This window comes from Doryrhamphus excisus, chromosome 12 (genome assembly GCF_030265055.1).
Source record: "Doryrhamphus excisus isolate RoL2022-K1 chromosome 12, RoL_Dexc_1.0, whole genome shotgun sequence".
NCBI classification, from domain to species: Eukaryota; Metazoa; Chordata; class Actinopteri; order Syngnathiformes; family Syngnathidae; genus Doryrhamphus; species Doryrhamphus excisus.
The window spans coordinates 7057972-7167500 of record NC_080477.1 but is presented as its reverse complement, the minus strand read 5'-3'; the positions used below and the strand labels follow the sequence as shown (position 1 = coordinate 7167500).

The 109529-nt window shown below is 39.6% G+C and overlaps 6 protein-coding genes across 9 annotated transcripts; 3 read left to right on the top strand and 3 right to left on the bottom strand.

Annotated features, from left to right (window-relative positions):
- Positions 1 to 11793: 11793 nt before the first annotated feature.
- On the bottom strand, positions 11794 to 25456 carry nsun3 (NOP2/Sun RNA methyltransferase 3). Of its 3 annotated transcripts, XR_009132289.1 has the most exons (8): positions 25207 to 25456; positions 24447 to 24541; positions 23865 to 24364; positions 22841 to 22995; positions 21535 to 21656; positions 18609 to 20822; positions 15297 to 15425; positions 11796 to 14127 (listed from the first exon to the last, which is right to left on the bottom strand). XR_009132289.1 is itself a non-coding variant. In XM_058089523.1 (6 exons), exons 1-6 carry the CDS (start codon positions 25351 to 25353, stop codon positions 20483 to 20485), a joined length of 1359 nt encoding a protein of 452 aa, XP_057945506.1. In that variant the 5' UTR covers positions 25354 to 25456; the 3' UTR covers positions 15452 to 20482. The 3 variants fall into 3 exon arrangements, 1 of the variants encoding a protein (XP_057945506.1); XR_009132288.1 differs by having other exon boundaries at positions 11794 to 15425; XM_058089523.1 differs by lacking the exons at positions 11796 to 14127; positions 15297 to 15425 and having other exon boundaries at positions 15452 to 20822.
- A 541-nt stretch (positions 25457 to 25997) lies between these two features.
- Positions 25998 to 27726, bottom strand: LOC131139423 (ATP synthase F(0) complex subunit C3, mitochondrial-like). Of its 2 annotated transcripts, none has more exons than XM_058089051.1 (5): positions 27650 to 27726; positions 27285 to 27376; positions 26709 to 26780; positions 26442 to 26641; positions 25998 to 26369 (listed from the first exon to the last, which is right to left on the bottom strand). In XM_058089051.1, the coding sequence occupies exons 2-5, from the start codon at positions 27321 to 27323 to the stop codon at positions 26255 to 26257; spliced, it is 426 nt and encodes a 141-aa protein (XP_057945034.1). In that variant the 5' UTR covers positions 27324 to 27376; positions 27650 to 27726; the 3' UTR covers positions 25998 to 26254. The 2 variants fall into 2 exon arrangements, with proteins under 2 accessions (XP_057945034.1, XP_057945035.1); XM_058089052.1 differs by having other exon boundaries at positions 27568 to 27654.
- Positions 27727 to 29257: 1531 nt separating this feature from the next.
- Positions 29258 to 31945, top strand: rrad (Ras-related associated with diabetes). Its single transcript, XM_058089185.1, has 5 exons — positions 29258 to 29331; positions 29439 to 29832; positions 30560 to 30633; positions 30736 to 30940; positions 31040 to 31945. The coding sequence occupies exons 2-5, from the start codon at positions 29460 to 29462 to the stop codon at positions 31315 to 31317; spliced, it is 930 nt and encodes a 309-aa protein (XP_057945168.1). The 5' UTR covers positions 29258 to 29331; positions 29439 to 29459; the 3' UTR covers positions 31318 to 31945.
- Positions 31946 to 32218: 273 nt separating this feature from the next.
- Positions 32219 to 68475, top strand: cdh16 (cadherin 16, KSP-cadherin). Its single transcript, XM_058089181.1, has 18 exons — positions 32219 to 32248; positions 32468 to 32514; positions 32610 to 32705; positions 33440 to 33574; positions 35165 to 35294; positions 37686 to 37844; positions 39563 to 39759; positions 46522 to 46647; positions 48850 to 49000; positions 50699 to 50911; positions 52715 to 52791; positions 56967 to 57158; positions 60770 to 61011; positions 61095 to 61225; positions 62199 to 62438; positions 65444 to 65560; positions 66570 to 66686; positions 66830 to 68475. The coding sequence occupies exons 2-18, from the start codon at positions 32470 to 32472 to the stop codon at positions 66928 to 66930; spliced, it is 2469 nt and encodes an 822-aa protein (XP_057945164.1). The 5' UTR covers positions 32219 to 32248; positions 32468 to 32469; the 3' UTR covers positions 66931 to 68475.
- Positions 68476 to 81714: 13239 nt separating this feature from the next.
- Positions 81715 to 93325, bottom strand: ca7 (carbonic anhydrase VII). Its single transcript, XM_058089337.1, has 7 exons — positions 93002 to 93325; positions 91591 to 91788; positions 88966 to 89084; positions 88727 to 88822; positions 86776 to 86838; positions 86523 to 86678; positions 81715 to 82679 (listed from the first exon to the last, which is right to left on the bottom strand). The coding sequence occupies exons 1-7, from the start codon at positions 93036 to 93038 to the stop codon at positions 82560 to 82562; spliced, it is 789 nt and encodes a 262-aa protein (XP_057945320.1). The 5' UTR covers positions 93039 to 93325; the 3' UTR covers positions 81715 to 82559.
- A 349-nt stretch (positions 93326 to 93674) lies between these two features.
- Positions 93675 to 105566, top strand: nae1 (nedd8 activating enzyme E1 subunit 1). Its single transcript, XM_058089335.1, has 20 exons — positions 93675 to 93813; positions 94172 to 94275; positions 94354 to 94414; positions 94494 to 94524; positions 94605 to 94676; positions 94816 to 94895; positions 94994 to 95103; positions 95197 to 95306; positions 95393 to 95455; positions 95535 to 95598; positions 95679 to 95770; positions 95869 to 95928; positions 96025 to 96158; positions 96468 to 96543; positions 99911 to 99950; positions 100160 to 100246; positions 100351 to 100443; positions 100523 to 100637; positions 100736 to 100785; positions 100867 to 105566. The coding sequence occupies exons 1-20, from the start codon at positions 93764 to 93766 to the stop codon at positions 100974 to 100976; spliced, it is 1602 nt and encodes a 533-aa protein (XP_057945318.1). The 5' UTR covers positions 93675 to 93763; the 3' UTR covers positions 100977 to 105566.
- Positions 105567 to 109529: the final 3963 nt, after the last annotated feature.

Below are 109529 nucleotides of genomic sequence, written 5' to 3'. Positions count from 1 at the left end.
AGTCAGTGGCTATAGAAGTACGATTTTTGGTACCCATGCTTGGCATCCAATTTAAAAAGTAAACCAAAACCATTCATGCGATTGCCTTTCAATTGACATTCATGCAATTGACTGTGAGGGTTGCTGTGAGGGTTCCCCCTCACAGGGGAAAAAGAAGAAAGTGAGAAAAAGTAGAATTTAAACAAGCAGCATTGTTTGTGTAGGTAAAATCTGTCTTTGTTTCATTATGGAACAACATCTGAGTTATGATTCGCCATTTGCACTTCATCTTGTTGCATATGTTATGATTGAGAGACATAAAAAATATATAAATAAAAGTAAGTCATATGTTGAGTTTCATATCCATATAAGGATCTTGCTGCCCTTTTGAAAGCCTGTAAATGTTGATTAATATACCTCCCCCCAGGATGGTATTTCACTTTTGTTCCAAACAAAAAGGTCACAATTAACATTTTTGTAAATGTTTTTTTGTTTTGTTTTGCGATCTCATTCATGTGTCAATCAACGTGGCGGATTGTGTTCCTGAATAGGAAATCAACTAAACCAGTGAAAATGTTGTATAGTCAAAGGAATTTATTCTTATCCATGCTATTATTGTTTGTAAATCATTCTTCGAATGGGCAGAGGACATTTTCGGTATTCAACCTTCATCTACAGTAAAGTGGCAAGGTGACACATGAGACCTTTTGGAGGACGTCATATGTTGTGTGATCCTCCCTCTTTATGTCCCACTGAGCTGATTGCCTTTGTTCTGAAGCCCAGAGAGGCTTTCAGTCGATGTGCGACCAGATCTGAACACCTGTTGTTTGAACATTGATCTTGGTTGCAGGAGGCGAAGGCAAGATTTGTGGTTTACGCATCTGACTGACGCTGTGTCCAACAGGCCCAGTAGGTTGGTAAATTCTCCCTGTGATTATAGGATGTGAAAGGCTGAATGCCCTTCAAAAGTTGAACACACACTAGTCTTCCACAGGCATTATGAGCAATGATTTTGGTGCAAAAAAAGAGAAAAGGTTGTGATTTGTACAGTATATATCATCTCGGTAGCATAAATCGATGATTGCCAACCATTGTGGTGTGGCACAATACAGGTGGTCTTCAGATTATGAGCGAGTTCCATTCCTAGACTTTTATTTTCATGTGGCTCTTTGTGCAGCGGCTTTGAGTGTCTTGAAAAGTGTGTAAGTCGGAACTTATACCTATTGTAAAGGATACCTAAATGAACCCCTAAGTTACTCACACTATAAACAGAACACATGAAAGACATATCAAATACAGTAATAAAAATATTCAAGACAAGAATTTAATGCATATTCTGGCCATATCACCATTTTAGAAGTGAAAACTAATAATTATTGTACATAGTGCATGACGCACATTGTGGTGTGCCTCTGATGTGCAGTCCAGTGGGCCCTGCGTATTTAGGCAAGGCAATGAGAGGCATTCATTGGATTGGTTAAGATTATACTCGGCTTTGTTAAACCCTCTCCTCCCTCTTTGCCACTTGGGAGGGACGGAGGCATGGGTGCGCGGCGCTGCGCAGGATTGGCTGCTCACGAAAACTGACATGTCTCAGAAAGAGGAAGCAGTGCTTGGTACAAACTGTTTACTGTGGGGACGAAGGCCTGCTGACCTTGACTGAGGATATTGTCGGACGGTGGAAGGAATACTTTGAGACCACTCTCAATCCCACTAACATGGTCCTGAGTTTTTGGATGATGACATTGTGTCGAGAAAAGTCTCTATGGTCACAAAACACTAGACCAGCAAGGGAACTGCCGGGCACATGAGAGTTTGCCCAGTGGGTCTACATGTGGACTTTGTGGACTTGAAAAAGTCATTTGGCTATGTCACTCCTGGTATCCTGGACTGGTGGCCAGCCAATCACAGGGCACATATAGACAAACAACCATTCACACTCACATTCATACCTATTGTGACAATTTGGAGTCACCAATTAACCTAGCATGTTTTTGGAATGTGGGAGGAAACCGGAGTACCCGGAGAAAACCCACGCATGCACGGGGAGAACATACAAACTCCACACAGAGATGGCCGAGGGTGGAATTGAACCCTGGTCTCCTAGCTGTGAGGTCTGCGCGCTAACCACTCAACCGCCATGCAGCCCTAGAGTAGACATAATAACAGAAAATAAGATGTATTAGACATTAAAATTGGTCCATGTTGTTGTTATCAATGGACAAAGAATACAGTCCAAAGACTACACCAAAATGGTGTACACTGTTACACCAAAAAGTGTTGGTTTTGGCACCTACAGGAAGTGAAAATGAAAGAAAATATGAAGTTTTACTTTTCACGACATTTGGCAGTATGTTTAAGGGAATTTTTGCCAAAGGTCACTGATCTTAGACTACGGTTTATTCTCCACTTAGACCACGAACTGTCGAAAATGTATTGATATTCAAAAGAATTAAGATTCAGAACCCATATCAATAGGCGGCATGGCGGTCAAGTGGTTAGCGCGCAGACCTCACAGACCCTAGGAGACCAGGGTTCTATTCCACCCTCGGCCATCTCTGTGTGGAGTTTGCATGTTCTCCCCGTGCATGCGTGGGTTTTCTCCGGGTACTCCGGTTTCCTCCCACATTCCAAAAACATGCTAGGTTAATTGGCCACTCCAAATTGTCCATAGGTATGAATGTGAGTGTGAATGGTTGTTTGTCTATATGTGCCCTGTGATTGGCTGGCGACCAGTCCAGGGTGTACCCTGCCTCTCGCCTGAAGACAGCTGAGATAGGCTCCAGCACCCCCCGCGACCCTCGTGAGGATAAGTGGTAGAAAATGGATGAATGAATGAGTTCTCCTCCTATTTTGTGTGGAAGTGGTAACTTTTTGGCTTCTTATTTTGTCTTTCCGCACCCTCGGTCATCTCTGTGTGGAGTTTGCATGTTCCCCCCGTGCATGCGTGGGTTTTCTCCGGGTACTCCGTTTTCCTCCCACATTCCAAAAACATGCTAGGTTAATTGGCCACTCCAAATTGTCCATAGGTATGAATGTGAGTGTGAATGGTTGTTTGTCTATATGTGCCCTGTGATTGGCTGGCCACCAGTCCAGGGTGTACCCCGCTTTTCGCCCGAAGACAGCTGGGATAGGCTCCAGCACCCCCGCGACCCTTGTGGTAGAAAATGAATGAATGAATGAACCCATATCAAGCCCAACCTGTAATTTACAAATGGTTCAAAACCCTATATAATGTAGGTCAGTGGCAGAATTCTTGTATAAAATGATGTATTTGTGGTGATCTCTGTAACCTCCAGGATGCTATTGTTACCTTCCACAATAAGTCTATTTATTCCATGCCTGAATGCAGGCTTGTCCATTCTGTAAGCTCCCCTGCCAGCTGTCTTTCTTTTTTTTTCCCTCCCTCCCGAAGCAATGTGTTGTGATGAAGATTAAGCTGTAGCCTCAGTTTGATAAAGAAGAGTCAGTGAGAGCTGTGTATCCGTCCTCCGGGGGAGCACTTTAAAAGGTGGCAGCAGGATCCTGCCCTCTTGTTGACCACAAAGAGAGCCGACACAGCAACTCTCAGCAAGCTCCTACCTGTCCGGCTAGAGTCAAGCTGTTTATTTTTGCAAGTAATTTCACACAATATTGAACATCTTTATGCAAGCAAAGTACAGTATTATTGGTAGTGACCATCAAATGCAGGACACCATCCATCCCTGTTGGCCAGTCAACTGTTTGTACTGCATGTTTCAAAGTGACAATGCTGGACAACTCGCCAGAACAGATGCCGGTTTTATTCCTAAGCACTGCCAAGGTGCTCTTGTGCAATCCCTCAAATTTCCAACTGCTGAAAGGTTGATTTTTCTCCCTGATATTTATTCATATTAGTCTGGTTGCAAGTGGATGAGTAACTATCATGATAACATTTTTCTTCTTTTCATATTTCACCACTTTGTTAAAACAATGACAATAATACATGTGCAGTGAGGTTCATGGCTGGTGCTGGTAATGTAATGGTAATGGTAATGGTAATGGTTTTATTTCATTTGAACATGCATCAGATTACATTTGAGTGCATCACATAATCAGTTCACAGTTCCACATGTCCAAAAGGAGTAGGAAGAAGCAAAGCTTATTAAATCCTACCCCTCCATCTGGTATTTTTACAATCAGTAACTGTTACATTTGTTCACTTCCTGCTTTCTATAATACAGTTTAAGGTTTTTTAAATATTTTTTTTAATAATGCACCTCGTACCGAAGTACAAGGTGATATGAGCATCCAATGACATAATGTGTACCATAGTAAGTGTCAATATAGTGATATATATAGCACATCATGACTGGTTCAAGACTCTTCATCCTTGTATTTAGCAAACATCAACTGCTTGTATTGTTTCTTGAATTGGCTCATCGTTGTGCATTGTTTGAGGTCCTTACTCAATCCATTCCATAGTTTGATTCCACATACTGAAATGCTATGGCTTTTTAACGTAGTCCTAGCATAGAAGTGTTTCAAATGTAGTTCTTCCCTGAGATCATATTTCTCCTCTCTTGTAGAGAAGTATTGGATGACATTTTTAGCTAATTGGTTGTTTTTAGCCTTATGTGTTATTTTAGCTGTTTGAAGATGAACTATATCAGCAAGTTGAAGTATTTGTGATTTTAGAAATAAGGAGTTAGTATGTTCTCTGTAGGCGGCATTATGAATTATCCTTACTGACCTTTTTTGCAGTACATTTAGCGAGTGAAGATTGCTTTTATAGTTATTAGCCCATATTTCCACACAATAAGTAAGATATGGTAGAACCAGAGAGCAATAAAGAGTGTGGAGTAATTTCTGATTGAGCAAAAAGCAGTGATATCATCTGCAAATGTTTTGGTAATGGTAATGGTTTTATTTCATTTGAACATGCATCAGATTACAATTGAATGCATCACATAATCAGTTGGGCGGCACGGCGGTCGAGTGGTTAGCGCGCAGACCTCACAGCTAGGAGACCAGGGTTCAATTCCACCCTCGGCCATCTCTGTGTGGAGTTTGCATGTTCTCCCCGTGCACGTGTGGGTTTTCTCCGGGTACTCCGGTTTCCTCCCACATTCCAAAAACATGCTAGGTTAATTAGCGACTCCAAATTGTCCATAGGTATGAATGTGAGTGTGAATGGTTGTTTGTCTATATGTGCCCTGTGATTGGCTGGCGACCAGTCCAGGGTGTACCCCGCCTCTCGCCCGAAGACAGCTGAGATAGGCTCCAGCACCCCCCGCGACCCTCGTGTGGAAAAAGCGGTAGAAAATGAATGAATGAATGAACATAATCAGTTCACAGTTCCACATGTCCAAAAGGAGTAGGAAGAAGCAAAGCTTATTAAATCCTACTCCTGTTATGGGTTAATGTTAGACACGATTGAAATCATCCAGAAAATACATACGTACATATCACAGCTCAATATACAAATATTAATATTAGTTTTATGTTATTATTAATAGTTTTTTGTTGTTTTTTGTTTGAAAGCACATCACTGCATGTGCTCCATTGTGAATCTTATGTTAGTCCCTTGCCTGATATACATTACTGTCCTGTCAGTAGATCAACCTCCTTATTTTCCCGACAATACACACATCATTGGTTGTCCGTGCAACAGGTGAAACGTTTTGAGAAGCTGACACAGATTGTGACTGTGAGAATAATTATACACCGCCTAAGTGTGTCACTAAAATCTCCAAGCACCTTTTGATTATACATTTATTATTCATGATGATAACTGGAGTACTTGTGTAGATCCATTAATTCATATGCATTATTCATATAAGCGAGCCACGCTTGATGAATGTGGCAAATCAGCAGCAACTCTAAAGAAATGTCTGTTTATGTTTTCACACCCATTCTTTTGATTACAGAGCTCCCCCAAGGTGCTGCTTTTTTTCTGGCTTAGATGGCTGATATAGTTTCTTCACGCAAATTAAAACATAAAAACTGTTTTATATTACATGGGCCTTTTTGCTGTTTCGCCTTTGGTTTGCTTTTCCAATGTATATGTGTCCAATAACATACAGTATACTCACCAGATATATTACGTACACTTTAAAGTGGACCAATTATGCTAATTTTTGTCCCTTTGTATTGAGTTGTGGACTCCTATAGAGCTGCTACACACAATAACCTGCATAGAAAGCTTTGCAGATCTTCCAGAGTCTGCACCTAACCCAGCTGTATTTACAGATGGGTGACAGGGGATCATGCAGGAACACGAATGATTATACATGATGTTATTGTGCCCCTCACATGTACACAGGGACTTTAGTGTATTTATGCAACTCTTCAGACTGGAGTCATCCTCCCTTCCTCCTTAGTCTTTCTCCTCTGGGTGCATGGCCTGAAAATGTATGTTATGGGTCTTGAGTGCTGAGTGCACTTGTGAGTTTCACAAGAACATCAAAACACAATCAAGTTGCGTGGATCCCTGAGGCTCGCGGCCGGGAGCCAGCACTTAGGGAAAGAGAGGATTGGATGAGGAGGGTGAGGACTTGAAGGGATTAGGGCAAAAAGGGGAGTATGTGCTGTTTGGAAATGGATGAATAAAAAATGGTGTTCATGATGGATGCACGTGTTGGAACCTGAGGTGCAATTTAAGAACTTACATTACATGACATAAAAGTAAAGACTTCCTAAGTATTTATTATTTGAGTAACTTTTGACGCATACATTTTAACCCATAAAGCCAGTACTTTCTTATAATCGCTTTTGACACGTATGCAGAATAGCTGGAATTGCCTGCAGTTCCACTTAACACATAACCAGATAGCCGCTTTCTCCCTTTTTTCCTTTTGGTTACCAAATTCAATACATTTTAGAATAACATCAGTAAATACCAATACAATTTGTATTAAATCAGTACTTAACCCATCTTCAATATTTCAAGAGCAACAGAACACCGGCTCTTTGTGATGTCACAGTGTGCTGACAGTGAGTACAAGCACAAGTGGAGATGTACTTTTTAAGAAAGTCCAATTGTAGTTTTAATAATGCTTTAATAATGCTGCAGGATGCCTGTGCTATCATAACCCTGGACTCCCAATTATACAGTATGTATATTATAAATGTTTAAATTGTAATTTGTTAATTGTGTTATTCATTGATACGTTCATTCATTCATTCATTTTCTACCGCTTATCCTCACTAGGGTCGCAGGGGTGCTGGAGCCTATCCCAGCTATCTTCGGGATAGGCTTCGAGAGGCGGGGTACACCCTAGACTAGTCGCCAGCCAATCACAGCGCACATATAGACAAACAACCATTCACACTCACATTCATACCTATGGACAATTTGGAGTCGCCAATTAACCTAGCATGTTTTTGGAATGTGGGAGGAAACCGGAGTACCGGGAGAACACCCACGCATGCACGGGGAGAGCATGCAAACTCCACACAGAGATGGCCGAGGGTGGAATTGAACCCTGGTCTCCTAGCTGTGAGGTCTGCACGCTAACCACACGCCCGCCGTGCCGCCACCTAGAAATAATCATTAACGCAATTATATTCACATTCACATGATTGTTAGTCATGACAGTCTTAAAGGGGATCTATTATTCTCATTTTTTGGCCCTTGTAATGAGTTGTGGACTCCTATAGAGCATCTACACACAATAACACAATAAGAGTCTTGAACCAGTCATGATGTGCTATATATATATCACTATATTGACACTTACTATGGTACCCATACGAGGTGCATTATCAAAAAAAAAACAACCTTAAACTGTATTATGGAAAGCAGGAAGTGAACAAATGTAACAGTTACTGATTGTAAAAGTACCAGATGGAGGGGTAGGATTTAATAAGCTTTGCTTCTTCCTACTCCTTTTGGACATGTGGAACTGTGAACTGATTATGTGATGCATTCAATTGTAATCTGATGCATGTTCAAATGAAATAAAACCATTACCATTACCATAACCTGCACAGAAAGCTTTCTAGATCTTCCAGAATCTGGGCCTGTTCCTGCTGTATTTCTTTGGCTTTCCAAAAATGGGTAGTTTTAATTCCTTAATTTATTTACACTCCTGAGGACGAACCACACTGTCTAATTAAAAAAAAACAAACAAAAAAAACAAAACATTGCTAATAGTGTGTTTATAGTATATATGTGATGGGGCCCGCACTCTTGATTCTGAAGGCTCTGGGCAGATTACGTTGATATTGTGACAAATAGAAATCTGATTGGACAAATAAATCTAACATGCACATTCATGACTGGAAGCTGTCACGGTGCGGCTTGTGAGTTTTTCGGTTCGACCCCAGGATGCAGACATAGACGTAGACTTTCTTGATTGTCATTGCACAATAACACAGCAGTAAAATTGCCAACGAAATGCAGTTGCCTGGCTCCCGTGTAATAATAAATAATGTGGAGAATAAATAGATGACATCAAATATGAACAGTGTACAGCGTAAACAGTCATTTGTACAAATAATTTAAATAATTTAGAATAAATAACAATAATTTAAAGTTGATTTAAAGATGAGGACCCAGATGCAGGTAAAAATATATTTATTTTGGCTATGCAGCAGAATGACACGCTAGCAAGTCCACTCAACACAAGACAATGAACCGACAAAGGAAGGAGTGCATACCTGAACTAAATAGGCAACACAAAATAGGAAACAGGTGCGGGAGATAATTGAAAGGAACGGAAAACAGAACAGAGCAACAGAGGAAGTGAATACAAAATAAGGGCACGAACGAGATAGAAGGCTATCACGAGGGGGTGAAGCCCGATCATGATAGAAGCAGTGCAGCCAAGAAACAAACTATTAAATGAAGATAATAGATTGTTGGGAATAAACTACTGTAATTTCCGCATTATAAGGCTCACTTAAAAGCTTTTACTTAAAAAAAAAAAAAAAACATGATGCGCCTTATGTGAGCACTGAATTCCAAAATGTGTAAAAATGTTGTTTTGCTACTTTGTTAAGCGTTCCGCTTAATATGTACAGTGCGTACGCTTAACGTCCACCACGCCTCCGGGGCTGCAAACCAACATTGCACCCATCTCTCCAATACTGTGAAAAACCAAGTGAAGCCATCATTCCAAGAGGATTAACAAAATAATTCAAACCGCTGGCCACTGGTATAAACAGGCTGTGCAAAGTGACGTTGCAGACGGCGTGACAGTGATGGTTGAAAGACGGCCACCATATGTGAATGGATTGTGGATGCTGGGGCTAAGGTATCTGCTTTAACTGTTGTCCGAGCTTTAGCGAAAGCTGGCATCATTGCTGAACAGCCACCTGACAATGAGACTGACTCTGACAATGATAAGAGGGAACCTGGCATTTTTGATGTTGAAGTGAATAAAGTAAATGACTTTTATGGATTTGTGGGAGAAGATTAATGAAAAATTATGGTGAGTGTATTGTTAAATAGTGGATTAAAGTTTGACTTTACTTCCGTTGACTTTTTTTTTTCATGAATTCACCCCGGAACTATCAAAATTGAGGGTGTTGCCCTAGTAAATGACATTGTGCCTTATAATTACACCATAATTATGTTGTGGAAAATACAGTAATCCAAATATATGGAACAAATATTACAATTTAAGTTAAGTTAAGAAATTGGCCCTGATTGCTCACCACTGTTATTTTATCGTGCATGTTGTTCAAATAAGGTAAATGACTCCCTCAAGGGCCAAATAAAGCACCTCTTTTTAAATCATATGATTGTAACAAGGAAAAATACTTTATTACTTTGTTTCACTCCGCTGCTTTTCGACTGTAGAATAAATTAAAGAGATATGTGACATTTATTCAGGTGTGTCTTGTACCTAAGAATACGTTGCTTGATTCTTCATCACTGCAAATGAAAAAAAAAAACATAAAAAAAAACTTATTGACAAAAGTGTTATACATCTCTTCTAATAAATGTAATCTTGATAAACCCCCTCGCCTAATTCCAATACCTCAAACTCTCTAACACAAAACATATTATTTTGTGTGCACCACTTGTAGTGTGCAGCTAAAAAAAAGTGTGCTGTATATCCCCCGTGGAAACTAGACGTGGCTGGGTGTGTTTGTTGTTGATAAGGACAATCAAGAGTTTTGCTGTCACCATATTTATTTTAGCGTGTATGAATTTCAGACCTTTTCTCCTCACCTCATTTAAATTTACCTGGCTCTTCCGACGCACCCACACACATAATAAAGACACATCGGGGGGGTGTCATTAAGCAGTGGAGGATGGGGGAAGTGATGTCTTAGTGTATGCTGCACCACAAGGCAGGGCAAGACTTAAGACATTAATAAGCAGAGAAAAGCCATGCAGCATCACTGTCTGCCTCCATGCAAGGACCTGGAAGATCAGAGCGTTTGTATGAGCCAGACGAGGGGGGGGTGGGGGGGTTGGGATAGAAGAAGACACAGACAGAAGTAGGAAAAGAAAAAGTTATCCGGTGACAAGGAGACAGAGGGAGAAGCACAGAAGGACCCGGAGGAAGGTAAAGAAAACACTGACAGGGAGGGAGGATAAATAGAAGACATGTTCCTTCTGCCACTTGCCTTTGCTGACTCCAGATTATGCGCTTCATTGGCCTCGTGTCACCTTGTGTACGTCTTGTGAAAAACATTGCAAAAGCCAGCCACTGAATGCATATGGCCAGCGCACTGACAACTGAGTCGGACAAAACTTTCTGTAACGTATACGAATGAAAAAAAAAACAAAACAAGAACTAAGAAACTTTGTTATGTTTGCTGTACTGGTCCACTGTGCATCGGGATAGAGCCATTTACATGATTAATGAGGCACAGACCTTCAGTGTAATTCTAATGTAATGTAATGTAAAGGCACTGTAGTGCATAAGAAGGCTAACTGAGATATTCCGTAATTATATTTAAATATGACCAGGAAGATCACAATTTGGCAGATTCAAACATAAGGAAGCATGACGTCAATCAAAGGCTTTATAAGGAAGAGAGTAAGGTCAAAGGTTAAGCGAAGGTTCCTTTTAGCAGACTTACAATTTAACTTTTACGACTACGTTTTACGCTTGAAATTTTGCGGTTTCACTCATCACGGTTTTATAATATAATATATTAATGAATAAATCAGTGCCGTTTTTCCATCATCAGCCAAATATGCATACTTAAGCAAAGTTTAGGTCATTTGTACATATTTCCGGCCTAAATGAAGCATTTTGGAGCATAAAATTTGTGTATTGTTGTATTATTGATGGTTAGCGTGTGATGTGATAGCGGTGGTTATTAAGAGGTGGCTCGCTTAAGTCCCCACTGAATGCCCAAGCACAAAATGCACCTCCCGCCTATTTTCTATACTTAAAACAAAAAAATCAGTAAGCGCATTACCTTTTACATTACCTAATATTGTGGCGGTTATACATGTATATTATAAATAACAGGTCATATAGTATAAGGCAGGGGTCTCAAACTCAATTTACCTGGGGGCCACTGGAGCTAGGGTCTGGGCAAGGCTGGGCCGCATCAGGTTTTCAAAAAAAAAAAAAAAAACGCATTTATTAAAAACAGAAAAATATACAAATTTTTCAGTGCTTTGGTTCCAATTTTCTACAATAAAAGCTCTGATAAAACATTCCACTGTTCTCAAATATCTTAATTTTCATTTTTCTGCACAAAATAAAATAAATAAACAAAAAAATAAATAATAAATAAACAAATCAAGAATAAAGAAAATCAATCAATCAGTAATAAATAAATCTAATAATAATAATAATAAAACGGCAAATAATAAAAACTTAAGAAACCACATATAGTTGGTGGGTAGACAAATTATTTTTTTCAGATTAAAATGAACAAAGCATTATTAGAGCCCTGTAGACATGACAAAACACGACTATAGTCACATTTATACTCTTTTTATTTACAACATATTGCGCAACTGCAGGGTCTTGAGACACATGCTAACTCGCAAACCAGAGAGCTAGTGACCTAAACGGTAGCCTTCAAGTTATTTCCTTTAAACTTAAATAGCCAAAAACTTACCACTTCCACACGGATAGGGAGGATAACTATTAACAGTTATTTAACCTTTAACATGAACATTAATCAAACGTAATAATTTTTTCCGGGTACATGATACCATACAGCATCCATATCAAACTTGCGCGGGCCGCACTAACATTAAACTTTCATATCAAGGCGGGGGCCTCAAACTAGTGTCCTGCGGGCCACATTTGGCCCGCGGGCCGTGTGTTTGAGACCCTTGGTATAAAGTCAAATCAAAAACATTGTTAATGACTCCTAACCATGTGAATTATACCCCCTGACAACTGGATGTTATATACCAGTGACTTTTGGATGAAGAAGTTAACGCTCATACTTTCCCCTCACACCAGGAAGGCTCACTCCAAAAATGTTTGAAGTCTGCAAGTATGACGTAAATCAGTTTTTTTCAAAGTGAGATGAGGGAGCTCATTCTGCGAACATCATTTCTGGGTGAAGACTTCATTTGAGGGCCTGTGTATGCTGAAGGAACCGAGGGTGCAAAACAGAAATCCTTATGTGGACCTTATCGGATCAGATCCACATCATGGCCCGCCGCAAAGAGAGGGGTGCATTATTTAAATGATATAAAAGGGAGATGAACTAAACCTGCATTATTATTACTATTTTCCATTTCAATGATATATTTGATATCATTAGAGCGTGTCTTTAGTTCTATGAGCTATTATTACGTTTGAGATGGTGACACTGCACACTTTCATGCTGACAATGAAAACGTAATGACATTTAATTATCAGTATGATATTTTTTAAGCAAAATCTTAATTCAATATGCAGACTTACTTACTGCAGATCCCTGCTTTGCATGGCTTTACGTTACGGGACCACAAGCAAATGGAAAACAATTAGTGTGTGATTGGTAACCCATAAAAATGACTACTTTTGACATAAGGCTCGCTCCCACCCCAAACTTGATGCTGATGTTCTCTTCTGGTCCTCACAAGAGTCACAGTTATGCTGGAGCTTAAGACAGCTGTTTTTGGACGAGAGGCAGGGCCTTGGAGAGTCACCAAACTTAATAAAATAAATAAAATGAAATAAAAACTAACAAGAACATAAAACAAATAGTAATATTTGTCCTTGAACTGTATTTTAAATGTATTTTTTTACAAGTCCAATAATTTCTAACATATTAAGTAAAAAGGGCTAAATTTGTGAGGCATGCTTGCCTGAGTTGGATCATGGCGCCTGCCAGTTTCTGTTTGTCAGTTTCTGTTCCTGCGATAATCTTGCCATTACCATTACCATGACATTTTACAGCCCATGTAGTCTCTTTAATGTAAGGGTGATTTTATTCATTCATTCATTTTCTGCCGCTTTTTTTCACGAGGGTTGCAGGGGTGCTGGAGCCTATCCCAGCTGTCTTCAGGCGAGAGGCGGGGTACACCCTGGACTGGTCGCCAGCCAATCACAGGGCACATATAGACAAACAACCATTCACACTCACATTCATACCTATGGACAATTTGGAGTCGCCAATAAACCTAGCATGTTTTTGGAATGTGGGAGGAAACCGGAGTACCCGGAGAAAACCCACGCATGCACGGGGAGAACATGCAAACTCCACACAGAGATGGCTGAGGGTGGAATTGAACCCTGGTCTCCTAGCTGTGAGGTCTGCGCGCTAACCACTAGACCGCCGTGCCACCCTGGTAATCATTAATTTTGATAATCAGACAATAATATATAGTTATATGAGAGATGGTACAGCTGCACCCTGAAAGGGTTAGTGTCACACCACGGGATAGGTTGGACCCCAAAGGATGCACACAGCTTTTTTGCTCTTCATCTTTACCAAACGAGCAATAGTGGCAACAACAACAAACTATGGTGTGGCAAGAAAAACACAAAAGGCACCACAAAACAATGCTAGCAAGGTTACACAAGCTCAGGTAAGGCTAAAGGGGGCTATGAGCAGGGAGCAGCTACCTAACTGGCAGGAAGGAGTCGAGCGGAGGAAGAATAACACAGCGGCAGCAGAAAGGGTGAACATGCATGTGACGTTGGTCCACAAGGAACAATAGAACAACAAACTCCTGCTGCCATAGGTGTGCCTAAATGGGAGACGTGGCAATGCAAAACACCTGTGGCTGGCCTGGTAGCTCCTCCTATCAGGGGGGACCAGGGTCTGAGGGGAGAGAGAGACCAAGGAGCTGCTCACCTGGAGTGAGAAGGTGGTGTCACAGCAGAGCATGTCAGGTTAGGTATGCGTGAGCTAGAAGGTGATTGTCACTGCCGTTCTTCCATACAGAAAAAGACCAGTGTTTTTTTGTTGTTGTTATTTTTATACCAGCAGCAAGAGCTAGAAAAAGTCAAATGCATTCAAGATATTTTGATGCTCTGCTGAATGAATGAAGGAATTTGACTGCCAAGATGGAGGATTCATACCCAAGCTCACTAGGACGTGATCAGACTATTGCAACATAGTATCAGAACCTGGATTTTCCTATAAAAGCAAAGTCTGCATGTTTTTTCTTTAATTAAAAATGTAATAAATGGGACTAATGAAAAAATAAATAAATAAATAAATAAAAATAAATAAAAATAAATAAAAAAAATAAAACATGTAAAAATGTAAAAATGTAAAAATTTAAAAATTAAACAAATACAAAAATAAAATAAGTAAAACAATTTAAAAAAATAAAAAAAAATTAAAAATTCAAAAAATAAAAAACATAAAATAAAATACAACAATAAAACAATAAAAAAAATAATTAAAAAAATTTAAAACAATGATCCAAAAGAGTCAGTGGCTGAGCAGCCATGAACCGCAAAGCACTGACAGAATCAGCACACGGGACACAGCTATGCATTCAAGGAGAGCTGACCACTATTATTAGTGAAGTGTCAGGACATAAACATGTAAAACAGGTGTGATCCTCTAAGAATAGTACATGTATGCTGCATATTGTCTTGTATTATCAAGTATTTAAAAATGACCAATTAAAGTGAATGTGAACCACAACTCTCCAAATTTCCGGGGTCATGATTCCTGAATCGCAAATGTGTGGGGATCTACTGTATATTTCATTGGTTTGGTCTAAACTAGATTGTTTATTTACGCTTTCAAGACTGTATGTGAAAGTTTTAACATCATAACGTGTCATCGTAAAGTCATGTTTTCAGAGCTCTTGAGGTTGAAGTTCATTGTTCATTTCAAAGGTTTTGTCTGTTCAACTTAGAACCGTATCAAATCAAACGACTCACCTGAGAATGAGAAAACATCTGAGCGTTTGTTCAAGGCTAACTGCAGAGTGCTATGTGATAAAGTGTGCTGAGAGACTTGTGTAATAATACCCTGAACTGTACGTCCTTTGGAACTGCGAGAAAGTGGTAGCATCCATAAAAGCTGCATGAGAAGACAAAGCGCACACTCTGCAGACTGAAGGCAGGACAGATTACCCCGGCGCAGACTTTCATCCATCACTGAGGAAACAAAATTGATTGGAAAAAATAAAAATAAGCTCTACTGATGTTTTTTTGTTTTTTTTGTATTAAGCAACAGACCATCATCTCTCACTAGAAATGAAATGCAAAGTACAGCATAAGATGAGTAAACGTAGGCAAGAATTATGCTAATTTGCAATACAGACTCACACTCAAAACCACTCCAATTTATCAATGACTTCTAAGCACTTATGGGATCCCATTCAGGTTCAGGGGGCTATCACTATTCTGAGTCTTATTAGAATATTTTAGTGCCTGAGATGTCATTCATTTAGTTATGTAAAGACCCAACTGGCTATTATGGTGTGTGGTTCACTGTCGGCTACAGCAGGTCAATCAGATGAGTGGTTTAGTTTCTGCCGGTATTTTATTTCTGTGCTTTTATTTTGAAGGCCTCACTTTAGTGGCTGTAAAATGTGGACTGGAAGGTTTTTTTTTTTAAATTATGAAAGTTAAACTATGGGAAACAATTCAAATGGGTGGCTTGACAGGTATGATTTATGTTTGTGAGGTGTTGTTTAGTATCATGAGATATTTTTGTCAAATTGGGCCCCACAGTTCTAATATTATTTTAATATTTTGTGTGCCTATATTGAAACAGAGCGTAATAAATGTGTGTTTTTAAAATATATTTCAAAAAAGTGCATCCTGTGTATGCGGTGTGTTTTTTTTTATCTGACAGATATCAACTGGGACGGGTGGGGGGGTGTCTTTTCATTTCCTTGAACTTGAAGTTGCATCAGTAACTTTCTCCCTCCATCCATTAATTTTCCTCTGGCGTTGCCTGTCACTGCTGACATTGATGGTACTGATGTCTCAATAATGAAACTCAAGAGGAATGTTTTCTTCCACATTGAGGAAAACAGTCTACCCAATGCAGGATTAATCAGAAATGCTATTATGCATATTTGTCAACACCAAATGAGAGATGGTTCGGACTACTTTGGTAGTCGTGGAACAGCTGATTGTTTATTATAGCTCTGTTGGACTAGAGGTGCCAGTATCATGGTTCCCTAGTGGTCTTTGACAAAGAAACTGCAAATAACGCTAACATGTGTAATGTCTTTTGCAATGAACGCAGCCTAATGAATAGTACTGGCCCAAAGTCAAATGTGGTGTGACTGGAGCTGTATCTGTATTGATCCTCCCCCTGTTTCTACCCTCTGAGGTTCGTCATGTAACAATCAATCAGGTGCAGCAATCCCTGTCTCTCACATCCACTGATGGAATATTGACAAATTATGACATTTGAAAAGAATGATGGGTGCCCTGAAATGTTGTAAATCTATGGGGCCACTTGTTAACTGTCCAGCACCTCAAGCATTTTTCACTGGCTAGAAAAATGTTGGATTGACGGATAAATAAAAGAAACTTGAAACTTCCTCACACCATGTTCTTCACGGAAAAATCCAAAACCAAAACAAAGTTCATTCATTTATTTTAGACTTTTTAGGACTACTAATCTGTTGCTGAGCTTCCCAATTAGCACCTCAATGCCAAATTCACAGTCATTCAGGTTAGATTAGAACAAGTTTCATCATAATTCATCCATTCATCAATTGTTTATACTGGTCATGAGACGTGGGGGACACCCTAGATTTGTCACTAGTCAAACACAGAACAAATACAGTCATGTGAAAAAGTGTTTGCCCCCTTCCTGATTTGAAAAGGTGATTTCTCCCGCTGTTATAACAACCTAACTGAGATTAATTGAGCTCTATGAGTCTGTAAAAGGCATATAGCCATGGCAAAAACACGGAACAGTAGTGAACCTTCCCAACAATGGCCGGCCAACCAAAATTGCACAGGGATGACTCATTTAAGAGGTCACAAAAGACCCCACAACTACGTCCAAAGAACTGAAGGCCTCTCTTGCCTCAGTTAAGGTCAGTGTTCATGACTCCACCAGATTTCCAAAACCAAACCCACAGTAAGGTACCCAAAAATACAGTACCGAGGAACTAATGAAAAACTAATGAGGAACTAATGACTAAGGCACATAAATTTAAAGTAGATACTGAGGAACTAATAAAGGGCTAATGAGGACCTAATGAGTAGTGCTTAGGATTAGGGTTAGGTAGGTTTGTTCATTAACTAATGTAATTTTGTGTCCCTTATTGGCAAGTTTTACCAAAACCACTACCGAACAAAAAAGAACATTAAGGCTCGTGTCGGTTTTGCCAGAAAAAAATTTTGATGATCTCCAAAATCATCCCATTAGATGCTGCATTTCAGAAAAAGTACATCATACCAACAGTAAAATATGGTGGTGGTAGTATGATGGTCTGGGGCTGTTTTGCTGCTTTAGGACCTTGCTGTGTTAAATGGAATCATGAATTCTGCTGTCTACCATGAAATCCTGTAGGGGAATTCTGGCCATCTATTAGTGACCCTAATAGTAAACCAACTTGGGTTCTGCAGCAGGACAAAGAACCAAGACACACCTGCCAGTCAACCTCTGAATGGTTGAAAAAAAACAAAATGAAGACTTTGGAGTGGCCTAGTCAAAGTCCTGACCTGAATCCTATGCTGGAAAACCCTCCAATGTGGCTGAAGTACAACAATTCCGAATAAATGAATAGGCCAAAATTCCTCCACAGTGCTGTCAGAGACTCATTGCAAGTTATAACTTGATTGCAGTTGTTGCTGCTAAGGGTGGCCCAACCAGTTATTATGTATAAGGGGCAACCACTTTTTCACAAAGTGCCATGTAGGTTTTTGTTTTTTTTCCTTTTAATAATAAAAAAAATCATTAAAAAATGTGCTTTGTGTCATCAATGTTTAATATTTAAATTTGTTTGATGATCTGAAACATTTGAGTGTGAGAAATCAGGAAACAGAGACAATGCGCTTTTTAAAAATGGTGATAAATGCATATAAAGCAGCACTTCCTTGGCAGAGGTAAGAACCTTTAATTAGGGAATACAATACCCCATACAATATCACAAACTATCAATATGAAGGGATAAAAGCAATACAAATTAACTCCATTGGCAGACCAATCCAATCATGGTAGCGCTCTCCTTATTCACTCACACTACATTTCCTGCTCTAATTTCCCCTCCTCCTCTCTCATTATTGTCGATGACTGGGGTTTTAATGATTGCATCTGGCGGTGCCACAAATTAATTCCTGCCTCTCTGGCAAAAATCTGTTCCCCACCTGATTATGCAAAGCAGGCCTATATTCTCCCTCTTTGAAGTGGAGGGAAAGCTGCTTAGAGATTCTCCCCTCGAGGAACCGCTGCAACATGGGGAACATCAACAAACCAGAGTTCATTCAGAGGTCAGCAAAATGGTTGGCCATTTTGTACCCCCACTTCATCGGCCCATATTATCTCCACGTATCTTTTTATGTTGCCTTTCCGTATGAGCACGCTTGTGATGATATGTGGTGGTTACATTTCAAAAGGCGGTCAAAAAAAGTAGAGCAGTCAATAAAAAAAAAAAAGTGTGTTCACCCAGTGAAGGAGGATGAAACAGACTTGGGGTTATGGCAGGTTTCCCGATTTCAGCAATGGTATCCTTCGCAATGTAATGTCTTGCTTATCACTTATCACTTATTTGTAAGGAAAATGTCAGTCTACAAAATAAATCATTGTATTCATTATAAATTGCTCCAAGAAATTTTACATATTTTTTTTCAAAACAAACATTGTCCTTAATACTTATTATAATATTATTATTAAATGCAGCAATTTAGATTGGCTGTCAAATTTGTATTACACAAGCCCTCTAATGTAAAACACTACAGATCATTTGCATCTTTGAATGCATCTTCTGAATGCCTTTGTATTTTTGTTTATTTCTTGTTTGGAAATGCTTCATTTAGGTAAAAGAACAGTTGTTTAAATATATATATGTTTTGCATAGATAAACAGCATGATTTATTAATTACTGTATTTTATTTTATTTAAAAAAACACGATAAAGTGAAGCAGCAAATTTCAAAACACAAAGAGTGGCAAGCGGCGACTGTATACTGCATGAATCTTAATGGTACAACTCTGGCATATGCAGGAAGTGTGTATGTTAATTAAGGTGTGCTGTTTGGTGCATATCCAAATTAGGATTGTTGGGCCTTGGCATAAATCTGTGCTCTCCTGAGTGCTAAAAAAAAAAGTTAAATGCAAGGATACGTTCATAACATTTCAAGCATAACCACTCTGGCACGGCAGGTGTCATGAAATGACCAACCGGGGGTGACAGAACTTAAGAGAATGACTTGTTAAAGTGTGTAAAATTTGAGCTAATGGGAGTGTATACTCGACACAGAGATGGCCGAGGGTGGAATCGAACTTGCAGTGTGGCCTGCGCGCTAATCACTCGTGCAGCCCCAGCACAGAACAGCAGCGCTCTAAATTGTTGATGTGATTACTGCTCTTATCTTGACAGACAAAAACACATTTTTAGAAAAGACAAAAAGATGACCAATGATGACAATAACATGAATTGCAGCAGAAACTTGAAGCATTGCAATCATGCTGAGTTTCTAAATGTAAGCTTGCAATCAGAAGCACTCTAAAAAGAGTTTAACATATCTAGTCAATCGTAGTCAAGTTAAATTCAATATCAGTCATTTAGGTTTAATAGTCTAGAACAGGGGTGGGCAAACTTTTTGACTCATGGGCCACGTTGAGTTAACAAAATTGTGCGGGGGGCCAGAACATATATTTAACACACACACACACAATTTTACACTCTAATTTTTTTTTTTACTGAATAAGACATCATGTTAAAAGTTGAAATACTCTGAAAGTAACTGGCGGGCCGGATTCAAACGCTTGGTGGGCCGCATGTGGCCCCCGGGCCGTAGTTTGCCCACCCCTGGTCTAGAATGACAACAAAGATACAGCTTAATTGACAGTCTGGATGGGTCTTAGTGTTTTAATTGAGCAAAAATGGCATACGCAGCATCTCTAAACTACTAATTTACCTACGCATGGCAAAGAATTTTCAACTATGAGGAAAAATTTACATTTTTAAAGAAACTGAGTAAGCATATTTATTAAATTCAGATGTGTATTACATTCACATGTCATCTCTTCCTCTTTCGAAGCCGAGACAAAAACATTGGTCCCCAAGTTTTGCATGGCTGTGGAAGTACTAGAATTCCCAGTTTGTGGTCATATGAGGCTGCACGGCTACACTGTGGCTGCAGGGATTGTGTGTGGGTTACCAGTCCGCTAACACGGTGAGCAGGACGAAATGTGAAGTAGTTCGATAAGGGAAGAGCAATTTCCTCCCAAAGGTCCTCGGGTTCAGCTTCAGGACAATCTCCGAGCACTGCCTCCACCACGGCAAAGTTTTCCGCGGTGGACAGGGTGCATGTAGAATAGACCACAACGCCCCCTGGACGCACTGCTGACAGTGCAGATCTGCACGGATCAGACAGACGTCACACTTCATTCTAAATGTGTCTGACAACAATTTTTTTTTACTATATTTTCTCCTCTTTCAAGTGACATTTAACTTTAAATTAAAGTGACTATATTTCTCAGCGGTATCAAAGGGTAACTGTGCTTTTTGGGGAATTTTGCCCATCATTCACAATCCTTAACATGAAACATGAACACATATTTTTTTCCCTTTGTGTGCATTCTAGCGCAAGAAGAGTTTAAATCAGCTTGCTAGCGACAGGCGTCATGGGAAATACCTATTCTGATGCTAAAGCCAAACAAAAAAAAAACTACAAAAAAAACGGCAACAGTGTTTAATTTACATACCTGACTTGTATATTAACCAAGCTACAGCGGTATTGTTATTGTAGCAGCTGCTCATTTTCTTATGTTATAATGCACAGAAGAGGGAAAGAAATACATGTTCATGTTTCATTTAAGGATTGTGAGCTGTTTTAGCATATTGATAAATATATAAAATATCTCAGTAACACTAACTATGTCAACCTGAAATCAGCAATAACAAATAAATTGATAAAATGATGCCCTTTCTGACAGTAGTTCCAACTAATTTGTTATTGTTTACAGTTTATGGTTTTGTAAATCAATCAGTGACCTAAATGGTGATATGTTTATCAGAAAGTGTAACTCTGAACAAATCTTAAGAGACTCTTCTGACAATTGGACTTGCCGTAGTAGTTGGACCTGGAGCCGTGGCAGTGTGCTTCTCTCCTTTAACCTCTGTTCCACCTGCTGGTCAGCAGATGAGAACAGCCAGCTCCTGTCATTGGAGCACGGAGCATCAACCAGGACCTGTCACACACACGGCGACATGTGCAAGTGAGATGTTGCTCGCGCTCTGCTGCGAAATCCAGCTTTGCTATTGGTTTTCACGGAACCACGCTCTGCTTTGACACCATGAACAGATATGAAGCCAAGCGCCCAATCAGAACCCTCGCAGCAGCTTTCTCCGAAAATTGACCCCCCCCCCCCTTTTCACTCTGATCTTTATCCTAAAGAAAATGTCTTACCCTCCAGCCATTGCAATCTCATGCAACACCCTGATATTTGATTTATCGCAGCAAGACCTGCGCCATCAAAGAATTTCTAACAGATGTTGAAGTAAAAATATGGTTTTAATAGGTAACATTAATTAATCAAGTGTATAACATTAAGCAAGTTATTACTAGTAATTCCTTTTTTTTTTGTTCCCTTCCATACATAGCATAATATTAAGGTAAACTTGGAAAATTTAATGCAGTACATTTTTGATAATGTGATGGAAACATTTATATAACAATATATTTATTAGTATTTAATTATTTGCAAAAATACACTGTATCAAGCTGAAAAACGTATCAAATGTAGCAAAACAAGGTACCCAAAAATACAAACCAGTGCCGCACAGAACCACACAATGCACTACAAATTATTAGAATGATTATAATCACTTCATTCATTTCAATTTACATGTCTGAGTCTGCCAATTAAATATGAAAATGATAGTATCTAAAGAAGAAAAAAAAACATATTCATGTTGTATTATTAGCACTGAAAGATGACTCTTTAGTTGATCTTCTCCTTTTGGAATAAAATGCATGTTAACACAAATTTGCAGAGCTATCCATTAGTAAAGTGATTCAATTTTTTTGTTTGTTTTTTTAAAATATGATTTGCCAAGTGGAATATAAAAATACATACAATCTTAGGTGTCTTCTCCCACTGTCAAAAATTACACATCCGGTATACAAAGGCTACCCTGTGTAAAATGGTTGGTTATTTCTCTAATTATTTTTAAAAAATGAACTAGTGCTGCTCACTATAAATGCACATATATTACTTATATTAAAATAGCAATGTTTGGTGAGAAATAATTGGCTGTACAAGGGTGGGTTTAGAGAATTATGAAATGTGACTGGGAAAGGGTTGATAACAACTGCTCAAACATAACTAAAGATTAATTACATGCATATTTTGTAAAGCGTTTTGTTGCTTACCTTGTCATAATTCCCTGCTTCCTTTTGCCCAAAGGACCGTCCATCCTGGGCCGACACAACCACTCGGCTGCTCATTGAATGCGGCAGGAAAGACTCCAATGTTTTAGCCAGCCTGTCCCGTCTGTGAGAGTCGGGCTCATTACAGCAGAGGAATGCTGGAAAAAACAATGCACAAGAGGTTAGTGGGTACAATCACTGCAAAGCCACAATAAAAGCAGAAGATTGACAAAAAAAGAACATTTTATTCTGTTAAAAGGTCATTTGATGTACTGCCAATTGAATCATCGTCATTGTTGAGAGTAGGGATGCTCTGATCAGGGTTTTATGCTGCCCATTCAGATATCGATCACATGGATTAATTATACATTTTTCTAGGGGTGCCTTATAAAGGGGAAAAGTCAGGACAATTCCAAGGTCCCTTGACTCCCAGGGAGCCCCAAAAATAGATAATTACTAAAATAAGCAATTATTTATTACACAAACATTATTACAAAAACATATTTCACTTACTTTTTCAAGAGAACATATATCATATATTATATACCGTTTGACTGATGAGCACACTGTAAGCCTTGAAAACTCACCACTCTCATTCAGTCTTTGTTCATCAAATGCTATGTTAAATTACAGCTTTTTAAGGTTTTCTGACATGTTTGGCAGGTAAGTTCCACCTAGCAGACATTGGATTGGTTTTGTGAGTGTGAAGGAAAGTCAAATATGATTTTTCAGGAAAATCTGTGATACTAATCGGTGGCCGATTGATCAGAGCATCCCTATTTGGAAGTACAGTAACAACAAACTAAAAGGTCTAGCAAGGAAAATCAATCCATACAGTAGTAATTGAAAGAGAAAAGAAAAATGCTTGGAGAGACTAAATGATCCGGACGGTTTCTCTTTGGCGGACCAGGTACCATATGTGTGTTATGCATCTCAAATTATATTGAGCAAACTGTAACAACTTAAAGTGGTGCATCACTTTTTGAGGATTAATTCTTAAAAGACTGCTTAAGCAAAGCGGCGTCACCTGGGGTTGCACACTGCATTATAGCTAAAGCTTTGCCCCCGGGAGCAGAGCACAGATCCAAAACTTTATCTTCATTTCTAACTTGCAAAGCAAGTACTGGAAGCAAGGAGGCGGCGTTTAGGAGGTAGTACTGCTTCAGCTGTCCGGGCCTGTGAGGCTGTGATGGAAAACGCAATGGATACGGGTGGATGTAACACTGCAACGACAAAGAGGGCAGAATGGGGCATCGTTCTGATTCGGGCTGCTGAACGACTGCATGAGAGCTGTTCTGAAACTGCAGATGGGAGTCATCCTTGGGACATTTGGCATGAGAGTTTTTGGATGTTTGACAGTCGGCATTGAACACGGTGGGCACAACACTAGGCAATGTCAGGGCTTCTTTTTGAGGCAGTAGTGTGGAAAAGCCTTGTGACAAGAGGACACGCTTGATGTCTGTCACCACAGTGAAGCGGTTCAGCAACACGCCGTACTGCCAGGAATGAGGGTTGAGGAGCACAGATCTGTGGAACAGAAGCAAAGCAGCACCAGTGGGCAAACACTATGCAATAAAAATGATGCAGTTACATTCTCAACTGTACTGACCTCACTGATGTCCACAAATCCCCTAGCTCTTCACTGTACTGCTTGTCAAAATGGTCCAGAATAGGTTGACACTCTTTTTTGCTTATTCTATTTACCTGAAATGCACAGAATAAAGCATTGAGATATATGATGGCCCTACTTGTCGACTGGCGACATCCAATAGGATACAGCACTTCAATGTTTATACAGGGATGAGTCATCTATCTTTGGAACCTCATTTGATTCCCTACCAGGATATCATTTTAAGAACATTAATAACATTCCCCAAAGTTCAATGAAGAACCTTATCTACCAAAATATTTGCAACCCCTCACTGTGATACAGAACAGAATCACACATCAGACACCCTAATGGATTTTACAGGAAATCCTGACAGTCATCATTGGAATTAAGGAATGTTGCGTTTTTATGGTATTATTTCCTTCTATAAAAAGCGTAAAAGATGTAATTAGTGTGCAGGTGTATCGAAATGAACAAAAATACACTGCTTGCTTTGTGGCGACACCTGCTGGACAATATGTGAATTACATCCAATGCCAACATTGCATCTACAGTAGTTATAATGGAACTTGTACTGCTTATACTCTACTTTGTTTGATTTGTATGTTGTAATTACCTAATAAATGTACATGTGGTATTAAATTATAGCTCTCAAAGTAGTAACGACAGGTATTGGGAGAAAAAATCATTTCTCCTCTCCAGGCAAATTGAAAATGAAGCTTCAGGAGCAAAGTCACGACAAGAGGGGCGATTGTGTTACCTGGCTAGCGGAATCTTGTTGAGGCTTCTTGGCTTTAAAAACAGCATCGTGACCTGCTTCTCCATTAGACGAACACAGAGGTCTCGGGGTCACCTTCCGAAATATAATGCGCAATGTAGACCGTACATACACTGGAAATTTAAACATTTGTCGTGTCCATAAAAAAATAAAACAAAAATGTTGTAGAAGGGCTAAAACTGATCATTTAACATCCACCTCAGTGTGGGTTGGCTTCTTCTTCTGAATTGAAGGCGGATTGCTAGTATGACCTTAATGATGCATAGCGCCACCTGCTGCACTGGAGTATAAAGCAATGTAAACATATACTGCAATAGTGAGAAAATATCACAGAATTGTCAAGTAATTTAACCAGCTTTTAAATACAAAACCTGGTATTTTAGTGTTTCCTTATTTTTTTGCATATCTATATCACAGTATTACATTTGTAACCTCAACGTTTATCTCCCTTCTCATTACTATCTTAGTGTCATTCCCAACAACACGATTTGTCATCAGTACTCTAATTCATTCACTTTCTCAATCTAATGAAATCCAGATGCTCACCTTTATTTCATCTTATGGTGTTCTCCTGGATGCTTGACTTCCCCTCGGGTACTTATTGCATTATATTGTGAGCATTTGGCTGATTCTGGTCACTTTGACTGTTTGGCGTGGTTAAATAAAAAGGGACTCAGAGTATTCAAAATGCCTCTGACTGAATGTGTTGACAAACTAAATGCCTGTGACAGGAATAATAAATAAAAACCAAAAAATGTAATGTCCACTCAAAGTTCACAAATTAAATGTTTTTACTTTTCTTCTAAGTTCTTTAACAAAAACATTTAATTAAATATACAATATACTAGTAAAATCCATCAAAAATGGTTCGCCAAATTCCACATATCACAGATTTCACAATCATGACAGACATCGATGATGACGACTAAGCACCATGTTTAGATTAAATTTTGGTACCATTCGTGGGCGCCCCGACTGCTCATTCTTGATAATATTATGATGTGTCCCTGGCGGTAGACACCTTAATGGGTTACATTGCAAACAGGATGAGGAACGCAACCATCAGACAGAAGAGACCCATGGCCTCAGATAGAGCAAAGCCCAGGATAGCATAGGAGAACAGCTGCTGCTTCAGTGAAGGGTTCCTGTTCAAAACAGAAACAATTAAGAAAAAAATACACCTTTAAAAATGCCGCAATTGATAAAACACGGTTTACCTGGCATAGCCAATGATGAGGCTACCGAACACGGTCCCAATACCGGCTCCGGACCCGGCCACTCCAACAGTGGCAGCTCCAGCACCAATGAACTTTGCTGCTGTGTCAATGTCACGGCTCACTGCGCTGGTCTGAAACCCACGCAGTGCCACCTGTTGCTGGGAGATGGCGATGGCGTGTGGTGGCAGGAGTGCAGCAGTCTAAAAATGCAAAGTATTCAAACCCTCTGCTGTTGTTGTTGTTGTTTCAGCAACGGTAGCTTCTTACCTCTGCCCTCTTAGCATCTGACATGACAGCTGCGGACAGCGGCCTGTACAGAACCCGAGATCCAGCACGGACCTGTATGACAGGAGAAAATTATTGTGATTATTGTAGCAGTGCTGTAGTAAAATAACCAATTGACAGACTAACAGCCTTCACAATCTTATAAAAGTGGTCTGAATCAGATACCAATCTTGCAAGCCCTATACAACACAGCAACACCCCATATCTCCTGTGTTGCATGCAGTGGGATGTGTGTGAAATGTATATTTAAATAATTTTTAATGCTCATTAAAAGACAGTACAGATTAATGATTAATACAAGGTTAAAACAAGTATGCTAAAAGTACATGTCCCATTTAGTTATAAATGTTGTGTCTCTTGTATTTACTACTGGAACATAGAGAGACGCCCTTGTTCTCACAAGCTAACTCGTTAGCAAAGGGCCATGGGCAGCTACAGAAGCACTGTTAGCAAGTTAGTGTTAACATACCAAATGTATTCCCTAACAGCCTCCATGCTAATTGAAGGCGCTATGTATGTGTGTAGTTTGTCATTTCCATCCACTTGTGTTAGCCTCACCAGGGAGGGCGTTGAGACGAACTTAGCACAAGCATACATCACGACAGGGTGTCCTCGTCAGGTCAACCACGGCAGCTGGAGATGATCAAGGTCTGTTCAATCCCAAATACATTTAAAACATCACAAGGTGAACATCCATTAGGACGCAGAAGGTAGCGTGCTACGAGACAGGAACCATGTCACAAGAGTGGCTGCACACAAATAAGGTCGTTGGTTGCGACCGAAAAGATCGCTGCTAACAACCTACTTAGAACACAAAGGAGGGATGTTTTTTTTGTTTTACCTTTCAATACAATTCATATAGGTGACATAAAGTCAAGTTGTGCTGCAAAGCGTGCAGAATGACAGATGAGATAAACCCTTACCGGTGACGAGTGGAGGTCGAACGCACGAGAAGATTGCGCATGCGTAGCATTGCATTCAGCACGTAACTTCCGGGGTTATTGGAAGTTCTGCCGCCTTCACGCTTGCGCGTTAGCAGCGTCCTTCAACGACAGTTAAATTGAAATTTTGACCTATTAATAGCTAAGCCAACTTTAGTCGCTTTGCACTATAGTGCGAAATATAATCTACGTTTGATTGTGCGCACGTATGCTATGAATTGCGAATATTATTAATAGAAATGTGACCTGAACAATAGGCAATATAAATTCACTTTGGGAGCAACCTGCAATACAACATTTGGTCATCAGATGGCAGCAACATTCAACCAGCAGTGCAAACATGCAATGTATTCATTGTGTGAGGAACTGCCCCAACATTAGGTACACCTGAGTTAGGGCAAGAGGTTTCAAAGTGGGGCACAGTGAGAATATAGTTGGGGCTTCCCTTACTCCCTGAAGCAAAATTTTTGGAATCATCTATTTACTCTCGCTGTAGGAGCTACAAGTAAAATTGTGTTCTTTGTCTTTCTCAAGCTGCTGTACCTAAAGTCTTCATCACTGGTGGTATAGGCTACATGTATAGTGGTACTCCAGAACAACAAAGTAAATAGTAATAATAATAATGCATAACTAACCTAATTTGCACGAGTGGTTAGCGTGCAGGCCTCACAGCAAGGAGACCCCGGGTTTGATTCCTCGCTTGGGTATCTCTGTGTGGAGTTTGCATGTTCTCCCCGTACTCCGGTTTCCTCCCATATTCCAAAAACATACATGTTAGGTTAATTGGAGACTCCAAATTGTCCATAGGTATGAATGTGAGTGTGAATGGTTGTTTGTCTATATGTGCCCTGTGATTGGCTGGGCCTACCTATCGCTCGAAGACAGCTGGGATAGGCTACAGCATTGCCGCTACACTAGTGGGGATAAGAAAATGTATAGAAAATGGATGGACTGATAACCTCATTTTCCTCATATAGTAGGTACGTATAGTGAGTCACATTTTGAGTTGAACTTGAGTCTTGTATTTTCAGTTTGTCCCATTAGATGTCCCCACAACGGATCACGTGTTTCCATCTTGTCAGTGCCACTGCATTTCCTGTTTAATCACACATCTAGAAACCTCCTCTTTGCTCTTACCCTTCTTCTTCTCCCTCATTTAATCTGCTCATTTCTAATCCTGCCTGTCCTCGTCACACCCAATTAAAGCATCTTCAGCTCTACCACCTCCAGCTGTGCCTCCTGTCTGTTTGTCCGTTTGTAAGAATGCATGGACTCGCACATTTTAGTGGTGTAGATTGCCAGAGGATTATGCCTCTCGGAGTTTCTAAATTGAACTCCCAAATTAAATATTCATAGCACTCTAGCTTTTAGTGGGCTTCCCCTTCACAAAGATGCACGTAGGAGGAGGATGCTCCATTTGGCTTTGCGGAAGGGAGATTCCTTCGCTCTTCCAGTCACCTCCCCCCTCCCAACCTCCACCCCCTCCCGCTCTGTGATGTGGCCGTGACGCACCACTATAATAAGCAAGAACCGCGATTCCCTCTGACGTCACAGCCTCTTCTGTATAAATTGCGGTGTGGCTGGAGCAAAGTCACTTTAGAGCTACTACAACCACTGAGGATTACTGGAGCCGACTTCGTTGGATTTTTTTTTTGCAGTACCCAGTAAGTGATTTGATATTCGTATTTTAGTTAAGATTTTATGAAATGATATGAAATCACACTGTGGTGCCAGATCACACCAATAAGACATATGCACCATGTGTCCACAGGTCCTTTGTTTTTTAAGCACAATGACTTTGAACAAGAGCGACAGATTGCGAAGCATGGACAAGAGAAGAGGGAGCACCCCCTTCCCTATGAACATGGCCAACTTGCACAGGAGAAGCATGCCGGTGGACGACCGGGACCTGCACGCCACTACAGTGCCTCAAAGCGGACAAAGCGACGAGCTGTCCAAGCTTCTACGCTGCACCTACTCCCCCGGCGAGCAGCACCGGGGAAGTTGCGCCTCCGAATCCTCGGACTCGGTCATCTCCACCGGCAGCGAGGCTGACTCGCAAGTCTACAAGGTTGTTCTCCTCGGGGAACATGGAGTAGGGAAGTCCAGCCTGGCACGGGTCTTTGGAGGACTGGAGGATGCTGGTCACGATGGCGATGAAGCAGGTAAATGATGGGGATGCAGACGATGAGTCATCATGCATTTCCACAGCATGTGTCACCTTCCAGCACAAAGGTCAATTAGTCATGCTGCATTCATTATCTTATCTTTAATCAAGTACAAAATCTAAAGAAAAAGCCCACACTTTCTTTTTGTAACTATAACAGTTATGGGAATCAGTGATGGATTGGCTTCTTATTGTTGCACGCAAGCGTGTGCATGTATTGATTATTGCTATTTCCATCTCCAGCCAGGCACCAGGGCACAAATCAAACAGCATAAAACTAAGTAAAAATATGTTGTAAAAAAAAGTGATAAAGGATAATAACAATATAATAATATTTTTTATTTGTTTAGCGCTTTTCAAAATACTCAAAGACACTTTACAGAAGAATGAAGTTGAATAAAGCAAGTAAACAGAGTAGAAGACACACCAAAATACAACATTCATTGGTTAATACGCAGTTAAAACATGAGTTAAAAGCGGGGCGGGGCACAGCAGTCAGATATAAAAAGTCCAATGTGTGGCCCAGGGGCCATTTGGAGTCCAAGGTTTATTTTATTGGCCTGTGTGGTGCATTTGGGGAAATCAAATTTAGCAAAAAAAATAAATCCAGCAACGAAATAGTGCAAAAATGCATGATTTTAACATGCCAGCATGATTACTGATGTACACTACAAAAAAAATGATTTATTATTTTTGTGTAACATATTACTTATCCCTCCCTGCAGGAAACACGTATGACAGATCCATTGTGGTGGATGAGGAAGAAGCAGCTATTATGCTGTATGACATCTGGGAACAGGTGAGGTACATTTATATATACGGATTGATATCACATCACATAAATGCATCACATGTTTAATCATGTATGAAGCTAACAATTTGACTATTATTTTCTTTGAAGGATAACAGCCAGTGGCTAAAGGAGCAGTGCATGAGGATGGGCGATGCCTACATCATTGTGTACTCAGTAACAGACAAATCAAGCTTCGAGAAGGCATCAGAGCTGCGGATTCAACTGCGCAGAGCCAGGCAATCCGAAGATATTCCGATAATCCTTGTCGGCAACAAGAGTGACCTGGTGAGGTCCAGAGAAGTGTCAGTAGATGGTAAGTCATTAAGAATCTAGTATTTCAAGCTTTTGTGATGAAATCTGGTTTAAATGTGGAAAAATGTCAGAGAAATAATATTTCCTCCGTTTTCTTCAGAGGGAAGTGCTTGCGCGGTGGTGTTCGACTGCAAGTTCATCGAGACGTCAGCCTCCCTTCACCACAACGTGCAGCACCTGTTTGAGGGCATCGTCAGACAAATCCGCCTGAGGAAGGACAGCAAGGAGGAGAATGCTCGGCGCATGGCTAACTGCAGGCGGCGAGAGAGCATCAGCAAGAAAGCCAAAAGATTTCTGGGCCGCATAGTAGCACGCAAGAACAAGAAGATGGCTTTCAGGCAGAAGTCCAAATCCTGCCATGACCTTACCGTTCTCTGAGAACCAGAAGTGACTCAAAGACTTTTATTCTTTTCTTTGGCCTCTGAAGACCCAACGCTGTGTGTGTGTGTGTGTTTTTTTTTTTTTTTTTTTTTTTCAACACTAACGGACTAATAGAGCTGTACAGATATATATTTTTAATTTTCAGACACCAAAAGTGAAGACTTGATTAATAGAAAACTGACAATGCTTGTCATATCATGTTAATGGTGTTCTCATGCATGAAGTTTTGCATATTTATTAAAATACATTGATTTAATATGATCAGTTGTGCAACAAATCCACAAAAGCATTGCTTTTTTCCTAATATGTTGCAAAGATTGTCTTTCCTTTTTTTTTACTGGAAGGGAGATGTATAAATTATGACATGAATGATGTTGAATGCAACATAAATACATCTCATTATGCTCAAGGACATAAAGCATCACAATACAGTCATGGAGTCACATATACTGTACTTGACAGGCGGTACGCAGGTTCGTTCCTCAGCCAAGTTCAATGAAGCCACAGCTCAAAGAGAATTCAGAATCAGTTGTTTAAAACCTCTAAGTTCAGTTTGTGAAGCAATAAGTTATATTTGTCTTGTAGACATTTTTGATTCTTTTTTTTTGTTTTCATTGTTTCATTTTTTTCAATAAATCTGAAATAATAATACAACAGCTTCTATTGTTTTTACTGGAGAAAGAATCATTTGTTTTGGTTGACAGAAAGCGAGTCCATTGCATGCTGTTGAATATTCATTTGAGGCTATCAGAGGAAATGTGGTGCTCTGGCTTTGGTTTTACAGACAGGAAACATAGTAGTTAAGCATGTTTGGAGGTGTTAACCATTAATCCAGTGAAGGAGTACAAAAACACACTTTTTTTCCCAGCCAATTTAAACTCTGCTCACACCTCGTAAAGGGATCACACTCATCATTTGGAGAAGGTAGGTTAGAACACCTAAGTTCCTTTAGAAATGATACTGCATGCTACTTAAAGTTGTGCGTTTGTTCCAAATGGATTGTTTACGCTTCAAATCAAATTCGTCTCAAGTTCATAAGTTACATATTTGCATCAATTGGAAAGATTTTCATGTTTGTGATTGAGTAACAAGAAGGACATTGTGTTGAGGCCATGTATGTTTGAAATATGTTGATATTCGCAGGTAGTCATGGTTGCTAACAAAGCTGGACCTCTGCTCGTGTTTGTTGTCACAGTAAGATGCTTATCTCAATCATCATGAAGTATTACATGTTATGCCATGTGGTGAGAGGAATATGTGCGGAAAAAAATGTTATATCGCTTTTACAGGTGGTTATGAACATATTTGCATCTTCCTTGGGAGCTAATGTTAAAATAGGTGTTCCGGAGAATTATGATGGCATTTTCCCATGGTATTTAGCCAAGGTAAGACCTTTTTTTTCACAATTATTCAGAAAAAATGCTTTATTATGTTTTGATATGGTGCATGTTAGACCAACAGGTATGCATATGACGGGAATGGTGATTTAAAATGCGCCACTTCAGTCTTATGAACAGTTGAATCAGTGTCCTTGGTCACAGAATATAAGTATAGTTGTATATGAACATTGCGAGAGTTTATAATATATTCTGGCTTCCATCAAATCAAATAATAGTGTACCAGCTATCTTTCTTTCCTCAGTCTGCACTCAAGGTTTAGGATGAGAGCAAATGCTGTCGTCATCCCCTGACTATAATAGGAGCACTCACAATTGCTTTTCAGACGTCAGACTTCTTCATGCAGTCCAGCTGGTCCAGCAGGCAATATTTTCTTCATAACTGTCACTAAAGTGCCTTTTCGATTGGTTGCATTGTGTTTCCTTGACACATAACACATTTTTCACTCACACATTCAGTGTTATTAACGCTTCAAATAGAATGGAGATGTTGGATAACAACACCACTTTGCCTTTTATGTTTTAAATGCATTACGAATAGTGTATATCTTAACATAAATCATGGGTTTTGCCAACACATCTGATTGGTTTTATGTTGTATTCTGCTTTATTCAAAATGACCATCTCATAAAAATGTGAATTTCAATCCACGAAGCAAACATGTGTTATTTTATTTGTTAGCTGCAAGCAGTTTGCTTTTTAAACTAACGTTGTGTTCTGCAGCTTCACAGCCTGACAGGCAATTACAGCGACTTAGTGGTAACAGGGGACGATGAAGGTATATTTGGAGTGGACGCTCAGTTCCTTTATGCTCTGAAACCACTGGACCGAGAGAAGCAGCCGTCCTACTCTCTGCAGGTATACATTTATGCATTCTGTAGCAGTTCTTAGTGAAATATCACACATCATACAACTTAAACTCAAATGATACAGTATCATTATTCAACTCATTTGAATATCTGATGGTAAATCATTTTCACTCTGCTGTATGTGCATTGTGTTGCATGCATAACACTACGTACACAAGGAGAGGTCTAGAACAGAGTGATGACCAAACAGCATTTGCAATTCCCTCAGAAATGTAAAAAAAAGATGACTAAATCAATGGCACAATGTTGATGATTCACACATTACAACATTACACAGCAACAGGTCTGGAAGGAGAGTCGACCACTGAAGGTCAGCATGTGGGAGCTCCAGCATACACGCGACCCTAGTGAGGATAAGCGGCATAGAAAATAGATGGATGGATGGTTGGTTGTTTTTTAAAATCTGGATGTGGGATATTTTATGACAAATTACACTCCACTCCTCCAGGTTGAGGGCTGGACACACAGCTAACAACCAATGGCGTGAACAAAACACTGTTAGGAAAAAAAAAGTGCTGAGGCATGATGTGTGTGACTGTATGCCCGCTTAATATTTCTGTGCATGCATAGAATTGGCCCTGATAAAGATTATGACAGAGAAATATGGGCAAATATAGGTAAATCCTTAACCGGGAACTGCACTTTTTTTGCGAATTTTGCCCATCATTCACAAAAACATATGAAACATAAACACATATGAGGATATGATGGGGCAATTCATACAAAAATCTGCATGCTGGTTCAGACAGTTACATTAAATAGTGGTTGCTATGATTGCTTACTGCATTGAAATATGTCTGACACTTGTGAAGTTTTGGTGGTATGTGTGCACTGCGCACCTGTCAGCCAATTTACCACTGTGCAGAGGGTGCCTGCACCAAGAATACACCAGGTTGGAGCTGGCAGTGTTTCAGGGCACCTTTTGCGTGCTGTTTTGTCATGATATTGTCACTGCGCCAAGCTGAAAATGTGGAAACCTCGGCGCAACCCAGTCTACCAAATTACCAATTGCACAGAGGTGCATGGGGTGTGCCACGCTCTGCCACCTTGCACTGTGGTACTAAATTAGAACCCTCAAAGTTTATTGAATTAAAATGTAGCACAATTTTTTTAAGGAAGTTATTTTATATCACTAACAAAATGTCTTTGTAATATTTATTTACTGGTATTTTTTCGTAATATTTACTCTGCGCTTAAGAATGCATCACGTGGATCTCCATCAAATACATTTGTTTTTCTATTTTTATTATTACATGGTGCTTTTTTGGTCTTAGGCTTGAATCGTGCAAAGTGTGTGCAGCAGAACTGTACTTTAAAAGTGAGCAAAATGTTGGCAGTTTAAAAAAAATTCAAATTTTAAATAAAAGCAGGGTTATTATTTTTGTTTTTGAATTATTTGTATTTAATTTATTTTTTGCAATGAGAATTTCTCAGATCAATAATCTGTCTGTGTCAATCTACCTACCTACCAACTGACCAAAATACCTACCTACCAACCTACCTACCCACCTTAAAGCATACTGTGAAAATGTGCCTTCAATGTTGTTTGATAAGTGTGTGTGTGTGTGTGTCTCACAAGGTATCTTTTAGAACATCAGGGCAACGGCAGAGCTTCACGGTCGAAGTGTGCGTCATTGACAAGAACGACAATGTGCCCACTTTCATTCAGGAGAGCATGAGAGGCAGCGTGCAGCTTGGGCTTCTCAAAGGTAAGTGCGCATCACAAGGTTCATCTGGATCACGGTAAAAATAAACCAAATAACCCTAATGGGAGTAAAATGTTATATAATGTGGATAAGAAATATGTACCAGACTCATTGAAGATATACTTCAACTAGAAAGAGTACATGCGTCAAACAAGTACGTATATAGTGCGATGCTTTTTCCACTACACTGTATGGTGGATGAGGGGTTAGGCCACACAGCTGGGAGACTTGGGTTTGATTCCCCCGAGATCTCTGTGTGGAGTTTGCATGTTTCTTCGGGTACTCCGGTTTCCTCCCACATCCCAAAAACATGCTAGGTTAATTGGCGATTCCAAATTGTCCATAGGTATGAATGTGAGTGTGAATGGTTGTTTGTCTATATGTGCCCTGTGATTGGCTGATGACCAGTCTATGGTGTACCCCGCCTCCTGCCCGAAGACAGCTGTGATAGACTCCAGAACCCCCGCAACCCTGATGAGGATAAGAGATCTAGAAAATGGTAATGTGCATTACAAAGTGGGTGCCACACAAAAGATCCATCCCTGGTTCTGGTGGGTCACTTCTTCGCTTGGGTCCAAAGCGATCAGACTCTATAGGCAGATCCACATCTGAAATGTATTTAAGGGTAGTAGATCTTCCTTGGTCCTCAACAAAGGTTAACAAAATAAAATATCATAATATATCATAATGGGCGGCACAGCGGTCTAGTGGTTAGTGCGCAGACCTCACAGCTAGGAAACCAGGGTTCAATTCCACCCTCGGCCATCTCTGTGTGGAGTTTGCATGTTCTCCCCGTGCATGCGTGGGTTTTCTCCGGGTACTCCGGTTTCCTCCCACATTCCAAAAACATGCTAGGTTAATTGGCGACTCCAAATTGTCCATAGGTATGAATGTGAGTGTGAATGGTTGTTTGTCTACATGTGCCCTATGATTGGCTGGCGACCAGTCCAGGGTGTACCCCGCCTCTCGCCCAAAGACAGCTGGGATAGGCTCCAGCACCCCCGCCACCCTCGTGAGGAAAAAGCGGTAGAAAATGAATGAATGAATATATCATAATGACACCAGTGCTGACACAAACAGTAGTAACCAGACCAGAATAATATAGACCCAGCCACCTGCAACAAGTGCTAGAAAGTGATACTGTTCAAACAATGTCTTGTAAGTAATGTACCGTATTAAAGAGTCCCACAGACTCTGACAGTCTTTTTCAACTTTCTTGCCGACCTTAACATGACAACAGCAGTGCTCAACAGTGCTCAAACTCACACACATGTTACTGCGTCATTGTCCACGCAAGCAAAACAACACTCAACAAACACCAGAATTCTCAACATTAACATCACACATGCATGTAGTTGCATTCACTTAATTTTGTTCAATTAATACATGACTCTTGCATGTAAGATTAATTAGCAAACACCATTGCAATGGTAGTCTACCACAGCCATAATTATGTGTCAATTATCATTTTACTGCTCAAACTGTGCAATTAAACAGTGGAATGTACAGTATACACTTAAAGTACTGTAAAATATTTGAAATTTTTTTTGGTATGGTCCCTGTGTTTTGTATTTCTGATGGTTTTACTGTGATAATTACAATTAGCTGGGGGTGGGGCATGATGGCGAGCGTCTGGAGGCCGGGCTTGCACCCATGCACAGCCAGAAGAGGCAACATGGGTCACCCCTTCTTGTGAGCTCACAACTCATAAAAGGGGTCAACGCTCATGTTGGCAGTTCCAGTGAGAAGAAAGGTGGAAAGGTGTGATTGGGGGGGAATGACCACCCTGACCTGAACCAAAGGGGTGCTTTGTTATTGCACTTGAACACCATTAAGATATGCCTTTATTCGTCCCTCAGTGGGGAAATTTAGGGTGTCTAAGGGTGTCCACATGTGCACATGGGACCAGGACACCATAGGCTGCAGTTTGATGATTAACTTTATTGTTCTGTCATCGGACTTGCATGTTTTGGACACTTGGGTGAAGAGAGGGGCGGAGCTGTCAACCAATCACCACTTGGTGGTGAATTGGCTCCGATGCTGGGGGAGAATGCCGGACCTAGCAGGACCAAACACATTGTAAAGGTCTGCTGGGAATTTCAACTCCCACCTCCAGAAGAGCTTCGGACATTGAATCCGAGTGGGCCACCACTCCATTATAATGTGCCTTCATTATCAAGGCGAAAGTTTGTAACTTGGAATTTGGGGAAGCCAACTTCTGGTAGGCTGTAGAGATTCTGAACCACAATCTGCAATCTCAGGAGGGGGGGAAGAGGTATACTGTCAATACCTTGTATACTGGGGATAGTGGGACGCTGTTGTAAACCGGTGAAAAGAACATCAGAAAATAAATCTTTTTGTCACATCATACCAAGACCCACTGTGTCTTCTCAGGGATTCCCTTCATGCAGGTTGAGGCGCTGGACCGTGATGACCGCAAAACTGCCCATGCTGAGCTACGTTTCCGTCTAATGGAACAGACACCCAGAATCCCCTCCCCACAAATGTTCTTCATTGACTCTATCACTGGAGAGGTTTCCCTCACCGAGGACGGTTAGTCCTGTATTGGCACTGCTTGGATGTTCCCTTTGTTGATCTACTTCTTTCTCTTTCAGCTTTTCCCTTCAAGGGCAGCAAATCAGTTGCTTCCATCCAACCCTGTCTTCTGCATCTGTTTCTCTCTCCTCTTTGGTCTTCCTACACGCATCCGACCTGGCAGCTCTTAACGCAGCATCCTTCTACCAATATGTTCACTATCTCTGCTCTGGACATGTCCCAACCATCTCTCTGACTTTATCTCCAAGGCCTTTAACATGTAACGTCCCTCTGATGTACTTGTTCCTGATCCTATCCATCCTGGTCACTCCCAAAGAGAACCTCAGCATGCTTAAGATTAAGATATGAATAAAGGCATATCTTACACCATATGGCTTAAGATTAAGATATGAATAAAGGCATATCTTAATCTTAAGCATGCTGAGGTTCTCATTGGGAGTGACCACGGTGGATAGGATCAGGAACAAATACATCACAGGGACGTTACATGTTAAAGGCCTTGGAGATAAAGTCAGTGAGATGGTTGGGACATGTCCAGAGCAGATACATGTCCCAACCATCTCTCTGACTTTGCTTATCCCTATCTCCAGTTCTGATTCTTGTCTTTCCTGGAAGTGCCCTTTGTTAATAACAACAAAAAATAGACATGATGGTGTCCATTTTTTTACCCAATCTTCGTCAAAATTGTCTCCTAAAGATGTGTACCTTATGGTGAAATCTCAAGTCAGACCAACCTATGGGGTCAAATTTTGAGTTGTAATTTAAATGCTACCAAGTGGTGTATATGTTAGACAAATAATAGCACAAGCATCACAATATGGTGGCCTCTCACACCAACTACTCTGATATCCTCCTTCACTTCATCCATAAACCTCCTCTTTGGTCTTCCTCTATGCATCCGACCTGACAGCTCTAAACGCAGCATCCTTCTACCAATATATTTACTATCTCTCCTCTGGACATGTCCCAACCATCTCTCTGACTTTATCTCCAAGGCCTCTAACATGTAACGTCCCTCTGATGTATTTGTTCCTGATCCTATCCATCCTGGTCACTCCCAATGAGAACCTCAGCATGCTCATCTCTGCTATCTCCAGATCTGATTCCTGTCTTTCCTGGAAGTGCCCTTTGTTAATAACAACAAAAAATAGACATGATAGTGTCCATTTATTTTACTGAATCTTGCTCAAAATTGTCAGTCTCCTAAACCTTATCGTGAAATCTCAAGTCAGACCAACCAATGGGGTCAAACTTTGAGTTGCTACCAAGTGGTGTATTTGTTAGACAAATAATAGCACAAGCATCACAATATGGTGGCCTATTTTGTACAGCGCTTAGTAGAGTACAACAGTCATCTTACACAAACAAATATATGTTGTATATGTTTATAATGAAAAAAATAGGACATCTGAATGGACACCGTAACGCTGTTACAGTTACAGTTGTAATTACACATTTGTCACACACCAGAGCAGCTTTCCGGGGCCTAGAGAGCAACTGTTAGCTGCTTTATTCAGTGATATTTCAGTGGTGACAATGGATGGGATGCAGGGGGGAGGAGTGTGCGATGGTTCACTTTTCAGTCTCCATCCCTATCCTGGCCACTTTCTTAACATGTCAGTCCCTTATAGTTGCGGTCAAAGGTCAAACTAGTCAATCTATAAATATACTGTCAGGTGTTATAGTGTATTGAAACGTGCTTGTACCCTCACCAGGAGCCTCAACACTGGACCCTGAGATGTGCGGCAGATATAAACTGTCAGTGATGGTGAAGGACATGGCCGGGAAGTCAAATGCATTCTTCACCACAGGAATTGTTACAGTTGAGGTCACCGGGAATACTTGGGCATCGCCTGATCCTGTACGATTGCAGGAGAACCTCCCGGGCCCGTATCCCATCCCAATCTCCCAGGTGAGCCTGTTTACTCTGATACACCGGAAACAGAGAATTTATACTCATTGTGTTCCATCTATGATATTGTGTTACAATGAAACAAACTGTCAATAATCTGAAGAGAATAAAGCGGCATCACATTGCCAGTTGCTGTTTTTAGGGCCCCTCGGGTCCTCCTAAATGACCAAATACTGAATTATTGATACTGTTGAAATGCCATGGAACCTTTCTGGCTACATCCTGGCTGAGTCACTTTAACTCCCATTATCACTCAATTGCCCTCCGACCACTAGTTCCAATGGGTTTTTACAAATTAAAATGTAAATGGAATGTGTACGTCACATTTTACATCATATCATAGCTTGTATAGTTGTTTAGAATTAACATCTGATTGAAGGTTATACTTGTTATTCATGGATTTCAATTGTTGTACCGTATCACCATTCTGTAGCTAATTCCTGACTACATGTATAGATATATATCACACAAGCCCTTACACATAGTGTTGCACTTGGGAGAACTACTGCACGTCATCACCTGAATGGCAAAACACATTCAGAAAATGGCTGAAAAAAAGGAGCTTGTCAGTACGCACCGCAGGTACTGTACATCACAATACCTCCCATCCACCTCCTGCTTTCCCTCTCTTCCCACACACTCGCCCTCCGCCTCTCATCTCTGCTGTTATAACAGCCCCATCCACCCACTGAACATGTGTGGATTCACAAGTGTAGGAGCTTTTGATTGCCTTAGTCGGAAATTATTGCACGTGTAGTTCAGGTTAAATCGGGGTGATGGGGTAATAGACCATGCTCCTTGCTTGTATACTGTAGGCAAAAAGATATACATATATATGTAATGACATTTTCAAACTAATAACATTCTTGCGTCTAATTCAATGCAGTGAAACAGAACCATTTTTTGTTAAAATATTCATAAAATCGGTTAGAAGTAAAAAAAAAAAAAAAAAAAGAAAAGTATGAATCTTACTGGGGAAAGCCTCACTTCGCCCCCACGCTAAATCATTCCTAAATTGTGTTAAGTGGGCGGTCGGACAAACCACTCTTATGACACATCTAGAGGTCGTCATATTCAAGTACTCTCTCTGTGAATCCCACCTACTCGATATTGCCTGGAAATACATAAAGCCACCATGATCACCTCTCGCTTATCACTCTTGTCCAACACGTGTTATTATGATGCTAATCTCTTTTTCAAGTACAATTTTGACAAATTTTCATTCTAAAATTATATTTCAGCTCATACTTGAACATTTCTTGCAAACCTGTTGACTATTTACAATGGCTCATGTTGCAAGATTATAACCAGTTTGCTTTATTAGAACTGCACAATAAGTGCTTTGTGTGTTCAATTCTAACCTACCTGGGTGTTCCCAGCGTCAGTGAGTGTCGTGCGGCTATTTTTGTCATCGTATTTGACCAGCTGCGGAGCCATTTTAGTGTCCAAGCAAAATCTGTAGTAATTCTACATTTGATCAAAACTACTGAATATTTGTCAGATCAAAACACATAGTTGCTCAGACTTTTCTAAACCCTTAATCTGTTTTATTTACACTTGTAACATTTGGTCGCTATATTTTGCGGAAGTGTTTCTTATGTTTCTTATGTCATTCATTTATGGCAGGGACTAGAAACTAGATTCTACCATAAATTTTATGCTATAATGGTAATGGTTTCATTCATTTGAGGCATACATACAGTTTACATCAGGGGTCTCAAACTCAATTTACTTGGGGGCCACTGGAGCTCGGGTCTGGGTGAGACTGGGCCGCATCAGGTTTTCAAAAAAACAAAAAACAAAAACGCATTTATTAAAAACAAAAAAAATTTGAAAAACTTTGCTTTGGTTCCAATTTTCTACAAGAAAAGCTCTGATAAAACATTCCACTGTTCTCAAATATCTTATTTTTAATTTTTCTACACAAAATAAGATGAAATATAAATAAAAAAATCAAAAATAAAGAAAATCAATCAATCAGTAATAAATAAATATAATAAAAAAAAATAATAAAACAGCAAATAATAAAAACTAAAGAAACCACATATAGTTGGTGGGTAGACAAATTATTTTTTCAGATTAAAATGAACAAAGCATTATTAGAGCCCTGTAGACATGACAAAACACGACTATAGTCACATTTATACTCTTTTTATTTACAACATATTGCGCAACTGCAGGGTCTTGAGACACATGCTAACTCGCAAACTAGAAAGCTAGCGACCTAAATGGTAGCCTTCAAGTTATTTCCTTTAAACTTAAATAGCCAAAAACTTACCACTTCCACACGGATAGGGAGGATAACTATTAACAGTTATTTAACCTTTAACATGAACATTAATCAAACGTAATAATTTTTTCTGGGTACATGATACCATACAGCATCCATATCAAACTTGCGCGGGCCGCACTAACATTAAACTTTCATATCAAGGCGGGGGCCTCAAACTAGTAACACATTTGGCCCGCGGGCCGCGTGTTTGAGACCCCTGGTTTACATTGAATGCTTCATGTTGCAATTCACAATTGCACATGTCCGTAAAGGAGTAGGAAGAAGAATTTATTTAATCCTACTCTCGCTCCGTATCCCATCAATTGCTAATGTTCCCTAAACATTGAGGGAACCAAATTACCAAATTTAAAACTACATTTAAATGGACAAAGGAAACCAAATTAGCAAATTTGATTCACATTGTATGGACTTATTTCAGAAGCAAAATGCGAATGAAGGGTTTGAAAAGCGTGCTACCTTTTCATTTTCTTTACTACTTCTCTATTCGTCTTATTTCTAGGTGCATGTGTGAGTGAAATGCTCGCACTGTACAGCCCCGATCCAGATCGTTGATATCTTTTGATATCACTCTTGCTTCTCCTGGACCTCATTTAGTCCTTTGTATCGTTCCCTGCTTCCTCAAGTCTTGTGCTTTCTTGGCGATGTCAGCGTTGCATTTTGTCAGATGCTCATCCATGTAGGCCTTTGGTTGAACTGACAAATCATTAAGTAAATTTTATCAAAGTAGAAACTGTTTAACAATCGTAGACGGTGTGAACACCATTGGTTGGATTGCGAGGTGTGCTTACAGCACTTCCAATAATAACTCGCACGTGCCACTTCCACATTACTGTATTATCATTCATAGTAGCGATATCTTGGTTCACATAAAATACCTTGGATTCTGGCTGCCCTCTTCTCACGATACAGTTTTTCTGCAAACAAAATATCTCGTTTTAATCTTGATGGATCTCAAATGATGAGGTCTCATGACACACTATTAGGTAATTTAATACAAACGATCACCTGACAACAACTCGCTTTCCTGGCGAAACATGCATGGGTCTCCAAAGTGTGGCCCAAGGACCATCTGTGAAAAGTGGCTCATTGAAGAAATAAAATAAACCCAACTTTTTTTGTTATAGTTAGTTTTTTTTCATTGTAAATATCAAATAACAGCTGCAAAGCAGTGACGTAAACAGACAAAGACAAGTAGAAGGCTAATTTCATTCTGTTATCTACCACATGCTTTTGATTGCCTGCCTAAAAGTTTGATTGTGGAAGGTAATCAGTAAAAGCACTTGAGCTCAGTAATGCAATCTACTGAGACTTTGGAGTGGAAGCGAGGTGCCAGTCCCTGTGAATGAGTTAGTCAAGGCTCTTTGCTGCATTGCATGACTTTCAGTACAAATCAGATTTGTTGCATGCAAAGTGTGCGAATTTGTCATGAGCACTTAATCTATGATCTCATCATATTCAAATACATGTGCAGCTAATTGGTTCCTTGAGTGGTACAGCGGAGTGAGCACTAAATTTAATTTAAATGAGTGTCATAAATAAAACAGCGTCACAGAGCTTTTATAGTGGCAACAATGACAGCGGTGCTATGGTGACCCTTGGCAATATTTTGCATGCATACAACATAGCTGAGATAGGAACTGATGTATCCTGATGTCTTGTAGTCAATAACAAAAATGATTTTTTTTGTTGTGTGGAAAATTACACTCAGTGTCAAAAATAGACACCAGTCAACAAGAAAAATAACAACAACAGCGACATCGAGATAGAGATCGTAAGGTAGAATCGGAGACATTTATGTGCAAATCAATATGTCATTGCCAGGGGAGAAAAATGCGTGAGCTCACTGTCAACACTTTTGGTGCATCACTGATAACAATGCCGTTAGCAACTGCAAGGAGGTTGTCACAGAGGGCTTTTTGATTCAGAATCTGTCAAGGTCTATGACGACGGTATCGCTTTTTAAAAAAAATAAACAATTCTATTCTTTGTCCTGCAATTAGTCATTCGTCAGTACAGTGGGGGTGAGCTTCAGAGGCATGTTAGCCCTGCGTCAATTGCCTTTGTCATACAGGAGGCAAAAATCAATATTAAAAAAAAAAAATCAATATATATGTAATCCTATGTTGAATTATCATGCACTCGCAGTGTATGTTTTTTATATTATTAAAATAATGTCATAAAAAATGTATGTTTTTTATATTATTAAAATACTGCAGTGTATGTTTTTTATATTATTAAAATAATATCAAAAAAGTGTATGTTTTTTATATTATTAAAATAATATTAAAAAAACATACACTGCGAGTGTCTGATAATTCATCATAGGATTACATATTGTGATAGTTCGATATATTGATTTTTTATTTTTGATAATATTGATTTTTGATTGATTTTTTGATACACCAGGTATAATTTCACCGCTCCCCCTCAGTGAGTTGTCACTTTTTGTCACCTGGGAGGTGTTCTTCACAAAAGTGGCAAAAAACTGGTCAAAAGTCACAAAAGAAGGAGAAGAAGGGAAAAAAATGCTGCGTTATGCAGTGAAGTTCATTCATTCATTCATTTCTACCGCTTTTCCTCACAAGGGTCGCGGGGGGTGCTGGAGCCTATCCCAGCTGTCTTCGGGCGAAAGGCGGGGTACACCCTGGACTGGTCGCCAGCCAATCACAGGGCACATATAGACAAACAACCATTCACACTCACATTCATACCTATGGACAATTTGGAGTCACCAATTAACCTAGCATGTTTTTGGAATGTGGGAGGAAACCGGAGTACCCGGAGAAAACCCACGCATGCACGGGGAGAACATGCAAACTCCACACAGAGATGGCCGAGGGTGGACTTGAACCGTGGACTCCTAGCTGTGAGGTCTGCGCGCCCTGCAGTGAAGTTAAATTGAAAAATGTAAAGGCATAGTTGAAATAAGTGTGTTCTCACTTTGACTTTTATAGCATGGATGAGACAATACTGTACTTTTGCAGGATCTAAGCAGTGTAGCACAAAAATATGACACACAAACGGCACGGAAAGTCATCTTGTTCGTGGAGAAATGTTGGTTTTTCTATTGAAAAGCTAATTGTTATATGATTCAATCAAGAGACATGTGTTTAGTTTAAGTCGTTTATTGTCACTATTGTGCTCAAACTCTTTTCCACTCATGACATCACTACTACTACTACACTACATTACACTTTTATTTTTGTTGTGCTTCTACTCAATATATTTTATCGACTTGAGAGAGAGAGCCATTTGTCCAACACCTCAAATAAAAACCCTGTTAAGAGTTATGGTTCACTAAAAAATGGTACTGGTTTTATTTCATTTGAACATGCATCAGATTAGAATTGAGTGCATCACATAATCAGTTCACAGTTCCACATGTCCAAAAGGAGTAGGAAGAAGCAAAGCTTATTAAATCCTACCCCTGCATCTGGTACTTTTACAATCAGTAACTGTTACATTTGTTCACTTCCTGCTTTCCAGAATACAGTTTAAGTTGTTTTTTTTTAAATAATGTACCTCGTACCAAAGTACGAGGTGATATGACCATCCAATGACATAATGGTTACCGTAGTAAGTGTCAATATAGTGATATATATAGCACATCATGACTGGTTCAGTGTCAAAACAGTGTTTTTGCCTCTGTGTGATCAAAACTATTATCCCACTTGAGTACTTTAAACTCCCAACATGTCACCTTTATTTATGTCTGTCAGTGACGGATACAAAATATGAATTCAGAATTTGCAATGTTGCATTCATTATCACCGAAATCTAGATTATTTTATGTTCAAACACACTAACACTGAGAGTCAGCTATCCGGGTGATGTTTTGATTTGTATACAAAAGCATGGCGTAATCTCCAAAACAAGGGGAAAGTGTCTGACAGTGGATTGAGGAGATACACGTGCCGCTTGTGCTGGCCTCCACTCCTTGTTGGGTGCTGTTTGATGGCTACTGAGGCTCTTTCAGCCCCACTGCACAATGCTCGGTCAAGGGCTGTAAAGCAGAATGGAAAATCCCCTTCAGCCTGCATAGTTAGTTTTGGCAACACTCTCTGTTCCATTGTTCATTGTCAGTTCAGTTGGCTCTTTCTCATGTAAACAACTGGTAGCGTAGCTTTGCACACAGGACAAGCTTAAATGGCATAAATATTCACCTTTTGTTGCATATGTTCAGCAAATTTGCTATATTTTTTTCTTCTTTTTTTTCAATTAATAATGTAATTCTGAAATACAAAATATGAGTTGTGGCTACCTGTATTTTTGGGCAGGTAAAACAAGCATAGTTGGTTTGTTAGAGTTGAAATAAGCTATGAAAATAACTGTTACAAAAATGTAAATGTAATTTTCATTCTGTAAAAGTAGCTCTCACAAGAAAAAAAACTTTGTTATACTTGCTATGGTTGTATAATACAGTTCCTTGAATTGATAGCACTTCATGTTGAGTGTGGATGTTTATGCAGGTGAAATGGAGTGGAAGTCGAGTAGAGTACAGTCTGGAGGGGGAGTTTCCAGAGATGCTCTTCACCATCAGTAGGGAAGGAGTCATTTATCTCAACGCCCCCCTGGACAGAGAAACACAAGACCAGGTCTGTAAAGCCTGCAAACTAAACATCTCCAGCACCTAACAATGAATGCTCTGCTTATAATTAATGTTGAAAAGTATAAACACGGCCACATTTGCGGTTACACTGCTCTGTATCTACAAGCCCATGTTTCTGCTTTGAAACTTCATTTATTAGCTGTCAAAGACAACTAGTTTTTTTCCCTTTAAGACATCTGTAATATGATACTATTCCAAATTAACGATGTGTTCAGGTACTGATCAGAGTGATGGCCTAGGGGAAGTAACTGAGCGGAGGAGTTTGAACAGTTTGTGTGCATTTAATGGTCCTTTTGGAGTCTCTTCCTGTCCTGTTTGGTTGCAGGTTCCAGTGATGGAATTGCACAGACTGAATGATTGCCGTGTAGAACTGGATCAGCAGACGTTTTTACGTACAATGCACTGAAAAAAATGGTTGTTGAGTGAACATAATTTTATTAAATGGTTGCACGGAATAATTTGATCTGAAACAAAATTTTTGATAATGTTGACTGAACTAGTAATGTTTAAGTATAGTCAAATAATTTATATTACAAAACTCAACCTCAACTATTTTGAGTAGATTTTACACATTTTTAAGTAAGTCAAATAAATGAATCCTATTTCAGCGGACTTCAGGCGAGATACATACGTATGCGCCCTGCAATTGACTCCAGGGACCATAGTACAGTAAACCTCGGATATATCGGACTCGGATATATCGGACTCGGATATATCGGAAATTCGCTCACAACGGACAGATAAAAAAAAAAACAAATTTTCTGTAATGCATTTCCAATAAAAATTCATTGCATATATCGGATTTTTTATAACAGATTTCGCCTATTTCGGACAGTCCCGTTCCAATGCATTTCCATTAAATTTCCCTCGCATATATCGGATGGCCGCATCGTGGCGCTCCGATTCGCCGAATCATGACAGGCCGCTATACGACGTCATTTGCAGCGTTTGCAGCGTCCAGGTACATTGGAAACATAGTCAAGGAAGTGCCTTTTTATAACGGATAAAATCCGATTTACGCATATACTGGATATAAATCCGATATATGCATAAAACGGACATTTTCCGGTTTACGCATATAACGGATTTCGCTTATATTGGACAAAACCAGTGGGAACAATTGAATCCGATATATCCGAGGTTTACTGTGTACGCTGCCTCTCGCCTGAATTCAGCGGGAATTGGCTTTTTTTTTCTTTTTTCTTCAGCTGGAATTGGCTTGACTTATTGAAGTACATAAGGCACATGGGTTTAATTTGCCTTCCTAAAAAATATGAGTAAAATCTACTCAAAAATAGTTGAGATTGAGTTTTGCAATATAATTTATTTCACAATACTTAAAAATTATTAGTTGAGTCAACATAATTAAAATATCTAAATTCAGTTAAAATTAATTCTTCCATCCATTACATCCATCCGTCCAACCATTTTCTATGCCGCTTAAAATGCGGGAATGCTGGGGCCTATCCCAGCTGTCTTTGGGTGAGAGGTGGGGTACACCTTGGATTGGTTGCAACCACTTACAATAATAAAATTATGTTCATTTTTTTATGTTACATTTTTTTCAGTGTTTTTATGTGTGATGACCACTTTAGGTCCTGGGAATTTGTGGTTCCCAGAAACCCTGAAGGTGTCCACATGAGACAATGTGCAGTTAGGGATTATTATTACTGTCATCTCAGCTCCAAATGGTTCTGAGTTCTGAGTTCTAGAGGAGCAAGTTGGTCCACTTCCCATTTGTGTGCAGACTCCGGTCTGTCCCGGATGAGATTGTCATGTTGTCTACAGAAGGGTCTGCTGAGGTGCAATCATTTGTTTTGAGAGAGAAGAGCTGTGGTGAGAGAAGACACCGGTGGGGAGTGCTGGAGTACTGGTGGTATGGAAACTGGATGTGATGCTCCCCAGCCTCACCTCCTGGCTCCTGTCAGCCAAGAAGCTGGTGATCCCCTGACAAGCAGAGGCTGAGACAGTGAGCTAGGAAAGCTCCTGGTTGAGAATCTCATGGATGATGGTGTTAAACGCCAAGCTGAAGTCCACAAACAGGACCTTTGCATATGTCCCTGGAGAGTCGAGGTGTTGCAGGATGTAGTGCAGTCCCATGTTGACTGCATCGCCTACCAACCTATTTGCCCTGGAGACTTGTGGATCACATGTAAATATTAAACAAAATGTCTTTTTGCTGATTCAGTTTGTGATCAGCATCGTGGTGGAGCGTCCAGACGGCCGAGAAATTGCCAAGCCAGTGGAATTAAGAGTGATGGTGGGCGACGCCAATGACAACAGACCCACATTTCCACAGGCACAGTATCACACCGTGGTCAAGGAACTGGCAGCTCGAGGTAACAGAACAGTCACGTCTTGTATAAATATATATACACAGTAATACTGTGCAAACGTTTTGGGGTACAAACAGTATAATAATAAAATACTAGTAAAGACAATGGCATTAATTCACATTTCTATTCCAGGCCTTACCAATACATATATGTTAAGGACATTGTTAACTTATAGTCTTAACGTGCATGCAACCCAACTATAATTATGAACATGACAATAAAACAGCAGCCACAGCAAATAGTGCTCCATATTGCATAGCATTTCAGTATGTGGAATCAAACTATGGAATGGATTGAGTAAGGACCTCAAACAATGCACAACGATGAGCCAATTCAAGAAACAATACAAGCAGTTGATGTTTGCTAAATACAAGGATGAAGAGTCTTGAACCAGTCATGATGTGCTATATATATCACTATATTGACACTTACTATGGTACCCATTATGTCATTGGATGCTCATATCACCTTGTACTTCGGTACGAGGTACATTATTTAAAAAAGAAAAAAAACAACCTTAAACTGTATTATGGAAAGCAGGAAGTGAACAAATGTAACAGTTACTGATTGTAAAAGTACCAGATGGAGGGGTAGGATTTAATAAGCTTTGCTTCTTCCTACTCCTTTTGGACATGTGGAACTGTGAACTGATTATGTGATGCATTCAATTGTAATCTGATGCATGTTCAAATGAAATAAAACCATTACCATTACTACTGCATGGCAGACGAGTTGTGAGTGTGCAGGCCTAACAGCTAGGAGACCCGAGTTCAATTCCACCCTCGGCCATCTCTGTGTGGAGTTTGCATGTTCTCCCCGTGCATGCGTGGGTTTTCTACGGGTACTCCAGTTTCCTCCCACATTCCAAAAACATGCTAGGTTAATTGGCGACTCCAAATTGTCCATAGGTATGAATGTGAGTGTGAATGGTTGTTTGTCTATATGTGCCCTGTGATTGGCTGGCGACCAGTCCAGGATGTAACCCTTGTGAGGATAAGCGGTAGAAAATGAATGAATGAATGAAAGAACAAATGACCTACATTATAGTCATTGCTAAAAATATATATTTTTTTATGTTAATGATGGTTGCCTAGTAAGAGAATAACAAAAAGAAGATAATTTACTTGTTCAAAATACTTCTTTCTGGTCCGTATACGTATAATAAAGACATTTGTAAATTGAAAAATGTTTACTTGTTACTTACTTGTTAAAAGAAGAAAATGTTATAATATATATAATATATATAGATATTATAATACACATTTATCATCATGTGCCACCCCTGGATGCACATCACAGACAACCAATGTAATGATGGTGTAACACTTTTGTACTGTACATTTAGGACACATACTGGACAATACTGGAATAATAACAATATTCTGGTTCACTAAAATGTGTTGAGTTCAGTAAATACTTTTTATTTACAGAGCATTAAAACTTGAGTTGTTGCAAAGCAGGTTTATCCACATTTATTTGAACAATTAATGCCAGATACTATATTAGAAAGACGTATTAGGAAAAGATACGAAAAAACGTTGTCACTCCCTTGTAAAAAGCTTTAAAAGCCTGCTGTGTTGTGACACATCAGGTCTTAGAATAAAAGCTTTTTTGGCCAGGCTTTGACATTTTAATTTCAGGGAAAACTTGTTACAAAGAACAGCGTCTGAAAACTGGCTTTTGTATTTTGTATTTCTGAAGGGACGGAAATCTTGACAGTGCAGGCAGCTGATAATGACGATCCTAAGACAGATAATGTACGGATCTTCTATCGATTGGTTGGACAAATCCCAGAGAGTCCTCGTGCTCTATTCAGAGTGGACCGGGACTCTGGGGTCATCTCAGTCCAAGCAGACAACATGGAGGGAACGGCACCACAGTACACACTCACCATCGCTGCTGAAGATGCTAAAGGTGACTTGTGACCCTTTTCGATAGACTGTTTGCATTTTTGAATAATTATGGCTCACTAAAAGGGTGCATTATCAATGCAATATTATCAATTTGCACCTTGGCATATACGTAACAACAAATGAAGCACAACAATTAAAATACAGTATATAATACTACAATTTCCTTTCATTATTTTTAATTAGAATTATTTGTTTATTGTTCAATTTTCCATTTCTTCACTGATTGGCTGAGAAGACCATATGTTTTTGCTTAATGAGGCATGTGGTGAACATGTCATTGACATATTTGTGTAACAAAAAGAATGAGTACTGTATAAAGTGATGAGATTATGACATGAGACAGAGAATATACAAATACTTGAAAATTATATTGTAATGACATTTAAAAAAAAACATATTTGTTGCATACTGGCCATGACTGTACTGTAATCTAAACAGCCATCACCAAATAGTGAACTTTGGTCAGGATGGCCCTTTACGGACCGACAACCAGCTGAAGTGAATGGAAAATAATAATAACATATAATCATGCTCATGGACCGATCACAGTGGCAGTTTGCGAGCATACTTACTGCATCTATTAGGGTCACTTAAAATAAGCCAATGAAATAGTTTGTTACTTAATGAGAGAAATGAGAGAACCATGGCTTTCTCAAAAGTAACAAAAGTTGATCGAGAAAAACTATTATTTAAAAGTGAATGGACGGACCAATATAGAGTAGTGTGTAAAAGTGTGTGTCCCCTTCCTGATTTCTAACTTTTTTGTCACACTTGAATGTTTCAGATCATCAAACAACACAACTGAACACAAAATGCAGGTTTTAAATGAAACGTTTTTTATTATGAAGGAAGAAAAAAAAATCAAACGACATGGCCCTGTGTGGAAAAAGTGATTTCCCCCCTTTTAAAACTTAATTTTGCCAGGAAACATCTTGATTTATCCCCATGAGATAAAAGTTGAACTTTTTGGAAGGTGTGTGTCCCATGACACCTGGCCGTAAAAGTAACACCGCATTTCAGAAAAAGAACACCGTACCAACAGTAAAATATGGTGGTGGTAGTGTGATGGTCTGGTGCTGTTTTGCTGCGTCAGACCCTGGAAGACTTGCTGTGATAAAAGAAATCTTTCTGCTGTCTACCAAAAACTCCTGAAGAAGAATATCCGACCATCTATTGGTGACTTCAAGCTGAAACCAACTTGGGTTCTGCAGCAGAAAACCACAATGAAGACTTTGGAGTGAATCAAAGTCCCAATCTGAATCCTATTGAGATGCTGTGCCGTGACTTTAAAAAGACGGTTCATGCTGGAAAAACACTCCAATGTGGCTGAATGACAACAATTCTGCAAAGATAAGTGGGCCAAAATTCTTTCACTTGATTGCAGTTGTTGCTGCTACGGGTGGACCAACCAGTTATTAGGTTTAGGGAGGTTTATGGAGGTTTTCTCTCTTAATAATAAAAAGTTTCATTTAAAAATAGCATTTTGTGTTCAGGTGTTTTGTCAATGAGTGAGGACTTTTAGGGCTCTAGTTACGTGGCGCAGCATTGGTGCGCTACGCTGCGCCTGCTCTACAAAATTAGAGCCAAAATTAGAACTCAATTTTAATCGAAGACCCCTGATCTAAAAAATACAAGACCAATAGCCTTGTTGATAAACAGGAAGTATGTGCTTGCATGCTGCATGAGTCATGCATGAGGATGAGATGGAGGCAAGATGAGGTACTCGCTGTTCCTTTCTCATCTTTTATTCGTGAGCTGGCCTGACCTGAGTCACCGACAGAAGGTGTGATCATGTCCCCGGTAGGTCTGAACAGTTCCTGCACGGTAGTGGTGACGGTGCAGGATGAGAACAACAACCCACCAGTCTTCTCCCAACATGAGGTACAGTGAAACACGCTATAATGAACATGATCAATACTCCTTGGAAATAAGGCCAGTCAAATATCTTAGACCAGTATTTGACTGTAGACCATGACTCTGCAAGTCACTGATCTAATTTTCCTGGTGGTGAACTAAATAAAGCATGCCCAGTAATCCCGGGCTCATGGCGATGTCACAGTGTTATCTGACTTTTATTCTGTTCTTTGTGCTGTACATACACAGTGCTCTTAGAGTTTAATCACATTAGCTTCCTTTGGAGAGAAGTTTCCACTGGTGTATTTTTAGAGCAGTGTAACATCATCCCTGCAGCAGATGCATTATCTTGTTAAAAATGACATCAGAAATGATTTCATAATCGGTTCTGTGTCACGTAGTTTAACACTACTTAACACACATTTTTAGCCCAGGCAGGTTGTAAAGAGCTTGTAGTTGTAGAAATACTTTTCAACATATTATGGTATGGTTTATTTGTTTCAGACATGGTTACCATTTAGCATTATGGAACATCATTAAAAAAAAATGAATAGTGACTGATGCGTATTTCAAGGTTCCTCTGACCATGCCTTTTTGTCCTGGCGCCGATGCGTTGTACCGTTTTTGCATCCTTGTTAAAACTTATTGCTTATGCTATTTTTCTTCTGAAAATTAATTTATTATGTAATGGTGCCCTACTTCTACCATCCTTCAGAATGTCCAAAAGACCAACATTTGTGCGATGGTTTAAATCAGGGGTCACAAACTCACGGCCCGTGGGCCAAATGCGGCCCGCGAGACGCTAGTTTGAGGCCCCCACCTTGATACCAAAGTTTAATGTTGAAATGACAGCTTAAAGCTGTGCACACACCGGACACAATTAACATGATTTTGCCCCGCCCACACTGTTACCCTACCCTGTTACCCCGCCCTGTTTTGCTTTGGATTAGCAATGAAGCTAAAGGCTTATGACGCTGGGTACAAATAAATGCAGGAAATGATTTGGAATAAAAGGGAAAATACACGTCAAGATAAAGCATCTCATCAAACATGTTGTTAAAGTTACGACGCTGCTCCCAGATGGAACTGAGTACGACGCTAACTTGCTAATTGGGTACAATTATTAAGTTTCATTAATGTTCATGTTAAAGGTTAAATAACTGTTAATACTGTACATTTGAATCAGGAAAAAATATTTTCTCTACCAACTGTATGTGTTTTTTTACGTTTTTCTTATTTGCTGTTTTATTATTATTTTGCTTATTTATTACTGATTTTTTTTTATCTTATTTTGTGTATAGAAAAATATTTTTTTATGTGGAATGTTTTCTCAGATATTTTGGTGTGGAAAACCGGAACCAAAGTACTGAAAAAGTGTAGCAGAAGCAAAAGCATTGAAGATAGTTTTTTTTATTGATTTTTTTTCCAGTTTTGAATAAATGCGTTTTGGGGTTTTTTTTTGAAAACCTGATGCGGCCCGGCTTCACCCAGACCCTAGCTCCGGTGGCCCCCAGGTAAATTGAGTTTGAGACCCCTGGTTTAAATCTTCCTCTGCCTTTTGGGTGTGACAGCCGGTGACTTGGTCGGTGCGGAATGTTTCGTCGAGATGTGGGTTTTGTCGGAGAGGAATACAGCAATTTCCTTAGCCAATCAGGGCGCAGAACATAATTTGTGTTCCTACACTGTTAAAACAGAACAAAACATGCACAATTGCACTTAAAACAAGGCAACGAAAGGTGACTTGCGATTTAGTGACTGAGTTTTAACGACTGTATATAAAAAAAAGTATCGACTTATGGGACATAGGTACAAACAGCATGTAGTTTAGAACTGCACTGATTTGTACTGAAAGCTGTTTATATCTTCATTCATTCTTTCATTTTCTACCGCTTTTCCTCATGAGGGCACATATAGACAAACAACCATTCACACTCACATTCATACCTATGAACAATTTGGAGTCGCCAATTAACCTAGCATGTTTTTGGAATGTGGGAGGAAACCGGAGTACCCGGAGAAAACCCACGCATGCACAGGGAGAACATGCAAACTCCACACAGAGATGGCCGAGGGTGGAATTGAACCCTGGTCTCCTAGCTGTGAGGTCTACGCACTAACCACTCGACCGCCGTGCAGCCCTGTTTATATCTTTGTTGAGCATTGTAATCTTTATAATAGGTGACTATGGATAGAGTGACCAAAGTCAGCTGGGATAGGCTCCAGCTTACCCCCGAGACCCAAGGATGGGTGTATGGCTGGACTATGGATAAAGCTCATTTGTTGTGCAACTGTACTAATGGTGTCACTCACCTGATTGACTGACTGGCCATCCGAATGGCATGACCCCGCCTCTCACCCAATCTCATCAGCGATAGGCTCCAGTCACCCTGCATAAGATAAGGGTTAGAGATGATGGAGGAAAGTGCCGTTATACTGTATAGAACCATGTCACGGCCGCCCACATGTGCTATATAACATATGAGAGAACAGCCATGAAGGTTGTGAGAAACATGGGGGATACATCATGCTGTGATAATTGCTAGTCATGCCTTAATTTTTTTTTGTGAGACTGTTGTGACACAAAATGGCTGTACCAGCATTAGGACGTATAAAGAAAGAAATAACTCCCCTAAATCAGACTCCTAGAAATGCTTGTTTCGATATGTGTGGGTGTCACATTGTAGGATTAACCCACAAGGCTTTTCAGCGTTCCAGCTGTGACTGCCACTCACATACCCACACACAAGCAATGAGGTGGAAAATGCTCTTGAGCAGGTCACGCCTGAGCAGCGCAGCATTTTCCATGGCCTCGTGAAAGCAGCACCAACCGGGCTGATGTGGGAGGTGAGTGGTGACAGGGCTGGGTTCAGCGACCCTGCTGCTGGGGCAGCTAGATCAGAGGCATGGCTGCTTCAGTGGAGGACACGAGTGAGTGGCAGATTAAAAGGCTGTCTAAACACATAGGGGGTGCGTGAATAAAGGTCAGCTGACACCAGGGGGGCAACAGGGGTTAACATTACATTATATGTACATGCATTGGGGCAAATTCTCATCACAAGAAATTAGTTTAACCCTCCTCTTGTGCTAGGGTCGGCACTGACCCGTTTTACATTTTAATGCATAAAAAGAATCACATAACATTTGTTTATTGCATCAAGGCTTTTTGACTTTGTCAGGAAACTCTATTCCAACAAAATAAAAACAAAAAAACAATTTTTACTAAATTTTAAAATGGTCTGGTAGAAATTATGACCACTATATTGTTAGGGTCGGTTTCGACCCGGTTATAATAATATGACTATAAAGCAGGGGTCTCAAACTCAATTTACCTGGGGGCCACTGGAGCTAGGGTCTGGGCAAGGCTGGGCCGCATCAGGTTTTCCAAAAAAAAAAAATATATTTATTAAAAACAGAAAAATATACAAACTTTTTCAGTGCTTTGGTTCCGATTTTCTATAATAAAAGCTCTGATAAAACATTCCACTGTTCTCAAATATCTTAATTTTTATTTTTCTGCACAAAATAAGATGAAAAATAAATAAACAAATCAAGAATAAAGAAAATCAATCAATCAGTAATAAATAAATATAATAATAATAAAACGGCAAATAATAAAAACTTAAGAAACCACATATAGTTGGTGGGTAGACAAATTATTTTTTTCAGATTAAAATGAACAAAGCATTATTAGAGCCCTGTAGACATGACAAAACACGACTATAGTCACATTTATACTCTTTTTATTTACAACATATTGCGCAACTGCAGGGTCTTGAGACACATGCTAACTCGCAAACTAGAGAGCTAGCGACCTAAACGGTAGCCTTCAAGTTATTTCCTTTAAACTGAAATAGCCAAAAACTTACCACTTCCACACGGATAGGGAGGATAACTATTAACAGTTATTTAACCTTTAACATGAACATTAATCAAACGTAATAATTTTTTCTGGGTACATGATACCATACAGCATCCATATCAAACTTGAGCGGGCCGCACTAACATTAACCTTTCATATCAAGGTGGGGGCCTCAAACTAGTGTCCTGCGGGCCGACCCGTTAACATAAGAGATGATACCAGAAAGCTAACACAAGAGGAAGGTTAAGAGAGTCTTTGTCCATTTAGTCATCATGCAATATCTAGATCTGCTAAGCCTCACTGTGTGCATGCAGTGACACATTTTCTGCTTCTTTCCCCGCAGTATGGACCATTCCACATCCCAGAAGATGCTTCAGTGGGCACCATTGTAACAGCTGTGCTGGCAGGGGATGCTGATGTGCGGGGAGGAGACAGCTGGCAGGTGAATTACCGGTTCGAGTCTGGAAATGAGGAAAATGTCTTCTCATTGACGACAGACGGGCAGACCAATGAGGTCTCACTTGTCCTTTCAAAGGTAAACAGCTTTTCACCCTTAACCATTCCTCTTATTACCCTTTATCTCTTTAAAAAAAAACCTCTTAAGATATCTTGCAGAAGAATTACAGTATTGTACAAAAGTGAGTACATCATTCACATATTAACATTACTACAGATCTCTTGTTACAGCCATTATTGTCTAAATAGCCAGCAAACTTACAGGACAGTATAAATGGTAATGGTAATGGTTTAATTTCATTTGAACATGCATCAGATTACAATTGAGTGCATCACATAATCAGTTCACAGTTCCACATGTCCAAAAGGAGTAGGAAGAAGCAAAGCTTATTAAATCCTACCCCTCCATCTGGTACTTTTACAATCAGTAACTGTTACATTTGTTCACTTCCTGCTTTCCATAATACAGTTCAAGGTTTTTTTTTGTTTTTTTTTTTAAATAATGTGCCTCGTACCGAAGTACAAGGTGATATGAGCATCCAATGACATAATGGGTACCATAGTAAGTGTCAATATAGTGATATATATAGCACATCATGACTGGTTCAAGACTCTTCATCCTTGTATTTAGCAAACATCAACTGCTTGTATTGTTTCTTGAATTGGCTCATCGTTGTGCATTGTTTGAGGTCCTTACTCAATCCATTCCATAGTTTGATTCCACATACTGAAATGCTATGGCTTTTTAACGTAGTCCTAGCATAGAAGTGTTTCAAATGTAGTTCTTTAGTTTAGTTCTTCCCTGAGATCATATTTTTCCTAAAGATATACAGTACATTAATGTCTTGTTTATCGTGATGAATTCCAGTATGAAATCCCCATAAGCAGTGTAGTGCATCAACAGTGATTCAACTTTTTTAGATTAGACAATTAGACTAGAAATTGCACATTTTCCGAAATTTACAATTAATTACAAAAAATTACAATTTCCCATTCAAATTTGATGCACCCTAATATATGTATATATATTAGATATATATATTAGATATATATTATATATTTCAATGTCATTTTTGATTGGATGTCTGCGAGCCATACAGAATGGATCAGTGACCCACTTTTGGTCCAGACCCACCAGTTGAGAATCATCACCATAGGGAGTTGTGTAATTTGTGCAAATAGGCCTTTTAAATATAAGATATTTAAGAAGTTTTAGTGGAAACATTTCTGCAATCTCATCATTAAGGGGTGCTGTGTGTCCTGCAGCCAAACCAAATGAGAACCAATCATCTAGTGTTCATTTTCACTCATAAATCGGTCTGTAAATAATAATAATAATAAATAATGAAACACAATTGCTGAGGAGTAAAAGGTCGGGAAGGAAACAATAATGAAGCTCATGTAGAGTAACTACATGAAATAAAGACAATGATGAAAGCTCTGTCAAAGCTGTCACATATGACACAAGCCTTTTTATAATATCACAATGGCAACATATGAGACACTGACAAAAACAAAGCAGATGTAAATGAATATTGTATCTCATCAATAGGTGTGAACCAGCCTCAGATAAAATGAGTCCTGATGACAATGGAATCTTTTAGCCCGGTAATCTCTCCCTGTCCCTGGGGCACATCACTCTGTGCCTGACTCATGTAATCCAGTGGGGTGTTTTGGAAGATGTGTGTGTGTGTGTGTGTGTGTGTGTGTTTGCTCTAAATGGGTCAGCTACCTTTCTATTAAAGCATCTGAATTTAATAACTGTACTGCTCTGCTCAGAAGTCTAAAAGCAGAAACCTTAACAACCAAACCATACAGCATTGATTAGTTTCAATTACTTGAGACTTCAAGTCCTTGATTTTTAGTACATCCAACTCTTTGTAAGTGTTTCACAAAAGGGCGCTGTTGTTTATTTACTTTAATTAATTTTTAATAAAAATCTTATATCCTTCATAAGTTGAACCCCAGTGGATTAAGACTCACTCTTGCTACTCCTTTAATTCATTTTGTCACCATGTGAGGTCATAGCCGGAAGGAAGACACATTTCATGATTAGAAATCACACAGTGTTCACAGCACTGGAGAATAATCAGATTGAGCGTGCAGACACCAATGGCAGTTAAGCACACGGGCTGGGGCCTGCCGATTAAAGTAGATGTATTACAAGAAAGGAGAAGTGAGCAGTAAATGTGAAATTATATTTGAAATATAAAATATAGGGTGGGCGGTCGAGTGGTCGAGTGGTTAGCGCGCAGACCTCACAGCTAGGAGACCAGGGTTCAATTCCACCCTCGACCATCTCTGTGTGGAGTTTGCATGTTCTCCCCGTGCATGCGTGGGTTTTCTCCGGGTACTCCGGTTTCCTCCCACATTCCAAAAACATGCTAGGTTAATTGGCGACTCCAAATTGTCCATAGGTATGAATGTGAGTGTGAATGGTTGTTTGTCTATATGTGCCCTGTGATTGGCTGGCGACCAGTCCAGGGTGTACCCCGCGTCTCGCCCGAAGACAGCTGGGATAGGCTCCAGCACCCACGCGACCCTCGTGAGGAAAAAGCGGTAGAAAATGAATGAATGAATGAATGAATGAATATAAAATATAGGCCTGAACGGCGGATGGGTGATTCGGGCGCAGGCCACACAGCTAGGAGACCCGAGTTCAATTCCACCCTCGGCTATCTCTGTGTGGAGTTTGCATGTTCTCCCCTGTGCATGCATGGGTTTTTTCTCCGTGATTGGCTGGCCACCAGTCCAGGGTGTACCCTGCGTCTCGCCTGAAGACAGCTGGGATAGGCTCCAGCACCCACGCAACCCTCGTGAGGATAAGCGGTAGAAAATGAATGAATGAATGGATACAAAATAGACAATATGTATACGTCAAAAATGTTAAATATCACTAAAATAATGGAAATTAACCTACATTGTGTGACATAACAAACAGGATTCTCGGGGTGTAACAATACATCTTGAGGTTCAAAATACAAAACACAAAGTTGCTTAGATTTTGTGCAGCTTTAAAAACCTACAAAAACCTACAAAACTGCAAAATGCTCCAATGAATGACATTGGGATCTGCAGTGGAAATACCCAGTGGTATCAGTGGTACAAATCAATCAATACATACCACTTACACAGAGCTGGCACAGACTGTCCACTCTCACATACACATATTGACTTTTAAAAATATTTGACTAAACTAAAATGTATGTTTTCAGACTGTGGGACACAAACACATTGAGCACATGTACTTGCTTAAATGAGTTTATTTACAAGATAGCGTCTGCATGTATTGGTGCTGATGCACGCTGAGTAGCATGATGCGTCACTTCCAGTCACAATTACCCATCACCCCCCCCCTCTAAAGGTCTGTGTTCTTTCACCCTAGCAACAGAGACGCACTCAGCGTGAGCAACCTGATGTCAGACAGCAGGGGTGTGATAATGTCTTGTTTAATGGCAAGTGAGAGCGCTGGAGCACATTTAGAGATAAAAGTCGACATCAAACACTGGCTTTGGACACGATAAAAGTTGACCTCGAAAAGCAATTACTGTCTGTGCTGGAGTTTGAGACATTGTTGCCTCTCTGCACTTAATCCATTAATGTCATCGGGTCACTGGTGTACTGTTCTTATTTCATCATTTTAAACAATAAATGTTTTGTGTATGAGTATATGCTTCATGCTCTGTGCAGGTTCTCGACTTTGAGCGAGAGAGTGAATACATCCTGGTTCTAAGTGCCCAGAACCCGGTAGCTTTGGTCCGGGGCCGCTATGGTCCTTCATCCACGGCAACTGTATCGATCTATGTCGATGATGTAAACGAAGGTCCAGTTTTGTCGCAAAGTCATTACGAGGTGACCGTTAGAGAAGGTGAAGAACCAGGGAGGGTGATTGCCACCATCCGAGGCTACGACCCTGATTCTCACCCAATCAGGTAAAGCTTTCGTTCAATCAATCAGAAACTAAATTAACATCCCTGGAGTTCCACAATACTGCAATAGTTTTTTTTCTGTCCAGATATTCTCTTCAAGGAGACACCAAGAAGTACTTTTCAATAGGAAAATACTCCGGTGAACTAAAGACTGTGCAGGCATTGGACCGAGAGGAGAACAGCACCTACACCATGGAGGTCATTGCAGTTGATGGACGTAAGTTAAATTTCATTCATTCATTCATTCATTTTCTACCGCTTTTTCCTGGAACACACAAGCAAACAAAAATAACATACAGCCCCAAAATATGGTTTCATTCATTCATTTTCTATCGCTTATCCTCACGAGGGTCGCAGAGGGTGCTGGAGCCTATCCCAGCTGTCTTTCGGCGAGAGGCGGTGTACACCCTGGACTGGTCGTCAGCCAATCACAGGGCACATATAGACAAACAACCATTCACACTCACATTCATACCTATTGGAGTCACCAGTTAACCTAGCATGTTTTTGGAATGTGGGAGGAAACCGGAGTACCCGGAGAAAACCCACGCAAGCACGGGGAGAACATGCAAACTCCACACAGAGATGGCCGAGGGTGGAATTGAACCCTGGTCTCTTAGCTGTGAGGTCTGTGCGCTAACCACTAGACCACCGTGCCGCCCATGCGCAGTTCAGTGCTTTGTTTTTAAAGGCAATTTGATTGGTTAGGATTACACCCTGGACTGGTTGCCAGCCAATCACAGGGCACATATAGACAAACAACCATTCACACTCATATTCATACCTATTGGAGTCGCCAATTAACCTAGCATGTTTTTGGAATGTGGGAGGAAATCGGAGTACCCGGAGAAAAACATGCAAACTCCACACAGAGATGGCCGAGGGTGGAATTGAACCCTGGTCTCCTAGCTGTGAGGTCTGCGCGCTAACCACTTAACCGCCGTGCCGCCCTCAATTCATTCATTCATTTTTTACCGCTTTTTCCTCACTAGGTTCGCAGTGGGTGCTGGAGCCTATCCCAATTAAATATACTATTTACCAATTAAATATATTAAATAACTCAAATGTAAGCAAACAATTACAATTGGGACGGGGGCGCACTAAATGGTGGGCCTCCTTATACACCCACCCATACAAATACAAATAATGTTGGTTATTTAATACTTCTTTATTTTTTGTTTTCCTTGAAGGAAACGCTTCCTTATCCGCTTCAACCTTGGTCACGGTCCAAATCCTGGATGTGAATGACAACAGTCCAGTGTTGGTGGGTGACTACTCCTGGAAGTACTTGTGTACACCTCGCTGGGAAGACCAAGCGCTTGTGTTGGCCTCTCGGGACAGCGACGGCCCACAACATGGAGGAAGACTCAACTTCTCCCTACGGAGCGATGCCACAGTCCGACGCAACTGGAAGCTCACACCCATTAATGGTGAGATGGACTCAGTCTAGACACAAGCATGCCTTTACTGTTTGGTATATTTAAAATGGTGCACACACCAAAGCCGGAAATACACCCTGTACAACCACAATGCTATGGGTATGCACAAATAGACATTCGGAACCTTGACACAGCATCTGATGAGATTGTGTTGCACAATATTGTTGTTAGCACCTAGTAGTTTCAAATACTAATATGATTTTGAATTATGTAGTGTATATCAATTTGAATTCATTTTCTTTAGTACTGTCCCTTGAGAGGATATAATACATGGTTGAGGTATACACATTCATTCATTTTCTATACCGCTTATCCTAACCAGGTTCGCAGGCGTGCTGGAGCCTATCCCAGCTGTCTTGGGGCGAGAGGCGGGGTACATGTTTTTTGTATGTGGGAGGAAACCGGAGTATCTGCAAACTCCACACAGAGATGCCCGAGCGGGGAATCGAACCCCGGTCTCCTAGTTGTGTGGACTGCGTCCTAACCACTCAGCATAACATGCATGGAATATGTAGCTTGCAAACTCAAACACAGATGCCCAAATTGAGATTCAAACCCTAGCTTTTCTGAATTTTATGCTAACCCCTCATGTACCGTGCGGCTCTACCAGGAACAAGCATTTTAGCATTCATTCATTCATTTTCTACCGCTTATCCTCACGAGGGTCACGGCGGTGCTAGAGCCTATCCCAGCTGTCTTCCGGCGAGAGGCGGGGTACACCCTGGACTGGTCGCCAGCCAATCATAGGGCACATATAGACAAACAACCATTCACACTCACATTCATACCTATGGACAATTTGGAGTCGCCAATTAACCTAGCATGTTTTTGGAATGTGGGAGGAAACCGGAGTGCATTTTAGCAAAAAAAAAAACTAAATAATAAAAACTTAAGAAACCACATATAGTTGGTGGGTAGATAAATAATTTTTATTATTTTATCAGATTAAAATGAACAAAGCATTTTTAGAGCCCTGTAGACATGACAAAACACGACTATAGTCACATTTATACTTTTTTTATTTACAACATATTGCGCAACTGCAGGGTCTTGAGTCACATGCTAACTCGCAGACTAGAGAGCTAGCAACCTAAACGGTAGCCTTCAAGTTATTTCCTTTAAACTTAAATAGCCAAAAACTTACCACTTCCACACGGATAGGGAGGATAACTATTAACAGTTATTTAACCTTTAACATGAACATTAATCCAACGTAATAATTTTTTCTGGGTACATGATACCATACAGCATCCATATCAAACTTGCGTGGGCCGCACTAACATTAAATTTTTATATCAAGGCGGGGGCCTCAAACTAGTGTCCTGCGGGCCACATTTGGCCCGCGGGCCACGTGTTTGAGACCCCTGCCTTCAAGGTGTGCTTTTCAGTAGAGATATTCCCTAAGAAGTATCTTTTCATTGTATTATTCAATGTGCTTGGAGGAAGCTCCACCTAAATCTCCCTGTAGTATCCTCCAGCAACATACTCGACCTCAACATTGCCTTGTTTCTCTTCATTTGGATCCCATGACAGCATACGCTATCATTATGGTGTGAATGTTACATTGTAAAAACACTTCAAGTAGAGTAGAAATACATTTACTACATAAGCAATAGATTTCTCAGATCTCAACCACCTTGCAGGTGTTCCATGTGCCGCTTCCCGTTCCCTCTTCCTCTTCTCGTTGATTGAGCTCAGCTGTAATTACAGTATAACTTCCAACTGAACTGCGTCATTTGTCTGGCGTCATCAATGATTTCTTGCCAGCTGATGGAGGCTAAAAATAGAATCACCCAGAATGTTTTGCATTCTGCCATCAATGCAGTTTTTGTGCCGTAACCCTGGAACGCAAATGAGACCCCACTTATGCCTAATTGTCCTTTGCAGTAAGTAGACATGATTCATCCGATTCTGTATTTACTGCATTTAATATAATCAACCTTTGTTATTGCAAAAGCATCCAAAACAAACCTACAGAAGTGACAGAAACAAGGCGATGAAAAAAACAATATGTAATCAGTCTCTAAGTGCTACACTGCTTGTGCTGTTTAGACTGGAAAATGGAACATGAAGGGGAATGATGGTAAGGTGCAAGTGTAGGACCCTCAGATAAGGGTTCAAACACTTTGATAAACGCTTCTCTTTACAAGGCTTGGCTCACGTCATACAACCAGGCGTGTATTTTAGACTAATTTGCACAGATAAGATAAAGAGTCACACCTGCCTGGGCTCTTCAGGGGAAACTTCTGACAAAATGTTGCAGAGGCAGAGGTCTAACTCTAACACTGTGTCTTAATGACACTAAAAGAGCGAAACCATTCTAAGTTGGAGTGAGATGAGAGTCGAAACATCTTCTAAGACATCCCTTAACTGCGCAAAAGTGGGTCACAGAGCTGTTTCCAGTGGGATTCGGGTTTATGCCTTGCTCCAAAAATTACACAGTGGTGTGAAAAAGTGTTTTCCCCCTTCCTGATTTCTTTTTTTTTTTTTTTTTTTGCATGTTTGTCACACTTAAGGGGTGGCACTGCGGTCTAGTGGTTAGCATGCAGACCTCACAGCTAGGAGACCAGGGTTCAATTCCACCCTCGGCCATGTCTGTGTGGAGTTTGCATGTTCTCCCCGTGCATGCGTGGGTTTTCTCCGGGTACTCCGGTTTCCTCCCACATTCCAAAAACATGCTAGGTTAATTGGTGACTCCAAATTGTCCATAGGTATGAATGTGAGTGTGAATGGTTGTTTGTCTATATGTGCACTGTGATTGGCTGGCGACCAGTCCAGGGTGTACCCCGCCTCTCGCGCAAAGACAGCTGCGATTTTTGTCTATTTGTATTTGCTGGTCCGTGTCCTTTCTGCTGTTACCAAACAGCATGATTTTAGTTTTACTTAGGTTCAAGGAGGTAAGGTAAATACAACATTAAGTCACAGTCCTTAACATTCAACATTAAGTCATTATAATAAATAAGTCTATTATTTGTGTTTTTTTATTTTTATCTCAGATACTCACACCAACCTGTCCCTAAACACACCATATCTGGCCCCCGAAGTTTACACTGTGCCCTTCACTATCTCGGACAGCAGCTCTCCTCCCAGAAGCACCTTCATAAACCTACCAGGTAATAACCAAGTGTGGAGATGTTGTGAGAACAATGAAAAGAAATCTAGGAATGCACATTATTTTTAAACTGATATCGATACCAATAACTTCCTGTTTCCTGCCCAGGCCCGATACTGATAACTGATAATGTTTTATATTCATTGTTTTTTTTTTAAGTTTTGATTTTTTCTGCAGTTTGTGACTGACAAGAACGATTCAAATCAAGTTGAATTTGACAAACTCTATCTGTACATTTTTCCTAAGCAAATATTATGACATCACTAATTGTTTACAAAACATAGAGAAAAAGTACAAACCATCGCTCTAAGGTGTTTTACGAGTTGACAAAAACTGGTATCCTCAGCGACAGTAAAGGGCAATCGCCATCTAGTACCATTGTACCAGAATGAAATCTCAGGTAAACCTTTCTTACTTTTCAAACTCTGCAGCGATAGGAACAAATCCCAGGCATTTTACTGATGCTGATGTGCTGATGAGCATGTGGCTGATCAGGATTGATGTTTGATATTTTTTCATTAGGTGCAACTTGCACCTGAAACAGTAAGGGGGAACATCACAAACGGGAGAAAAGAGGAGCACTTGATTCGGTCACCAGCACAGTACCAGTAATCTTACCTCATTGGAGTTTTTTAAATTGTTGGTTATTTGAGCTATTTTTTTATGCTTTAAGAATTATCAGTATGATGTCATAAATATATGGATAATATAATATATAAATAAATATAAAATAATATAATAATATTAAAATATAATATAATAATAATAAATAAATAATAAAATAATATAAATAATATAATTATGGATAATTATCATACACCTCTGATTAAAACCAACATGCTGGTTAAGACTAGTTCTGCTCTAGTGATTTAATGTTGCTTTTCATCAGCCAAATAGTTCTCCACCAGGCACTTCCTACTCTTGGCATGTCACTTCTCTTACATAAGTCAAATAGTCATTGCGCTACTGCATGTTATGTGATGAGTGGGTCATTCTTTTTTTTTCTTTAGTGACTGTCTGCCCTTGCAACATCAGGGGCAACTGCAAAATGCCAGCCAAGCAGCTGCAGGGCATGCCAACTATCCAGTCTGCAGTGGGCATTCTACTGGGTACATTTGCTGTCATTGGTCAGTATTGATCACTTTGGCCTTTAAAGGGAATTACTGGGGGATGTTGTCTTCATAAAATAATAATAATCATTACTCATACAGCAGGTGATGTTGTGGTATGGTTTAATAGCTCAATTGTTGTGCTTTTTTGTGTTTCATAGGTATTATCCTTGTTGTTGTGTTTGTGAGGCTGTCTTACCAGAACCCCAAACAACAAGGTAACACGAGCCAGGAGAGAGTTCCTCTGAAAATGTCAATTTAAACATGATGATCACATGATCAGCTACCAATGCCACTTCAATGTCGCTCAGAAAATATAGATTGTGTATCTGTATTTGAAATTCATTAGAGTAGATGTAAAAAAAAAAGTAGGTACACCTGCCTGTGCCTAGGTTATGTGGCTTTGTTACATATTTTGAGTAGTTTTTTACACATTTTTTTTAGTTTTAGTTATTGCTAGTTATATCAGATTAAAATTAATACTACATGTTGATTTCATTTATTGAATTTTAAAGACCAATTTAACAAGCTTTTTATTTCAAACGGACCCAGTGCAGTAATACCTTTATAATATAAAGGTAATACCCACTTTTTTTGAGAAATATATTAATTAATAAATCCTGCTGCTTTGTGGTTGAATACAGCATGTTATTAGTCCAAAAATATGCATATTTCAGCAAATTTTATGTTTATTTTGCCCAAAATAATTTTGCACACAAACACTAGTCGCCAAAACAACATATTTTAATTGCAGGACTGAATTATCTCACAACCGACACAATAATCCATTAACACAGGCTACTGTTGCCACACTAAAACTAAACTCTGAACCCCCGCCGTCACTTCCTGTCTCATCTCCCCAAGCTCCTGAACGCATTAACATAAACACACATAGGCATGAGTCTTATTTATGCTCATAATTGCGTATGTACTCTTATTACGTGTGTGAAGGGGACAATTGGGGTGCTATTTCATGTGTGGAGGGCTCTAATAATGTGAAATCCTACTCCGCTGAAATGCACATATCACAGTAGTGTTTGGAACCAATTTACGAGGGATTACTGTATATTGTCACACTGCTTAGACCAGTGTTTTTCAACCTTTTTTGAGCCACGGCACGTTTTTTTACATTGGAAAAATCTTGTGGCACACCACTAACCAAAAATGTTACAAAATGTCACCATGACCTCACACGTGCATCAATAAGTCTATCGGAGGAACAAGGTAGATGTTGCCACACGGACCAATATTACATTGCTCTGCCAGTCTTTACACCACAGACACTCCACAGTAGCCACGTTTTTACATCACCACTTTTTCTCTTTCCCAATGACCTTTCGGGAAACAATGGTATCCATAGAAAGGAATATTCCAATCTCTTGTCTACATGCGCCGTGAAAATCAACCAGAATAGTCAATAGGGCATGCCCAGTAAAACGTAAACATCAACATCACGTGATACCGGCTTCCCCAAGTTTTTCTTTCACTTGTTGGAATAACTCCGTATTGCCAGTTTTTCGTCTGTCCAGTCTTGAAATTTAGTTTGAATCAAAAACAAACTTTGCTTAGTCCAGTGCCGATTGCTGGCCTCCATTTTTAAAAGTGAAGAACGTCTGGATCTGCGTGTTACGTCATATCTGAGCATGCGCTGAAAGAACGCACCCGGGATAAATTTAAACAGGAAAAGATCAAATTCAATCTTGCTAATATTTTATAATTAAACTCAGGACATGTTTTATATAGATATATATTTTCTTTTTTAATAAAACTGCACTTGTGAATAAAGTATAGAAGGGTTTAGATTCTGTTTCACAGATGGCGGTAATGCACACGAAAGCTGCTTGCCAACCGCCAATAAACAACAGAAGAAGAAAAACACCACAAAGAAGAACGCAGTCTGACAACTTTCCGTTTGAGCGGGTACAAGATACCTCAATCGGATTGGTTAAAGGAATATTCCATCCCTGTTCAATTCTTTCCGTTTGAGCAAATAAACCAAATGCAATTGGAATATTTGGGTCCATGTATACTATTGACATCATGGCTATTGACATAATATTTGCAAATGATGATTAATAAATGTTAATTATAAAAAGTGATATTGGATAATTCCTCACGGCACACCTGACGGTTTCTCAAGGTACACTAGTGGTTGAAAATCACTGGCTTAGACCATCCATTTTGTGTTGAATTTTGCTTATATTTTCCTTCTGTGTTCAGCTCATCATTGCTTTCACCTGTCCTTTACTTCCCTTACATCCTGCTCACTTGTGCATTGCGTCACCAGTGTATTTATTTCCCCATTGTCTTCTGTCATGCCCTGTTTGACAAAGTGCATGTTTTGTTATTCCCTACTTCCTGTATTTTTCATAATAAAATAACCTGAATGATGAAACAACCTTCATTTTCATTCATTTATTCAATTATATAAATATGTGTAATCAAGCGATAGCAGCTCCATTCTGGACATTTTCAATGTGTGATGACTCAGAGAATATTGCTGCTTGTAGACCACACGCAGCCCCCACCCATTTATAATAAACTATTTATATCCTGTGAGGAAAAGGACCCTGAGCGAAATGAGAGGGCAGAGGCGAAGTGGACAGCTTGTGGCTTGGGATCAAGTTTTTGGAGGCCGTGAGCCTTCAACTGTGGCCATGATGTCTTCTAACGACTCCTCTGATGACAGGATGTTGAGCTCAGTGGGGGGGGGGGGGCAAGGCCACAGAGAGGAGGTGAGGGTTCCCAATTATTCCAAGTAGCTTAGAAAAAGAGAGATATAATCCTATTCCTAGGGCTGGACACTGAAGGACAGAGGCGGAATCCATGTTTCCCCAAGTGGCCGGCCCATTTTCCATTACTCATTTTAAGACGTAATCCTCCCTCCTACTAGTTCATGTCCCCTCCATGCCCCAAGTTATTTTGGTCCTTTTTTGGTGAAGTTTCACTTTGCAAACCAGATTTCTTTCAGTCTAAGCAGTGCTTCTCAATTATTTTTATTTTTATTTTATTTATTTTTTTACCTTGTGTTGCCAAAAAGCACTCACCAAGAGTGAGTCTAGCCTGCTTTCTGTTTCTACGTAACAACCCCTTGAACCCTGAAAGGTTAAAAACGTTAGCATTCTCCCTGGGAACACATTCTTTGTTGTTTCAGAATCTTACTCTTTGAGCCAATTATGACTAAATTGCTGGTAATTACATGCACTTAAGGAGGGTCACGGGCAAAGGGGGTTTTTCCCATGTGAACAATAAATGGATGCAGTGACAGGAATGGTGTACCAAAAGAGCACACAACCTACTGGTGCATTAAGTTGCATCATTTGGACTCAAGTGGTGCAGCTGTTCTCTCTTTTACGGGAACAACGTTTATCAGGAGATGCTGGTAATCTAGCAGAAATGTTGTAAATGTTCTTGTTATTGTAAAATACAACATTAAAAGACTAGAATGTTTAGAATGTTTAATATTAGACAGATACACTGTTGATCTGCAAGAGAATTGTTTGTTTGTTTGTCACATTTTGTGGCGCAGCTCAAGTCCAGTGCACCACTGTGCGCAGCCACTTTGGTAAACTGGATTGCACCAAGATGGGTGTGGCGGGGAGGTGTCCACATTCAGCACAGTGGCAATTTTGTGGCAAACGGTGCCCCAAAGGTGTACACACATCACCAAAAACGGGTACGTGGTGCATGACGTGCATTGTGGCCTCTGATGCGCAGTTCAGTCTTTTGGTAATGGTAATGGTTTTATTTCATTTGAACATGCATCAGATTACAATTGAATGCATCACATAATCAGTTCACAGTTCCACATGTCCAAAAGGAGTAGGAAGAAGCAAAGCTTATTAAATCCTACCCCTCCATCTGGTACTTTTACAATCAGTAACTGTTACATTTGTTCACTTCCTGCTTTCCATAATACAGTTTAAGGTTTTTTTTTTTTAATAATGCACCTCGTACCGAAGTACAAGGTGATATGAGCATCCAATGACATAATGGGTACCATAGTAAGTGTCAATATAGTGATATATATAGCACATCATGACTGGTTCAAGACTCTTCATCCTTGTATTTAGCAAACATCAACTGCTTGTATTGTTTCTTGAATTGGCTCATCGTTGTGCATTGTTTGAGGTCCTTACTCAATCCATTCCATAGTTTGATTCCACATACTGAAATGCTATGGCTTTTTAACGTAGTCCTAGCATAGAAGTGTTTCAAATGTAGTTCTTCCCTGAGATCATATTTCTCCTCTCTTGTAGAGAAGTATTGGATGACATTTTTAGCTAATTGGTTGTTTTTAGCCTTATGCATTATTTTAGCTGTTTGAAGATGAACTATATCAGCAAGTTGAAGTATTTGTGATTTTAGAAATAAGGAGTTAGTATGTTCTCTGTAGGCGGCATTATGAATTATCCTTACTGACCTTTTTTGCAGTACATTTAGCGAGTGAAGATTGCTTTTATAGTTATTAGCCCATATTTCCACACAATAAGTAAGATATGGTAGAACTTATTTTTAAAGGCAATGAGAGGCGCTCTTCTGATTGGTTAAGATTACACCCGGCTGTTTTAAACTCTCTCACTCCGCCCTTTTTTGCCACTTGCGTCGGTGGGAGAGACGGGGGTGTGGGTGCGCCACGTTGCGCCTGACTGCGCTGCCTGCCTCCAGGCACGACCATTCCGCTGTGGTTGGTCACACTTGTGTCCAAAGTTAGCTGCAAGTTACGAAAAGATATTACTACAAAGGTAAGTAGCTTAAACCTTTTAGCATTAGGGTTTCTTTTGTTCGATTACAAGGAAGTCCGCCCCTCTGTCACATCACAAAGGTGCAGTTTTACGACACCTTGTCGTTTTGAGCCAACCCAAAGTTCTTTCAGGGCTCACTTCCATATGTGCAAACGTCATTATCTGAAACTTTGGCATTGTTTAACACGAGAATACAACATTCTAACTACATTAATATATAGGTCAGAAAAGTGGAAAAAGCATAATAGGTCCCCTTTAATACAACATTCACCCTATCAAAAGGTAAAATACAAGTTTGTTATGTGCAATATTGTACAATAACTGAAACAATGTATGAGAACCAAGGCAGAATTTTGCCAAAAAAAAAATCTGCAAAAATAAATCATACAAGAACAGTGGCATTCGAAAACCAAGGTTTCACACTATAACACATGGTTGATTAGGATCCATTAGCTTAAAGGCTTTAATTGCAACATTCACATTTCTATGTATTCTATAGGTCGGCTCAACACATATTGTACAAGAACCAAGGGTACACTTAAAGGTATACTGCAACGTCAAAATAAATAGGATGTCATGTCATGCAGCTGCACGGCAAATAGAGATTGTGAGATTAAAAAAAAAATGCGTCCCCTGTGTCCTCGTGTAATTTTGTGTTCCGAAGCGGAAAAGAGCTTTAACTGCTTGTCAAAAGAAACGGACAACTGACACAGTATGTGCGTCACTCGTGCTATTTCAGGCACTTTAGAGCCTGTAATCACTCTTACATTTCAGACTTTCAGACAGGAAACTGGAAATAAACAATTTTGATTCAAGGAACAGGAGGAATAAATGCATGTGAAAGCAAAAGTGGGCTGTAATGTTTCTTTGAGAAAGTGCAGCCCACTCCCTCCAATCAGTGGGCGCTCAGAAGTGACCTTTTTTATATTGTTTTTACTCCTATTTTTCATGAGCTGAACTCAAAATTTTTGCACTTTTTTCTATGTACACTAAAGGCATTCATTCATTCATTCATTCATTTTCTACCACTTGTTTTCCTAACAAGGGTAGCAGGGGGTGCTGGAGCCTATCCCAGCTGTCTTTGGGTACACCCTGGACTGGTCGCCAGCCAATCACAGCACTAAAGGCACGTTTCTCTCAAATATTGTCTAAATGTATTCATGAGCACAGGAGATAATCCATTCACTTCATAGGCATGGCATATCAAGTTGCTGATTAAACAACATGGTTATTGCACAGGTGTGCTTTAGCTTGGCCACAATAAAAGGCCGCTCCAGAGGCCATGCAAGAGGCATGAAGGTTATGTGTGACAGAAATTTCCAACATTTAAAAATGGTCTTTGCACACCGGCACGCAACCTTGCACACTTTACACATACACCACACCGATTTATGCAAATCTACTCAATGCCATGCAAAATTGAAAAAAAAAAACATGCTTTATTTTCCGATCATATTTGAAAAGCAAAGATGCCGGAGAGCTCTTGAGCTCTTGACAAGACGCAGCCTCTATATTTGAAAGGTTGCAATCATTCCATCGCTTTCAGACTGCCTTCTTCCCACTCATCATCTACAAGCACTGACACATTGACACAAACACGTGTACAGCATGACTGCACCACGCATTCTTTGCACAGATCAATGTGGAGATGCACAAGACAACAGAAATAGCAATCATCAACAACTTCAAGACTGTTTCACGCACAAAAAGAAACAGATACAATGACACATCTATAGTAGCTACTAAGGAGACACTTTTTTAGCCATAATACTTACGTACATGAAACATGAACACATATGTCTTTCCCTTCTCTGCGCATTTTAGAAAATGTGAATTTAAGTATAATTTCGGTATAATCATCTGATTTAACATAATTTGAATGGAACTCGTTTGTTAACTAATGACATCCTATAATACAACTGAAAGTACATCTCATTTCTATCATAAATCAGCAGCATATTTTGTAACTGTTTGTGAGGCCACTTGTTGCCAGGCAGACTTCACAGGCTTTGGAAAAATTGGTTATGCAAGCCAGGCTCTTTGATGATTAGGTAATACTGCACATAAAAACGCTCGAATGAAATTGAAATATGTACTGTACTTGTTGAGTGTTGAGTTAGCCACATTATTTTTGAATAGTTTTGAAATAAGTATACATTATATACAATTGGTACTTAATTATTTTGGGTCATGCCCCTCACTCCCACCCCACCCCCACCCATATTGATGATAAATTCATACATGTTGGCTGGTCTGCGCTGATATTGAGAGACCTCCCTCCCTCTTACACCCTCCCTGACAGTTCACTGCAAATCCCCCTGGGGGTCCCGTCCCACTATTTCAGAAGCACTGCTGCATATACTGTACACCCGAACCAAAAGAAAAAAACAGCTAACTGGAGCTGGAGTGTTATTTTCATGAAACTTCTAAATATTTACTCAGGGGATCATATGGCTATAATAATTAAATGAAATGTTGAATGAATATTCATTCATTCATTCATTCATTCATTTTCTACCGCTTTTCCTTACGAGGGTCGCGGGGGGTGCTGGAACCTATCCCAGCTGTCTTTGGGCGAGGAGAGGCGGGGTACACCCTGGACTGGTCGCCAGCCAATCACAGGGCCCATATAGACAAACAACCATTCACACTCACATTCATACCTATGGACAATTTGGAGTCGCTAATTAACCTAGCATGTTTTTGGAATGTGGGAGGAAACCGGAGTACCCGGAGAAAACCCACGCATGCACGGGGAGAACATGCAAACTCCACACAGAGATGGCCGAGGGTGGAATTGAACACTCCCCTGTGACAGCTCGTTTAGTTTTCCTCTTTTCCTCTTTTCCTCTGTTCCTCGTTCATGCCCTTATTTTGTATTCACTTCCTCTGTTACTCTGTTCTGTTTTCCGTTGATTTCCATTTTCTCCCGCACCTGTTTTCCATTTGTGATTCCTATTTAGTTCAGGTGCGTGCGCCTTCCTTTGTCGGTTCATTGTCATTGTTTGAGTCGGACTTGCTAGTGCATCATTCTGCTGCATAGCACAAATAAATATATTTTTACCTGCATTTGGGTCCTTATCTCTGCATCCTGGGGTCGAACCGCAAAACTCACAAACCGGAACGTGACACGCGTCTCCGAGCTGTGTGGCCTGCACGCTAACCACTTCGCCTAAATATAAAATGATATTTAAAAATATATATTAAAAAGGGGCGGCACGGCGGTCTAGTGGTTAGCACGCAGACCTCACAGCTAGGAGACCAGGGTTCAATTCCACCTCTCTGTGTGGAGTTTGCATGTTCTCCCCGTGCATGTGTGGGTTTTCTCCGGGTATTCCGGTTTCCTCCCACATTCCAAAAACATGCTAGGTTAATTGGCTGCTCCAAATTGTCCATAGGTATGAATGTGAGTGTGAATGGTTGTTTGTCTATATGTGCCCTGTGATTGGCTGACCACCAGTCCGGGGTGTTTTTGCACAAAGTCAGCTGGGATAGGCTCCAGCATACCTTTAAGACCCATTGAGGATGGATGAATAATTTGGCAGTCCATGCTATGTAACCAGAGAACAATGAAGCAGACATCATGACCTTGAAATTAAATGAAGTCCCACTTGTTGGTTTCTCTATTTTTACAGACTTCATGTAACAGCGTAATAGTTTGGACGATCATCATTGTAATGAAAGTGAACACGTCGTTACATGCCGTCAGGACAAAGCTCCATAAACACTAATTGGATGGAAGGAATCTGAGGGTAAGAATCATCGGGCTGTTAACTCAGCAGCTGTTAGGCTGTTTGTTTCTCGACAGGGTGCAGGTTGACCAGCATTGGACGGCCGTTTTTACTGGACAGCGCTTTCCAACAAGCGGTCAAGGGTTTGGCACACATGTGATCTAACGAACAGTGACTGAAAAGCCTTGCGAGTGGTGCTGTCAACACCAGCACATAAATAAAGCTAAAGATAGGGCAACGCGGCTTCAGCACAGCCTTCTGGTCAGACGAAGGCTTTTTATAGAAACACTCTGGTTTATAAAAGGCTAACAGGGCTATTTTTGACCCCATGGGCTTGGGGGATAGCGATCTTGGAAACTTGGGTGCATGACTGACCTCTCTGCCTTGAATGTGTCGGTGTGGTGGCTTGTGGGAGTTACAGCAGATAGCAGATGAGCCAGAAGCCTGTGATGTGCTGGAGAAGAACCAAGAGAGGTGATCACAAGGGTTTCTCCTTGTTAGACCTATTTATACATCATATCACGTCTTTATGGGAATGTCTGGGAATGATAAAGTTACGTTTTGAGTTATTTTGCAGCCGGGACTTTTGAATTCAATTCAATCCACGTTAATTTTGCTGTCTCGCTGTCTTTGTCTCACATCTTCAGTGATGGTAAAACTAATCTTAAATATTCATGCATCCCTTTCATTCATCATTTATATCAGGGGTCTCAAACTCAATTTACCTGGGGGCCACTGGATCTAGGGTCTGGGCAAGGCTGGGCCACATCAGGTTTTCCAAAAAAAAAAAAAAAAACATTTATTAAAAACCGAAAAATATACAAACTTTTTCAGTGCTTTGGTTCCGATTTTCTACAATAAAAGCTCTGATAAAACATTCCACTGTTCTCAAATATCTTAATTTTTATTTTTCTGCACAAAATAAGATGAAAAATAAATCAAAACAATTCAAGAATAAAGAAAATCAATCAATCAGTAATAAATAAATATAATAATAATAATAAAACGGCAAATAATAAAAAACTTAAGAAACCACATATAGTTGGTGGGTAGACAAATTATTTTTTTCAGATTAAAATGAACAAAGCATTATTAGAGCCCTGTAGACATGACAAAACACGACTATAGTCACATTTATACTCTTTTTATTTACAACATATTGCGCAACTGCAGGGTCTTGAGACACATGCTAACTCGACCTAAACGGTAGCCTTCAAGTTATTTCCTTTTAAGTTAAATAGCCAAAAACTTACCACTTCCACACGGATAGGGAGGATAACTATTAACAGTTATTTAACCTTTAACATGAACATTAATCAAACGTAATAATTTTTTCTGGGTACATGATACCATACAGCATCCATATCAAACTTGCGCGGGCTTTAACATTAAACTTTCATATCAAGGCGGGGGCCTCAAACTTGTGTCCTGCGGGCCACATTTGGCCCGCGGGCCGCGTGTTTGAGACCCCTGATTTATATCCATCCACCCATTTTCTATGCCACTTATCCTCACTAGGGGCACGGGTATGCTGGTACAATATTTTGTTAGATGTACTTAATTATAATCCAAGTGAAGGTTCCAGTCGCTTTTTAAAAAGGGATACAATAAAAGGCTTAGGCGAAATGTTTAAAATGTAATAACAAAAATATAATTAAAAAAAATTGAGCATATTACACATTGGAATTACTGCCTTATTATTGGTGGAAAATACAATTTTACAAGTAAGACAAAGTAAATAACAGGAAATTAGAGTGCAGTTTTGTACACACAGGACAAGAAAACAAACAAACAAACAAAATAAAGTTTATATAGCATCTTTAACACTGTTTATTGCAATAATGTGCCCTCTGGTGCCAATGCTGCATTAACAGAATTAGTCAAGAATGTAAATACATCTGGCAGTAGAGCCTCCTGAATGTAGTTTCATATGTCAAATCCATAATCTAAATATCTCTGACAGTGATTTTAAGCAGACATGTATGAAATGAATATGCTGTGATGCAGTGGTGAGTGTGTGTTGCCATAGCGACCTGGAACAAACACCAGCGTTTCGACTTCAGAGGGGTTTAACGTTCACTCAATGAAGTCGCTGGAGTTCTCTGAAGACCATATTACTGTACGTGGTCCACAAATATGTTATGCTTGTACTCCATGTAACCGGACCCGGTAGGGATCATACATGTCATACATACGTATGTTGTAAGCCTATGACTCAATCAACAGTGTCTCATCAACACTGTGTGTTTGAGCAACCACTAAAGAGGTCAAATAAAACACCAAGGTCATATTTTCTGAGAAAAATAAAGTGTATGAAACGGCAGTCACTATAAGATTGTGACCTTGGCCCCATCACTCGGAAGTGCTTAAGCCAGGGGTCTCAAACACGCGGCCCGCGGGCCAAATGTGGCCCGCAGGACACTAGTTTGAGGCCCCCGCCTTGATATGAAAGTTTAATGTTAGTGCGGCCCGCGCAAGTTTGATATGGATGCTGTATGGTATCATGTACCCAGAAAAAATTATTACGTTTGATTAATGTTCATGTTAAAGGTTAAATAACTGTTAATAGTTATCCTCCCTATCCGTGTGGAAGTGGTAAGTTTTTGGCTATTTAAGTTTAAAGGAAATAACTTGAAGGCTACCGTTTAGGTCGCTAGCTCTCTAGTTTGCGAGTTAGCATGTGTCTCAAGACCCTGCAGTTGCGCAATATGTTGTAAATAAAAAGAGTATAAATGTGACTATAGTCGTGTTTTGTCATGTCTACAGGGCTCTAATAATGCTTTGTTCATTTTAATCTGAAAAAAATCATTTGTCTACCCACCAACTATATGTGGTTTCTTAAGTTTTTATTATTTGCCGTTTTATTATTATTATTATATTTATTTATTACTGATTGATTGATTTTCTTTATTCTTGATTTGTTTATTTATGTTTCATCTTATTTTGTGCAGAAAAATAAAAATTAAGATATTTTTTTAAAAATTAACAAAAATAAAATTTAAGATATTTTTCTGTTTTTAATAAATGCGTTTTTTTTTGAAAACCTGATGCGGCCCAGTCTCGCCCAGACCCTAGCTCCAGTGGCCCCCAAGTAAATTGAGTTTGAGACCCCTGCCTTAAGCTGTGATTTATAATACAGCCAGTCAACCAAGGCCTTGCCTGTCAACGTTCATGCTATTTGCTGTTAATACACAGCCACTTAATGTCACAAGTTGTTATCGCTTTACCTTAAACTTGACCCTGAACCTGGCTGAGAACCAATGTCAGCATCCATGAGGTATGAGGGTTACATGACTGCTAGCACAGGAACCTTCCGAAGGCCTTTACTGGACATCCAAACAAAATAGATAACGCTTTGCTAAATTAAGCCTCCCAACAAAAACAGGAACACGTGTCAGCTCAGGAGTTTTAGGGGAAACAAGCGTTGGATATTTTTGTTAGATGTTTTATTTCCTGACAAGGTGATGCAGATGGATCACGGGCTCAAAGACAAGTAGGGAGATATGAGTCGCCCCGTGGTGTGTTAGATGTGTTGTTTGTAACCACGGCAACTGCAGTGTCCATTTCTCCTGGGTGTCAGAAAGATTTGCAGTCCTCACCAATACTGAGAGTATTTACTAAGAGAAACTACTGAAAGTTTCTTGTTTTAATGTATAATACATATAATTATAATAATAAAATAAAAATAATAATACATGTAATTTATTTTAATATTTTTATACCCTGCATTTATATCAAAATGAGCATTGTTTTTCATGTTTCTGTGGGAAAACTATTATTTGCAATAACATATATTGTATAAAACAAACACTAAGAAATACCTTGATACTTATATATCTGTCCTACCAGTATTATCATATTATTTGTACATTAACAAGTTGACCAGGTTATAATAACTGAGGAAGTATCACTCCAACGTACACAAAGACCTTGCGCTAAATACTGTATACATGTGGCAGACTCTATTTCTGATGACTGACCGTAGTATCTTATAACAGTCCATCGATTGTGGCTGGGGATGATGAGCCTACTCGGGTATTTGCAGTCTCGATAAAGCTTCCTGGTGCTATTTTGGAAGGGTTATTTGAGAATGTGTGTTAAATATAATTGCCACACACGCCCACTCTCTCATTCTTTATTTATTAGCCTGTTAACTGATTTGTTTCCACAGATATCAGCATTTATATGCAATCTTAATTTTGCCTCATATAATACACAATAATAAGGTGGCAAGGTCAAATGTAAGATTTTCATTTTCCAAGACTTCAACTTAAATGTTATTCATAATTTTTATATCACATCATTTTATTTTTAAACTACAGAAATCTATAGTTAATCATTTTATAAATATCATAAACAACTTCACATTGCAGTACATCTGTGTAAAAGGTAAACAATTCAAACTAACAGCATCTTTAGATGGTAGAGGCTGCCATCTACAGGAAGACACAAGCAAAAAGCTCTGACTTGAGTCATTTAAACTTTCACCATCTATCACCATCCACACATCCATTTTCTAATCTATACCACTTGTCCTCATCTAAAGAGGGGTTGACCTTGGACTGGTCACCAGCCTAACAAAGGGCACATATAGACAAACAATCAATCACAGTCACGCTTAATTTAGAGTCTCATCCACACGCACATGCAGAGAGCGTGCAAACTCCACATAAGGATGGTCCAACAGAAATTTGAACCTGGTTCTCCAGACTGTTAAGTTGCTGACGACAATTCCACTGTGAATTTTTATCACACTTTTCAAATTGTAACACACAAGCAAACAAAAATGACATACAGCCCCAAAACATGGTTTCATTCATTCATTTTCTATCGCTTATCCTCACGAGGGTCGCAGAGGGTGCTGGAGCCTATCCCAGCTGTCTTCCGGCGAGAGGACGGGTACAAACTGAACTGGTCGCCAGCCAATCACAGGGCACATATAGACAAACAACCATTCACACTCACATTCATACCTATGGACAATTTGGAGTCGCCAATTAACCTAGCATGTTTTTGGAATGTGGGAGGAAACCGGAGTACCCGGAGAAAACCCACGCATGCACGGGGAGAACATGCAAACTCCACACAGAGATGGCCGAGGGTGGGATTGAACTCAGGTCTCCTAGCTGTGAGGTCTGTGCGCTAACCACTCGACCCCCATGCAGCCCCAAATCATGGTTTGTTATAGTTTATTTGCTGGACTTACTGAATTAGTTAGTTGGTTAAACTATCTCAAAGAAAACTAGATGAGCAGCAGCAAGACAGAGTGTATATGTGTGAATGAGAGGGACCCAAGTGGAAGAGTGAGGTTACAGGGAGAAGAGATACAGAAGGTAGAGAATTTGAAGTACCTGGGGTCAACAGTTCAGAACAATGGAGATTGTGAAAAGGAGGTGAAGAAGTGTGTGGTAGGATGGAACGGGTGGAGAAAAGTGTCAGTCATGATGTGTGATAGAAGAGTTTCAGCTAAAATGAAAGGGAATGAAATGAAAGGTATACAAAACTGTGGTGAGACCAGCCATGTTGTTTGGTCTAGAGACAGTGCCACTGAGGAAAAGACAGGAAGCAGAACTGTCGGTAGCAGAGATGAGGATGCTGAGGTTCTCATTGGGAGTGACCAGGATGGATAGGATCAGGAACAAGTACATCAGAGGGACATTACATGTTAGAGGCCTTGGAGATAAAGTCACAGAGGTCAGACTGAGATGGTTGGGACATGTCCAGAGGAGAGATGGTAAATATATTGGTAGAATATGGATGCTGCATTTAGAGCTGCCAGGTAGGAGGTATAAAGAAAGACCAAAGAGGAGGTTTATGGATGTAGTGAAGGAGGACATGAGGGTAGTTGGTGTGAGAGAGAGAGATGCAGAAGACATCGTTGGATGGAGGAGATTGATTTGCTGTGGTGACCCCTGAAGGGAAAAGCCCAAAGAGAAAGAAGAACTGAATTAGTTAGTTAAACTTCCTCAAAGAAGGTTAAAAATTGACTGTGATTGTAGTCTGCATGCTCTGCTTCGGTCTGGCTACTAATTACCTCCAAAGCCACCATGAGGTCTTTCTCTAATTTGCGACTTTGTTTTTAAACATTTCTTTGAATGACGTCCTCCAAAAAATAATATAAATGTCGATTCCAGGTACATATCACTATATTGACTACTATTGTTACTATGGTACACATTATGTCATTGTATGGTCATATCACCTTGTACTTTGGTACGAGATGCATTATTTAAAAAAAACAAACAAACAAACCTTAAACTGTATTATGGAAAGCAGGAAGTGAACAAATGTAACAGTTACTGATTGTAAAAGTACCAGATGGAGGGGTAGGATTTAATAAGCTTTGCTTCTTCCTACTCCTTTTGGACATGTGGAACTGTGAACTGATTATGTGATGCATTCAATTGTAATCTGATGCATGTTCAAATGAAATAAAACCATTACCATTACCAAAGTGTAGTTGTTGCAACCTTAACAGCAGATTTTTATACTAGTTGAATGAATAGTTTCATTGTTTTTATTGTGTATTCCAGCAAATGAATTAGTGAAACCAATCAAATGTTTGTTACATTTTATTTCAGTGAATAAGCATATTACAAAGTATTTCAAACCACCTATAAATCATACATGAGGTGAATTCTTCTAATATGCAATTTGTGGTATGGGAGCATAAAACTAAATTATTGCAACCATTGCCCAGCGGTAGTTCTCCTCAACATGAAGACTGGCGTCACACAAAGCTGCCACAGCTCAACAGTCTGGTCAGGTGTCACATACATACATACATACATAGATACATACATACATATAGGCTGTGCATGCATGTTTAGGAATTGCATATTAATAACTGTGTGCACTCAAACTTTTATGTAAGGGAAAATAAAAGTGCAGCCGGTAATGCGAGGGTGGGAAGGTCAAACTGAAAACCGTACACAATAATTCATTGTAAACACTTTAAATAAAATGTTAATGGCATGCTAAATATAAAACCCACTCCTGACCTGTAACAGATCCTGGGACTAGTCCGTCACGGCCAAGCAGCGCACTTAGGAAAACACAGCACTAATCCAATTTCAGCTATAGTTAGGATTGTTAAATCGCAAAGCTCAACGGCTACAATAGGCTGGATAGAAGGATATTTGGACACCATTTAGGACGCCATCAACAGCACAAGTGTTTGATACCAACCGACAAACAGCTCCAGTGCCAACAATAGCCAGTTAAATGTAACCATGACAAACGACATACAGTGCATAGCACCTGACCAAAAATTAATTTTTCATTGATAAAATCAGTTGTTAGTAATTATATTATGCAAAACATATCTTAGAGTTTTGGCAGTGAAAATATTCCCATATTGTTGCATCCACTCTGTCGTCTCCTTAAGAGTTATATTATAGGATCTTGAAGTTCCATTAATTGGATGAACGCACTTTTCGGTCTTTCAGGGGTTGAGGAGTCCTGTAGTTGTTTTCCATACGTATCCTCTGGTCCTCTTCTTCTCCAGTGGACAGAAGCATTCGGAACTTGCCCAGCTGAAATAAAATTGAAATGTTTTATAAAGCATCTGCTTCAGAGACAAAAACAAGTGCAGTCAAATTGTATAAAACTTGACTTTTTTTCTTCCAAAAATGTTTCCCATTTGTGTCAATCTACAATTCTCCTTCTTAGAGCTTAGCTGAGTTCCTTGAGCTTCCCTCTTGTTCAGAACACTGGTTGATCCAAACAAATCCTCTTTATGGTGGCAAAGACAAAATGCGATCAACAGCTAAAGTCAATCATGGTCACTAACGAGAGCTTTAGCCTTGGCTAAGGGAGTCAAAATTTAAAGTTCAGCTGCACCCAAAATGTGTTTTTTTTTGTGTGCAGTCACCCTCACATCATAAACAAAAACAGTAAAAAGATGTTAAGTTGATGAAAAATGGCCCCAAAACTATAGCTTCTTGCTTTGCAGTTGATGTCTGAAGCAAAATAGAAGACACCCCAAATTGTCCATAAGTATGAATGTGAGTGTGAATGGTTGTTTGTCTATATGTGCCCTGTGATTGGCTGGCGACCAGTCCAGGGTGTACCCTGCCTCTCGCCCGAAGACAGCTTGGATAGGTTCCAACAAGCCTGTAACCCTCATGAGGAAAAGCGGTATGGAAAATGGATGGATGGAATTACAGTTCATATCAAAGCCCACTCAAAACCACAATATTGATGTCAGGTTTTCTCCCCTCCAATATCCAGGATTACATCATCAACCAAAGGTTATATATACACACCTCAATTATGTAACAATTAAAATCATGGAATTTCCATTTTTCTGATACTAACAATTTCTAAATAGACATAGAATAGAAAACCTTTGTAAAGATCTCTGAAGGTTCGTAGAATTTCGTAGAAAATCCAAAATAAATGCAAAAATAAATGTTTCCACCCAGGCTGCATGGCGGTCAAGTGGTTAGCGCGCAGACCTCACAGCTAGGAAACCCGAGTTCAATCCCACCCTCGGCCATCTCTGTGTGGAGTTTGCAGGTTCTCCCCGTGCATGCGTGGATTTTCTCCGGGTACTCCGGTTTCCTCCCACATTCCAAAAACATGCTAGGTTAATTGTCGACTCCAAATTGTCCATAGGTATGAATGTGAGTGTGAATGGTTGTTTGTCTATATGCGCCCTGTGATTGGCTGGCGACCAGTCCAGGGTGTATCCCGCCTCTCGCCCGAAGACAGCTGGGATAGGCTCCAGCACCCTCGTGAGGACAAGCGGTAGAATTATTATTATTTATTTATTGTTTGTATTATTATTGTTATTATTTTTGGCTATATATAACTGGCAGCGTACTGTAGTTCATGCGTGACACTGGGGAAATAAATGGAATATTTGAAATGAGTATACGGCCAAGCGTAAATGTCTGGAAGTACAATGTCCTGAATCTGGGAATTTATTATTATGAACATTATATATAAATTAAATATTATAATACTTTACATGTAAAGAATTTCAGTACTACATATAGAGATACTTTGACATATTGCAGGGGATCAACATCTATGGGATGTTTTACAGTGCAGTCATTAGTGCTTCTATGGGTCTCCATGTATGCATTTCACAATAAAAGCCCTGTCTGTCATGATCTGAGCCTCCGCCTCTGCCGCGCCTGATCGATGGTCAGCCTGCTTATATGGTGAAAGAAATTTTAGATGTCAGAGGACGGGTTAGGGGGGTGCAATAACTTGTCGACTGGGAGGGATATGGACCAAAAGGAGTGTTCTTGGCTGCCCCGCTTCTGCATCCTTGATCCGACTCTCATTTGCGCCTTATAAGATGTTGGGGGGTACTGTCATGATCTGCGTCTGTCGCTCTTGCCTTGTTTTTTCTTCATTTTCCGTTGTATTTTTTTTCATATTTTTACCTCGTTGAGGTCACATGTTTGTAATAAATATTTTTGAACAGTGTCTCCATGAAGTGATGGTGATCCATCTGTGGTACTAATTTGGAGAGGATCAATAAACTGACGACTAAACTCATAAATTGTGAATTGCTGCACAAGAAACATATTTCCACTTCCATATGCAGGAAAGGGAAAGATCACCAGAGAGGATGGTATACAGCAAGGTTGCAAGGACGGCTCATAAGGTTACACAGTTAGTCAGCTTAAAGTATCAGCAAGGTGGGGTTACCACCTATACGTTGTGATTATTTGCAGAGCTAAACAGGGCCCAATGTCAACCCTATGACATGGCAGCTCATGACAGAGGTATTGCTCTTTAAATATAGCATCACAGTCAACAGTACTTTTGTGGAAAACCCTTTTAAACCCCTAAATCTTGGTAAACATATCTGGTGGTGCTGAACTGCAGTTTGACCAAGGAAGCAGTGGTACAGTGAGAACAATGGTGAAGCATAGCAGAGCAGATTTCAGAACAGACTGGTCAACTATGGCCTTCATTTGAATGCTTTAACCGCTTGATGACTTACTGATGAATTTGAGAATGTCTGTGGAACTGTGGCATTTCATTGGTGTCACTTTATTTTAGGAAAACTGTTGCATTTGAGTTGTCAGTTTATCCAAATTTGGTAATGGTAATGGTTTTATTTCATTTGAACATGCATCAGATTACAATTGAATGCATCACATAATCAGTTCACAGTTCCACATGTCCAAAAGGAGTAGGAAGAAGCAAAGCTTATTAAATCCTACCCCTCCATCTGGTACTTTTACAATCAGTAACTGTTACATTTGTTCACTTCCTGCTTTCCATAATACAGTTTAATGTTTTTTTTTTATTTTAGAAATAAGGAGTTAGTATGTTCTCTATAGGCGGCATTATGAATTATCCTTACTGACCTTTTTTGCACAACACAACATACTATAAACACTCCCACAAATAGCCAATGGGTTATTGTAGATGCTGTTTTCATTATATTTTGCGTAAAAGACAATGTGAGCGCATCCTGTGGTTCTAGTAATAAAATACAGTGGCTCCATGAACTTTTGTGATGTGGCATTCACAGCCACACAAATCTGCAGATTTTTCAGTTTATATTTATGTTTTTATGCTTCATTCAGTGTCAAGATTTCACACTTTGTTCAGTTCTATTTAATACATGTGTGAGGCATATATAGGACTTAAATCTGGATTCTGTTGTGAACAATGGCAACTGAACAGAGAATAGGGAGTTTATGGAGCTGAATCTAATCTAAACACAACAGACACTTTTATTGCAAATGGTGATCTGAATTCATGTCAAGCTAGCAGGAGGGTTTGGAGGGGGGAGATGTAACACAAATAGACATACCACAGACATTTTTATGGCTGTGTCAATTACTGATATAAATTTTTCGGCATTCGCCGGTGGTCCCACAAGGTAACCGCTGCAAAAAGCAGAGATATAGATGTAATGTATACTTGATCTAATGCCAGAAGGGAAAAATGGCAAGTTAGCTATTAGCTATTAAAAGGCGCTCAGTGACCTGGAATTAAAGTATAACATTGGAAAGCTTCAAGCGATGCACACATACTAAATATATATTAATAAATATTCATTCATTCATTCATTCATTTTCTACCGCTTTTTCCTCGCGAGGGTCGCGGGGGTGCTGGAGCCTATCCCAGCTGTCTTTGGGCGAGAGGCAGGGTACACCCTGGACTGGTCGCCAGCCAATCACAACCATTCACACTCACATTCATACCTATGGACAATTTGGAGTCGCCAATTAACCTAGCATGTTTTTGGAATGTGGGAGGAAACCGGAGTACCCGGAGAAAACCCACGCATGCACGGGGAGAACATGCAAACTCGTGCCGCCCATTAATAAATATATTATATTTAAAATATTGTATTTATTATACAACAAAGGTTTTATTTTTATGTCAAACACATATAGTACCTGTTTTTCAGATACTGTGATTGGCTCCTTCAGGACAATCCAGATGACACTTTCATTAAGTGGGGGTGTGGTCAGTGATCCGAGGTAGGTCCAGTAGTGGAGGCTGCTGGGCAGGAGGCACTTTGGGTTGAAACCTTTGAAATCTGTGACAGTCCCCTATGACCAACACAATAGGCAAGAAACACATGGCCGCGTGCACGACTGCAGAGGACATGAGAACGCATTGCACGACGTAATAAAATGTGTTACTCACCTTGAACTTTACCATGTAGAGTGCATCTGTAATTGTGTGGAGCCATCTGTGTTCATCACCAGTCTTGTACAACGGGGCAATTGATTTTGAGTTAGAGTTCACATCAAAAACATTAGCACTACTACATTACCAATGCAAGATCACATGTTATCTAATGAAAATGAGCACTGCCACATCCTATTCTGCCTTCGTAATTATATTGCAGACATGCTATTGTGTTTCAATTGGAGAGGAAAATAACCTGAAATAAATGCAACACGGTGGAAAGTGGTTTGTGTGTAGGCCACACAGCAAGGTGACCCGAGTTCAATTCCACCATCGGCCATCTCTGTGTGGAGTTTGCATGTTCTCCCCGTGCGTGCGTCGGTTTTCTCCGGCCAAGTTGAGGTATTTGTGATTTTAGAAATAAGGAGTTAGTATGTTCTCTGTAGGCGGCATTATGAATTATCCTTACTGACCTTTTTTGCACAACACAACATACTATAAACACTATCACAAGTAGCCAATGGGTTATTGTAGATGCTGTTTTCACTTTACTGACTCCAAATGGTCCATAGGTATGAATGTGAGTGTGAATGGTTGTTTGTCTATATGTGCCCTGTGATTGGCTGGCAACCAGTCCAGGGTGTACCCCGCCTCTGGCCCGAAGACAGCCGGGATAGGCTCCAGCACGCCAGCGACCCTCGTGAGGATAAGTGGTTAGAAAATGAATGAATGGAATGCAACACCACTACTAAATAAAACTAAACTATATAAATAAACTATAATATTCAGTTTGTAGCTACTATGGTTGTCACAAGATCTCATGAGATTAAAACATGGCAGCATTTCTCATTCAGTAAAAAAAAAAATGTATAGTGGGTACTAGGTCTGGGACGATCAATAAATAAATTAAATAACAGGCAGGAACAGGGTTTAGTGCAGGGGTCGGGAACCTTTTTGGCTAAGAGAGCCATGAAGGCCAGATATTTTAAAATGTGTATCTGTGAGAGCCATATACATTTTGAATGCAATAAAATGTGTGCATTTTTATGTAAGACCAACAGTTTTGGATATAATGGGCTTTAATTATGTAGACCAGGCACACTACCCCACGCCAATGGGGTGTGGCCAGCATACTTACACTAGCAGTGTCTAATAATAAATCAAATACTTGCTGCCATTAATGCAACTTCTGCTGCTGCATGGTTTTGCACCGTACTCCGTACACATATTTCATTCTTTTGGCCATCTTCGTCAGAAGGCTTGGTTCTGCAGCTTTAGTTAGGTGACTATTTGACTAAAGGAGGAAAGTTTACATTTACATGTTTTTTTGACATCTCAATGACCGAGGTAGACTACCGCATTACCCAGTAATAATCAAGTTTTGGTGTTTGACCTGGAAAATATCATCAGGAAAGATAGATATGGTCGGCCGTATTGCAGTAGAATATAGATGGATGAATTAAAATGCATAAGAAAGTTTTGAATATTATTTTTAACAGTCATTTTTGTGATGGTTTACTTTAAAATGTTAGCAAACATACATTTTTATTGTGGTAAGAAATGCTTGAGAGCCAGATACAGTCATCAAAAGAGCCCTACCTGGCTCCCGAGCCATAGGTTCCCTACATCTGGTTTAGTGCATTGGTTTTCACACCTGCGTGTGTTCCATAGAACAACAGCATGAATGGAGTGAGCCTCATACAGTCTCATTGTCTCGGTGGGTGGAGGCGGAGCCGGTTTCAGTTGGTGCAGAAATTTAAACAGATATTGCAATATTTGTCACATAATCACATCTTATCTTGTTCTCGTGTATTGTCTCGTTTCATGAATCGAGTGTATCGTGTCACCCCTACCAGCTTAAAAAAAAAGACATTCTTTACAAGCTACCGCTAAAGTTTATAACGCCGCTGAAGAACAACGCTCAAATAAAAAAAAAAACATAATAACTAAAAAACAAGAGTCTTACTTCCAAAAAGATACCAAGGACAGCAAGTCCATCTGGAGCATCTGCCGCCTCCTCAAATGTCTTGTACTTAACTGCATTCCAATGAACCAAATGAAGCTGGAAGAGAAGAATAGAAATGTATGGTTTTGTCGATTTCAATAAAGCTTTATTCAACACACATTTAGATTGATGCAGGATAAGCAGCTGCAGAGTCAGCACAGGAACGGTACAGGTATCTTAAAAGACCAAATACCACTGACCTCTGACGCATATCCGTTTGCTGCAACGGTGTGCTCGGAGCCGTGACAGCCTTTTTCACCCCAGTGGAAGTGAAACTGTTTTAGTCTGTATGGATTGTCCAGAGGGCCTTCCTGGATCACTGCAAGAGAAGAGGAGTATTGTAAAACAGTAACAACAACAACGATGATCCAGGAAGCTTGGTAGAAGTAAGTCAATGCTATTCTCACTCATCAATGGGATGAGAGCAGTGACAGAGAAGCTTCTTTACCAACACATCTATCATCGTTCTTTTCACGCATAGGATTCAGGGAGAGAAACAAAATGACAAAGCGAAGTCAAATATGGCTAAGCGGTGATGAAATTTCTATTTCTGTCAACTGGCCAACCCAGCCATTAATACACCGAGCTTTCATGTCGGAAAGTGCAGACTGTTTTATGTGTGCCTTTGGCCTAGACTGATGGGCTTGGACTTCTACACTTCACTAATCTGATTATTATTTGTCATGATGCCTGTGACATTCTAACATCCAGAGTACAGGAAAAGTATATATCAGATAGTATAGGCGACAACAGCCACATGGCCGTGCCCCATGTGGCAGCATGTGCAAAGGCGACACAGCGGATCTCTTCCGCTATGTGCCCGTCTCCTTGCCCCCTGCCTCCTTGCCTCGTCTTGAAGGTTTTTTTGAATGCCTGTTTTGAATGCATGAGTGCAAAAGATGAAAGCAGCCCTCTGCTATCATTCAGTACGAGAACGGTTCTGCACACTGCAACTCTTAACGCTGCACTTCAGGTAAGGAACTTAACAAAAAATAAAATAGCCATGCAATCATGCACCTTTCAAACGCACATTTCCTAAACAAAAAAACAAAAAAAAACACTGTAAATCAGAAGTGACCAAAGTTTATAACTTACTTTAATGGCCGAGTATATAGCTGAGCAGACAAAAGAAGTTGCACTCTTCAGACACAAAAATGGTACAGACCAGGGGTCTCAAACACGCAGCCCGCAGGCCAAATGTGGCCCGCATTGATATGAAAGTTTAATGTTAGTGCGGCCCGCGCAAGTTTGATATGGATGCTGTATGGTATCATGTACCCAGAAAAAATTATTACGTTTGATTAATGTTCATGTTAAAGGTTAAATAACTGTTAATAGTTATCCTCCCTATCCGTGTGGAAGTGGTAAGTTTTTGGCTATTTAAGTTTAAAGGAAATAACTTGAAGGCTACCGTTTAGGTCGCTAGCTCTCTAGTTTGCGAGTTAGCATGTGTCTCAAGACCCTGCAGTTGCGCAATATGTTGTAAATAAAAAGAGTATAAATGTGACTATAGTCGTGTTTTGTCATGTCTACAGGGCTCTAATAATGCTTTGTTCATTTTAATCTGAAAAAAATAATTTGTCTACCCACCAACTATATGTGGTTTCTTAAGTTTTTATTATTTGCCGTTTTATTGTCATTATTATATTTATTTATTACTGATTGATTGATTTTCTTTATTCTTGATTTTTTTTTTGTGTAGAAAAATAAAAAGTAAGATATTTGAGAACAGTGGAATGTTTTATCAGAGCTTTTCTTGTAGAAAATTGGAACCAAAGCAAAGTTTTTTATTTTATTTTTTTTGTTTTTAATAAATGCGTTTTTTTGTTTGGTTTTTTTTTGGAAAACCTGATGCGGCCCAGTCTCACCCAGACCCGAGCTCCAGTGGCCCCCAAGTAAATTGAGTTTGAGACCCCTGGTACAGACTGTGTCGTGTGTTACCTGTACTATGTACTATGAAAAGGTGAACTTGCAAGAAAAAAATACTGCTTTAGGGTAGAATTTAAAAAAAAACAATAATCCAAACATTTTGTATCTCATTTCGCTGTAAGCTTTTCAACTTTGAATTATAGTGAACCCTTTTTATTAAATTATGAATATATTTTATTCCCCAGAAAACAACACACCACTTAATTTAATGCAATAAAACATTTACCTGTATGCTGTTCAGAACTATTTTTGACAGCAATGTACAATATGTTGACATAGTACGCTACCCACAAACTGAGCCACACCTGAAACAAAAACAGGTACTTTGAGGGATTTATGCACCTTATTTATATTGCTGCTGAGAAACGCCTTTGTTGTTTGTTGTGTGGACGAAATCTATGACATACAGCCCCATGTTTCTGTCTCTACGGATGGTAACAATGGGGTGGTACAGGGTGCCACCCATATACTGTAGGATCATAAAAACCACAGAGGTTAGCGAGGTTTATTATACTCTTTTTTTCCACTAGACAGACACTGTACACTTACAGTACACAAGTACCTGTATATCAATACTCTATATACTGTATCTGCAAACATTTGTGGTAGGTTACCACAGATGTATACTTATCACATATTTATCACAAGTGCTGCCGACAATACTTGAACTATGACCAAATTAAACTAGTTTATAAAATGTTTTAATACTTCTGTCAAGGTTGAATGACAAATGATTAATGGAATTTGCTAATAACTAATGTGGTATGTAAAAAAAAAGTGCAGACTGTAAATCATACAGTCTTTGAATTAGCCATTTCTGTAATCAATAAGGAATCAATTTGCACTCATTAAATATTAACTATAAAGTAAATAAATCAAGGCACACTTTCCCTTACCTGAACGGTCATCCGAGTCATCAAAGATGACCGCAACAGAGTGCCCATTGTTGGAGATGTTTATGGAGGAACAGTGATCATAGTTGAGGAGGATGGGTCCCAGACTGGGGTCATGTGAAGTCTGATGTGGGACGATATCGATGGGAGACTGCCTACTCCCCTTGGCAACCGGGAAGTTTTTGTACCATACTGAAGGACCTTTGCATAAACAAAGACCACAAGCAATGGAATTTAAAACTTCAATTGACCACAACATACAGTATGACTGGGATGTCCAAAACTTTTCCAATAACGGCTACATAGAGAAAAACGGGAGGATGCAGGGCCGACTTTGGCTCATTTTGTACAAAAAAAATGCTAAAACCAATTAAATGATGGTCAATATACATTCCTGATCAGAATATGAAGAGCAGTTGAAAAACTACATCTTGCACTGCCATGAAAAATTATTTACATTTTTGTTAACCACCTCAAAAACTGGTTGATATGCTTAATGACCAGGAGACGAGTGGGAATAATGTGGGAATGAGGAGTGGACATCCACTGTTTGGAACTCATTCATTCATTCATTTTCTACCTCTTTTTCCTCACGAGGGTCGCAGAGTTGGGAGCCTATCCCAGCTGTCTTCGGGCGAGAGGCAGGGTACAGCCTGGACTGGTCGCCAGCCAATCACAGCGCACATATAGACAAACAACCATTCACACTCACATTCATACCTATGGACAATTTGGAGTCGCCAATTAACCTAGCATGTTTTTGGAATGTGGGAGGAAACCGGAGTACCCGGAGAAAACCCACGCATGCACGGGGAGAACATGCAAACCCCACACAGAGATGGCCGAGGGTGGAATTGAACCCTGGCCTCCTAGCTGTGAGGTCTGCACGCTAACCACTGGACCGCCGTGCCGCCCAATTTTTTTTTCTCACCCCCATTTCTTCTTTTGCATTTTTAAGCTCTAGAACTCTATTGAGCTTTAGAACCTCCTTCAAACCAACAGTGGAAAATGTAAATTCTTAATTTAATAATTTTTCAACTGGTCTTTAAAAGTTTGATCAGGAGTACTAAATGCCAAAGGCCAATTAATAAATGAGCTACAGGCAAAAAAAATGTCCCAAGGACCATACTTTGGACAACCTTGCAGTACAATAGCTGTAAAAAAAAAAAAAAAAAAAACATCAAAATAAAATGAAAAAGTAAGATATGAAATAAGCAAATTGTCTTGTTCAACTAACTATGCAGGACAAATGACATGAAAAATAATGTTTAGGAAGTAAATGATCAATTTAAACGTGCAGATAATCTGGCACTTCATCCTCAACAGCATAAACGCGTGCAATTATACACGTCACAATGTCCTGCAATGAATGAATGAACAGCAGCAAAGAGGAGATGCTACTGTCACGTCTTACCGTCTTCTTTTCCGTATCCCCAGTTATTCCCCGTCATCTTGTGGCTTCACACAGTAAGATTGCAATTACAACGTTTGGATCAAGTGTGCTTGAGGAGTGCTGGCATGATGAAGCAAGGCTGTATTCTCTTTGGACACACCCCCTTCACACACACACATATACACACGAGCACGCGTGCGCGCACCCGCTGCTGTTTGCAACTGAAAATATACGGTATTTTTTGAGGAAAGATAAACCCTTTTCATGTCTATATCAGAAGATAATTCAATCTACATTATGAATTCAAATGGCATGGATAACACAATAATATAAATTATGCATTAAAATTGACTAGACTACTGCAACATAACAAGGAACTTTTTTAGGATAATTCACTTCATACGCCATTCCACTAACTAACAAAAATCCGTTTTATTGTTCTATAATAAAATTAAATACATAATAAATAAAAAAAAATAATATAATAATAAAAAATAAATTGAAACTTCTTTATTGCTCACCAGGTTCCCTGTTTTAGCAATACGGGTTGCTTCATTTGATTGCATTTTTTATCCACAGCTATTATAATAATAAATATATATACATATATCGGATGTATTGGTTAAGATATGCAATCATTTCAAACGTGAACGCAAGCTGTGATCGCTTGATTGTTGTGCCGAAAATGCGAGTGTGAATCTTACTCTGTGTGTGCGTGTAAAGGTCGTGTCGAATCTGACGTTGCGAAATGTAATTTGTGTTTCCATTGCAGTGACCGATACCATGGCAGCCACAAAAGCCGCTAAAGAACAGAAATACGACAGGCAGCTCAGGTATTGAAACTGCGATTTATATCGTACCTGCTGCGAAACTATGTTTGTGTTGTATTGGATTGTATGTCAATGTCCATAAAAGCAATGGTAATAGGGAAGGCTAACATAAAGTTGCTAGCTTTTGCTGCTTTGCTACGTATGCTAGCTTTCAAATAGCATCGGCTCATACAACAGATGTGCAATGACTAGCTTGTTTTTGCTTTCCGACCATCTCACAAATGTGTTGACTGACAATTAAACTAGTTTTATGGTACTCTTTCACCTGCTAACTCAACCTATTAGCTGTTCACAGTTATGGGTTCGAAGTAATCACCAGACACAGCAGACCACATCTTGTGTGTGTTTTTTGTTTACACAGGTTGTGGGGTGACCATGGTCAAGAAGCTCTTGAGAATGCCCATGTGTGTCTTATAAATGCTACAGCAACTGGGACAGAGATACTCAAAAACCTTGTGCTTCCTGGTAAATAAATGATCTTGATGTTTAAATGTAGCAGGTAATAAATGGGTTTTCTTTAAATAACCTGAATCTCATCATCAGGCATTGGAGCGTTCACCATAGTTGATGGAAACACAGTTTCTGGGGAAGATGTCGGAAACAAGTAAAACATGTTTTATTTTTTTTTGTCCGTTAGAATTATTATTTTGTCTTTTTCACCACTGTGCTATCGTGTCTTGCAGTTTTTTCCTGAGCAGCAACAGCATCGGCAAGGTACACTTAGGCTGAATATATGCATTTATGTTTACGTATGTACTTGCATTAGTTTTAATTTATTTAATAATTTGTTTTAGAATAGAGCACAGGCTGCCACAGAGCTGCTCCAAGAACTGAACAATGATGTATCGGGTAACTTTGTTGAGGAGGTTGGTGTTTGTTTATTTGTTTGTTTAGATTGCAACAGTGACAACAAATTCAGATGTACAACACATGCTCGAGCACAAAGCTGATTGATACTGTATGTATTTTGACCATGATTCTGTTCTCTGTTGTGTTTACTTGTAGAGTCCTGACATGCTCCTGGATAACAATCCAGAGTTCTTCCATAGATTTACCATCGTTATCGGTGTGCAGTTGCCTGAAAGGTATTTAAAATGTAGTATTGTTTACACATTTTTATATAGTATGCACTGAAGTTGTGATAGAAACTGATAATATCCTTTTTTTTCTTGAAATCCAATAGCACATGTTTAAGGCTAGGTTCAGTTCTGTGGAGTGCATCAGTACCTTTCTTGCTTTGTAAAACATATGGCCTTATTGGCTACATGAGGCTTGTGGTGCAGGAGCACACAGGTTAGTAGCCTTTGGTTGTTTTGCATGAACACATTACGTCACTGTGGCTTGCATTTTAGATTCATATGATGTACATTTGACTAATCTACACAGTGATCGAGTCACACCCCGACAATGCTTTGGAGGACCTGAGGTTAGACCAGCCCTTTGCTGAATTCCAGAAGCACATTCAGTCCTATGACCTTGACAGCATGGATAAAAAGGTGTATATCTTGTATGTATGTAGCGATTATTGGCTCAGTAGTATCTGCTTCAGTTGGATAATAATCTTTCTATTTTCTCTCTATAGGATCACAGTCACACACCTTGGATTGTCATTGTTGCTAAATACCTTGAAAAATGGCTCAGTGAGGTATAGTAAAATTTGTCAAGTATTATGTAACTGAAAAGCATATCAGCACTAAGCAATTAAATATAATTCACCTTTTTAGAATGACTCTCAGCCCCCCAGAAATTACAAGGAGAAAGAGGCCTTCAGACAAATTATTCGGGAAGGTATGTATGGGTACTTTTTTTTTTAATTGTTAGGTTAAATATAATCTCCACGCCATGCAATTCATTCTGTTCCATGTCAGGTACCCTGAAGAATGAGAATGGTGTCCCAGAGGATGAGGAAAACTTTGAGGAAGCCATTAAGAATGTCAATACTGCTTTAAATCCTACCAAGGTGCCAGTTTTCATCTCAGTGCCAGTACTACACTGGTTGTATTTTTGTTATGAATTCTCCCTGGAGTCTTATCTATTGGTTCTTCTTTGTTTCTGCAGATCCCTAGTGGTGTTAAAGACCTATTCAATAACGATCAGTGTAACAACATAACATCACAGGTTTTGGACTTTACGCTTGATCAATAAAATATACACATATTCCTGTGTGACATTGAGCAAAATGCTTACATTCTGTTGTTTTTTTTTCATATACAGACTACATCCTTCTGGGTGATGCTGCGAGCTGTGAGGGAGTTTGTACACAATGAAGGCCAAGGCAGTCTACCTGTGCGGGGGACCATACCAGATATGATTGCAGACTCGCAGAAGTTTATCAAACTTCAGAATGTGTAAGAACATATATATTTAGAAAAGTAACAGGAAAGTGAACATGTTAATAACAGGGCAAACATTTAATTACCAGATATGATGCTTATTTATGTCCTTTCAATTTAACTCTCCACTGTTTACAGTTGCTCTCAAGCAAGATAATTTCATATCTTGTGTAACAGCGCCCTCTACTGGCAATTGAACCTAACCTCATAGTATTGCCATTACTATTAATTTACAAAACCAAACTGCAAAATACTATTATTCCGTGTGTGTTTGTTGCATGAGTTATTGTTTCTGCAGTGTCAGATGTTTGTGTTTTCTCACAGTTACCGGGAAAAGGCTCTGCAGGATGCAGAAACTGTTGCCGGATATGTTGAAAGTCTGATGCAGTCTGTTGGAAAGGTATGCTGTGAAACTATGCATGATTGAAGGTTTAATACTCTACTGATGACTACTGTACTGTACTAAACTTACTTTCTTAGTTTCAACTGTTTCCCATTAAAGCAACAATAATTAGAATCAGAATCAGAATGCCCTTTATTGTCATTTTACATATAGTAGAATGACATTGCAGCAGCTCCATTTTCAGTGCAAGACAGTATGACAGTACAAAATATAGAAATTAGAAGAATAAATAACAAAGGGTCTACATCAGCGGTCTCAAACTCAATTTACTTGGGGGCCACTGGAGCTCGGATCTGGGTGAGACTGGGCCGCAAAAAAAAAAAAAAAGCATTTATTAAAAACAAAATTTATTTTAAAATTTCGCTTTGGTTCCAATTTTCTACAAGAAAAGCTCTGATAAAACATTCCACTGTTGTCAAATATCTTACTTTTTATTTTTCTACACAAAATAAGATGTAAAATAAATAAACAAATCAAGAATAAAGAAAATCAATCAATCAGTAATAAATAAATAAATATAATAATAATAATAATAAAACGGCAAATAATAAAAACTTAAGAAACCACATATAGTTGGTGGGTAGACAAATTATTTTTTTCAGATTAAAATGAACAAAGCATTATTAGAGCCCTGTAGACATGACAATACACGACTATAGTCACATTTATACTCTTTTTATTTACAACATATTGCGCAACTGCAGGGTCTTGAGACACATGCTAACTCGCAAACTAGAGAGCTAGCGACCTAAACGGTAGCCTCCAAGTTATTTCCTTTAAACTTAAATAGCCAAAAACTTACCACTTCCGCACGGATAGGGAGGATAACTATTAACAGTTATTTGACCTTTAACATGAACATTAATCAAACGTGCCGCACTAACATTAAACTTTCAAACTAGTGTCCTGCGGGCCACGTGTTTGAGACCCCTGGGCCCCGTTTCACGAAGCAGGTTTAGTGAAAACTCGGAGTATGTTAACCCTGAAATGAGGGAAACTCTGAGTTTTCCGTTTCAAAAAGGGAGGTAAGTCAAACCAGAGACAGAGGAGTAACTCCAGCCTGTTTCACAGAGAGAGGTAACTTAACCTCGGTGTCAGTTACTATGGCAACAGACTCTGTGAACATAACCTGGTCGGGACCAGGTTTTCTTCAATGAACCTCGAGTTTCTTTCTGTCTCCGGTGTGATTCATTCATTGTCGCGCCTGTTTAAAGCCAGTTTGGTCGTTTTTCATAATCACCATCACCAACAGCAGTAAAATAAACAGAAAGACAAAAAAAAATTTATTTGGTCTTCTTTATTTCCTACAAATAAGAAAAAAAATGGTTTCTTACTTTTTAATTGTTACAATCATCAACACAATTCACCTATGACCATGCACCCACCTCTAACTTGTGTTTTAATAATTCAATTTCCAGATCCGTTTTAGTTATCTGGCGGTCCAGCAGCACCATTTCTTTTTCTGTTTTTTGTACTGTTTTTAATAAATGCACTTTGTAGATTTCTTTTAGTGGTAGCTGGGAACACATAAGGATGACATTATACAGTTGCACATGAATTCCACTGAATTAACCTCTGGAATTTACTGAATATCTCACTGTGTCAATCTGTGCTGTGGAGGTTGAGGGACCCTCTTCCTGCTGCCCAGCCATGCTCTGCTAAAATGGATAAGAATCCGTTAATACTTCAGTGTAGGCTAAAAGTCACTATAATCCACATGTAAACACATGTGAATGGAGAGGAAATCAGTAACATCAAGATTTTACCTCTGTAGGCCTCTCAGGCTCCCTCTCAGACACCACAGAGAAGGCAGCAGACATTGTGGTCCCATCATCTTCATCATCCTGTTTAGAGTGTTGTGTTTCACTATGCTATACTTTAAATATGGCATAATCTCTGGACTATTGGCTACTTACAGTTAAAGTGGCACATGGATCCACTAGACCAAGTACGTCTTCAGAATCTGTTGAGACAAAAGAAAAACACATGAAAGGGAAATTAACATTGAACTATAGGCCCAAAAGAAGTTTGAGGCCTAGGCCTATTGCATCTTATCAAGGCTGGTGGCTCCTGTGTAATCATGTCCGAGGATGAGGTTCCTCCAGGGATCCCCTCTGCGACTGGCCTCCCGACAGTCTGACTCATGGCCAGCTCCTCTGCCTCGGTCAGACGTGGTGGGGGTGGTCCTCCGCCAGTTTTGCGGGCAGATGCCCGCTTTCTGTTGGCTGAGTAGAAGTTAGATGTTGCTTTTCATATGTCTGATTTAACTGTATACAGGCGAGGACATTTATGTGTGTGAAAACAATATTATATTGGAGATAATGCACACTGAAACAGCTGCTGAATGATATTTAGTGGTAAACACGATTAAAAAAGGCACCCTGAGTGTTATGCTGAGGGCTTACCTGTTTGAACAATGTTTTTATATTTCATCTTCAGCTGCTTCCACGTTCTTTTTTCGCCGGTGGGATTACATCTAAGTGACATAAATTGTAGCTGTAACACCATTCTACTTGTTTGCATCTGTAGCCTAATATTATTGTGATTGCATAAATGTATATAATAAATTTAAACTTACGCATTGACTCGAGCACTAATCTTCTCCCACACCGACTCGCGTTCTTTCGCTGCTGCAGCCGTGTTGCTTTTCTTTTTAAAAACGCTTTCAATGTTGCTTTTCTTTTTAAAAACGCTTTCAATGTTGCTTTTCTTTTTAAAAACGCTTTCAAATTTGCCGTATGACCGCATTAATATATCCAGTTCCAGAGGACTGAAATACGACGATCTTTTCTTCTCACTCGTTGCCATGGTGAATCGAGGGAACAGGGCTCCATTGATCAGGGCTTTTTAAAGTCGTGGTGCACGCGCTTAACTCAGAGTGAACAAACTCTGTGTTGATTGAACCAATTGAAATCACCTGTTCTGAAACCCGTAAGTCAGAGTTTCCTGTCTCAGAGTAGATCAACTCAGAGTTCAGGGTTAGACTCCAGAGTTGGTTGAACCTGCTTCTTGAAACGGGGCCCTGGTCTACATTGTAGAGGACAATTGGTTGCTTTGGTTACATGGTCTTGTTGAGGGAGATGATGGTTAACAGTTAACAGAAATTATCCCTGATTGCTACACCTAATACTATACAGTACATGCTTGTGGTGACACTGATTAAAAAACATATACGGGGTGATGGAGTGACCCCATTGGGAGTGGATGATTCCATTGTGGCATCTGAGTACTCTGGCTTTCTTCCACTGTCCAAATACATATGTTTGGCCATCGGCTTGTATGGAAAGTGAATGGATGGATAAATGAATGGCACAATGTTATTATAATGCATTAGATTCAAATGATGCCTTTTTTTCCCCACCAGGCACCTGAAAGCATAACTGACAAAGACATCAGACTCTTCTGTAAGCAACTCATACATTATGTTGGAAATGTAATAATTTAATAACATAAATTCAGACAAAGCTACACAGTGTAAAAGTGAGATTGAGGTTAAGTCACCCAACTAAAATAATTCTCCAAGTAGGACAAATCTCACAATGTCGCACAATTTTGCACATAACAGTGGTTGGTTGTTTCTTGTTAATTTGATTACTGCATGACTTATGTACAGGCAAGAATGCGTCCTTCCTTCGCGTGGTGCACTGCAGATCTCTAGCAGCAGAGCACAGTGTGGATTCAGTTAACAGAGATGAAATAAGTAAGCAACCCCTCGATGGTACCCATGTGCATATTGCATTTTATATTGCATCGTCTCTTACCAGAAAGCATGATAATGTATTAACTATTGATGTACGTCCCCAGCCTCGTGCATGGACAATCCTGATAGTGAGATGGTGTTCTACCTGATGCTTCGAGCTGTCGATCGCTTCTACCAACAGCACTCCCGCTACCCTGGTACTTCGGATATAACCCACTTAATCCTGTTTCGTAGAATAGTAGATATGGTATCAGTTTTATGTGTCACATGTTCCAGGAGTGTATAACTACCAAGTAGAAGAAGACATCAGCAAGCTGAAACTGTGCGTCACCAGCCTGCTGCAAGAGTACAACCTCAATGTCAACATTAAGGATGATTATGTACATGAGTTGTAAGTTTTTGTTACTGTTACTTATTCTTTTTCGCTGATTGACATTAATCTGCTTTTGTCGTTCAGGCTTTCAAATAACTTTTTTTTTCCAACTGCAGCTGTCGGTATGGTGCAGCAGAGCCGCATACAGTTGCTGCATTTATGGGAGGTAATACCAAAAACATACAGATTCACGGAATGTATAGTTTTGTCTGTTTCATTGTTTATTTAATACATTGTGATTGTTCAGGCTCAGCTGCACAAGAAGCCATTAAGATCATCAGCCACCAGTTTGTGCCCTTCAACAACACTTTCATCTATAATGCCATGTCACAGACCTCTGCTACTTTACAGCTGTGAGGTACTCATTCTGACCTAATTTACAGACACAGCGAGAAGATGTAGCATTTATTAACAGATTGAATGGAAATTGTCAACTGTACATAAGTGCTTTTTTTAAATGCTTTTTGGGGATTCTTTTACTGTTAAACACGTGCACTTAAACTTAAACGTCAACCCGAACAAGTAGACAACATGAACCGGATGTAATCATGTAGAACCCACTGAGATGGATATTCAATATGGTTATTTAACAATATGGTCGACCCTCATTATATTGCAGTTTGAGCATCACTTTGTCACTCTACAGCGGTTTTTCAAACAATTAATAAATGGTCACTGTTTTCTGCTTGACTACGGCCTATTATTACTTATAAATGTGCAGATTTAAGCAAATTGTAAATCTTGTTTGGGTCAAATTACGCATTTTCAAGCATAAAAATGTACAGTACAATCCATTAAAGGGGACCTATTATGCTTTTTATACTTTTCTGACCTATAAATGCAGTTGGAATGTTTTATTCTCATGCTATACGATGCCAAAGTTTCAGATAATGAGGCTTGTGCATTTGGAAGTGATTGCGATGTTTGAATATTGTGATGGTTCAAAGCGCTCTGTTTCAAAAGGTGTGGTAAAGCTGTCACTTCCTCCTATCAGTGAAGTGGGCATGCCCGGAGACGGGCTGTGGGTGGAATAAATAGCAAATACAGCTGGAATAGTTGCAGATTCTGCAAAATCTAAAACATTTTCTGTGCTGGTTATTGTGTGTAGCTGCTCTATAGTAGTATAATACACAGGATTGAAAAATGAACATAATAGGTCCCCTTTATAACCACAACTTGTGGATGTAGTAGTCTACATTGGTCACTAGGTGTCAGTAGTTGTTTGGTGAGACAACCATTGAAGCACCAGTTTTGAACAGCTGACTTTTATTGCAGGTTTAAATCACCTCACAATCTGCACAATAATACTAACGCCATTATAACATGGCTTACTGTTGCGATCATAACCCATAACAAGCTAAAAGTCAACTCTGCTCCCCGTACAAGGTAAATTAAATGGCTGAATTGTATACACTATTTGGTAATAATAATGTTATTTCATGTCTAGATGGCTCTAACAATTAATTAATTCAGTCTGGAACGTGTCTGGAGCTAATTAACCATATAAATGAGGGATTACTGCAGTATATATCGTGACTTTTTTAATTTTTAATTTTACTGCACTATGGATAGAGCAAGGTGGATTTTTTTTTTCTAAAACTAATGCCACATTCTTTCAAACACTCACATTTTTACCCAATATTTTCTTCTTTCAGTCAATTGTGACATAAAAGTATTTCTGTATGCTTTGGACAACTGTCCAAATTGTTGTGATTTTCTACTCGGTCAGGCTTTAGCCCAAGTGTTTTAAATGTCCTCATAAATGCAAATAGCATAAGCATTGAAGGTCTGCTTTTCACCAGTAGGTGGCACACTTTCATTGACAGCTCAGCATTCAGTTCAAAGTACATTGTTGCCTAACAGATTAGGTACAGTACAGTACACACTGAAATGTGATGCTAACAGCATTGTCATGAACACTTTGTCACGTACTTTCTAACTTCATTAATCTGCTGGATCAGTTCCTTCTTTTATTCAGAGTTATTTCTGTAAGAGTTCATTGACCGCCGTATATGTCTCCATGGATTAAATCACACTTGATATATGTCATTGTTAAAACTTTATTTGCTTTGCTTATGCTTTATGTGCAATCTGCATTAAGAAGAAAAGCGTTCAAGCATTGTCATTTGACCAATGTAACCACACCCATTAATAAACATTAGGACAGCTATTGGCTTATCAAACATCAATATTTAAATATAGTATGTAAAATCCTTCATGTGTTGTATGGCCTTTTTAATTTGACACTTTTCTGCTATGGATTTATGGTAATGGTAATGGTTTAATTTCATTTGAACATGCATCAGATTACAATTGAATGCATCACATAATCAGTTCACAGTTCCACATGTCCAAAAGGAGTAGGAAGAAGCAAAGCTTATTAAATCCTACCCCTTCATCTGGTACTGTTACATTTGTTCACTTCCTGCTGTTCATAATACAGTAATTTATGTATTACTTTCTGTTAATTTGCATCTAATTGAACATAACTGAAATTGGCTGTTTGCTTTCCATCGCTGCTACATTCATCATTTTTGTAATAATACAATTACATATGGATACTGCGGCTGGATAATGTAGTTGTACATTTCTGTGCCAGAATAAATAGAATGATGAGGAATCTGCTGTTTCTACATAAGCTAGCATTTGATTATAGTGAGGTGATTTACAAATATGGCAAAGTAGCTTATTACGTGATGTCAAAGCTAAATCAAATTGTAATCAAGTAAAAGTGGAAGTTGAATGTCATTTTTAGAATCTATAGATGCATTAAACGCATTTTTTCTTACAACTAACCTGCATATTATACATTGATTAAAAATACCCACTGAAAAGTGCTATTTATAGATAGGATTTAAAAAGAAAACTCAAAACACTGACACGTCATCTGCATCATCTAAAGATCAGCCAAAAGGGTACCTGCCCTCCTAGCGTCTTTGATTGAAATACAGCTCAATGCGCATCTTAAGGCAGAGATCACACTGACAGGAAGTTCTTGTAAACTAGGGGTCTCAAACTCGCGGCCCGCGGGCCAAATGAGACGCTAGTTTGAGGCCCCCACCTTGATACCAAAGTTTAATGTTGAAATGTGTGTGCACACCGGACACAATTAACATGATTTTGCCCCGCCCATACTGTTACCCTACCCTGTTACCCCGCCCTGTTTTGCTTTGGATTAGCAATGAAGCTAAAGGCTTATGACGCTGGGTACAAATAAATGCAGGAAATGATTTGGAATAAAACGTGAAAATACACGTCAAGATAAAGCATCTCATCAAACATGTTGTTAAAGTTACCACGCTGCTCCCAGATGGAACTGAGTACGATGCTAACTTGCTAATTGGGTAAAAATTATTAAGTTTCATTAATGTTCATGTTGAAGGTTAAATAACTGTTAATACTGTACATTTGAATCTGAAAAAAATAATCTCTCTACCAACTGTATGTGCTTTCTTACCTTTTTCTTATTTGCTGTTTTATTATTTTACTTATTTATTACTGATTGTTGATTTATTGTCTTTATTCCTAATTTGTTTATTTATTTATTTTTTATCTTATTTTGTGTATATAAAAATAAAAATTAAGATATTTGAGAACAGTGGAATGTTTTATCAGATATTTTGGTGTGGAAAACCGGAACCAAAGTACTGAAAAAGTGTAGGGTATAGCAGAAGCAAAAGCATTGAAGATAGTTTTTATTGATTTTTTTTCCAGTTTTTAATAAATGTGTTTTGTTTTGTTTTTTTAAAAAACCTGATGCGGCCCGGATTCACCCAGAACCTAGCTCCGGTGGCCCCCAGGTAAATGGAGTTTGAGACCCCTGTTGTAAACAATAGTTGTATTTGCTTTTTTTTCATATGTATTATTAGTAAATGCTGTTTAATTACTTTGTATTGTTGTTTGTTCTTGAGGGTACATTGTTGACAGATATTGTCACTAATAATTTCTTGTATTGGTATATGATGATATGATATGATATATGATAGTGCTCCAGCATCCGGGGAAAAAAAAGTTGGGCCCCAAACAGATTCTTTCCATTGTGCAGTACATCCGCCGGATCCAGAACTGAACGGACCTAATGTGTGCCTACGACAGGATTTCAATCTTGCGGAATGCTTCAATGTGAACCTGGAATAAGGCTAGACTTAAAATTGCTTTGGTTTTATTTTCTCACGCTGTGTTGCTTCTGTACATTGTCAACATTTCATGGCTATGATGAGTCCTGTATTTATCTTCAAGCAGCAAGAGAGACCAGTGGATGTGTGCAGCGGGGGTGGGGCCATTAATGCAAAAAAATCAATCCGTAAATCAGAAGCACCGCCTGCAGAAGAGCAACATGGCGGCCAATGAGTCTCACTGGTGGCTACCAGCAATAAAAATAGAGGAAATGTAGGCGGCAACATGAGTCAGCTGCAAACATAAAGGGAAATCGTGCAATAAAAGCGGTCTGCTTTACCTGCGCCTGAAGGACTAAAGACTTCAGTGTCAACGATTAAAAACTTGTTTCCTGATGGCTCATCGCTGCTACTTCGGACCATTGGCCTGGCTGTGGTCCAACTAGTTCAGCCCTCACCTCCTCATAAGACCCAAGCTGAATGGAAAGCGGCTTGCCAAAAGCAGAGCAGAATGTTCAGTGTTTGCCGGGAGACTGCAGGAGGCCAGCATACTTTAAACCTCTCAGGGGTCGACAGAGGGCCTCTCCATTCTTCCTACAAACAGATGGAGCTGTGACACTGGAATGTGAAAGTACTATACACACAAACCCATATGGAAATGAACAAAATGCATTTTGCCACAAACTAATCACAATAAAACTTTTAAATTGTACACTATGGTTGATTAGTCTATAATTAGGCTAAAATACCACAGCACATTGTTAAACCCAACGTTAAGCCTGCATGTCAGCAGCTGCACTTAAAAACAATGCAAGCTAGACAAAGTCTGAGGGTAGAGCAGCCTCAACATTCTTAATGGTTATATCCTTTCCAGATGCATTGTTAATGAGGTGACAGCAGACCATCCAATCCATGCATTGGGCTATAGAAATCAACTCCTTTATTCAGTTTATTATCATTGCAAAAAGTACATTACATTGACTGTGGTAATCAGATAGCAATGTTATACACATAAAAGGCTGAAATGTTACACTGCTTTCATGCATTCATTTTCTACCGCTACCTGCTGGAGCCTATCCCAGATGTCTTCGGGCGAGAGGCGGGGTACACCCTGGACTGGTCCCCAACCAATCACAGGGCACATATAGACAAACAACCATTCACACTCACATTCATACCTATGGACAATTTGGAGTTGACAATTAACCTAGCATGTTTTTGGAATGTGGGAGGAAACCGGAGTACCCGGAAAAAACCCACGCATGCACGGGGAGAACATGCAAACTCCACACAGATATAGCCGAGGGTGGAATTGAACCCTGGTCTCCTAGCTGTGAGGTCTGCGCGCTAACCACTCGACCACCGTGCAGCCCGGATTTATTTTTCAGGAAAAAATATTCCAAGAATTCTTTGTTGATAATACTATATTGGTCCTTAAATCAATAGAGCAGTTTTTATAGTTAATCATTAATATTACAGCTAATCCATAGATTCCGATATCATACCTTATTTTAAAAGGGCATTCACTCATTTCCTGCACTTCCCTGAAAACAAATGAACATACTGGAAGAAGGGAACAGCGGGTGGATGCGAGAAAATAAATACAACGTAAACAGAGCATTTAAAAGAAGACAGCTGCGTGAATGTTTCTGAACCATTTATCAGGCTAATGTGGCTGTGAGTGTTTACATCCCCTGAGAGTGTACAGTGTGTGAACATGTGAATGATGGTCCGTGTGTGTGTGTGTGTGTGTGTGTGTGTGTGTGAATGTGTTTGGGGTGGGTGTAATGCAACACCATGGTCTTACGGGGAGGAGTGTGCCTCTGACCCCATCTTGGGTATACTGACTTTTTGACTCTGCAGGCGTAGCTGCTAATAGAACATGGATCCAGATGAATAGTCGGAGGTTATGTTGACATTGCCATTGGTCTGTCTGTCTGGTTGACACACACACACACACACACACACATGCATTTGTTACATGGAACTTAGTGGGCATACCAGCCTCAGAGCTCACTTTAGTCTAGATCTTTTTTTTTTTTTTTAATTTGGGCAAATATATGAATCATTACAGTGCATTTCTTACATCAATCAAAATATAACTTTCCATTATTTACATTTGTATTCAACTATCTGATGCCAAGCCCAAAAGGAGTAGGCTGAAACAAAAGCTTATAAATGCCTACTCCTTTTTGCAAGATATAATCATGTTCATGTTTTCTCCTGTTATTATTATCATTGTAATATTATTATTGTTATTATCATTATTGTTATTTTCATTATCATTATTACCATTATTATTGTTATTATTATCACCATTATTATAATCATCATTAATATTACCATTTTCATCATTATAGTTGTAACAATTTTTTGATTTTTTTTTAATTATTTAATTTTACAGACTTCATTACTTCTTGTAGAGTATCTGTTGTTTTCTGAAATCCGCATTATTTGTCTTTTATTGTCAATTTATTTAGTCTAGATCTTTCACTAATGGGTTGTACTAAAATACAAGGTAGTTTTTAATCTACTAATGTCATTCCTACTACGTTACACTCTTCTGTAGTGTGTGCATGCTTCCACGAGACAAAGAGACTGTGTGACTGACTAAAGAGCACACTCCATTCATGTCGCTGTTACATGGAACAAAGGCACCTATAGGTGGTGAAACCAATACACAGAGTGAATACTCTTCCTGCCTGTTTGGAGGTGAGAGATGAGTAAAACAGACATGCATCCACATGGCAATATATGGAGGTCGGCAAAATGATCAAGTTCATTTTCATTCATTAATTATCGTCACAGGCCTTGAGCCCACAAGTCATTGTTTTATAATATAATATTAATAATATTTATAATATTATAATAATTACAATTATAATTGAGTGCATCCCATAATCAGTTCACAGTTCCACATGTCCAAAAGGAGTAGGAAGAAGCAAAGCTTATTAAATCCTACCCCTCCATCTGGTACTTTTACAATCAGTAACTGTTACATTTGTTCAATTGGTTCAATTCCACCCTTGGTCATCTCTGTGTGGAGTTTGCATTCCAAAAACATGCTAGGTTAATTGGCGACTCCAAATTGTCCATAGGTATGAATGTGAGTGTGAATGGTTGTTTGTCTATATGTGCCCTGTGATTGGCTGGCGACCAGTCAGGGGTGTACTCCGCCTCTCGCTGGAAGACAGCTGGGATAGGCTCCAGCACCCCCACGACCCTCGTGAGGAAAAAGCAGTAGAACATGAATGAATAGTGTTATCAACAAAGAATTCTTGGAATATTTTTCCCTGAAAAATAAATCCGGGCTGCACGGTGTTCTAGTGGTTAGTGCGCAGACCTCACAGCTAAGAGACCCGGGTTCAATTCCACCCTCGGCCATCTCTGTGTGGAGTTTGCATGTTTTCCCCGTGCACATTCCAAAAATTAGCTAGGTTAATTAGCGACTCCAAATTGTCCATAGGTATGAATGTGAGTGTGAATGGTTGTTTGTCTATATTGTGTCCTGTGATTGGCTGGCGACCAGTCCAGGGTGTACCCCGCCTCTCGCCGGAAGACAGCTGGGATAGGCTCCAGCACCCTCGCGACCCCCGTGAGGATAAGCGGTAGAGAATGAATGAATGAATGAATAAATTCTCACCCTGATTAAAGTTGATTATTACCATGTTGAATGTCAAACCAGTCTGCAATGTCCAGCTTCAGTAAGACCATCATTTTGAATAAATGATCAATTTTCTTTAAAATCGGGATTTGCCAACATGCTTGAATGTGAGTGTATGCTTGCTTGCTCGCTTATAGAACCATTTACTTACATTCCCCAGGTTCCATTCTTATCTCTGTCGCCCCTCTCTGGCATTTGCCCAGTCACTGAGATCAGTCCAACACAGGCGGTGGGAATTCAATTTGAAAAATGCCTTTGAAAAACACTTAAGTAAAATTGTTTACATCTACATGAAGTTTTATGATAAATAATAAATTTCATTTGCACTGTTAATTTTGGGTATATTAACATTGACATTACACTCTGGAATGACTCACTTGCATGTGTTATTCTTTTGTCTGGTCTCATTTTTCAAGAGCGGCATTAATGAAGACCACCTGTCTGTCGGGTGGAGTCTTGCCATTCAAACATGAAGACACAACTATGTCAACAATGTGAGCGTGTTTAAGGAAGTTCCAAATCGGGAGGAATCACATCATGGATATTGGTATTATTTTATTCCTGTTTTTTATGCTGCTTAACCATCCAGAGAAGTAATGTGTGTGTGTGTTGAGAGACAGAGTGATGCGCTCCACATGGGAGTGTTTATGAAGAGGAGATGCTCAGGGTGAATTCCTCAGATAAGTGACACGATGTCTGTTGTAGATGAAAAGTAGCACAGCACCTCCCTATATGGAGAACTGTGGAAAAACCATAGCTCACAGAAGGCTTAGCCACTAAAAAGTGAGTAAGGATGTTTGAACTGCAAAAGCACTAAATTCCAGTGTTTGTATTACACAATGTTGGATGTTAGAAAACCAGTCAACAAACAGAACCCCTAAGGTCAAAGTCTATCAAACACATCACACACACTGGGTAAATCAGCTGCATATTAGGTACCGTTCACACCACAGCATTCTTTAGAGCAGGGGTCTCAAACTCAATTTACTTGGGGGCCACTGGAGCTAGGGTCTGGGCGAGACTGGGCCGCATCATGTTTTCCAAAAAAAAAAAAAAAAAAAACAGAAAAATGAATAAACTTTGCTTTGGTTTCGATTTTCTACAAGAAAAGCTCTGATAAAACATTCCACT

Excerpts from the sequence above, each read along its gene's own strand:
- cdh16 (XM_058089181.1), top strand. The coding sequence starts at position 32,470 with ATGGTTGCTAACAAAGCTGGACCTCTGCTCGTGTTTGTTGTCACA. Across the intron at positions 49,001-50,698 it reads CAAGGAACTGGCAGCTCGAG|GGACGGAAATCTTGACAGTG; the intron begins GTAACAGAACAG and ends GTATTTCTGAAG. Across the intron at positions 66,687-66,829 it reads GGGTACATTTGCTGTCATTG|GTATTATCCTTGTTGTTGTG; the intron begins GTCAGTATTGAT and ends TGTGTTTCATAG.
- nae1 (XM_058089335.1), top strand. The coding sequence starts at position 93,764 with ATGGCAGCCACAAAAGCCGCTAAAGAACAGAAATACGACAGGCAGCTC. Across the intron at positions 94,525-94,604 it reads GCAGCAACAGCATCGGCAAG|AATAGAGCACAGGCTGCCAC; the intron begins GTACACTTAGGC and ends AATTTGTTTTAG. Across the intron at positions 95,599-95,678 it reads CAGACAAATTATTCGGGAAG|GTACCCTGAAGAATGAGAAT; the intron begins GTATGTATGGGT and ends GTTCCATGTCAG.
- ca7 (XM_058089337.1), bottom strand. The coding sequence starts at position 93,038 with ATGACGGGGAATAACTGGGGATACGGAAAAGAAGACG. Across the intron at positions 91,789-93,001 it reads GGGATACGGAAAAGAAGACG|GTCCTTCAGTATGGTACAAA; the intron begins GTAAGACGTGAC and ends GTTTATGCAAAG. Across the intron at positions 86,839-88,726 it reads TCCTTGGTATCTTTTTGGAA|ACTGGTGATGAACACAGATG; the intron begins GTAAGACTCTTG and ends CCGTTGTACAAG.
- rrad (XM_058089185.1), top strand. The coding sequence starts at position 29,460 with ATGACTTTGAACAAGAGCGACAGATTGCGAAGCATGGACAAGAGAAGA. Across the intron at positions 29,833-30,559 it reads TCACGATGGCGATGAAGCAG|GAAACACGTATGACAGATCC; the intron begins GTAAATGATGGG and ends CCCTCCCTGCAG. Across the intron at positions 30,941-31,039 it reads CAGAGAAGTGTCAGTAGATG|AGGGAAGTGCTTGCGCGGTG; the intron begins GTAAGTCATTAA and ends CGTTTTCTTCAG.
- LOC131139423 (XM_058089051.1), bottom strand. The coding sequence starts at position 27,323 with ATGTATGCTTGTGCTAAGTTCGTCTCAACGCCCTCCCTG. Across the intron at positions 26,781-27,284 it reads TCGTCTCAACGCCCTCCCTG|GTCCGTGCTGGATCTCGGGT; the intron begins GTGAGGCTAACA and ends CCTGTCATACAG. Across the intron at positions 26,642-26,708 it reads CAGATGCTAAGAGGGCAGAG|ACTGCTGCACTCCTGCCACC; the intron begins GTAAGAAGCTAC and ends TTGCATTTTTAG.
- nsun3 (XM_058089523.1), bottom strand. The coding sequence starts at position 25,353 with ATGTTTAAATTTCCAGTGTATGTACGGTCTACATTGCGCATTATATTT. Across the intron at positions 24,365-24,446 it reads GATTTGTGGACATCAGTGAG|ATCTGTGCTCCTCAACCCTC; the intron begins GTCAGTACAGTT and ends TCTGTTCCACAG. Across the intron at positions 21,657-22,840 it reads AAGCAGGGAATTATGACAAG|GTCCTGGTTGATGCTCCGTG; the intron begins GTAAGCAACAAA and ends TGTGTGTGACAG.